The sequence below is a fragment of the Adelges cooleyi genome, unplaced genomic scaffold (assembly GCF_023614345.1).
Source record: "Adelges cooleyi isolate 19-005CV unplaced genomic scaffold, UGA_ACOO_1.1 ACOO_flye_CR_arks_rails_tigmint_CR_PRNA_1, whole genome shotgun sequence".
NCBI lineage: Eukaryota > Metazoa > Arthropoda > Insecta > Hemiptera > Adelgidae > Adelges > Adelges cooleyi.
Window position 1 is genome coordinate 4,040,424 of NW_026095751.1, and position 136,980 is coordinate 4,177,403.

The 136,980-nt window shown below is 30.3% G+C and overlaps 7 protein-coding genes across 22 annotated transcripts; 4 read left to right on the plus strand and 3 right to left on the minus strand.

The window, feature by feature from the left end:
* Positions 1-3,743: 3,743 nt before the first annotated feature.
* On the plus strand, positions 3,744-69,076 carry LOC126833091 (scavenger receptor class B member 1). Of its 3 annotated transcripts, none has more exons than XM_050564243.1 (11): positions 3,744-4,128; positions 42,640-43,004; positions 54,558-54,649; positions 55,348-55,508; positions 63,705-63,849; positions 63,926-64,129; positions 64,703-64,847; positions 64,919-65,167; positions 65,603-65,721; positions 65,794-65,916; positions 67,096-69,076. In XM_050564243.1, the coding sequence occupies exons 2-11, from the start codon at positions 42,770-42,772 to the stop codon at positions 67,414-67,416; spliced, it is 1,794 nt and encodes a 597-aa protein (XP_050420200.1). In that variant the 5' UTR covers positions 3,744-4,128; positions 42,640-42,769; the 3' UTR covers positions 67,417-69,076. The 3 variants fall into 3 exon arrangements, with proteins under 3 accessions (XP_050420200.1, XP_050420202.1, XP_050420208.1); XM_050564245.1 differs by lacking the exon at positions 3,744-4,128 and adding an exon at positions 27,798-27,935; XM_050564251.1 differs by lacking the exon at positions 3,744-4,128 and adding an exon at positions 37,588-37,850.
* Positions 69,077-78,644: 9,568 nt separating this feature from the next.
* Positions 78,645-81,150, plus strand: LOC126835098 (malate dehydrogenase, cytoplasmic). Of its 2 annotated transcripts, none has more exons than XM_050567398.1 (6): positions 78,645-78,944; positions 79,491-79,692; positions 79,757-80,042; positions 80,123-80,312; positions 80,389-80,613; positions 80,681-81,150. In XM_050567398.1, exons 1-6 carry the CDS (start codon positions 78,942-78,944, stop codon positions 80,777-80,779), a joined length of 1,005 nt encoding a protein of 334 aa, XP_050423355.1. In that variant the 5' UTR covers positions 78,645-78,941; the 3' UTR covers positions 80,780-81,150. The 2 variants fall into 2 exon arrangements, with proteins under 2 accessions (XP_050423355.1, XP_050423358.1); XM_050567401.1 differs by lacking the exon at positions 78,645-78,944 and adding an exon at positions 79,159-79,420.
* LOC126835039 (actin-related protein 10) lies at positions 80,889-87,781 on the minus strand. Its single transcript, XM_050567345.1, has 11 exons — positions 87,666-87,781; positions 86,407-86,437; positions 85,493-86,335; positions 84,201-84,470; positions 83,950-84,116; positions 83,393-83,542; positions 83,211-83,319; positions 82,883-83,135; positions 82,584-82,798; positions 82,305-82,503; positions 80,889-81,272 (listed from the first exon to the last, which is right to left on the minus strand). The coding sequence occupies exons 5-11, from the start codon at positions 84,018-84,020 to the stop codon at positions 81,151-81,153; spliced, it is 1,119 nt and encodes a 372-aa protein (XP_050423302.1). The 5' UTR covers positions 84,021-84,116; positions 84,201-84,470; positions 85,493-86,335; positions 86,407-86,437; positions 87,666-87,781; the 3' UTR covers positions 80,889-81,150.
* LOC126835046 (biglycan-like) lies at positions 86,173-96,477 on the plus strand. 7 transcript variants are annotated; one of them, XM_050567376.1, is made up of 7 exons: positions 86,173-86,341; positions 88,043-88,102; positions 88,321-88,353; positions 88,432-88,464; positions 90,176-90,235; positions 90,363-90,523; positions 94,639-96,477. In XM_050567376.1, the coding sequence occupies exons 5-7, from the start codon at positions 90,214-90,216 to the stop codon at positions 95,482-95,484; spliced, it is 1,029 nt and encodes a 342-aa protein (XP_050423333.1). In that variant the 5' UTR covers positions 86,173-86,341; positions 88,043-88,102; positions 88,321-88,353; positions 88,432-88,464; positions 90,176-90,213; the 3' UTR covers positions 95,485-96,477. The 7 variants fall into 7 exon arrangements, with proteins under 7 accessions (XP_050423333.1, XP_050423334.1, XP_050423341.1 ...); XM_050567367.1 differs by lacking the exon at positions 86,173-86,341 and adding an exon at positions 87,857-87,974; XM_050567390.1 differs by lacking the exons at positions 86,173-86,341; positions 90,176-90,235; positions 90,363-90,523; positions 94,639-96,477 and adding exons at positions 87,784-87,974; positions 88,782-88,806; positions 89,412-89,993.
* On the minus strand, positions 90,848-93,742 carry LOC126835111 (androgen-dependent TFPI-regulating protein-like). Its single transcript, XM_050567408.1, has 5 exons — positions 93,448-93,742; positions 93,215-93,352; positions 92,237-92,454; positions 91,038-91,200; positions 90,848-90,974 (listed from the first exon to the last, which is right to left on the minus strand). Exons 1-5 carry the CDS (start codon positions 93,619-93,621, stop codon positions 90,945-90,947), a joined length of 723 nt encoding a protein of 240 aa, XP_050423365.1. The 5' UTR covers positions 93,622-93,742; the 3' UTR covers positions 90,848-90,944.
* A 481-nt stretch (positions 96,478-96,958) lies between the features above and the next one.
* LOC126835119 (ER lumen protein-retaining receptor) lies at positions 96,959-99,547 on the plus strand. The gene is made up of 5 exons (XM_050567414.1): positions 96,959-97,391; positions 98,651-98,840; positions 98,917-98,986; positions 99,065-99,317; positions 99,402-99,547. Exons 1-5 carry the CDS (start codon positions 97,301-97,303, stop codon positions 99,434-99,436), a joined length of 639 nt encoding a protein of 212 aa, XP_050423371.1. The 5' UTR covers positions 96,959-97,300; the 3' UTR covers positions 99,437-99,547.
* Positions 99,548-101,870: 2,323 nt separating this feature from the next.
* LOC126835011 (zinc finger protein 888-like) lies at positions 101,871-119,881 on the minus strand. Of its 7 annotated transcripts, none has more exons than XM_050567317.1 (3): positions 119,738-119,881; positions 116,843-116,883; positions 105,054-106,719 (listed from the first exon to the last, which is right to left on the minus strand). In XM_050567317.1, exon 3 carries the CDS (start codon positions 106,570-106,572, stop codon positions 105,193-105,195), a length of 1,380 nt encoding a protein of 459 aa, XP_050423274.1. In that variant the 5' UTR covers positions 106,573-106,719; positions 116,843-116,883; positions 119,738-119,881; the 3' UTR covers positions 105,054-105,192. The 7 variants fall into 7 exon arrangements, 6 of the variants coding, with proteins under 6 accessions (XP_050423283.1, XP_050423274.1, XP_050423257.1 ...); XM_050567300.1 differs by having other exon boundaries at positions 105,054-106,724; XM_050567326.1 differs by lacking the exons at positions 105,054-106,719; positions 116,843-116,883 and adding an exon at positions 101,871-103,250.
* Between the last annotated feature and the right edge of the window lie 17,099 nt (positions 119,882-136,980).

Sequence of the window (136,980 nt, forward strand, 5' to 3'; positions counted from 1 at the left end):
TTAATTGCAGTAATTATTGTGTTCCTTGCTTAAGAATATATATATTACACAGCGATCCACGTGAACAAACCGGTTAGGTTTGAACAATTAAGTATGGAGTTATTGTCGAAAGGATTAATTTTACAGGAAGAAAGAGTGGGACGAAACGTTTGTACTTACAACATAATGAAATTATATACTTACAAACATTTAGGATAAAGGCTATTTTTTGGGATAAGTTATATTAATTTTAATGTTGCATATTAAAGATATCCTTTTGAGTTCAACCTGGATATCCGCATTAAACACTTAGTAGTAGATAGTGGACAATATGTGGACCAACTTGTGATAGCGAAAACGCAACTTGGAGAAGAAAAATTAACAAAGAACTCCAAGTCGAATTGGGAAGTGGGATTCAATAGCTAGTTTTGAACGACATGTTAAGATATTCACAAAATACAAAACCGAATTTTGTATATTCAAGTTGGGGAAGCTGGATACAAGAATAGAGGACATAGCGGTCGAGGTAAAGTTGGATTCGTTCGCCAAAAGAACGTTTATTAATGGTGTCAAGTTTATTTTTAAGTTATTAAATAATGATATAGATTGCCCTGTATTAGCTTAAATACCTTTTAATGTCCCCACACAACATACCAGATCCCCACCATTCCTCAACTCAAAAATAAGATCATAGTAGGTATGCATGCTTCTCTCAATAGGCTTTTTTTCTAATTGCAAGAAATTGGGTAAAAATTAGTATTGAGGAATTCTGGAGGAGGATTGTGGAGATGAGTTAATGGAGATAGTGGATTAGAGATAATAGATTAGAGATAAGATATTAGAGTTTCTAGATTGCAGGACATATCCTTGTATCGATGTATCTGCATGAAGTGTAGATATTCTTAACTTTTTTAACGCTCGATGCATTTAATATCGATTAATACGTTTTTGTGGTTGCTGATTTCTATGAAAAACAATTTTTTAGAGCGTTCAAGAGTAGAGTTAGGCTGTGGAAGTAATTGGGAAAATTTAGGAACCCACCATCCGATTTGGTTTCGGACCCCGGCTGGCACTGGAATGTTTTTATTTATTATTATCATAAGCTTCATGTTGGTTAAAGTACAGTAATAAGATAGTTAATATATTATAAAGGTAAATGTGGATAAACAAGGGATATTTTATAAGACATTTTTCACATATAATAATAGAAGTAGTAGTGAAAAGAAAAACGTTATAGAAGTAGGCAACAAATAATTTTGCCATTTATTCATTTTGAAAAGAACGAAATGTATGTATCTGATAATACTAAGATATCGCACTGTTTCTAATTTATTTATATTATTCAAGTAGTTTTAGAGGAAACAGAAATAACACTAAGATAAAAATGTCCTATTTTTTTTTATCTGTTATCACTATCAATTTTCTAAAAAAAAATTTTATGCTACAAACAAATACTGTCCACAGTTTTTTTACTTTAATTTTTTCAAACATATTTTGTACATATTATTCAAGTTTAAATATAGTACAGGCGATAACTAATCAGTGCATAATTAAATGTTGATAAAACTGTGCTTATGCCGTTTTCAATTAAAAAAACAGAGATTAATTATAACACTATAGCAATGCATGGCTGTAATTATAACTAAATTTGTAATCCACTTAACTGTAAAACAATTAAAAAAGTTGAAAAAATTCGCTACTTGGGTAGGGATTATTTTTGATAATGTTTTAAAATGGAATTTTCATATTGATAATTTATTAAGTAAGCTCCGTTTCATAACCTATAAATTGGTCAAACTTAAAAATAATGTTCTTAAGATTTATTTGATTTGTACTATGTGTATTACCATTTTTTACTTTGTTTTTATTTCATTAGTTGTATTTAATAGTAATCATGGAACTCCCTATTTCCACCACAAGCTCCATAAGCTTACAGGAGGTAGGTTAATCAAATATGTAACTGATAATTATACATGTAATTTGTAATATATGTTTGATTTCTCTAAATAAAAAAAAGTAGAGATTTTTTATAGAGCAGCCAGCGCTCAAAAGGAAATAAAGAACATAATGAAGGTCACTGTTTTGATGGGATATCTGCATTTTATACTCTGCGATGGACCAAAAAAAAAAAAAATAGTTGTTTGATGGTATAAATAGAAAATGTATGCTCAAATGCGCTACAAAAAAATAATACAATACAATATTTTGACGTGTAAGTACAGGGTGGACTTTCTAAGTAATTCCTGTTAAGTTTAAAAGTTCCCAATCAATAATTGAACTTTGCAGATTAACTTCATAAGGCGTTTATGTTCAGCCTTGGTGCCTATAACATTAGCTGTAATTAATCCTTAAAAATAAACGGTTATTTATTTAAATATTATTTATAACATCATTAGATTTTATTTTGACACGTTGTTCAAATGCAAGGTTAGGCAAGATAATTGATATTATTTATACTAACTTCGTTGAGTGCACAAGATATTATTATACATGTTATATTTAGTCAACTTAATAATTTTTATATCAATTATAAACGTCGAACAACAAATCCATAAATTCTCTTAATATGTTTTTTTTAAGTTGAAAATTATATTTTAGAATTATCAACATGTCTTATAATAGTTAATATTATTTGATAGCTAAATCCTACTTCTTAATAATGAAAAATTGATGGTTAACATTTTTATAATCGTTTTATTTGTCGTTGATTGTAACAAAAAAAAATTGAAAACTTTTCATTAGAATTAGTTTGTTATTATAATTGAATTATATAATACAGAAAACATGGACCAGGTAATTTTAAATTTGGATTTAATACTAAATAAAAAACGAAACAGAGTTTTTTTTTGTACAAATTGTTTGTTTACACTTAGAAAAGACACTTTAAAATAAGAGATAAAATTGTAATATTTTGTATCGTTCCTCACAATGAACTAATGAAGAGGAAAATAAAACCTTTGTACTGAATAAACTAACTTTATATTATAATATTTTATTAAATAAAATGCTTTTTATCTGAACTCTTTGGATAGTTGCAGTTAACTGAATTGGTCGAAGGGAATGTATACAAATATACTGGTTAGGTTAGGTTAGGTTAGGTTAATACCACAAATTTTCTCTTAAAAATAATTGAATAATTTTAGTTTTTCTTTATGAAGACATAACAGTTTATGGTATTAAGTAATGGTAGCAACTGAACCGGGATGCAAATAAATTAACAAGAGAATGATTCTATTAGGAACAACAGAAGGACAATCGAATGAGAAGTGAGAAAAATTGTATTTGTTCGTGTATGATTTAAAAATGAACTTTTAACTTGAATATACAAAATGTCCATCTCTGAAACCGACAAATCAACAAGTGAGAATCACACAAGTGTGTGCAGTGTGTGTGTGTGTGTGTGTGTGTGTGTGTGCACTTTTATGAGCTAACAGACTTAGACATAACAATGGGTACCCAATAATAATAATAATATTAATCGGTGTTGTGCACGGCACGTGAACTTGACTTTGGGCTCGACTACTTAGACATATATATATATATATATATATATATATATATATATATATATATAGGTATAATAACAACATAGGTATTCTAAAGCGATATCCGACCAGCAGAATAATCGTTATTATTGTGATTACGTTGTACGGATAGGAGACGCGATGGCTCCTCCTCTTCGGCATTGAAAAAAAAACCATCTAAGAGGTCTCTCTTAGGCACAACTATATTATAATTTTTTTCGCGTTAACCCCTGGCGGTGCGGTCGATGGTTCGCATTTAGTGTGCACAACTTACCACGCCAAGTTGTAGCAAAAATTGTTATTAGAGAAACGTATTTGACTTTTTTTTTTTACTTGGACTTTAATAAAAAAAAAAAGTTTAGACGTTTATCGCGCAACGATCGTATCCGCTTAAACCGCCAGTCCTTTTTTTTTTTTACCGGTTATAATATATAGGTATATATTATAAATATATACATTTATATTGACAAAAAAAAAATTTATAGAAGGACTTTTTGTGTTATTTCAAAGCGAAAAAACAGTTCAACACTTTTGATTTTATTGTCAGAGTTTATATTTTACACAAGATTTTACTTTGATTTTGGATTAATACAAGGCAGTCTACGTCGAAGAGCACACACAAACCGTAAGTCGTCTCAAAATTATTTTTACTTACATCACATACTCATACTTAGGGCTTTGTATATTATACGAAATTAACGTTAAGTTAATTAACTGTTAGATGTGATTTAGGAAAGTTCTTGTCAAAGTTAAACGGTTTTCTTTTGTTTATAATTTGACATTATTTAATTGCTATTCAATAGAGTTTCACATTGAAGTAATCCTTGTTGATCCTATGATTTATAAATCATATTTAAATAAACCACAGTAAATTAGTAAAAAACAAAACACAATTAAAACATTTTAAGTTAAAGTACGATATTTGTAAAATTTTATAGTTTTAAAAGAATTTTTTTTAATTGTTTTCACAAATAATTGTAGAAAACAATTATTTAAAAAATGTGTTATAAAATTAACAGTTTTTCTTTCTAATAAATCATTTGAATGTTCTTTAGGAATTAAACTACACTTATTATGAAACATTACAATGGGAATTAATTTGAATGTCTCTAAAACATAATGGTGTTGCCGAATGGGAATTATTTGGTTGGATATTTCCACTGAAAACATTTCCACTTTAAATATTTAAATGATATTTCTTGTATATTTTTTTTTTTGATGATTCAGTTAAATTGCTATTTACATCATTTTTATTTCTATAATAAAATATTTGAGTTGAATAGAAAAAAATAATTTTTTAGACTATTTTATCGATCATGGTTCGAATACAAATAGAAAAAAAATTAAATTATTTCATTTAGCCTTTTGATATTATTTTATTATGAACGCATTTTTATTTTTAATAAGTATTTGGATTTTAAACTAAACAAATGCAATAATATCACGTTGTTAGACATTCAAATGCATTAGGATAACGAAATCGCTGAATAGTTGTTAAATTCCAGTTATAAATAATTCATAGCATCAAGGTGGCATCAATATTTATTGACCTAGTACTGATAAATTACTAGGTGTACTATGAATCAGAATAATGATATTGTACCAGGTATAAATTTGCACAAAATTAAAACATGTTTTCAGCCAATTAACGGCATACTATTACAATTAAAACTTATTAGAGTGCAAGCAACTAATTAATTATCAAGTCCAAAAGCATGTTTTTTTGTAGAAGATAAACAAAGTTCAACACAACTTTTGCAAATTTGGAAAAAAAATTGTTGAAAGATAAAACATTTATTTTCTATTAAATTGTTTGCAATTTTTCAGTTGTTTATTTTTTAAATATTTTTTTTTATACCAGTTTACAATAACTTTTTCAGTGTTTTCCACTTTTAACGTTTAGAACTTAAAATACGGTAAAGAACAAAATTGAGGTAACTTTTTTAATTAAAAACTATTGCCCGAGCATTTTGATTGGTCGCCAAACAGGTTTTGGATTCCATTTTAAAATAAATGGTTTAAAAGTTAAAGCCAACTCTGGAAAATACCATTAACTAAAATGTCTTAAAGAACTAAAACTAAAAAAATTCAATTATTTTTAAGAGAGAATTCATGGTATTAACCTAACCTAACCTAACAGGTATTTATATTTGTACACATTCCCATCGACCAATTTAGTTAACTGCAACTATCAAAAGAGTTCAGATATTAGGCATTTTATATAATAAAATATTATAATATAAAGTTAGTTTATTAAATACTAAGGTTTTATTTTCCTCTTCATTAATTCATTGTGAGGAACGATACAAAATATTACAATTTTATCTCTTATTTTAAAGCGTCTTTTCTAAGTGTAAACAAACAATTTGTACAAAAAAAAAACTCTGTTTCGTTTTTTGATTTTGTATTCAACCCAAATTTAAAATTAGCTTGCCCGTGTTTTCTGTATTATATAATTCAATTATAATAACAAACCAATTCTAATGAAAAGTTTTCAATTTTTTTTTGTAACAATCAACGACAAATAAAACGATTATAAAAATGTTAACCATCAATTTTTCATTATTAAGAAGTAGGATTTAGCTATCAAATAATATTAACTATTATAAGACATCTTAATAATTATAAAATATAATTTTCAACTTAAATAAAACATTTTAAGAGAATTTATGGATTTGTTGTTCGATGTTTATAATTGATATAAAAATTATTAAGTTGACTAAATATAACATGTATAACAATATCTTGTGCACTCAACGAAGTTAGTATAAATCATATCAATTATCTTGCCTAACCTTGCATTTGAACAACGTGTCAAAATAAAATCTAATGATGTTATAAATAATATTTAAATAAATAACCGTTTATTGTTAAGGATTAATTACTAATAGGCAGCTAATGTCATAGGCACCAAGGCTGAACATAAACGCCTTATGAAGTTAATCTGCAAAGTTAAATTATTGATTGGAAACTTTTAAATTTAACAGGGCTTACTCATGAAGTCCACCCTGTACATTAACGTTAAAATATTATACTGTAATCTTTTTGTGAAGCGCATTTGAGCATAAATTTTCTATATATACCATAAGACAACTATTTTTTTTTTTTTTGGTCCATCGCAGAGTATAAAATGCAGATATGCCATCAAGACAGTGACCTTCATTATGTTATTATTTTATTTATCGTTGTGCAATAAGTTTAAATAAATTACCGGTCATAATAAACGATAATTTATCATAAAAAGTGATTTGAGAAGTTATTATTATCAAAGGAATATCGCCTATAGGAAGTCCCTAATCCCAATCATGCATGCTGTTCTACAAATGGCCAAGTGTAATAGTCTTCTTCGACACATTTGTCGGTATTAATCAAATCACTTGCCATTAAGACGGTTAGTTTATCATTAATATCCGTCAAGAAAAGAGTTACTTGTATGCATGTATAATATTGTTAACATCTTGCCTAAGAGAGAAGAACGTCTAAATGCATTTATTTCATTGAAAATGTACAATAATAAGTCTCGAGTATGCTTAACTATGTCTACCAAGCTTATATAATATAAAATCCTTCAAGATAGCTAAGATAAAAGGTTTACTTGAGGTCTTTGGTAAGCTTTGACGAAGGGAAGTTTTTGAATATTATCATGAAAAGTAATATAAGCTAATAAACTAATATAAGTAATCAACTACACTATATGTATAATAATTGTAAAACAAAAAACAAAAGACAAAAAAGTGGTATTAATCCATTAATAAAAGGAACAATTTTTTTGCTATTATATTACACACCATCATTTTGCAAATGATTTTCACAATACTAATGTAAACCCATTATATTGGATCCGTATGGCCCGCTATTTATCTGAAAGTCACCATAAAATAATAAAGAAATAAAAATAAAACAATAAAACTAAGTGCTATAAAACAAAAAAAACAAATTTAATGGGTAAATTTTTTAACGATGGGTTTTGCCCGCTATAAATTTTCAAACTATTTAGCTGGTTTTTAGAAAAGGCAATTTAAAAACGGTCTGCAAACAATTTTACATTAAATTTCCACTTAACTTTGTGTGAAATATATGATTAGATTGTAAACTAGTGTTAGAATTTCTATGGGTCACTTATTTAGAAACACTCTTGTCTGCCGGTTACCTTTGACCCAAATATTTTCTTTATTGTCCCCGTTTTGATTTTCAACAAATACAAATTAAAATTGTTCGTACTGTCTAAAACGTCATACTAAAATAAAAGTTATGAGTTATTTAATTTTCGTTTTTAAGAAAATATATAATAAGTATTGCATCTGATTTTTAAAATATTTTGTGTTCAATTTTATAAAAAAAAAAGCATACTCACTTCTTTGCCATGATTTTTTTTTTACCGTTTAATAATTATATCAAGGTGTAAAGTGACTAAAATACCAAACAGACTATTGATCTAGGATTTTCCAGAAATTTAAACTCTAACCTCACCGAACCTAAACGAACCTAACCGAACCTAACCTAAACGAACCTAACCTAACCTAACCTAACCGAACCTTACCTTTAATGTGTATAAAACAATAGTTTTAATCTGTCACACTAATCGTTATGAATAATTTAGAGCACATACAAAAATGGAATATATTTTTTTTTATTGGTTATTATTCTTCTGCTTGCATGTTGTGCAACTCACAAATTAGCTAAATTGAGTTGGCAACACAGTTTTTTTTTCTCGAAATTTCGCGGGAAATCGGCAGGTGGGCTCAGATTTTCCAAAAAAAAAAATTTATATATAACACATAAGACATATTTAAAATTGATTTGTTTTTTTTTTTTTGCTCTAGTTGGTTTAAACAGAATTGGCGGTGTCGCTTTCTGGCGAAATTCAGAAACACAAACAACAATGTTGATAATAATATTGTAATATAATAATATTAACAAAGGTCGGTTATGTTGATATCAAAATCCCCGACCTATTTAATAATACAATTTGCCGACGGTCTTTTTTTTATCGGATTAACTCAATAAATTATTATTATTATCAACAGTAATAATAACACCAGCTACTGCAGCAAACGCGGTCCGAATCGTTCGAAATAATAATTAGGTACTATACAATTATAATTTAATTTTTTTTTTTTTTTAACGTTAGGTGTTATCACCGTTGTCCTCGTTTATTGTATAAGTTACACGGATAACCGCAACGTGGTTTTTTAATCGTTCAAGGTAAAAAAAAAAAAAATGATCCATCTGCAGCGCTTAGGGCTTAGCCGGGGTGTGTAATTAATGTAGGTAATGAACTTAGGCTTTGCAATTTCCGTATGATTGGATAATCAAAAACCGTTTAAACTCAGTCCGGTTTCGATAATATATACATACATACAGGGTGATCCAAAAGAAGTCAAAAAGGGAGATTTTTTAAATGGCAACATATGTTTTTAATTACATAAACTTGTAGACAAAATATTTAAAAATATGTTAGCGTTTGAATTTTCATTTATCTGTTCATTAGCTATGACTTTGTAAAGATACTACATTTGTTCTTAATAATTGTCATATTTCTTCGGTTAGGTTAGGTTCCATTCTACCAACTGGGAAGTCACTATAAAAGATTTTGAAATGATGATAGACAAACGGTTCTTCTCTACAGATTACTTAGATTACAGGTTATTTATTGTATCTGATTATGATACGGAGTACGGTAACATGTCAAATTGATTTCTAATAAAACTACTCGTTTTTGTAGTAACGAATGAAAGTATTAAGAAATACAGTCGAAAAATCAAATCTTTGTAGAGTCATAACAAATGAACAGATAAATGAAAATTCCAACGGTAACATATGTTTTAATTTTTTGTCTACAAATTTGTGTATTTAAAAACATTAAAAAAAAACAAAAATCCACATTTTTGGCTTATAAATATTGGTGATGAAAATTTTCAAAATATTGAAAATTGTAGTAAAATATGTACCTACTTAAAAGATTAGGGGGGAAAATTTCTCAAAATATTCATGTTTTCAGAGAAAATGAGTGTCTTACGTTAGTCGGATCATCCTGTATATATATATATAAGTATACGTTTCGGTACGTTTCACGGAGACGGGCCAATAGGTTTTTGATATTGTATTTTAATATTTTTGTTGAGTAGCATTTAAGATGTTATTTACATTTTTATGTGAATAATTAAAAGACTGATACGGAGGTGTAAGAATAAAGAAATCATGTTAAAATATTACTTTTTTCTTTTATTTACATTTGCCCCAAGCATTTTGTTATTAAAAATGGAAGAATATAATTATCATTTACAATTACCTCAACTCATATGAAATGGGACAATTGTAAATATGTGTATAATTCACACTTGAGAATCTTAAAATGATCAGGAATCATTTTATTTCAAATTGCCTCAGTTACAATATTGCATAATATTTAATAGGTTTAATTTTGTTCATTTACAATTACTCCCAAAAAAGTTTAAATAATTTTTTTCACGGGGCAATTGTAAATATTGAACTAAATATTAAAAAATTAATTTTTTCATGTGAAACGTTATTTTTTAAAGAACCATTAATTGGATTTTAAGCATAAATACAAAGAACAAGAATATAATAGGAATAATATTGAATTTCCTTTATAAATATTGCATAATCTTTACAATTATTACCCTAACAGGTAAAATAATTATTTTTTTTTGCATCAAATTATCAACTTCATTTCACGCAGGTCAAAAATGGTCAAAGCAAGACACTAGTGTTCTCTGAAAGTAATTTTGAAAGTTTAAAATTTTTCCAAATCACAGCTTACACGTTTTGGTATTAATTTTATAAAAATCCTACTTGATAATGTTATAATAACTGATGACAAACAACCGGTGTCGTGTAATTGTTAATTTAAACAGCTACTTCACTACTTTAATATTGGCCTAGTCGATTATATTTTCAGAGAAAATCAGTGTCTCACATTAGTTGGATCGCCCTGTATATATTTATAATAATACTTGCCCAACCGTGTCCAGGCCGTTACGTCACAAAATAATAATCGATTAAAAACAACCGAACTGTTTTTTAGAAAATTTGCTGCCATTTAAATACCTACTTGGATACATATTTATTCATAGGTAGGTTACACGTATACTATAAGTATAGTCTGAACGTCGACCTTCGTCGGTTATTTTCTCGACCAAATCTATGTGTGTTTATATATAATTAACCTATCCGAACAGTAGGTGAACGTATGTGTTATTATACAGACATAATACGGATATCACATAGAGTGTGCTGTGCCTAAGTACAATCCGAGTTTGTGTGTATTCTGATAAATCAGCATTGTCACCGTCAGGATGGAAGTAGATAATTATTATTATTGTTTGCCTGAGTTTGCCAATCTGGAAATGAAATGCATCCTAGTCTATAAATAGACACAGTGACCTACCGCCATTATTAAAATACAGCCCACGTGACAGTTATGCACACATCAGCCGATTTCTGGTTAGCTTAGGTTGGGTTTTAATAGTGTTAACACAATACTCATGAAGTGAGTATAAATTATATGGCTACGTTGAAACTTGACCGCTTGAACTAAATACCTAAATACAATGACTGTTGATTCTGTTTATCGGATTCACCTAATAACATTGTGCATAGTGTGAAGTGAACGAATAAAGGTTATTTTATTTAAAAACGCACTGAAGATAAACCTTACGCAGCTAACTGTGTACTTGTTAAAAATTTACAGAAAATAGATAAAAATATGACAAAAAAAAAAAAAAGGATTAAGTTTGACTATTTTTCATTAAACAAAATGTCCTTTTCATTTTCAATTGTTTATCATAAAACATCAAGGGAAAGATTTTGAAGAAAATAAATCACATACTAATCCGAATGGGTCAAATATTATTAATCACATTGTCTTAACATTATGAGATGACATGAGTAGAGAAGCAATTCCCAACAATTTTATAAAAGTTCAGTGGTAAGATACATTTTAACATGTGAAAAATATTTAAGTGATAAATTATTATTATTAATTCTTTCAATATTAATAAAAACGTTTCCTCAAAAAATATGAATAATTATTAAGGAATTTAAAAAAATGTATCTTGCGTTCAATTTAACAAATAAAAAGTCTATTTGTTAAATATTGTATTTATTTATAGTACATGCAAATAATATGATGTCGTCACAAAACTACGTTAAAACCGTTTCAATATTGTTTTGTGAAGGCCAAGTTGATTATTTTCGAAAAATTAATTATTATAATAAAATATGTACAATTATTATTAGGTATTCGGTGAAACTCAAAAACAAAATAATATCCAAATGAGTCATACGCAAAATTTTACTTTAAAAAAAAAAATACTAAAAATGAATATTGTATTAAATAAACATGCAGAGGATGTATTAAATGATATTCTTACTATATTGATTTTTTTTTAAACATTTTTTAACGTCAATTTCTTTATCGATTAGAAAATAATAATATTTTTTAAATGCTTTCAATTGCGACTTTATTTTTTTTATATAAAAATAAAATAATGTGTCCGATTTGACTCTGATTTATGTTGTTTTATATACTTTTCCAATAAAGTTCACTCTTTTGCCTTTTAAATTCGAAAACCCCCTTCCCCCCCCCCAAAAAAAATATGATATTTTTTTTTTTTAATTTTAACATATTTCCCTTGCGATAATTTCTGTAACGGGTTTTTTAGCGCCTTGCGGATTCCGGCGTATGCAACACAGCAAACGCGACCGTAACACTTTTTGCCTACGTTCGGCCTTCGACGGCCGCCTGACTTGAGCATACAATATTATTATATTCTATCAGTGTACCGGTGCGTTATACAATGTTTGTCAGTCAAACCTAACCTAACCTAACCCGAATATTAATATCGTTTTATTTAAATTACATAATGTTTTTTACCTGAACGGGTCTCGCGGTGATTAACGCTAATTAAATGTTTTATAGGAACTATTGCGCGGACCGGTTAATTATGATTTTTGTACCATACTATATATACTACATATTATGTAGATAATAAACGACATATTTTCTAAAAACATTAGGCTGAAAACGCATTCTTGTATTATGTACCAGCGTTGGCTGTTACGTTAGGTTACGTTAGGTTAGATTTGGTTACGTTAGGTTAGGTTCGGTTAGGTTAGGATTAAAATATGCCAATTTTTTGTGTCTGGGAGTCGACTTTTTCAAATTTTAGCACAATAAATTACCTTTCCGGGAAGATTTTTTACCTACAGAATTGCTCCAAGTAGAAATCAGTTAGGTTTGCCTTTTAAACCATCTAAAAATTAGGGCCAGACACAAAAAAAAAACCAACACTTCATTGTAAAAACATTAGAAGCCGTCGCAATTGGGCAGACGACAAAATGCTATTTAAAATATATTAAAAATGTATTTAGATATTAAAAAATGTCCAATCGATTATTACAAATTATGTCTCGATATCGACAAATAGCTGTTGTTCCGAGCCGGTGAGCGTTATTGCGGTTTGAGTGTTACTTTTTAGGTATTTAACCTGTTTATTAAAAATAATTTATTATGCAAGTGTTATAATAATATAATATGGTCTACTAATAGTATGCAATAGAAATAATTGTGCAGCGGGCAAGTACGAGACCACCACAGAGTGATTTTAACATAATAATAATAATATTTTAATTTTAACGAAAAGGGAAAGTTCGTTAAGCGCCGTTCGATAATTATTATGAAATTATTTTCGGTCTATTAGTGTTGTACGACGTGTAAACACACCACAACTGTGTTTATTTATCATTAAAAACAAATATAATAGAAATACAGTAAGAATATAAATCGCGCACTAGTGGTTTTTTTTTTTTGGCAATTTTTTACAGACAAAAAGAAAATCCTATCACGTTGAACAAATCAAGTCGGAACGGTCACTCCGACCAGTTGGGTTAGATTCGTTTTATACTATTATCACCTGTATCCAGTGGCTATATTGAAACAATTTTTTGAAAGAAGAGATTTTTTTTTGGGGGGGGGGCTATAGCAAATGCCCCAGCAAATTAATCTGTTAGGTTATGTTAAGTTAGGTTAGGATCGAAGTGGCCGTTCTGATTAAATTTGTTATGTGATTGATTATTTTACAATCCGATGGTCGTTGGGTTTTCCCACAATAATGTCACCTGAATAGAAACTATTAGACAGAAACTAATTTAAAAACTTTTGATAGCTGTTGACAAAATGAGTTAATCATTTAAACAACAAAGATATAATATCTCCAAACGGAATTGCATGTGTACGTCCTTCCTTGAATACTTTAATTTTTTTTTTCTTTTTAACTAAGCATTACTGAATTTGATGCATTTGAAAAAAAATTTTGATAATGAATGCCCTTGGGCGGCCTTCGCCTTAACAATAATAATATCTATTCAACGAATTTTTTTTAGAAAGCTAATAACTAACCAGTGATCGAAGAAGACAATCCAAATCTGTATACACATCTTCATTGCCTATTTTTTTCAATTTCTTTTCTTAACTATGCTAAAAATTTTATTTTATTTAATTATAAAATACTCTATCTTTTGTAATACTGGTGTTTCAAATTTGTTTTTTACGTTGGGTTATCTACAAAAGTAATTTTACCTCGCAAGTTGCCACGCTTGCATTTCACCGCTTTTGCCATATTTTTTGGAATTAGTTGACTATTTGTGTGCCATAACAATATCACCTGTAATATAAGTAAACGGATAAAAAGTAGATTAAGACATTATAATAGTGTGTATTATGAAAAACAAAAATTTACTTTAATTTCCAATTCCAAAGCTAAAACAAATCTAGCTCATCGTGTAAATTAACAGGCTATTTAAAGCCCAACGCTGCCACCACGAGCTGATGGTTTTTTATTTAATATTAAAAAAAGAAAATAGAAATGTTTGTACAATAATTTTGACCGAGCATTGATTAGATTTTGTCAGATTTTATACAACACACGTTACTGAACTATGTAATGATAATAATATTGTACACTGTAAGTTCAAAGTACTTTACAACAAAATATATAAATATATATACAACCGCGATTATCTATTAAATAACAAGCAAAGTGCCTATTAGAAAGGATTCTAAAAAAGCCATCGACACCGTTTCGCAGCATTGTATAACGTTATATGTTGTACATTATAGTAATTTCAAGAGAGTATTGCGTGATAGGAGCGAAATAATTATACTTATTAAATGTTTTATTAAAGACAGAAGGGGAAATTTATACAAAACATTAGATACCTATTTTTTATTTCCGGGAGAATCTATGGGAAAACCTCTGTGGTCTGTAAGCCTTGACATTATCCATAATACACGGTTTATTTTAATTCTGTTGTTGGCAGATATGTTATTTAATACTTTTAATAGACACCAAATATTGTCACCTCTTATTACTTATTACTTATCTCTGATCGCTTATCACATATTTTTTATCATTTATTTCATCTCTTATCTCTTATCACTCGTATATTATCACCTGAAAGCCCAACGCAAAAATGGTGGCATGAAATTATTGGAATCCAAAGAAAGAAAAATTTGGATTCAGTAAACAATAATTCTGATCACTGATGTAATATCATCGCATTTGAAATGAGTAAACCCAAATAGTAATGAACGTCTTACGCTTGAACACAACGCCCAAAGAATACATAATATTATTATATGATATAATGCGGATATTGAAATTGAGTAATTTCGGTGAATTTAAACCGACCGGTTGTTTTACAACACACGTAATCCTAATGACTAATTAAACTGAACTAAATAAAATTCATAAAAAAACACACAAACACAACGGCGGCGGTGTGGGTGGTAACCGATTTGTAGGAAATACTTAATGTCTGTAAACCGTGTTTAATCGCTTTCAAGGAAACACATTAATAGTGTTCATAATTTTTAAATAATACATTGTAATTTCGATTTCTACAATGTCTAAAGAGCACTCAACAATTTTGTAGCTTTTGATTTATGTTCTTTTTTTAAAAACATAAACAATATGATATTGGGCTGGACACGAGAAATAGTCATGTCGCCATTTTTGCGTTACACTTTCACGTGATAAGAGACGAGTGATAAGAGATGTGATAAGTGATAACAAATATGTGATAAGAGATCAGAGATAAGTAATAAGAGGTGACAATATTTTGTTACCTCTAAAATTTAGTTGTATCATCTGACAACCCACTTGAACCTCACGTCAGCATCTCATGTGCAGTGAAACAAGATCATATAGTTATCTCATTAGTTATCTCTAATATCGTTAAATAATAAAAGTAAACCAGTCGGCTGCAATGCACACCCTATCTTGGGGTTACCTTAGATGAAAAAAAAATCATATTAAAACCAAAAGACTTATGCTAAACACTTGGCGTAAAACCACTGCTTAATTCACTTGTGGGTAAATGCTCCCAACTGACTAACATTTAAAATTTAAATCACTTTAATCTAAATCTAACTTTACCCACAGACTCAAACTTCACAACTGCAACTGAAACAACTTCAATTCCATATAACAGATTCCGAAATTGCTTAACTAATCTCCCAAAATCCCCTGGAAATCTTCAAGAAGATCTCAACAAATGTGTCACTGCTGGTTGGTTGTTTTTCTATCAAGCTAGTCGAGTCTCGTTGTACAGTCTAGTATACTTATTATACATACCTACACATAAGATACAAAAGGAACACGATTAAGTGTGCTGAACTCGTCTGCTGGCCAAGTCAAATCTAAGGTCACGTTCGACAAGATATATCTATGCAAATATACCATGCCTAATGGCTACACCGATTAATCACAAAAACTGCAAACAACTAAAAATTATCCATTTATCAAACCGTTTTGGGAAAAACATTCGTGTCAAAAGTCTAGTCCAATTTGCACAACTGTCATTTATTAAACCAAGTCATTTGTGAATCTTTTGGATTTCCTAACGATACAGATCATAATTAATTGACACGTTTCTTTTGTTCAACTCTTCTTCAAAATATATTCCAAGAATAAAAATGCTTACTATTATAGTGATTATTGTGTCTCGCCGATGAATCGCGTTTTATTTAAAGTTAATATATGATTATGATCAATTGACTTATCTGATCGACAAAGTGATTGATTTCTTATTGTAACAGGATGGAAATCCATCTTGACCAACGACCAAAATTCCAAGATAAATATATTTTAAAAAATACACAATGATATACAGTCAGCCGGTTTCACTAACTATTATTAAATACACTCTTAACACATTGTTAGTGAAACAATTCATTTAAATTTAACATCTGGTTAAATTAAATTAACTTCACCATAACATTATTATTGTTCAATTCTATTTGTTAAGTTAACAAAATGTCAGTTGGGTTACCAAAGCGGTTACCTCGATTCCAACGTTCTCATTGGCTATTAAGATATTATGTGATAACTGATAAGTGATTGCATTATTTAATTTGTCAGTTTATTATTATTTGACATTTTATTTTACTTTCTTTTGACGTTTTGGTTTATATAAATAAATTATATATAATTGTTTAATATATTGTTTAGATAGTCTATAGGTATCTTTCTAAAAATAGTTTGTCATCAAGGTCATTAAAATATTTTTTTTCTATTTTGAAGGCCTAAAAAAATATAGGTAGTGATAAGAATTATTTCCATTGTCAGGATAGGCAAGACATAAAAATTATTATCTAAATTACAAAATTCAATAAATTATGATATTTGAACCTATAATGCAAGTCTGTGCCATTCCTTTGTACCTAACCCACATAAAATTACTTCTGCTTACCTAATGAAGGGTTATCAAAGTTGTCAACTCTATTGTTCTCTAAATACTCAATATAAAGAAATTTATCATCAAATATGTAACTCATTATTATATATTACTAGTATACTCGTCAACAAAAATTCTAAAACAATTTCTAAACTATAAGATAAATATTATATATTAGTACTACAATATATTTTAACAAGCCGATTTCGGGTGATTAATTTAACAATCGTTTGAACAATGTGTTAAGGCTATCAAATCTCGATGAAACACCAATTTGTACTAACTAGTTGCTAAATATAATTATTAACAATAAGTTAAATTCTTAAAAAATGTTAGTGAAACCAGCTGTATGTATTTTTTATATATATTTTTTTAATATATTCTCGTGAATACGTTTATTGTTTCTATTTAATTAGTATTAAATTCACACGGTTATTTGTCGGAATTTAACGCACCCAACCGTATAACCGTTGGTCCACGCTGAAACCAACAATTACCTGAATATAATAATGTACATTAGCTGATATTTCACTTAGCCGGAGCATAATAATAATAAGTAATTGCTATTATCGAAGTTATGATGATAATAATTATTATTGCTAAATTATTAAACAACAATTATTCACTATTTTGTTTTCATAATCGTTTACCGTGCATACTTTTTTTTTATTGAACCGTCAGCCGTTTATCGAGCAAACAGCTGACTGAAATATTATTTGTAAACCAAAACTAACACTAGCACTCCTATTAAAACTTTTGAATTTTAAGGGAAAATTTGTATTCAACTTTTACACCAATTACGTTGTCTAAAAATATTTTTAAAATGTACACAGCCGGTTTCACCAACTATTGTTAAATACACTCTTAACGCATTGTTAGTTAACAATTCATTTAAATTTAACATCTGGTTAAATGAAATAAGATTTACCATAACATTATAATTGTTAAAATATTTTTTAAGTTAACAAAACGTTAGTTAGGTTACCAAATCGGTTACCTCGATTCCAACATTCTCATTGGTTATTAAGATATGTGATAACTGATGAGTGATTGTATTATTAAATTTGTCATTTTGTTATTATTTGACATTTTATTTTACTTTCTTTTAACTTTCGGTTTATATAAATAATTTGTATATAATTTTTTTAAAGATTGTTTAAATAGTCTATACCTTTCTAAAAACAGTCTGTCATAAAAATAATTTTTCTATTTTGAAGGCCTAAAAAAAAAGCAGGTAGTGATAAGAATTATTTCCATTGTTATATTCAGGACAGTCAAGACATAATAATATTATCTTAATTACAAAACACAATTTATTATGATACTTAAACCTTTGATGCAAGTCTGTGCCATTCCTTTTTACTTAATCTACCAACATAAAATAACTTCTGCTTACCTAATAAAGGGTTATCCAAGTTGTCTTTTCTATTGTTCTCTAAAAACTCAATATTTTTATAGATTATTTTTAAAAATCTGAGTAAATATCCGTACCCCAGTACAAAAATGTATTAACCCACAAAATTAGATGAACTAATTTAATTAATTAAGTTGATTGAACTTAGATGGACTCACCTTAGAGTCTAAACGTCTTATAAGGTAGATAAGCGAATAGAGCGCAAAATTTTAATCTAGGTAACAAGGAAATTGAAATTGTTGGACTTAATGTACTTGAAACACGGGGAAAATATTTGTCCGGCCCGTTTTTTTTTATTGGAAGGGTTTGGGACACGAACATACTAATATAGGAATAGTTATTGCGGTTAGGTTTGGTTTTTTTGTACTGTTTTATGGAAAAAAAACTATTTAACGCTGTCCCAAGCCGAATACATAACGATATTAGGAAACTACAAAAAAACCCAATTTTTTGTATTTGTTTAAAGGGAACACATAGTATATAGTGTACTATGTGTTCCCTACAGCTTCTCCGGGCGGGTTATTACAATAACTATGGCAAAGATCAAGGACCTGTTCGGTGATGTAATACGGTGAAGCCAACGCCGGCCATAGGGAAATAGCCATCAGGTAACAGCACAGCAGCAACGACCGCGTAACCAGTTTGAAACCAAAACGCTTGCACTACTAGAGGTAGAGGAGGAGGTACACACGGCTGTGATATTTTGCTAGAGTACCATAAAATGATAGGCTTTGAAAAAATTGGATTCGGTGGGTTTTTTCGGCCATTTAAAATAATTATTTGATAACTTTATACACAAACATTATAACGCGGTGACCGAAACGTCTGCTGTCTTGCCTTTCCGTGTGTTCATATTATAATATGTACAATAATAGGTAACCGAAGACAACCGGTTTCCAGAAGAGACCTACTTAGTTGCGCAACCCGACGGTGCCCCGGGCCTTAAAAGTGAAGCCCGCCGTGTACTGTGCATATAATAATAATAATAATAATAATATTATATTCCATGCTTGTATACCAAATGTAATTTGCTCGTCTGACCGACTAGGAAGGATTCCGAATGTTGCTGTGCCGGCCCGATTGCATCAGACCGGTCTTTCTAACGAACCGTCATCGGCATCAGCACGAGGAGAAGGAATAAAAAAAATATAAATGTATAATAATATATGTAAAGAATCAAACTGAAGAAAAAAAAACGGATACGCTTTCGCTTTCTGCCATACCCGCACGCGGACACAAAAAAAAGGGACAGCTTTTTTTTTTTTACCTTACATTTTTTATAAGCGGTTTTAAAAAATTACAAATTGTCAGGGTCTCGCCGGACGGAAACATGTTGGTGCAGAGGAGGTCACGGATATTATAATAATTATGAATTACTACAGCTGACAGCCGGTTTCATCAACATATGTCAAGAAATTAAATTTATTGTTAATAATTATATCTGTATAACTAGTTAGTGAAAATTGGGTTTCATCGAGATTTGTTAGCCTTAACACACTGTTAAAACGATTTGTTAAATTAATCACCCGAAATCGGCTTGTAAAAAGTTAATCGGCATGTTAAAATGCATTGTAGTACTTGCATAATATAATATTTGTATATTTATTATAGTTTAGAAATTGTTTCATTATTTTTGTTGACCGAGTATACTAGTAATATATAATAACGAATTATACATTTGACAACTTTGATAACCCTTCATTAGGTAAGCAGAAGTTGTTTTATGTGGGTTAGGTAAAAAAGAATGGCACAGACTTGCATTATAGTTTCAAATATCATAATTTATTGAATTTGTTATTTAGAAAATATTATTATGTCTTGCCTATCTTGAGTATAACAATGGAAATAATTCTTATCACTACCTATCTTGTTTTAGGCCTTCAAAATAGAAAAAAATATTTTAATGACAAACTATTTTTAGAAAGGTATAGACTATCTAAACAATGTGTTAATACATTGTATATAAATTATTTATATATACCGAAAGTTAAAAGAAAGTAAAATAAAATGTCAAATAATAACAAACTGAAAAAATTAAATAATACAATCACTTATCAGTTATCACATATCTTAATAACCAATGAGAATATTGGAATCGAGGTAACCGCTTTGATAACCCAACTGACGTTTTGTTAACTTAACAAATAGAATTTAACAATAATAATGTTATGGTGAATCTTATTTCATTTGACCATATGTTAAGTTTAAACGAATTGTTAACTATCATTGCGTTAAGAGTGTATTTAACAATAGTTGGGGAAACCGACTGTGAAAGTGATAAAGTCTCTTTCAAATAAAAGCTTCGACACTAATCTGTAACGGTCCAAGTGTAATTTCCCACTATTTTTTTGATTTTTCTTAATAAAAAGAAATGTTTGACTACAGATTTTTGAGGAAATTGAATGTTATGTTATAGCCCCATTTTAGATCTACCTTTGGTCAAACCCCTAAAACTTTGCGTTAAAAAGAGAAAGAAAGAAAAAAATTCCACCCATTCTTGCAATTGTGATTTTGAAGGGGAAGGGATGAACTTTTTAGTCTTATAAAGTACCTTACAGGTGCGATTTCTGATCACACGAAGAAATCGGTTCAGTGGCTTAAAATATATCATGGGTACAGACACAAAAATATAAAAATAAATAAATAAAAACACATCATTGTAAATACAATACCTTCTCAGCTATCGCATCGAAGCTAAAAGAACCGCTTAATGTCGTTTTGAACAGTCAGTAGTTATGAAAATAACATAAAACGTTACAAAAATATTATGAATTTGTCTAACAATTTCAAAAAAAAAACTAAAATTACTTGATAGCTGACGGTGACAGTAGTAGGTTGCTTAGTAATAATTCAATAAGCAAACAATGAGAATAATATGTGGACTTGGTAACACGGTGACCAACGTTGGTTACTTTGGTAGTTCCGCCATCTCAGCTGCCGTGGGTTCTATTTCGTGTTATCACAAGAATAGTTTATCAATTCAATGATTCGCTTATCGTTATCAATTTTAGAAGAAGACAGCCGACGGCCGAAAGCAAATGATGAAAAAGCTGACCAACATAACGCTATGGCGGCTTATCGGCTTTGTCAGGGTGGCCAACTGTCATAATATAATTATTATTCCTCAGCAGATCCTATGGGTAAAATTAATTAAAAAAATAGAATAGAATAGAAAAATATATAACAGCTGTTTAATTCTAAGCTCGGGGAAACCAGAAACGATTTTCTTATTTACAATTTACAACCACTAAATCCTTGAACAAGTTAAATTTTGTACCGATGCCTAAGTGGTTACATTGACAAATTATACAAGTAATTTTTTTTTTTTTACGTAGTATTTTACCTATTATGAGTATTGCCAATTTTTGTTTAATTATGTCGTCATTGCTTAAATCGCTATTGAATAAACTTTGTTGTCCTCGAAACAGACATTGTGTTGTGAAAAAAAAATATCCATATTACCTATTTCAAATACAACCCGGTGTCCTTAACTTTTGCCGGTGAAATCACGTAGGTATATTACTCTTGTCGGTTAATTTTTTTTGAGGGGATTTTTTTGTACAATTTATCTTTTATAAATTTTCTTATATTCATAAATATGAGCATACATATGAAATGCGATAGCTGTTGTAGGTAATATGAGTTGAAAATATGATTTGTTCAAATATAACTCTATGAAATCAATATATGAGCACTTGAAGTGTCCTTTAACGAACCAAAGTATTTTATATTCTCGTTAGCCTCTCACTTGTTTCTCGGCTCTTCCGCATACTTACCACACTGGCACGCCGTATGTAATGGCGTGTATCCGACATAGCATTGTAACCTCCGTACGATTTATATATATATATATATTATTATATTTATCGGTAAAACGGGTTTCACGTGGTAGCTTGTGATGAACCGTGTTTTCGAAATAGATACAAAAATAAAACCCGAAAAAAAAATGCCAAAAACCGGTCGGTCTCGATTCTTTACACTGACAAACGTGGATTGAACAAAAGGGGTTTTTTTTTTGTACAATTCAATTAGTCTGGTTCAAAATTAATCCGTCAGCCAATGCCAAAAAAAAAAAAAAAAAACGGTTTTAATACCGTACCGTTTTTTATTTTAAAACTACTTCTGCTGTCACTCACTAACCGTTTTTAAATACACTCTTAACACAATGTTAGTTAACAATTCATTTAAATTTAACATATGGTCAAATGAAATAAGATTCACCATAACATTATTATTGTCAAATTCTATTTGTTAAGTTTACAAAACGTTAGTTGGGTTACCAAAGCGGTTACCTCGATTCCAATGTTCTCATTGGTCATTAAGATATTATGTGATAACTGATAAACGATTGCATTATTTAATTTGTCAGTTTGTTATTATTTGGCATTTTATTTTACTTTCTTTTAACGTTTCGGTTTATATAAATAATTTGTATATAGTTTTTTTTAAAACATTGTTTAAATAGACTATACCTTTCTAAAAATAGTTTGTCATTAAATTGCAGCTCGCCTTTTTGCTTACTTCATAATAATAATTTAATTTTTGAGACCCCTTGGGGTAAGATAAGAAGTTACCAACCGCGCAACAATGAAGACTTTTTTTTCCTCTTGTGTGGTCATACTTGTTTTATTCCTTCTGTTTACTTCACAATCGCATACAGGCTAGTATAATATTATATGTTAGCGTTCATCATGATGATTCAGATATTAGCCACTCAAACTAGTTGTGGAAATGTAATGTAAACAACAAAAATAAAAATCTATGTATGTAGGTTAGTTTGGGTCGTTCACAAAGGTCGTTTGCCCGATTATTCCGACTCAGCGATTATTATTATTAAAAAAACTGCTTCTTTAATCTAAATTTAATCCTTAAACCGGATATTCAACAATGTCAAATTTTCATAGATCCGATCAAATGTTGATAGGGCCTGTTGATTCATACTGTAACAAAGTTTTTTTACATTATCTCACATTGCTTATATAATATTTGGTTTTATAGATTTACAATAATTGGAGTTATAAAAAATATCAATACATTTTATAGTATCCAGTTATATTGTTTTATTTTTATCTGTTAACCACGTTATGGTGCTGTACAGGAAAGTTGTAACAAGTGCACATCATTTATGGGTGGCACTAACGTTTCAAGTAATCGTAAAAGGTTATTATCAATTATTAAACAAGTTAAACATTAAAAACTTCTCCATGGAAAACCATGTAATACTTACAAAATACATATTGTGTGCTTATACAAAATTTAAAATTGATCCAGTGGATCGTCGTTAGCTATTACTTACAGATTGGCTATGAAATTTATTAGCTACACATTTTAAACGAAAAATGTCTCAGCTAAAACTTACCACTCAAATTGTATCCATTCTAGTCTAAGCTCTCATTCTAATCCTCTAATAAACCAACTACTATCCTCGGCCTCTCTTCCTGAAAATGATAGAAACACACAAAACAACCTAACCTAACCTAACTTAACCAACCTAACCCTTTTACAACAGCCTTCCCATACAAACGATTATCTTACTGCTATGTTCAAATTGCAAATCGCAAATTGTAAATGTATATTTTTTCTGATAATAAACGAATAGAAATTTGTTAAAAGAAACATAAATTATGGAACTTTTTAACAGCTTTTCATGAGAAACAAAAAAATATTTTGCTCTTTATAAACTAGCTTATTCAGATCAATCATCACCAATTCGAATAAATACTAGTGTATTAAAAATATGTTTTAAAAAACAGTCTGGGTTTCTATAAATAGCCAAACATTGTCTGTGACCATTCCCTTCTAACCGTTTCCCATTGGAATAATGTACATTGGAATAAATTGTAAGATTTGATGACCTAAGACACATGGATTTATTTCCAAACAAGAAATCTATTCTAAATGGACGACAACAAAAGTAATACTTAGCGTTTTAATTGTAAATTCCAATGGGAATTTTATTACTTTGCGGTGGCTATGTTTGCGGTTCGAAACCGGAACCCTTAAATTACTCTGTGCCTATTGCGGGTATTACCTACACCGTCGGAGATAAACAATAATAATAATAATACCTATATTTGAATTTTTCCTCGTTCAGAGATTTATGTTTTATTAATTACCTTCGAATCGCCTTATTTTTCCCAATAATAATATGACATCAAGGTCTCCCGGGGTGAGTGTGTGTGTGTGTACATGAAAATTGACATTAAGACTTTTGAAGGTAAAAATCTGCTGTGCGTCCATTAAGATGTTCTTTAAGTAATAATTGTAATTGCTACAATTAAATAGTATTATCTTTATATCGCAGTATGACATATTACCACATTTCAATTATTCATAATATATTATGTAGGAGGTGCGAATCGATGATCTCCTTGAACGCCTTAATTGCTTTTAAAAATCCATTTATCACTTGCACTCGATAAGCCGTGAATCAATTTTAAAACATCACTGTCCGAGAAACATACTACAATCGATTAAAATCGTTCACGGTCGGTTAATATTATTGTGCGGATCATAATTATTAATATTTTTTTTTCTAAAATAATAACGTTTATAGTTCGTTACATTGAGTGTACCAACAAAAAAATAAAATACTAAATAAATTCTCATTAAATTGCGGTAAGAATGTGCTCAGAGAAAAATCAATACATTTATTTTGTTTTACTGAGACATTAACACATGCAACACCCCTAATCAGGGTCATAAGGGGGAGGGTTGGTGCTTAAGTACTGGAAATATTTAAAAAAAATCCTCTTTTATCTTCTCAAAAAAACAATTTTAAGTGTACTCAATCACACTCAAGTTTCTCCCAAATTGCACCTAATAATAAAATTCCATTATCTGTAAGAGCTACTTTGATATCTGAACATCAAAGTAGTTGACTAAATATGTGTTTATGAATAAGCCATTAGAACGGTTTTAATTAAGAGAGGAAAGGTATAGCTGTTAACCTAACCTAACCCCACTCATGTTTACATTTATACAATACATATAATTAAGACCTAGTAAGTCTAATAATGTCAGATTGGCAGTTTATTACAAAATAGATGATTAGATTCTTTTGTTATGAATAAGCCATTCTAAGCCATTAGGACGGTTTTAATTAAGAGAGGAAAGGTATGTCCACTGAAATACAATAACCAATTTAAAAAAAACTAATTAACTAAGAAAGACGCAATTTAAAACGATTTTTTTTTTGGCCTCTTTAAAAATATGAATATATAAATATATTGTTGCTTTTTTTATAAAAAAAAATCATCAGAAATGAAGAAGTTGTATTTAAAATTACCCGATTATAATTCGGAAATATCTACTAAATAGTATATAATAGTAATTTGACGTCAAAAGAATAAAAAAAAAATAATAATTGTCCTTCAACCGCGAGTATTGGATATATTTTTCTTTTTAGATTATTCAAAATAGCTTTATACAAATAAACTCTCGTCAAATTTATTCTTTAAGTTATTATATTATATTTTTAACTACGCACTCAAAAAAAACCCACCTCAGGTATAATGGAAATTTGCCAAAAACAATTTAAGTACATTTTTATTTTTTAAAACATTATATCGTGTACTATATTATTATCTAAAATAGAATACCTGTTTTAACAGCTTAGCAGAAAAACTAGACATATCATTTTGACATCAATTTTAAAAGAATAATGCGCATTAACAAGCAACTGTTCAAAAAATGTCAATAGTATTTATGGATCTAATAAAATTTCCCTCTCATTACATGAACACAAACACATACAGGTTTTGAAAAATATATGTATATATAATTTTGGTAATCACAGCCATGCTAGTTCAAGGCTGTAAAATTCAACTTAATCCAACCAAGACAACGATAGTGAAAACATTGAGAACGATGTGAACATCGTGATTGTGATTAAGTTTTTTATTTTTAAGTAGGCAACTTACTGGGTTTTTGCATTTTAAGTATACACAAAACTGAACTGTCGTTGTTTCAGTTTGTTTATTTAACTGATAAGAGACGGTTGTCTTTTTAATTTGTCAATAGATTTAAGATTTATTTATGATGCTATTACTTTAGGTTAGATTTGGTTAGGTTAGGTTAGGTTTAGGTTAGGTTTGGTTAGGTTTAGATTAGGCTTGGTTAGGTTTAGTTAGATTAGGTCTAGGTTAGGTTAAGTTAGGTTTAGCGTTTACCAACTACTAAACCGGTAGAAGATGGTTGTTATTTTTTGCTATTGAAAGTCGACACTTCCAAGATGTTAACACTTAATATTTTATTTTCAGACTTTCGGTAAAACAATTTTGTATCGTTATTACGTTTTATTTCATACATTGTTATATTTTCATCTGTTTTATGTAACCTAACCTAACTGTAAGTGGGAAAAAAAAACGGATTTTGACCGAATTTGACAATTTTGACCAGACAAAATCTGGTCAGCTATGAACCGTGTAAGATTTTAACGCGTCCCCAATTATAATTATACATTTTTTTTTAATTCGAGTAAATACCGAAATTATCCGTTTTGGCGGCGGTCAAACCTAACCGGGGGACTTTAACGCTGGTTGACAACTTTCAAGTGTGTGTGTGTGCAGGGGTCTCTGGATGTAGGATGAGAGTTTAGCACATGCGTCGAGAGAGAAAGGAGCCGGCACGGCGTGTGGTGTTTGCGTTTTGTTTAAGCTACTATATTTACAAGAGTGATATATTATTATTATTATTATTATATAGTATGTGCACACTTACTTACTGGTGTGTGTGTGTTATGTGTCCATGTGGAAAAGTGGGGGGGCGCGTACAACGTGGAAAACGAACCCACCACCTCTCACTGTTAAATCGCTCTTTTTTTTTTCTTCTCTCTACTATTATGTGTATTACATATGGCGTTATCACGGATAAGTCAGTTTACCCGACGCCGGTTAGAGAGTCGATACAAAATAATAATATAATATTTGTTTAACAACGAAAACACACTTATATCTTAAAAATCACAAACAAAAAAAATAAATAAATAAATAAAAATCGTTAAAATTAATTTGTAATATTATTAAGTTTATGAGTTCTTTTTTAACCGACTTTTCTGTAGAATTTTTTTTTTTTTGCTGAAAAATAAATTTTTCAAATCGATTGGTTTTTTTTCCTATTAATTTATTATTGTTTTTTTTTTTTTTTTAATTTTAAAAACGTTTCCAAAATCACACAACACTTAGTGGAATACTATATTGCGCACGTCATACTGGCCAATGATTATGACACTCGGATAAAACGATGATTTACTTGAAGTGAGTCAACCCTTTCTGTAGTAGTGTAAAAAAAAAATTAATATTATTATTTTATGTACCGCTCGAGAAATAATTTGTTTGTTGTTTATTTTGCAACAAAATATAGTTAATTATTATTCCATATTTAAGAATGTGCAAAATTTCTAAGACGTTTTGTCTGCGATTTTTCAAGTCAACTATTTTGGACTCAAGCGGGTGCCTCCCTAATAAAATATTTATGGAATAGTTTTTGCTTTACCACACCGTTGTGGTATGTGGGAAAAACCACAAAAGACACACCGCGCTGGTAGTTTTATGACTTATCGTTTAAGTTAATAGCGTGATCGCGTACAACGCTGCAAGAAGATAGCTTTATTTAACGGTTTGCTATTTTCTTAAGTGATGTATTTCTGATTTTGAAAAGTTCAGTTTACCCAAAAAAAAAGCTAGTAGAAGCGTTAATTGTGTCACCGCGGTTTTTTTTTACTGTAATTTTCACCGAATTAATTTTATTACATTAAATGTTGCCAGTTTGCAATACTGGGTAAAAAAATTAAAGACAAATAATTTTAAAAAATTAAAAAAAAAAAAGCATTACCTAGCGCTAGTATTGTATTGGAAAAAATTATAGTTTAAAGTTCCAAATTCAATGTAATAGAGTTTAGAACGAAAAGAAAATGTAGGCAAGGCACTCAGAGTAGGCAATTTAAATACTTTTAGATACGTTGTTTGACTAATGCGCGCGGATCGATTATTATTATTATTGTTAATGTTAATGTAAATCAACGACCGGTCGTTAATTCGTTATCCGTTTTTAGTTTAGATCAAACGGTCATTGTCGTTAAAATGTTTAGTTTTTCTTTGAATAGTTATTTTCACTCGGCCGCAGTTGTATACTATTAGATCATATTGCCGGCCCGACCATAACCAGTTGTGTGTTGCTTTGCGCTATGCACTTGGGTTGCCCAATACAGTTTTGTAACGACTGCATGTACATATTTTATTTTATTGATGATGAGACATTATGATTAAGTACAACAATGTATCTGACCGTATTATTTTGCCGGATCATCGATTCGGACACAGATTTCCGTTGAAAACGCACAATGTTTGTTTGCGTTTGTCACAATAATAATAATAATATGCAAAGCCCTATTTTAATAAAAAAAAACCTGACAATATATTTGCTGAACATTAAATTACAAAAATAGAATAATAGTAGAAAAAAATTAAATGCATTTTATACTATTTAATTTGCAAACCGTCGATAAGACACATTGTACAAGTATGATTTTACAATAATGTTTGCTTTGGACATAAGAAAATGTGCCTAAACCTAACCAACCTAACCTAACCTAACCTAACCTAACCTAACCTAGTCAATTAACCATAACGTTAATTGGTTGCAATGTCTTTTACCTTTGAACGTGCGATTTTGGTTTGAAAAAATTGCTAGTCCTTGGGGTAATCATCAGGAGGCGGTACATACCCATTGTATAATAGTGTATCACTGTCATTTAAAAACAAAAACCAAACAAGTTAAAAAAACTCCAATTATTTTTTTGTGCACGTACAATTGTACAAGACTTAAGCTGCTGATGAATCTTTTGTTTTACAATAATTATTTGAAGTCATTACTTTGATTGTTTAATCTTAAATTTGAGACGAGGACCTAAAATTAAAAATTGTATTACTCGCAGAATTAATTGGAAAAAACCAACCCACCACATTTGATTAAATTCTCAATTTTTTTATTGTTTATACAAATATTGTGTTGGGAACATTTTTTTTGGCTCAAACAAAATTGCATTTTGGGGAAAATATGATTTAAAAAAATAAATAAATAACATATAAGTTATACATCAATATTACTATCAAGGATTTTGATTGAGTATGTTTACCCGACTATTACCAATCCGGATAGTTTCTAAAGTCACACGAACTAGATAATTACTTAAATAAGTATTTGAAATGTATACCAATGCACACAGGTGGCCTCCTTCTCACTGTCCCGTCACTGTTGATCTTTACTCGAATTTACTTATTGTAGAATAGTCTTGAAAAATGTTAAGTAAATTTTAAAAAAGGTATTTTTTTCATGGCTCAACGTTTACAGTATTTAATAAGCTATTGCGAATTGCGTTTGAACTGAAACAGAGTGAAATTTAACCAACCACCGTCTTACATACATACTCAAAAATTTCACATCATACATTTTATTTGACACGGTGTTTTCATTTTATCTACTTATCTAGATAATATATCTCCTTAGTTTTTATCATTATTATTATTAGTTAGTGTTATTTCCTTTTTTTTTTTACTCTCCCTCACTTCTTCTTGGTTAGGTTAGGTTATGCACACATCAATACTAACATTTTTTTTTGTGTTATAATATGACTCATGTCTATTAAATTATTATTAACCCATAAACGTGTACCGCGATTGGGAAATGTTTCTACGGTTAATTTGTTCAGTATATTATAATATCATTTCAACGAATAACAATATGTTTATTTTATTTCTCGAGCTCATACGTCATTGTTACAATGACGTTATAATATAGTTCTCACATCACTCTCATCGCAAACAAATTGTTTTTAAGGTGCGCAAAACTTATAATTACCTCAATTCGCCTCGACACCCTGTTAGTTGTTATTGTCATTATATTTTTTGTTTTCCATTTAAATACACACAGACAACACTGTTGGTTGTGGATTATTTTTTTTTATAAATTAATTTTTTTTTCCTCGTACAGCACACTTACCTCGTCACTTACGAGGTCGATGGAAAACATAAAAAACGTTGATTAAACAGTAGGTAAACGAATTATTAAACTTATCACAATGGATGAGCACGAGGTGCGCTCATTAGGATACAAGATCTTTTATCTGCATGACTAATGTGCACACCGTATTGTGTTTTCCATAAAAGTGGCATTGACGAGCAGCAATAGTTGTACCATTGGAAATCGACATTTCCAGTCGAGAATCTGATCTTGAAGTTATGTAGATAATTTTTTTTTATTTGTAAAATACCGCGTTATCGAAAAATATGGCCAAGGTCGAGGAGATGTAGGCACACACACAGCCAAGGCGAAAGTAGTAGAAATTAGACACCGACAATTATTATTAAATGTTGTTTATACCATCAATTGTTTTTTTTTTTTGAAAATAATTAATATAAAAATTAAATAATATAACTTTTGTTTGAAAATATTTTGAAATTCCGAAAACAATGTTGGCGACACCGATTGCAAACTGTGTTTATTTGATTTTGATTGGATAATCGGTTATCGATATTGAATAAATAGCAATTATAACAATCGAATAACTGCTACAATAACAAGATCAAATTACACAAAGAAATATTTTGTGCTATTAGTCTCAGAGCTGTTGACATTTTTATGATCAACACAAAGTGGCAAAAAAATAATCAATCTTATTTTAAACCCGAGACAAGTAAAAATGAAAATTATACTAAGTGAAAATGCTATACAAATAATTTATACTGAGCTTCGTTATGAGACGGTTAGTTGTTAAAAATCTATTTATATACTTTTTTTTTTTTATGTTTGGAGACAACAACTAAACAAAATGCAATTGTTCAACATTTTAAAACAGTGATGATATTCCACTTCGTTTTAGTAGATTATAAGTTTGAAGGCTAAACTGTGTGTATCTCACCTACTATAACAGATTTTTTACATCAGAATAACAATAATAATTATAGGGTAGGGAAATAATAAAATTAAAAAAAGCGTTCACTTTGAATACTTAATTGTCCTCGTGTACGCATGTAAGATATGTCGTCCATATCTTAAGAGCAACACGGTGCCAAGCAAGCACTTATATGTGTATTAATAGGTACTACGTTTTAATGTCAGGAAATAATATTATAATAATTGTTTTCATACCAAACATATTAAGAAAAAATATGTATATATTGCACGTTATACGCTATTAAATGCATATTAACATGACGTGTACATATAAAAGTATGAACGCGGGTATTTCCAAAGACATTTATTATTATTTTTTTTTTTTCATTTAAACAAAACAGCGGCGGAATACAATATAAAAAATGATTTAAAATTAATATTTTCAGCGCGTTAAAAAAGTTTGAGCTTATAATATATTACTATTATAACGATTGTATTTTATTCCTTTTTTATTTTTTTTTTTCGTACCAGCAGACCTTGTAACCAGTTTTGTCATTTTTATTAAATGTTTTTAATTTTTTTTTTAATGCGAATACGTCAAAAATAATTTCCTAGTAAATAAATTTACATATTACTAAGCGCGTGGACGACGACCGGAATGGTTTTGCCAGGCACTTCCGGTGTCGTGTGAAATATTATTTTGTTTTATCATCACAAGCGATAGACAACGGTAATAATAAACTACAATTATTAATGTTTATCAGCACAATAATAATAAGATGAAAAAAATCGATTACCTGTAATCGCACAACTTGAGTATAAGCTGAAAACAAAACAAAATAATCTAACTAATGTTAAAACAAACCCGTTCTGGTGTGTTTTGAAACAAACTGATAACAGATTCGGATTCGCCGCCAAAAAAAAAAAAAATTCCACAACGCAGTGTGGCCAACTCTTTTTCCCAATTTGTTCGAATCATGCTAGTTTTCCATAATGCGGTTTATCACAAAATCAAAACTAGCGTGGCCAAAAAAAATAGGGAAATTAGTTGGCCATACTGGTTTACAGAATTTCTTTTTGTCGATGGCGATTTTGTTTTCAGTTTACAGTTTGACACAATTCGATTTACCATAAATCAAATTGTATAATACAGTGTGGCCAACTCATTTTCCCTTTTTTTTTTTTTTTTTGGATAATGAAAACATAATCAATTTTTCCACTTATTTGCGCGTTGTAAAATTTCCAGACATGGTACACAATATTACACGTTTAAAAATTACAATTATGGGTTCGCACAAACGTTGGTAGTAAGTTTCATTGGGTAAAAATAGATATTTTTGGAGGTTCCTTAACATCATTCAGTGACAGACAGTGACGACAGTTGGGTTACAATATTTTTTGTCCACCGATCAAACATCATCGTAACGATTATTAATTAATTGTTAAACGTTCTCAAGAACGAATTTTATTTTCACAAACAATTCATATAATATAGAGAGCTTAGACATTATACTGGGTGTGTGTGTGTTTTTTTTCTTTCTAATAACATCACTCTGCGGTTTTCTGTGTTATCCAAACGCCGTGCCATGCCATATATACCGATGCACATTACATTGCACAAAAATATATTATTTTCTAAGTGTGTGAGTATGCAAGAGACTGTGTAAACTCAGCGGCGCACACAATGTTTACACGGTAAAACAATAATAATAATCTACCATCTTATCGCGTTGGCCGAATTCAATGGTAAAAAATATAATATAATAATACAAATCCACCTTGCCCGACTGCTAAATTTAAATTACATATTTTCATTGATGAACAGCTAATCTAGGTACTGTAATATCGTTTGGCAGTCAGTCATTGGGATCACACATATTATATATATTTTTTAATCGGTAATTTCGCTTTCTAAAGAATTAATTTTCTCATCAATTAAATCACAACGTGTAACGTACGATTATGTGTTGCTTTTGTGGCTAACAAAATGCTGTGTATAAGAGATGTATTATGCATTTCTTGACAAAAGACCGTCTCGGCGACAAACCACACACACCTATTGTAATAGTTGTTTGTATTCATTATTATTGTTATTTATCCGTATTTCGCAACACGATAATTCGCGAAAAATACCAAGGATCATTTGTGCTTTTTTTGGCCACGACAATCCGAAGGGGGACGCACACACACAATACAGCTTGTTCGTAGCTTGGCTAACACACACGGAGGCTGTCCGTCCTGTGTGTGCAATTGTGATATTGTTAAGTGTGCCATTGTTGTTATTCGGCTGCAGTAGTCGCATTTTATATAGCCAATGTTAGGCGATCCGATCTAGATCTCAGCTATAACAGTCGAGAATCTCTTGTGATGATTTGGATTTACCATTTGATTGACCACGGAGGAAATAACTAAAAATGATCCAGGGCTTCGCAGTCCCATCCTTGTACCTCTACGGTTAAGGTCAACAAACGGTTAAGCTTTATTTCCTTCGAATTCTAGAATGCCTGAATTAGATCATCTAAAAATACAATTAAAATGGGCGAGTGTAACGCCCAGAAACTATGAAACATTTTGTGCTAACACCTCAATATTGGCAATGATACAACGAGATACCTCTTGTGTACTCATTACGCTAGTAGTAAATTAGATTAAGAAGGTATAAGTCGGCAAGTGTTAGCGTGTTATGTTATAACAATAGTATGAAAGTGGCCACTGTGAGAATGTGTAGGTAGTAAACGATCATTTTGAGTGAAGGTTAACAATTAAGGGCACCGCCAACCAAAAGAAAACAAACATAAATAAGTTGTTTCCATGACAGAGACCTACACAAATATGGAATTTCCTAGTCTGGATTCCATCCGGGACTAAACAAAATAATATATTTTAAATCATATTATTAAAATAAACAAATTTTAATGGCCACCAGTGTTGGCGGCTACTTAATTTCAGGCCCACGGTTGGACGGTAGACGTATAACAGTGTTGTAATTTGTGGATGGTGTCTTCAAGTGTTGATAAATTTTAGCAATCTAGTTTGTTAGAAATTTACCTTTGTTCGAAACCAGCAGACCACCGCCTTCCCTATGACTAATTTCCAGAACACATCATTAATAGTGGGACATTAAGTGCTGAACAATAGTAAATTCCCCATTAATTTATGCATATAGAACGTTAGATGCTATAGTAACGACCAATTCAGCATCGTTGTCAGATTCTTAATTTTAAAATATATATATATATACTAAATTTTATTGCCAATCGATTCATCACTTAAATCTATGACTGAATATTTTTTTTTCTGTGCTACACTGGTCAATTCTATTCAGGCCTTATGCTGTAATGGTTTCGCGTTGATTGAAATCAAATGGTTACTTTCAAATTTACTCACTGACTTAACCCTTTAGAGTTTCACACTTTCCACATGGATACAGCTGATGTATTGTGGTTGGGGGTCATTCAAAAATTTGCTTGGTCATCAAACCACTGCTACTTAGCGCCCGGAATGTTTTATGGATTCCATTCGTTCATTCTCCATCTGAAATCATCAAAGCCACGGATATATGTGTAAGAATTCTGGTTGAAAATTAATTACCTAGGGTAAAATAACATTTTAGACAATGTGCATCGTACAGAGCGCAGCGCCCCCCGTGGTTAATGCCCTTACTTTTAGTAGGGCGTACATTTATTTGAGCCACTTGGAATTTCTTCTAAAAATGTAAAAAGTAAACATTTTACATTTAACATTTTTCAACGCTTTCTCGTGGGACTAATAGCTTGCGCTGCGTGTCCTCATGCACGGTGTCTTATGTGTATTAGATAGTAGATAGTACTAGATTAGGGACTTAACAATCGCTCTAATTACCGTTGATTGCGAGACGTTCAATGTTCACTCCTATCGAGTCTGCGATCCGGGTTGAGGTCAGAGCCACCCCTCGTTTTACACACACTGACACCTGTTCAAAGCGAGATCTGCTCAGTTATCGGACACGCCGGTATACACACACCTTAAGATAATGTAGGAAAAAAAAATATGTAGACACGCGATAGCCTAACCGGCCGTAACCTTGTGAACGATTAAGACCAACACACACATTAAAAATTAAAATATTTATTATTATGCGAAACGAAAATTCGAAACAAATATCTCCGACACATTGTTTTCTTTTTTTTTTCTTTTTTAACTGCCGGTATTCACGCCGATCAACCGTTATGAAATTTAATTGTGTGTATGCGTTACGACAACCGGCCAGATAATAATGTAACACCTTAAATGTATAATATATATATTTAATAATAATAATCGGACATGACGATATCATAATTTGCGACGGATTTCAGAACAGGACACTGGTTTCCTTTTCATAAACTAATTTTCGAACAGCCCACTGGAAAAGGGATAATATTCCTCAGCAGCTAACTTTCAAGAAAACCGTTTAATTCTTATGTAATTTGGTACAATTCTTGCAATAGTTTATAAATTAAGTTTCAATAATATAATATTGTAATATTATCTTTTTTCCATTCAGCTGTTGGATTTAGTTTATGTTATTATACTTTACAATACTAATAGAAATCGTTAAAAATAGAACTCTAAAGATGTAGTACGTTACAGTTTACAAGTCTTAAAAGATCATAGCGCTCTGGAAAACATTAAATTTTTTAATAACTTTGGGTGACTCTTTACAACATTAGTTTACTGTTAAATAAATTGTTGGACTGTAGTTGGATTTTTTTCATGTTGTATTAAAATGTTAGAGAATATTCTTCAAACGTCTACCTTTTTTAGTATTTTCTAGAGCTTTTGAAACTGTTGGTACTTTAATGGCAATATATATTAATTATTGATTTAGAATAGTTTGCTTAAGATGCAACACCTCATATGTAATTTTTCGGCCAAATCAAGTTGGCCACACTGTTTAATTTAAATTTTCCCGAGCAATATGATAAAGTAAATAAATAAAGCTATAATCGAATAATGGCTGCATGGTTTATAATGTTACACTGAATGGTAATTGAAACTGATTTTTTTGCTCTCCTGAAAAGTTGAAAACAATGAGATAAAAGGTGTTTCATACTTAAGCGTGGTGAAAGCAGTGTTGTCAAATCCAGGGATTTATCCCTATATTTAGATTTTAAGTCATTTTCTATGGATTTTATCCTGAAATATGAGTAATTAATGTTCACTTCATTGTAAAATCTAACTAATATTTATCATAATGTTAACTGTTGTCAATAGGACTCCGGCAAACGGCATACGACAAATAAGATAATCACATTTTGTTTTATGACTATTCAGATTTTAAGGTAATGACAGAATAATAGCAGGTACATTAAGTAGCAAAAAACCTATATATATATATATATATATATATATATATATATATATATATATATATATTTAGGGATTTTTTTGATAACTTTCTTGGAAATTTGACTTGGTCTATTTGGCAACACTGCACCAAAGTGGTAAGAAACTAGCGTCATGTCCTTAACGAATCATGCTGTATATTTTTCATTAAGTTTGTTTTGTATAGTAATTTATTTCGGCAATTACTGTGTCTGTACCTGGATATTATTATGCTTTTACGTATGTCTCCCCGGCTATAGGATATTGTTTGCGCATGTGAATTATTTCAATCGCCATCGCCAATGACGAACAACAAACTAACGCATCATAGACTAGTATTTTTTTTTTTTCGCATATTATTCCATCATGTTTACCTGCGTAGGTCCCCGGAGATTTTTCCAATAAGTTTGCCAGCATAAATACCCGTTACCGTCGACACCCTCGGTAAGGTCAACCGGTGCCTCCGAACCGACGTGTATCGCGTCAATATTATGCTAATGGTCGTCGTTGATATATAATAAATATTTTCTGAAAAAAAAACCCCCCATAAGGAAGTGAAATAGTATAATATGAGTTTATTGCGGCGGCGGCGGTTGTAATGCTGAATGGAAAACGTTTATGAATCACACACACTGCACTGTCTGTATAACAAAACAAATCGAATAACTGGCGTTCATTCGGTGACCGACCGGCGAAACTCGAACACTTGATAAAAAAATTAAATAATAATACACATATTGTACAAAATAAACGTTCACGGTTGACGGTGTTTTTATTTTATTTATTTCAATCGAATTTTTTTCGTTTAACCGCTTTTAGTGCTGTCAGCGCGAATTATTAATAATTTAAACCCAATTCAAATGGATACACACTTTGGATAAAATATTCGGATTACCTTTATGGATGTATCGTTTTACCCTGGAACATATCATGTAAGTCTAAAACAGCCATTTTTGTAAATAATATTAACTAAGACAATCATCATCTCCTTGCGGCTAGCAAGTGCGACTTGGAAATGTTTAAACTCTTACTATTTTCTACGGTTTGCTCCTTAAGACAAATAGAAAGAGACAAACACACTCAACAATCTAATAACTTAAAAACTATTCTCTCAAGTTTTCATAGAATTTTCTAAGGACCATCTTTCAAAATCCGGCTTTTCTTTCCTTTTTTTTTATTAAGATTTCAACTAAAGATCATAACATCTTGGCAAACATAATAAAACAGATAGGTATACACGGTTATTTCTCCTTACCTCGTTAAGCCATTATTTTCTTGGCGGAAAAACAAATAAATAAATAAAATTTGAAACACAATTTCCAACAAGAATTTTCTGCCAACTCTCAAATAAATAATAATAAAAAAAAATTGTTGGCGAAAAACTCTACTTATTTTTTTTGTGAAAACTTGAAGTTGACTTGAATTGAGTATAAATTACAAAGTTATAAATTAAATTTCAATAACAGTACAATCAAAGTATAAGACAAGTGAGGTACAAAGAATTGGAGACCTACTATGTATATCTTTAATATATTACACACTTACTTAAACACACTTAAAGCATGTGAAAACTTGTTTAATGTTAAATTATTTCAATAAAAATCACTAGTTTGTCGATAGAGAAAAATGGTCGATTATAATTTTGGAATATTCTAAATTTTCGCATATCAGTTTCTAAGTACACATTTTTTTTGCGTTTGGGCTATGAAAAAAAAAAATTATAAAAGCGTTTTTTTTTTTTGAAGGACAACGATTTAAATTTTCAAATTGACCATAAGTGCTGTTAAATACATTTTAAGTACCCGTCTGTGTGTATATATGGTATCAATTACCTTGTTATTGTTTTACATGTTCTTCTTTGAACGCCGATGACTTGATGTAAAATAATAATAACAATACCCACGTCTAATAATAATTAAGTAGAGTTATTCGACACTAAATACTTTTTATACGATAAAAATGAAACGTATTATATCCACCCGACGATAGTATTAAAATAAATTACATATATATATATATATATATATATATATATACATATTATTATAAAACGTGTGCGGTTTTAATTGCGCCATTAAGCGAACATGATTAGTGCAAATGCCGATGTGTGATCATGAGGTGATCTTGAAAATTGTAAAAAAAATAAATAATAATAAAAAAAAAATAGGAAGTAAATACGACAAACGTTTGCAGAGTCATTGAAAACGTAATAATAATTGACTCGTGTGATCTTCGGTGATCGTATAGTAATAATATTGTGGGGAAAAAAACACCGCCATATTATACCGGAACTTTGCTGATTTAATGCAACAGGAAGTTCGGTCGACTATAACTTACCGCGCGACAAGGTTGACATCCCAGCCTAAAGGGTTGTATCCATCCGACCGGATGTAAACGTGACTTATTACTTGCTTTATTGGGGTTTCACAAAATGTTTATTCCCGTTTTTTTCAAATTATTCACTTTATACCGTTTAAAAATACACACTTAACGCACCAAACTGACTTTTGTTAAACGTTATCTTTTGTTAAATTGTTATTGTTTATATTCAGGTTATTACCAGTGTACTGGTTACCGGATAAACGGTATATAAATAAGCAGTTAATTAATATTATTATCATACGGGGTGTTATCGATGATAAACAGCTGATAACGCGCATTTCCATTATCACCGTTTTAACGCAAAACATTGATAACAAAATTTAACTATACGTACATTTTTACATATTTTATACTTATAAATTTTGTTATTCGTTTCGTATAATTAAAATTGAGTTTATTTAGTGGGAAATATGTCGTCATGGTTTCGACTTCGGTACAGACAATATTGTTTAAGTTGTTACAAAAAAAAAAAAACAATTGCAGTTATAATGATTTTATTTAAGTATAAGAAATTATGGATAAAGATATCCAAATCGGAGTTGGAAAATGTGAAATACTTACACGAGGAAACTGAAAAAACCAAACTCGGCCTACCGTTTGACCGTGACCCGAATAGTGTATTATACAATATAGTGAGTAGTATATAATTCCTGTAAAACAAGTTATTGTTTATACATAATACTATTTTATCAACATTAGGCTCCGCACAGGCCGATCACCGTGTTTTTTTCTCCATAGAGAACCCAATAACGTTTAATTAAAATACAATATATAACTACCACGAATTGGCAAGTATCATGTTTAAGTTGACTGTAATGTACATTTCGTTTTTAACGCATAAATTTAATATTATTGTTGCAGTTTTGAAAACAATTGGCTAATTTTTTTTTTTATTATTCAACGAAAAACCCAATAACTTAAGCCGTTCAGCCGAATCAGCTTGGTTTAGTTTTATTCGTTTGGTCTACATTTTTTATTCACAAAATGCGCAATAAGCATTAGGTATACAATAATGGTTCTAGAACATTTATACATTATCATTACACTAAGTAAACACGTTTCTCCAAAACCAAAATAACTGTGGTAATTTTAGAGTTGACCCTTTAAGCAAATTTGCAAGATTATTTGAAGATTGATTAAACAAAAAAACAAAAAAAAACATCAAAATATCATTTATAATATAATATTTAAAATTAATTATATAAACTAAGAATGTTAATTTTCGTCTTAATACGTTTCAACTTTAAACATTTGTAGTAACTATTTGATTTTTTTATTTGATTACAAAATTCAATGTCGCGTTAAAAAAAAAAAGAAAGAAATAATCGTTTTTTAATCGTTTCAAAGTATTTGGCAAATATTATTGTTTTCCAATCGTCGAGTGACATTATTGTTGGTACAACTTATTTACAGAATATATTATGTGTATATATTTTAATATATATAGTTTGACTTGAGAAGGTATACCAGACTTAATAATATTGTTATCAGAGAGGCCACATATGACAATATTATTATATTTCATAAGGTAAAAACGCACACAAAGGTCAATGTTCAGCCGACAATCTCTGTCGAGTGTATTTTCATGTGTATATATATATATTTTTTTTTTATGTTTACAAATGATAAAGCAACGTTATCGGCAGACGGAATATTGTTTTTTAGATTTCGAATTCAGGGCTACAACCTGTACGAGCCGTGAGATAATTATTTACAGAAATAATAATAATAATAATATAACAGTGGAAAAACTCAATATTTCTCTGTATTAACCGTTAGAATATTATCGTTATTAAAAATTCGTATACCGTTCTCTTCGATGATATATTTTAAATACTACACTATGCCTTGAACTCGTTTAAATACTTCCACTTAAAAACCGTCGACGGAAAGGTCATTTTTATATTTTAAAAAAAAACATTAACCCTAAGGACATGTTTGTGTTTTGGTAGAGGATAGGGTCTAGGTCGCTCTGAATGCGAGCAAAACCGTCGCATGTCGCATCTTCTTAGTGAAACCAATGGAAATGGCTAAGATTTCTCTTACTTATTTCCCACAATTAATACACATATGTGTACAAAGTTTGATTCGATCGAACGAGCCCAATGCGGAGTTGCTAAATAGAAAACGAAAATCCGGTCAATGGCTATTACTTAACAAAACGCATACATACAGCTTCTGTTAGCTGGCCAATAAAAATTGAATAATATTATGTAAATGCGATTCATCCGACGCTATTAATAAACATAAACGGGCGGAGACAAAATTAACATAATATAAAAAAAAAACTGCAAATTACTTAACTGCGCGATAGGCCGTAGAATAATATTATGTATCATTAGGAGGGCACCACCGCTGAACAAATGCTTGTTGATCTAGTGGTAGTAATTACAATTTTTACTATGAAACAAATAAATCATTAAAAATCAAATACTATTTTTATGAGTAACATTATGGAGGACTTTTATCCACCTTAAGATTTAGCAGAACTCTGAATCGCTTATGTAGTAAGCAAAAAGGTGAGCTGCAGTGTGACCAGAATACCGAAAATACATTTCCTCGTTTCAGTTACGGTGTTATCATATGCAATTTTAATTTATCGATTAATAAGAATTACACGGTGCAGCGTTTAACAAACTTACTTGTAAAAAAGTATTTATTTTCGTTTAAAGTGGTCACACTGTCGCTCGCCTTCTTGATTACTTCGTCATGGCGTCACCAGACTTACTCTTTGCTCTAAACCCAATTTTGTTGACTTCTTCTGGACTGTGCTTGGTGGTTTGATCGTCACTGGGAACTTTACTTGGCTTACATAGCTGTGGTGAAATTTGGATAGCCCTGTAGGTAACAATTATTTTTTCTTTCAAATCTGTGTTTATCTGTGTTTATCACCGCGTTATCGGTGGTCTTTGGACACGTGCTCGATAACCACCGTGTCGGCCGCGGTTGCAGCCGAAGGGAACTGGGCAGTCACTCGGTTCCCAGGGGGACACCTGTTCGGTGAACTCGTGAATCCCTGTGATTCGACAACAACATGCTATTATAATATACCGTCGTCACACTTTTCGCCACGGGTCAATCGGGTCGTGAACGATTGAACGTTAAAAAAAAAATAACAACAATAATAATACCGAGAAAAAGTATTTAAAAATTGTCGCGCCGTCAGCAAAACCGAACATCGACTATTCGAATCGACCTAATTGCTGCGGAGAATTGTTTTTTGTTCAAATTGTGCATTTGCAGCGATAGCTCAGCAGGTGCATTGGCGGCGGCTTGCATGAGTAACGTTTACCTCGTTTGGTATTTAATTTTTTGGATTTTCGCTTTTTTTTTTTCCAGTATTGGACTTACTCAGAGCGGTTGCCCGAGCGCACCGCGAATGGGATCCGAGTGTATCGTCCGAATCTCAATCAGCTGAAAGTAGTCGTCGTCGTCGAAGATCCAGCCCGCAGTCTTTTGGTAAGCAACCATGGGCTTGTCTCCGATCAAATTGCCGTACCAGTCGTCGAAAAACCGATTGTTCGGCGTGCCTCCCCCCCGGCGCATGTCAGCCAGCTTTCAGCCCATACCCACGTTCAACGTCAACGACCCCTTTGGCAACCATGAACACCAACGGGCTCCCAACCGGCGAACGGGGAGCACCAGGACCAGGACCGGCGTGCCCATCAACATGCTCGTGTCGCACCAGAGGGGAATCAGTAACAGTGAGTAACGATTGTTGTCTTTCGGTTAAAAACACCAAGTCCTCACACTAGTCAGGTCGCCCCCAAAAAACCTAAAAGCGTTTTAGAAACAGCTGGTCAGGTCATCAGAGATCAGAGGATTAGCGCATTCCTCTCATCTCTGAACCCTCATCAATAACAGCGACCCCCAAAAACTATTTTAAAACGCGACGGTGTTTAGTAGCAAAAAAAAAAATACAAATTAGTTAATTAACTCTTCACTCTGTCAATCTGACCTTTGTGAATACATCTATTATGTTTATTGTACAGCATTGTCACAGATTGCATAAATACAAAAAAAAACACACCCCACGTATTTTTAATAACTTTAGTTCTGCCTTCGATGTAATTTTCTGATCTTAAACCATATAAAACTTCCCCCAAAAAAGCGAAATTAAAAAAAAATGTCCACTCCTTATAGGAGAGAAAGTATAATATGATTTTTATTGATTGTTAATATGCACAATGTTATATGTTTATTGTACTTCCAATTGAAAAAAAATATTAAAACCCATAGCGGTCAGTGATAAAAAACATAATTTATACCACCGTAACCATAAAAAATAATTCATTTATAACCTGTAACAAACATAAACAACTAGTAAAGTTTTGGTGACAAAAAAAAAATACAGACTGAACAACGGTTAAGACAAACATCACTGTGTAGGGTTGACAAATCACAGTGGCCATGTCACATAGATGACCGCCAGATGATTCCTTATAAACTTTTGTTGAGCCTTCATTTTATAGTTATTCGGTAAAAAGTAATTACACTAGTTGGAACAATATGAGACACTATGTAAACCCTTTAGAAGACCTTCAAATCAAATGTGGTTTTAGAGTAAAAAAAAAACCCACTAATAATCGGAAGTGAACGGTACGTCCAAACACAATTTGATACTCGATGAAATGAAATGTATTTTTAATAAAAACCTATCGATGAACTAAACACAATTTTAACGATCGTACGCCCTCGAAAATTTTGTCATCTTTCAATTATTTCGGTACAAATTAATAGATTCCATTTATAAAACCACTTAGGAGACTTGAAAAAAAAAATGTTTATTCGAGGCTATTTTTTGTCATTGAAGGTAGTCAGACGGCGGGACTTAATAAATTACCTATTGTTCGTCCCGAACAAATATTTGTATACTTTGTTGTTTATCGAATTAAGTTTTAAACGTAGGCTAAGATAGTGATGGCTGAAAAAATTAGCGAATTTACATAGAAAACAATAAAACCAAACCATTTGCCAATATTTTTGTGTATGCGTTGAATTTTGCCAAGATTATAATATAATAACATTATGTAATATCCCTATTTACAAGCAAATCAAGTTGGCCACACTGTTTTGTTTAAATTTTCGCGGGAAATCGACTAGCAGCGAGTACAGCTGATAAAGTCAATAGATAACGTTGCAATCGAATAATTGATAACATGATTCAGGTTAGCTCCAAGGTGGTCCCATATTGATTTCTTTGGTATTAGACCAAAACATACACCAGAGAATTGCCCAAAATCAAATCACAACACTTTTGTAAACAGCATACATTTTTAGAATTGTTTTGTTGTGTGTGAATTGTAGTTTCCTTGCTAATTAGGTTAGGTTAGGACCATACTAGGTCTAACCATCACTTAAATCTGTAAAATTAAAAATTAAAAGTTAAAATTACAAAAGTGACATAAGTAAGATTAGTTTAGGTTAGGTTAGGACCTTACCTGGTCTACTCATCACTTAAAACTGTAAAATTAAAAATTTTAAAAAAAGAACAACAAAAGTGGCATAAGTTAACTAAAAATCAAAAAATATATGTCTTATACATCAATTTTACAATACTTATTTATTGTTCATTTTTATTTAATTAAGAAATGAATCGTATGTTTTACTTGGTATACCGACTTCTTCAAAATTATAAAACAATTAATAATTATAAAATGAACTATAATTTTGTAATTACATTAAACGGAACAACAAATAAGCATCAAATTGTTGTATAAAAGTATTTATTTTTGGTCTATTAGTTAACTAATGTTACTTTTGTGTGTTTTTTTTAAAAAAATTTTAATATTACAGTTTAAAGTGATGACTAGACCTAGTAAGGTCCTTACCTAACCTAACCTAACTAATAAGGAAACTAAAATTCACACACAATAAAACAATTAAAACAATTTATGTTGTTCACAAAAGAGTTGTGATTAGATTTTGGACAGTTTTCTGGTATATCTTTTGGCCCAGTACCAACGAAATCAATATGGAACCACCTTGGAGCTAACCTGAATCATGTTATCAATTATTCGAATGCAGTGTTATCTATTGACTTTATCAGCTGTGCTCGCTAGTCGATTCCCCGCGCAAATTTAAACAAAACAGTGTGGCCAACTTGATTTGCTTGTAAATAGAGATATTACATACTATTATAATATTATCATTTTTGGCGAAATTCAACGCATACACACAAATATTGGCAAATGGTTTGGTTTTATTGTTTTCTATGTAAATTCGCTAATTTTATCAGCCATCACTATCTTAGCGTACGTTTAAAACATAAATTTGATAAACAACACAGTACACACATATTTGTTCGGGACGAACAATTAGGTAATTTATTAAGTCCTCCGGCTGACTACCTTCAATAACATCCGAGTCACCGAATTCACGGTGTAGTTTAGTAACGGTCAGATGAAAAAAAAATAAATGAGATTAAGAAAGGAAACTCTGTTACTTCAATATCAACAGTCACCGCGAATCACTCGAATTATTACGGCGCACCAGACCGTAGACTATTTTTTAGGCGTACATAAAGGAAACATTTCTCAACACAATTCGGTTTACGTCATAATATGCCAATTATTTATAATATTCTTTTGGTAGTGTAAAACATTACCTGAACTTGAAAAGAAATCCAGCGCAGCGGTCAGACGAAAACAGTATATAACTACAGACAGGCCAAGGAACTGTCTCAGATCATCTTCTTGATGAATAATACCATAACTGATAAAACCGCTTTATATGAGGAAAAAACACTTTATCCGCTTAGCTAAATAAAAAATACACAAGTTCAATTTTTTTTTAAGTGAAATATACAATAAAAGATGTATTAAAAAAAATTAAAAAACATTACCAAAACAAATAAGACTTTTCCTTTTGTTTTACATAAATTAAAATTCTTTAATATTTACCATCGTTATGCCACGTGCAACGCATATAAAACATATTTTTATAAGCAAAAAAAAGTGTTATTCAAATGTTAATAGAATAACATTTTAGTGGTATTTTTGAAATATGAATTGTATTTTTTTGCTTCAAAAATAAGTCACAAAATGTTGATTGTAAATGCATATTTTGTTGGGAAAAATGTCCTTTTTATTATTTAAAAAAAAAAGGTATAACGTCGATAAATTTGGTTTTACTGTGAATTTGTTTAAATGGAATCGTTAGACTTTTAATCTATACAAATATTGTGTATCAGTAAATACTGATTGAAATCTTTAAAAAAAAATGTCAACAAAAGATTTCCTACCGAGTTTAGTAAGGTTAGATTAGGTTAGGTTAGGTTAGGTTAGGTTAAGTTAGGTTAGGTTAGGTAAGCATTCAACACATTCATAGGACCTTACTAGGTTTACTTGTCAATTAAACTGTAAAGTTAAAAATTAAAAAAAAAAGAACAACAAAAGTGACATAAGTTAACTAAAAATCGAAAAATACATGTCTTATACAACAAATGTATAATACTTATTTATTGTTAAGTTTTATTTAATTAAGAAATTATTGTTTATTATGTAATTTTTAATTGTTTTATAACTTTGAACTATAAAATTAAAAATTAAAAAAAAAACAATAGTGACATAAGTTAGGTTAGGTTAGATTAGGTTATGACCTTACTAGGTCTACCCATCACTTAAATCTGTAAAATTAAAAATTAAAAAAAAAACAACAACAAAAGTGACAAGTATTATATCACCTACCGAGTTTGGTGAGGTTAGGTTAGGTAAATTGCAGCAAAAAAAAAATCCATTAATGTTTCCAAAAATATTGTCAAAAAATTTGGTAACAATCTTCAAATCTTTTTAAATCATGTTTTGACAGTCAATTAAAAATGTGTTTCGTAAATTTTATTTACATAACGTGTACTAAACATAATTATGTATAATAAATGTAATATAATAAATGTATTGTATAATACATTTTTAAAAAATGTCGTTTAAGTATATTATTAAAACGTTTTACATTTATTTTATTTTAAATAATATGATAATATTTCCACTGCTTTATTATTATAATTTTTTTTTTTTATTATTATAATAAATAAGGGCCTCGACTTCTGGGGTCATTAGTCATAAATTTTACATTAATTCTATATAAATGATTAAAATATAAGAGCTACAGTTTTATACATAGAAAATAGTGATCCACTTGTCTTTCCACTACTTTAATAATAATATTTAAACGACATGTTCAATACATTTCGCGTGATTAAAAATAAAAAAATATTTTTATCTTCAGCCAAAACTTGATTTTTAGACAAACTCGTTTTAAGCAATATAGTTTTTTTTTTTTAAGCTGTTCTAAGCTATTAACAGTCTGTTATGTGAACATCAGACAATTCAGTAGAACGCATTAGGTTAGACATCTTTTTTCATTTGTAATTTTCGTACAAAATTTTCGAATAAAAAGGTTTGTTGGAATTTCCAACTAGTCACGTTTTTTTTTTCAACAAGAATTTTAAGTTTAGTAGGTCAACAGGAAACGAAATCGAGAGTGGCTTTTATGTTTTTTTATTCAAGAATGAGCTTACCCGACGGTTTGTCGAACCCGGTTTGTCCACTCGGTTACATATTATATTATTATAGAGCTGTGTGTTATTGAAATGATAATATTATATTTTTAACACAGATAGGTAGTATATTATTATTACATTGGAGGAAGTTTTTTTTTTTTTTTTTAATACCTCATTGCACGCTGTTACGTGCGTGTACCTACCACGTTTATTGACCGAGATATGTAAGTATATATAATATAAATATATATATATATTATATATTACACTATATTATATAGGTACAATATATATATATAATATAATTAGGTACAGCAGCGACGGCGGTTAACCGAATTTCAAACCTAACCCGGTGCTTAAAAAGAGTGAAAGTTATTTTTTATTTTATCACTTGCCCACTTACATCTACTATCGTCTTAGTCACACCGGACTGAGATTTTATTTAAGACATTTAAGTAGGTACACATTTTTTATTTTTACATATATTATATTATTGTTTTCGGCACAATAAATCAAATAATAATAATAATTGTGCAACACTATAAACCGGTGTTGTGTACAATTTCATCAACAAAAATCTAAAAACAAGTTATTTTAAAAACAGACCGTTTCGTGTAGGTCAGTATTATAATAATAATAATTGGTATTTAGAATTTTGCAATTCGATTTTTTTTTCAGAGGAAAGGGAGGGGGAATAGTAATAAGACAGTAATGAGTTCGCTTCCGTTATTGTTTCTTGATATAACAATTTATATTGTAGGAAATCATTCCATAATTGCACTAATAATAGAGGTTTTCAATGATAAAAAAACTATGACAAATATTTAAAAACCGCAAAATTATAATATCCACAATGAAAACAAAATTTTACAGTTGGAAGTTTGACAAATCGAATGGCAATATTTATTATACTGTAACAATTTGTTGATTACAATTATTTATTTTTTCAACTGCCCTTTTACTTAACTTGTTTTATGAACATCATCAGGGGGTCGCAATAAGAGAAAAAATATGAAGTAAGCTAAAAGGCGAGATGCAGTGTGACCACAATGACGGAATTACATTTCCCTGGTACATAATTTTTAATCTTGTTTCACTACAGCAACATAATATGACTTATAAGTGACTATATTAACTATTGATAATAGTTGACGAGCATAACAACACTGTGCAGTGTTAAAAAACTTGTAAAAACAAAGTGTTTTTGTTTTTATTCAAAGTGGTCACACTGACGATCGCCTTCTTGATTTTATAATTAATGATGTCACAGCTTTATAATATGTTATTTTTACACTATGAATGCTATTGAACACTGGCATAACACAAGAATTTATTCTATAAAAATAATTACTATTATTACAACCTAAAGATAACACTATTTATTATTTATCACTACTCGCACTCGCCTGTGGACGTTTTCTGCGTTATAATTTATTAACAAATCTAAGCAATAGGTACAAATGGATTTCGCGTTAACATTGCCTATATGGGTTTTTTTTATTATTTCTATACATTACTTATTTTTATGCACTCTGAAGCCTCGAAACCAATTAAGTACCACCGTATTGCGTCTTGCAGTCAGTATAATAATATGATTTATAGTGCATAATAATATATAAGAAGGTGCGCTATTATTTAATTCCGACTAAGAAATAATAATATATATATATATACCTATTTTTTACTATGATAACGCTTGTCTAACAATAAGTTAATTACATTTGTACTACCGTCCCGTGTAATTATTATTATTGTCGAAACGATTATTATATTTCACCTGTTGACGGACAACACACTGACAAAAAAAAATGTTTTTCATAATTTTTCCAAAGTAGGTTTTCTAAGCAGAAGCAAAAAATAGTAGGTAACCGACATAATTGTTAATATTTCACAATCTGATGCACGCATACCTATATGTAGGTATACATCTTGTGACATCGGACATTAAGTCAGTTGTTAGACACGACTATCAGACCAAAACGTGAAGCTATGTAATAAACACCCGTACAGCTGCTGCTTCTTGCACGTTAAAGATGTTTCAGTTATAAAAAAAAAACTTTACAATTACTACAATTATTCTCAGAACGAAGCTTTTGTTAAAAAAAATCATTTGAACCGTTTTTTAACCACCACATAATTATTTGCAACTTATAATAATATGTTATTTTTAAACCATTAATACTTGGTACATAAACCAAAAAGAATAATCAGAAATATTAATAATAATGTATACACCGCATACTATAAGTGTGTATACTAAATGCATTAATGTGCTATTTATAAATCTATTATTAAACGCCTATTGTAAATGTGCTAGTGGCAATGAGTATAGTAAAATTGTAATTAAATAAATAAATAATAATAACAATAGTAGTTATTATTATACATAAATTGTATTTATTATATATAATCAAAACATATGTTATAATATGATATTGAAACAATAAATCAGATATAAATTGAAACAAATTATAATAATAATGATAAAAATCATACTAGCGTGTATACTTAATGCATTAATGTGCTATTTATAAATCAATTATTAAATGCTTATTGTAAATATACTATTAACATTAAGTATAGTAAAATTATTTTAGTATAATATTTTATATAAAATTATATTTAAATAAATACAAATAATAATAATAGTAATTATTAATATACACAAATTGTATTTATTGTATATAATCAAAACATATATTATAATATGATATTGAAATAATAAATCAAATATAGATTGAAACAAATAATAATAATAAATATCAAATCAAGTTTTAAATTACTTAACTATTTCGAACTTAAAGCAATAGTTTTCTTAAATTAAATACTATTTTGTCATACTAAACAAGTTATTTGTTTGTTTTTTTTATAATTCAAATATACATTATTATTTAAATTATGTGTGGTTTTTTTAATGATATGCAAAAGTTTCGATATTTTTTATTTTATTACAAAATCCTTCGTCTAATAATTTTGAGTGAATGTTAAATACATGTACATAGTTTAAGACTAACGTAACCTAACCTTACTGAACTAACCTAACCTAACATTACACTTATGAAAAATAACATTTTCAAGTCACAGCTATAAAGACATTGATAGAAGCTTTTCAAAGGTGTTAATAACATTTATTGAACAATTATACCTGATACTTAAAGAAGATATTTTTTTTTTTTAATTTAATTGTTTCGACGTTTATTTCATATTTTGCTTAAACAAAAAAACGTCCATCCAACTTTTGTTATACTCCTTGACATCTAGGTCATTGACGCGGTTGCGGCTAATTTTATTAAAAAAACAAAATCATAAAACAATATAACTGTAATAAAAAAAAAAATTGTAAAAATTGTAAAGCCGGGCCTTTGGGTGTTAAATAAAATTCAAGCACACGGATACTTAAATATCAGGTGTTAATGGTTATAGTAAAAAAAATTTATTGTAAATAAATAAAAAAAGCGAAGGGCAGATGTCGTTTGTGCTTATTACCTAACCGTATAGTGCTTTTTATTAAGGACGTACAATATTTTTTGACTGTAAACAAATTTTTATAATTTATAGTTTAAAACATTTTGTAACACCGTTTTGTAATAATTGTGTTGCGCCTACGTTGCGTTCAGAGGCCTTTATTTAACGATCCATAAACCATATTTGTGTTACAATCGTTCATTAATCATGACCACAAAACCGATCTTCACCGAACCATTCAGTGAACTTACTCACACACACACTATAACAACACTCCACCCGTGTGTATAATTATTACAGTATAATGTTATATAATGATACACCTATCTATATTGTAGGGTACGTGACGAAATAATCACCTGTGGTATTTTAATTGTCTAAAAAAAAAATATCCTGTCTGGTTAGGCGGCGATTAAGATTAATTGTTAAGTGTGAGAATTCAAAAAAAAAACGAACCACAAATAAAAATTGTCACGCCATTTTTTAAACTGAATTTAATGTGTGTATAATTTTAGGTTAGGTTTCTAAAAGCAGCTACTCGAGCGCCCTAATAATATTATATTAAATGTGCTATTAACAATAAGTACAGTCAAATTATAATATATTATTTTGTATAAAATTAATTTCAAACAAATAAAAATAATAACTACAATAGTAATTATTGTACATAAATTGGATTTATTATATATAATCAGAACATATATTATAATATGAAATTGTTACGATAAATCAATTGTGGATTAAAACAAATAATAATAATAATAATAATAATAATAAAAAAAATATCATACTAGTGTGTATACTAAATGCATTAATGTGCTATTTATAAATCTATTATTAAATGCCTATTGTAAATATGCTATTAACAATAAGTATAGTGAAATTATTATAATATAATATTTTATATAAAACTATATTTAAATAAATAAATAATATTAATAATAACAATAGTAATTATTGTTATACACAAATTGTACTTATTAAATATAATCAAAACATATATTATAATATGATATTGAAACAATAAATCAAATATAGATTGAAACATATAATAATAATAATGAATATCAAATCAAGTTTTCAAATCTTAACTATTTCGAACTTAAAACAATAGTTTTCTTTAATTAAATATTATTTTATCATACTAAACTGGTTGTTTGCAAAACGTCTAACGACTTACATTAGCTTTGAGATAATTTTAAATTTATATTTTTGTTTTTACCGGTAAATATTTTTAAAATATCAGCACTAGAAAAATGATGACTTGACATGTTTTTCTGACAACAACGCGAGTTTGCTTTTCGTGTCTTATCCAGTATCAAAACGGCTACGAATAATAATATAATAGTACTATAATTGATTTCAATTGGAAAACAACTTAATATTATACAAGTGACCTCAATAATAATAATAAAAAAAAAACACCGGCTATTATGATGGTATTCACTCCGGAACGGTTTTTTTTCTTATGAGAAAATAGCACAACGATACAAATTGTTGAAATACATAAATGAGCCATGCCAAATGTGACTATATCAATGACAAAAACCAAAAATATCAGCGATTTTCAGGAGGGTTATATTTAATAAACACCCGTTTTTGAGTTGATAAAATACTTGATCATCTTAGTTTATACATACTATCTAAAAGCATTGTTTCTAATTTGATGATACAAATTGAATTGGTTATTCAACGAATGTTAACTCCTAAAAACATAACAAGATTACAAGATTATTATTGACAGAAACCATCCTACAAGGATCCGTTTGAACCTAAGCAACTCAATTCTTTTAAAATAATTGCAATTTTTCTTTTTGAAAGCTTTTTTATTTATGTTAATTTGAAATGTTTTACAACCAATTAACGATAATTTGCTGAAAATATTGACTGGTAGCTACCAACGGTTTTGACAATAGTCGTTAAGGAAAACCAAGATCAATAATTATTATAATCTAGTTTATCTAGTACTGCTTGATATTAAGTATATCATTATGTTTATTAACAATAACAACTACTGTAGTGGTTTTTTTTTCAAATAATTTATTATACCTTTAATTTATTTTCGAAGCAATTAAATCAAATCGATTACATTCGTCGTAAATAAACATTGAAATAATAAAATTAAAAAAAAACAATTCTTCTTTAGTTATTAGGCATAATTGTTCAATAAAATTTGATATTAACATTTTTGAAACGCTTATATCAATGTCTTTATAGCTGTGACTTGTAAAATGTTATTCTCCATCAGTGCAATGTTAGGTTAGTTCAGTAAGGTTAGGTTAGTTTAGCCTTAAACCATGCTTTCAAAATTATTGGACGAAGGATTTTGTAATAAAATAAAAAAATATCGAAACTTTTGCATGTCATTAAAATAAAACAAATAAATAAAATAATAAAATACATTGGAATTATAAAAAAAAACAAATAACCAGTTTAGTATGATAAAATAGTATTTAATTTTAGAAAACTATTGTTTTAAGTTCGAAATAATTAAGTATTTGAAACTTGATTTGATATTTATTATTATTATTGTTTGTTTCAATCTATATTTGATTTATTGTATCACTATCATATTATAATATATGTTTTGATTATATATAATAAATAAAATTTGTGTATAATAACTATTGTTATTATTATTTTTTATTTATTTAAATACATTTTATACAAAATATTATATTATAATAATTTTACTATCCTTATTGTTAATAGCATATTTACAATAGGCATTTAATAAAAGATTTATAAACAGCACATTAATGCATTTAGTATACACACTAGTATGATATTTATTATTATTATTTGTTTGAATCAATATTTGATTTATTGTATCACTATCATTTTATAATATGTGTTTTGATTATATATAATAAATCCAATTTGTGTATAATAATAATTACTATTGTTATTATTTTTTTAATTTATTTAAATAGTATTTTACATAAAACATTAAGTTATAATTTTACTAAACTTAAAAAAAAACCAAATTAATCTTTCTTGATATTAGTATATATATATATATATATATATATATATATCACTATGTTTATGAACAATAAGAACTACTGTATCGGATTTTTTTCTTCAAATAATTGATTACACCTTTAATTTATTATCCAAGCAATTAAATCAAATCGATTACACCATTCGGTTTCACGCATTAAAAGGTATCGAATGGATACAACTCATTCATTTGACATTTTTATATAGTGTTTTTTTTTACATACTTATTATTAATAATTAATGTATATTTTGCGGTTTTTAATAATCTACGGTTATTGGTGTGTTCCAGGTCGATTAGCAGTAATTATAGTCGGCCTTGTGGCTCTAATAGCTGGATTGATACTATCTTCCGTTCCTTGGGTTCATTATGTAATACTAAAGGTATGTATTAACGGTTTTGTTACAAAAATTAATTTATATATATATATATATATATATATATATTTTTTTTTTTTTAATAATAATTTGTTCGCCAACGTAAGTATTTTACATAATTAGCATTTTACATTATTTGCCATTAGAACAAAAACCCGAACATTGTGCTATTTAGTACAGAATTATCTTGGCGCAAACATTTATTCAAAACTTATGTACATTTGGTTGCATAATAGTTTAGTTCCTTCGAGAGAGACTGTGTAGTCAATATATTAGCTGCACACTATACTCGTTCAAGTGATACTTTTTACACATATTCACAATAATTGCGCAGGGTAATTATGTTATAAACATGTTGGTCGATCGCAGTGAAGGCACAAGACCTTCATATTTCATTGATGTTTTTTTTTTAAATATGTATAACATTATAAATGTGTAAAATATTTCAACTTTTATAAATTGTATTTATTGTACACAAAAAAAAAGTGCGCTGTTCGATAGGTTCATGAACCTGAAAAAAAAAACAATTAGGTCGACCGACAAGTATGCTAATTATTACATTAGGTTTAATGAGAGAAATTTGTTTTGTAACACCAATAAACTACAACCGATGGTACCTTTACATCGATTGTACCTATTGGAAATAATATTAATTTGATGTAATAATAATAATAAGAATAATGAAAGAAACAAATTCCTTTCAGAACTTGAAACTATGGAACGGTACGCTAAGTTATCACTACTGGCAAAAGCCCGGCGTGTTAAGACTGACAAAGGTGTTCATATTCAACGTGACCAATCCAGACGGGTTTCTGCACAACGGTGAAAAACCAAAACTCCAAGAAGTCGGCCCGTTCGTCTACAGGTAAGTTTTTCTAACAGCCATGACTTGCTTGTAAACTTGGTTAGGTTAGGTTAAGTTAGGTTAGGTTAGGTTAGGTTGGGTTGGGTTAGGTTGGGTTAGGTTTATCCCACTTTGGTGACATCAAATTTGTCGTTTTGACTTGCAGCAAATTTTTAAACTTTAAGTAAAAGAAAAAAAGTGTCTTAGTGTCTTTGTGTCTATTTCTTAACCTTCTGACCAAGCAAGTTACTTAAAACGACCATTACGGTATGACGACGCATCAAGTTAACGAGTCGATCACTTTTGATCGTCACAAATAACTGCGATGACCAATTAATTATTTTTGTTGTAATTCGCCAAAGCAATTTTCCGGTAAAAATTCGCCTTTATGCACATAATGCACTGAGCGAAGCCATTAAGACCAAACGTGCCTCGCCGCGTTATTCAAATTATTGTTTAAAATGCATACGGCACAATGCATACGGATGATGATTATTAAAAAAAAAAAAAAGAAATTCATAGTTGAAATCAGATAAAATGCTTTTTTAGTATGTACATGAACAATAATTGGCGAATTGTACATTTATCATTGTCAGTTCATCGTTCGTTTCCGCACGAGTAGCAGACTTTTTGTTTTTAACAATAAAAGAAGTGCACCTACTTTATGTCGCAGAGGCTACATTATATATTAACTAGGTACCACTCATAATGTAATATTATGTACCTATTTAACTACAAGGATGAATATAATGGCGCACAACAGCGTTATTATGCTGCTGGTAAAAACTTTATTGTCAAACCACTGAAACAAAATTAACTAGTTTTCCAAATCGATATTCCACCTTTTTGCATTTTGGCACGGAAGAAGGGCTAAAATCATTTTAATGGGTTTCATTCAACATCGAGTTGATCTAGTACCAACTTAATATAACTTAACTTTCAGGTTGATAACCTAAACCCAATCTAATGGACGAAATCGAAGTTATTTGGAAAACAATTTTTTAATTTATTTTTCACAATACATTATATTATTAATCCTTAACTTGGCAGACCTCGAAAATCACTATTGAAAATTATTCGGTTGACTATATTAGACTAGTTTAAGGTCGCTGAATTAAAAAAAAAAAAAATTACATTTCCTGCTTATTTACCAATCATGTGTACAAAACATATGTAAAACTACTTTTAAACATTTCCTTCATTCAATTGTTATCTAATATTATAAAACTACCTTATTGGTTTTATTTTTTTTAACTAATTGAGTAAAATCTCGGTTTTGTAATAAATAAATAAATTTAAAAAAAACTTTTTCTAAATTATTTAATTTATAATACTAAATAAGATAATATAAAAATATTTAATTATACTATAACTATATGAACTACTGCATGAATTTTTTTATTTTTTATGATAAAATTAGGAATGATTAATATTACAATACAAATATATATGCCATTATAATGTGTTTACTGCATTCTATCGATATAAAAAAAAACATGCTTTTCTAAAAAATAGTAAAAAAAGGACTAAAAAGTTAAAAATAATAATACTACAAGAACAATATACCAATCAGTTGTAGCACATCTTATTTAAAATGTCACAATACATTATATTATTAATCCTTAACTTCGCAGACCTCGAAAATCACTATTGAAAATTACTCGGTTGACCGATAATTCAATTACTTTGAAAATTAACTAAAATTTTAAACAATGTTAAACATTAATAATTTTTGACTAAGTAGAAAACAAAGTCCCTCATAAATTTATCAGAATAATGTTTCATGTTGTAAGTTTTTTTGCAATTTAAATTTGGTTCTACGTGTGACACATACATTTCATAATTCTTAACTCTGAGTGAATGTGGACTTTGTGAGATCATTGCTCCAGTGGGGAGTGCACCATCTCGGTTTTATCTGACCTCAGGTGTATTATCCCAGGATGTTGTCTAACTATTGTCGACGGTCTATTATATTATGGGTAATTATTATAATACCCGCAATAGTGTTATTACCCTTTTTCGGAATCGGTCGAACGCAACGGCACGCGTGTTGCCAATGGGAAGGTCATCAAGGACGTTTGGTATATAGGGCGCCGTTTCACGGTTTATGGTCATTTTGTGCTATGGTGGTCCACGAGACGACTCTCTACACAGTTTTGTAATTCGCCGGCGACAAGATCTTCATTGTGCAATCCGCATAGCACAGCTATATACCTAACTACAATATGTACACACACACTCACAGAATATCATACAGCGTTCCAAGCGTTTCCAGTTGCAACGATAATGTGAATCTCTGTAGATCAGCAACACGATTTGAACCGACTTAGTTGGCCAGAAAGTTTAGATGAAAATACAAAATACCTTATCAAAATGTTCAGTAAATCAAACGCATACATTTAAGTTTCAAAAGTTACCCTTATTAAAATGTAATGAACCAATCTCAAGGTTCCCTATACTATGTTACGGAACAACGAAACATCTATGGGTTCAATATAAAACCTCAAATGAACGTTTATAATAATTCTGGGTTCTGGCAGGAAAAGAAAACCGTTAAATTATTATTAGTCCAGGCAAATCAGAAGAATAGCAGAAAGAATTCTGGAAAGCTGAATTTTGGTATACACCTAAAGTGAGAGATCCTTAGTAACATACTAAAAGTCCCCTAAAATTGGATGCTTGCTAGCTTGGCTCTTTGTGTCAACAAAATTAGTTTTTTGCAAATAACTCGTTAATTTTTAAGATTACAAAAAAAAATATTTATATACTTTAATGTAGACGAGGTAATTATCTATAAAAAAAAGTTTTTATAAATATTTTTGTGGGAACAATATTTACTTAGATAATTACAGTTCACACATGTAATTTATTATCAAAGTATTGGAAACTTGTATTATTTGTGTATTGGATATAAATAAGTGCGCAATGTGTTATGGTCTGTTTTTATTTGAATTGTAAAATGCTTTAGTTGAGTTTATTAAATAAGGCCGCTTATTAATGAGTTTAAAGCACTGCACTTTTACTTTTCTTTAAATCCTTCTCTCATTTTTACCTTTTCCAAGTTTAACAATAAAAAAATTATTGGTAGTAGGGAGCCACACCTACTTAAATAATTAACAGATCAATATATTCACCAAATACTATTACTTTTTCATTAAACAATGATAAATCTATGGCGGTGTTTTCAAAAATAACTTTATAGCATGCAAATTAACCTTGTTTTTTTGTTTTGTTTGTTAAATAATAATAATAATAGGTATTCTATTGATTCAGTTCATATAATATCAAAACAGACAATAACATAATGCACACTTATTTATATCCAATAGAAATACAAGTTTCCAATACTTTGATGTGTGATTACTAAGTAAATAATGTTCCCACAAAAAAAATTATAAAAACATTTTTTACGGATAATTACCTCGTCTACAATAAAGTATAAAAGTATTTACCTTTTAATCTTAAAAAATAACGAGTTATTTGCGAAAAACTGTCACAAAGCGCGGAGCTAGCAGGCATGCAAACTTAGGGGACTTTTAGTATGTCACCAAGGACCCTTCAACTAATGTGTATACCAAAATTCAGCTTTCCAGCGTTTTTTACCACTTGCCAGGTTATAATACCAGATGATACAATTTGAAGAATAAATACTGTACATGGACGGCTGGGAGCCTCTGGCAGCTAGTTTATATAATTAATTATGGTCACGGTAATGGGGAGATTTTCATATCAGGTTTAAAGAATTGAGTTGGCAACGCTGTAGCCGTTTGTTTACATGCGATAACGGATTGTTCACCTCCGAAATTCGCAGAAACAAGGGAAACCTTGGCGGGAAGTGAAAAAACCGTCTTGTAAACGTTTTTCCGTTCGATGAAAGATAAAGATGATATCCCGATAAATCCGCTCGTGTCTATATTATAACCGACATGGCTATTCGCCCTTGTGCTGAATACCTAGCACCTAAACGAAGTCCTTGCGTGATCAATATACGTATAAAAACGGTAAATTAATAATTATTGTTCTTAGAAAAATTCCTTTTCAAAAAGCCAATTGTCCTAACCTCTAACCAAACTAGCATCATCCACAAAATGACATAAAATTTCTCGGTTGAATCTAGCCCGTTCTGGTGTGCAGTGTTGCCAACTAGACAAAGTCAAGTTCCCAAAAAAAGTTATCAGCAAGTCCTAAATATATATTATATTTGTTTGTAGATTTTGTGCCATAACTATTGATAACAGTTAACATTATGATAAACATAAGTAAGATTTTACAACGAAGTCAACATCAATTACACATATTTTAGGATATAATCCATAGGAAATGACTTACAATCTAAATCTAGGGATATATCCCTAGAGTTGGGAACACCGCTGATGTGTTTGGGACCGAACCGATTGTGATTAATTGAAAGATCTTAAACTGTTTGAGGTTTTTATATAAAGGTAAACTTTAAAGGTTTTTATAGTTAAACAAAACATTATTAGGTAACTAACAAATACAATAATGCTGGATAGAAGCTAAGAAAGAAAACATGCTTAACTACACATATCAAAAACAAGCTAAAAACGATAGTAACAACAGAGTAGTGATAACAACATTATGATAACATTTTTTCGGTTTTTCGGATAATGTAAAAATGTATGTAGATATCATATTATACAATGATTAAAATGTATATTTATTTTCACAGCTAGCTGTTGTTACCGGGAGCGCGTTGCATTATTATTATTATTTAAATTTTTTCAACTGTCAGGGTGTTGGAAATTCGACGAGACGGACCCGTTGTTGTGACTTGTGTCTATGACCATGAATTGCATGTCTTTAGTAAAAGTAAAAATCGGAAAGACCCCGCCGTATGTTGTAACACAAACTGCTTCATTTTACTTCGGGAGCTTCGCGTCTACAACACACATAGGCCGCTTACCGTCCTTGACCCGAGTCTCAGGAATTTACCAAGTTTTTTTTAATTTTTTTTTTTATTTGTTGTATCGGTTATTATCATATGTAATGTCTGTTCGATAACGCGCCTAAGGTTTGCGATTCACCAACTATTGTTGAATACACTCTTAACACAACAATGTTAGTTAGCAGTTCATTTAAATTTAACATCTGGTTAAATGAAATAAGTTTCACCATAAAATGTATTGTATTTCTATTTGTCAAGTTAACTAAACGTTAGATGGGTTACCAAAGCGGTTATCTCGATTCCAACGTTCTCATTGGTTATTAAGATATGTGATAACTGATAACTGATTGTGATATTTAATTTGTCAGTTTGGTATTGTTTTTGACATTTTATTTTACTTTCTTTTAACGTATCGGTTTATACTAATAATTGATATACATTTTTTTTAAAACATTGTTTAAATAGTCTATACATTTCTAAAAACAATTTGTCATCAAGATCATTAAAATAATTTTTCTATTTTGAAAGCTTTAAAAAAAGGTAGTTAGTGATAAGAATTATTTCCAGTGTTATTCTCAGGACATACAAGACATAATAATTTTATCTAAATTATAAAATACAACAAATTATGATATTTGAACATATAATGCAAGTCTGTGTCATTCCTTTTTACCTAATCTACCTACATAAAATAACTTCTGCTTACCTAATAAAGGGTTATCCAAGTTGTCTTTTCTATTGTTCTCTAAATACTCAATACAAAGAAGGTCCTCATAAAATGTGTAATTCGTAATTATATATTACAAACCCAATTTTCACTAAATAGTTATTAGTTATAATTATTAACAACAAGTTCAATTCTTAACAAATGTTGGTGAAACCGACTGCCAATGTTTCAGTATTCATATTTGAATAGTAAAATATACATACAAACAAATATAATATGAAAATACAAAAATTCTAATCTAATCTAATCCAAACTAAATATTATAAAATTTCATTCAAATCAAATTAACCGGTGGTCTTTCTTCCCCGCATAAACCGTAACGTCTAAACCTGATAATCATAATAATAATAATAGCCCACCGATGATGACATGCTAAAATCGGCAATGTTAGTGTGAAGCAAGTAAAAAAGGAGAAAGTGGTCAGAACCTTTCCTGCACAAACACTATTACACCGTTCAAAGATCTAGAGTGGCCCGCGGAGGCTGTACCATAAAATAAAATATATTATATTATATTACTATCGAGCGTGATGCAATGATCTAGAGACGTTAAAATTGTCACTGTTGCTAAAAAAAAAAAAAGTTTAAAAATTTATACAATACACCTACACACCGTCAAGTTTTGGATTTTCAATACAACAGAGAAACAACGATAAGGCTTAGGCTTATAGTATTTATAAAAAATGTAATCGTCGAGAGAGGAGTACTTTTCAAGAAACTCATAATGACTCAGATTCAATGATGTAATTTTTACAAAAAAAAAATTAAAAGAGAAAGATTATTTTTTATAACAATAGTCGTTTTGTTAATAGTTTGCAAAGTTGCAAAAAATATTTTAATTTTTTTTATAATTATTATTAATTAATTAATAATTATTTATTTTTATATATTTTATAATTTAAATTATAATATACGTCAAATTGTTCAAGATTTTAAGGTAAATATTTTTTTTTTTCAAATATAGTTGTACAATAATACAAGTTGTATTTTTATTGATAATTATTATTTATTATTTTTTATAAATTTAAAAATGAAAATAATTAAGATTTAATTAATTAGTTAATTTTATTTTCTTAACAGGCACAAGTGCCCAAAACAAAATTAACAGTAATATTTATATTTATTTACAAAAAGAAGTAATACTAAAATAACGCTATACAATTTAAGACATTGAGTGTCAATTAATTTAATCGGCAATTCATTTTTTTTTAAATTTAAACATTGTAATGTATAATTCGAATGATAATTTTAGGAGCATATTTGTGTATTTTTTAAGAGCTATAAGTCCCTAGGCCTGTGTTAATAACTATTATTTTTACCACAGTCGAGGCAATTGATTTTTACCATAGTTTAATTGTACGTTATTGGCCACTTAAAACGAACATAATATTATTGTGTAACAGTAATTATTATATATATATATATATATATATATATTTACTGCATTCATGACCTTGCGTATTGCTCATCTAAAACGGCATTGAGTCGCTTAGAGAAATAACTTAATTTTACCTATTTAATTCGTGCGCTATACAAGTAAAAAACAACAAATCAATATGGCTGCATTTTTTTAAAAATGTTATTAACATAATCCGGCATTATTTATTTGATCATAATAAATTACAGCCGACGTTAACCCGTTGATTTTAGAGGCTGTCCAATGTGGCGACACTTAATAAGATAGGGGCAAGATTTTTTTAAAAAAATTTTTTAAAGTTAAATCTCTCAACAGCTTAATGTCGACAAACTTATTTCCCGCATTACGTTAAACGTTCGTCAATGACAAAGGAAATAAAACACCATTAGCTAGGCGATTACAATAATAATAATAATATACTTTAATCGCATGTATTGTTTTGAGTTGACAAAACGAATCATTAATTTCACATAATCTCTCTCTCTCTATATATGTATACATTTATAAGTGTGTGTATGTATTTTATAAAGGCAATTAGGATATCTTAATTTCTCCGTCTTGAAAATATGTTAATGTAGGCGTATTAAAATATATATAATATTTTTTTAAAAAACCAATGATCGATCGACAGTGTGTGTGTGTCATTAGTTAGTGTTTTTCAAAGGTTAATAATGTATATTATTTCCTTATTATCATATTATTATTATTATTATTATTGTTATTTCGGTTGGAAATTTCAAAACGGCAGACCTTCAAAACGGAAGGCCGTCGGTTTAATAAAAAGCGTTGAAAGTGTCTTCGCACACACAACCGTTATGTCACTTGTAAAAGCACACCAGGCAGTCTTGTCTCTTGTTGTTATTGATTGGCACGCATAATAATAGTAATACAACTGATTCATAACATTGATAGTAGCTTTCTTAAATGATTATGTTTTTATGTAAAGAGAAGAAGACAATGTTTAGATAATCCCCAGCGTGATTTGACAATAGGTTTTATTATTTCGAATGCAACCAGCCCGGTACAGCAATCGTCGTACTACCTATACTATTTAAGGTCGATTATATTTGAGAATTGTTTAAAACAACGTTAACTAGCTGACACAAACTAATACCGACATGTCATGTTAATTATTTTAACTAAACATTTGTTTTATACACATTTTCAGAGAAGACATGGAAAAAGTAAACATTCGGTTTCACAATAACGGGACGGTAACGTACCAACATAAAAAAATTTTAGAATTCCTACCACATCTTTCGGTTGTCAAAAAAGATGACATCAAACTGACTGTTCCAAACATTCCTTTGCTAGTACGTATACCTACCGCCCGGCAAGCGTTTACCGCCCAAAAATATATTACAATTTTGTGTTTTTTGTTTCACCCAGACATTGACTACGCAAGCCAATAGTTTACCGTCGATATTAAAAAGTTCACTCTCCGCGATACTGAGGTTCTCTAGTCTAACTCCGTTCAAACACGTTACCCCGCAGCAACTGGTCTTTGGCTACGACGACCCGTTGACTTCTTTGGCCAATACTTACTATCCAAAAGGGAAGAGACCTCCCAAACAAATGGGACTGTTCCTATTGGTGAGTACAAGCCGTTTGAAATTATTACAATATCAGCTGTGGTCGAGATGGGTCGGGTGTTTTGTGTAAAAGGAGGATGCCTTTAAGATTGAAAGGTAAATTGTATAGGTCGGTAGTGAGGCCAGCAATGTTATATGGGAGATAGAATAAGAAATGAAAACATAAGGGCGAGTCTAGGAGTGGAGAAAATGAGAGAGAATAGACTGAGATGGTTCGGTCATGTTATGAGAAGAGATGAGACAGAGGCAGCGAGAGATGTTATGAAGATGAATGTAGGGGAAAAGAAGAAGAGGATGGCCAAAGAAAATATGGATGGATGAAATGTAGAAGACCGACCTCTATGGAGGAGTAGGACTAGGGTGGCCGACCCCATTGGGAGGGTAAGGCGAAGATGTAGAAGAAGAAGATCTGTGTGGTTGAGAGCCAACATTTGATAGTTATATGATATGCACATAACGTGTAAACCCTCAAAATTTTACAAATATCAGCCTTTGTCTCTCAAAACAATATGGTGGTATAATATTTTATCGCAATGACGACGGGTAACCTATTTTGTTCTTTGTAATACATTAGCGAAACGGCACGCTAGACGAAGTCTCCACAATCTATACCGGACACAACGGAATGGAAAACTTTGGGCTTCTCGATCGAGTGAACGGAATGGACGAACTGCCGTTTTGGAAGGGTTCGCCGTGTAATTCCATTAAGGCGTCTGAAGGTAACATCAACAATAATATCATGTTTACAAGTATCTCAATATCTAACTGGAATCTATTTTAACTTGAACAGGTTCGTTTTTCCCTCCGAGAGAGATAACAAAGTCTGACATTGTGCACGTTTACGATAAAGATCTGTGTCGAGTGTTGCCTCTAAGATACCGTAAAGATGTACTCAAAGACGGCGTGGTAGCTGGTTACTACACACCTGATGACAAAATGCTAGAAACTGTAGACGTTAACCCCGAGAACGCTTGTTTCTGCGAAGACAACACCAACTGCACTATCAAAGGATTGCAATACATTGGACCATGCCAATTTAGTAAGTAGATTTTGTTAAATTAGACTGAAATGTCAAACCAATAGCTGTTGACGCATTGACCGACCGAATTAGTTGTTTGAATTCATTTGCTAGAATGTAGGATAATATCAGACCAGACGAGGCGATATATTATTATGAAGATGAGATGTGAGGTTGTCGGTGAAGTCGATAGGTTCAAGTATTTAGGATTCGCAGAAGAATGATGCAGGAGATAGTTGAACATAATATTAAGAGTTATATAAAGATGGCCATTGGGCGTGTGTGTCTGAAAGCCGTGTCAAGGGAGAGGTGGAGAAGAAGAAAAAAAACTACTAGGGTTAAGGGTAAAGGATGACCTTTATATAAATTAAGGTCGAGGGCGCAGTAATAAACGTTAAGGTACATTTCAAGGTATGCATTGATTTACAAATTTAAATGCGATTGTTTACTTTACAGATGCTCCAGTATATTTGTCCTTCCCTCATTTTTACAAAGCTGATCCCAGACTTTTGGACGAAGTGGAAGGTTTACATCCAGACCAAGAAAAACACGAAACGTTTTTCAAAATTCAACAGGTACCTAAGACTTTATTAAGACCTAACCGTTGACATTTTTAAAAAAAATATTAATATTCGTTTTGATTGCAGCGATTGGGAGTTCCTCTGGAAGCCAGAGTGAAAGTTCAACTGAATTTGAAAGTCGAGCAATCCAACATATACCCTACCAATAACTTCAGAAGTATCGTGTTCCCGATTATGTGGCTCGAAGAGGTGTGTATAATAGCAAGGATATAAGACACGATCGAACGATTTGCGTTCGTAAGGTCATATTATATTCGAAAACAAATCGTATAATTAACTTTATTTACATTGAATCATTCTGTACCATACCTACAACCTATTTATATGTACAATAATGTGGTTCGTCTATATATTATTATAGCCAGTGGCGTAGGTACATTCAATACTTAATTATGGGCAAGGGGAGGGGGATATAATATAATAAAAAACCCGCGAGGGCTTCGACCAGCAAAAATCTACACGATAGACTGTAACAGTATTGACTACTATCTTTAAGCCCTCTAGAATAATGCAACTAATTTGGATATCGACTACCAATACTGAGACTTGAATCTTAATTTAACCACTGCGCCTAGATACTTTTTAACTAGAGCTCTCAATCGATTCCTCGAAGAATTGTATTCGATAAATAAACGGGGTTTCATGAAAATTCACGATACTTTACAAAAGTAAATCAATTTTTACCTTCCCTAATGAAAGACATTGGATCATGAATAAGTCTTCAATCAGCTGACTCTCTTTGTTTGTTAATTTCATATCTCCCTGACTGTGCTTAGTTTGAACTTCCACTGTGCTGGATTCTAACTATCCGCAGATTGGCAACGAAGCGTATGATTGCGATGAAATCCGTTTTAGATTTGATCCAATTTTCTGCCGACTTACTGTACTGATTTATACTGTACTTGGCTTAAACCGTGCTTGGTTTGGACAGCGCTGGTTTAGACTGCGCTCGCTTTTGACATGGATATGTCTTATGGCTGGGGGTCATTCTGAAAATAACGTTAAGAGTATCCATACTTCATGCAGATACATCAAGTTCAGGATATATAAGGATAGTCAAATGAATTTGTTAGGTAGGCACTTACTTACTGGCGAACCACGGAAATACTCCTAACTGAGTTTACTCAGTTACCAATAGATGATTTTTTTCTCGCTTTTACAGTCCATGTAGGACCTTTGCTGCAAAGGTCCTACTGCGATGTCTATCGAAGGCTCTGTATTTGATTTCTTCGATTCTCGTTCCTTGTGAGATTCCAGTAAGATCTGGAATCTGTGTTCACTCGTTCTGCCCATCTTCGTCTCGGTGGACCCCTAGGATTTTATTTTCTCTACGATTTTGTAATTGTTTGGCGGTTTCCTTTTTTTCAGGGCGTCGGCGATTTGCCGGAGAACATACACCGGTGGATATATTTGGCCACCACGTTCGTGGACGCGGCAGTCCCTTTGTTGACGTACGGTCTAATACTGGGAGGCGCTTTAATACTGGTGGCGGTGTTCGTCCGCACTTATCATCAGATGGTGTTCACCCGGGAAAACATAGAAAGGGGTACACAGCGCATACTCCGGCGGGGCAGCAGCATGCTGGTCAACGGCCAACAGCGGTTGCTGATCGTCCGGGATTCGTATCATCGGTTGAGTCAAGGCATACAAGACACGGACGTGGACGCCCAACAACTGTTGCCCGATTAGCGGTTTTAACCACCGATATAATATGTAATTTTCTGTATTTAGAGCACGTTGACACTGCCACATTGATACTGTGTGGCGTTTATTTAATTGTTACGGTTTAGATGATGTACGCATAGCAATTGTCGCGATATTGCACTGTCAACGTGTCAAAATTAAACGATCAAATTACAAACATTATATTATATTATAAAACGCTCGTCTCGTGTGCGCGAAATGCATTGCTTGGTCGACAGATATGTTTTTGCGTGTAACCTCTTAACTGTGATGTATACGATGCATAGGGTTAATAGTTCGGTGACACCGGAAGAAAAAATAAAATAAAAAAATTCTCGAATCGGACTGTGATACGAATAATAATTTTATTTAGACGAAGACGATTTCTTTTTTTTTAACGAATTTTAATTATGTATTTATTTTTTTTTTTTTAATATAATTATTATTATTATTATTAGATAGAATTTAGTGTGCACGGCCAATTGGGACGTATATAATAGGTATGTGTCTTAGTTGGCGGAGCGAACGGAACAAATCAAATTTTTAATTTATCATTTTGTAGTTGTAATATTTTTATCGCGCTCATTTTTAGAACAAACTTTATTTTTATATACATACATAATATATAATATAATATTATTTAATAATTTCATATTTAATGTTATATACAAAAAGATTATTATTTGTAAAATACCACGCGGGACGGCGATGTGGGCTATCTTCGCGACATTGGTGAATTCGTGATGTCGTCTGATAATCAAATAAAGTCTATTTACTATTTTTTAACAAGTACTTACACATTGCGGTTTCGGAGCATGTCTCAAAAAATTACTACTAGTGTCGCGAAAATACCTCACCGTCGCCCGAAATGTTATTTATTCTTTTAACTTAAACCGTACATTGTGTAGTTTTTATCGTTAAAAATTTGATTTTGATTTAAATTAAATCCGTCGTGGAGGGTAGCCGAAAATCTATTCAAAATGAAAATACCAAGCCAAAAACTCAAAGATAAAAAATATATATAAATATAAATTTATTTAGTATTACCGCTGGATTTCCTGGAGTTACAACGTAACACTTACACTTAAGACTTAGAAATAATGTTTTTGAATATAAATCAATGTAAATACCGTACAGTATAATATGAATTGATTTTTTTCCGACTGGACATTACACTATAAGTTTTGTTGGGCATTCAAATACAAATTAGTCTTAACAGAAAAAAAATGCATTTTTTGTACTGTAAAAACTAAAGTTGTTAATTTATTTATAACGAATTTTGCACACCCAATTATTGCTCAATTATTACAAAATCAAATAACATTTTAACAACAATATGTTCATCGTTACCATTCGTATATTTGTAAAACGATTTTATAACTAGACTTTTAATTATTATTTACAATTTGTATTATTTTTTTTTTTATTTATTTACATTTTTAAAAATTCTTTACAAAACAAAAAAAAACTGTACATAATGTATTTTTTGTAAAATATTTCCCTGTTTAATAATTACCGTACCAGTTGTCTATTGTTTTTTAAAACCTAAAACCATGCGCTAAAATGTTTTTTGGAGTTTTACTATACAACAATATTAGTGGTCGTAATACGTTGACAAAGAATTTTTGGAACATGTTAAAAATAAACAATGTATTTGGCATGAAAATTATGTTGTTTCTTGTTTTCAATCAATCTATTAAGTAGGATTATTGTAGTTAGGTAAGATAATTTTTTTTAAATTGGCACCACATTAGATAAATTAAATTTATTATCCACAAGTGTTTATTGATATGTACCTGTGTAAACAAGCACTTATACAGCCGGTTTCACCAACAACTTTAATATTTATATTATTATAGTTCAGAAATCGTTTTATAATTTTTGTTGACCGAGTATACTAGTAATATATAACAACGAATTACCCATTAGATGAGGAATTTCTTTATATTGAGTATTTAGAGAATTGTAGAAATGACAACTTGGATAACCCTTTATTAGGTAAGCAGAAGTTATTTTAATGTAGGTAGATTAGATAAAAAGGAATGGCACAGACCTGCATTATAGGTTCAAATATCATAATTTATTGAATTTTTGTAATTTGGATAATATTTGTATGTCTTGCCTGTCTATAGTATAACACTGGAAATAATTCTTATCACTAACTACTTGTTTTTTAGCCCTTCAAAATAGAAAAAAATAGTTTAATGACCTTGATGACAAACTATTTTTAGAAATGTATAGATTATTTAAGCAATGTTTTAAAAAATGATGTATAAATTATTCATATAAACCGAAACGTTAAAAGAAAGTAAAATAAAAAGTCAATAAACTAACAAATTGAATAATACAATCATTTATCAGTTATCAAATATCTTAATAACCAACGAGAACGTTGGAATCGAGGTAACCGCTTTGGTAACCCAACTAACGTTTTGTTAACTTGACAAATAGAATTTAACAATACTAATGTTATGGTTAATCTTATTACATTTAACCAGATGTTAAATTTAAATGAATTGTTAACTAACATTGTGTTAAGAGTGTATTTAACAATAGTTGGTGAAACCGGCTGATAGAATGTCAAACAAATAGGCTTAGACTTATTCCTAATTGCTACACCTGAGCAGATTTTCAACCGGTCCACTTTATCCTATTTTGGTCCAAGCAAATTTTGTTTTTAACAAATTATTAGAATAACCAAAAGTGTTCACATTCTTCGGTTGTGAAAAATGTTATAATATTGGCTTTAGAGTGTTATAATTGTTATATTTTGTAATAATAATCTTTCTATTTTTTTCTGTTTTGCTTTTCTTCAATCCATTTTTGTCTTGCCTCAAATAGCCTAGACGCTTCTTTTGTCTTCGTCTCATTAAGTTCAGAATTTTTAACGGTGTTAAAAGTTGAAGATTTTTTTTTATCTCTCTTCATACAACACCGGCAATGATATAATATGGTTAGGTAAGATAGTGATGCAATATATTTACCAGGTTTACATAAAATATTGGTTTACATTCCAATATAGGTAATGTTATCTAATGTCTGCTTTCCCTCGTGTTTTGCAAGTGATTTTACAAGTAAACAAACCTATTTTTGAAATATGTTTGTTATTATAATAGATTTCATATTAATTAAAAATTTAACTAAAAAAAAATATATATCTCTGTGATTGTTCGCTTAGAACTTTTGAACGAATAATATACTCAAAGTTCACAAACCTAGCATATTGCTCTGCTTCTAATTTTGTATTCTATATAAACGGAACAACCGGTTAATGAAATTTACTAAGTAGTTTGCATTTGGTATCTGTATTTACATTTTGAACCCATCTTATATCAGAAGCAATAAAAACTTAACACGCCTTGACAGTAACTACCAATTATTGTCTAACCTTAAATGGTGGTGACTATTATGAGGAAAGGTAAAATTATAAGTGTACCTAACAAAAATTTCAAATTGCCTCAATCAGCTATTGTTTCACCAACTAATGTTAAATACACTCTTAACACAATGTTAGTTAACAATTCGTTTAAATTTAACATCTGGTTAAATAAAATAGGTATCACCATAACATTAGTATTGTTAAATTCTAGTTGTTAAGTTAATAAAACGTTAGTTGGGTTACCAAAGCGGTTACCTCGATTCCAACGTTCTCATTGGTTATTAAGATATTTGATAACTGATAAATGATTGTGATATTTAATTTGTCAGTTTATTGACATTTTTATTTTACTTTCTTTTAAACGTTTCGGTTTATATGAATAATTTATACATCATTTTTTAAAACATTGTTTAAATAGTCTATACATTTCTAAAAATAGTTTGTCATCAAGGTCATTAAAATAATTTTTTCTATTTTGAAAGCCTAAAAAAAAATTAGGTAGTGATAAGAATTATTTCCATTGTTATACTCAGGACAGGCAAGACATAACAATGTTATCCAAATGATAAAACACAATAAATTATGATATTTGAACACATAATACAAGTCTGTGCCATTCCTTTTTACCTAAACTACCTACAAAAATTAACTTCTGCTTATAAACCGAAGTTAATACAAAATATTAAAATACTGTCTAAACTTATTAAAACTACTTTTTTTCTTAAATATTGCCTATATAAAACTCTTTGAAAACCCGCTAGCTTTTAATCTCTTTAAAAGTATACAAATAATATCTGTGCAGGAAATGGTTGCTTTTGAAAAAAAACAAACTTTGCATTTTATGCTGTACCTAACTCATTTAAATATTACAAATAGAATTACAAGAATAATAGAAAACTAGTCTCTGGTGTTTGACCTATTAAACCTATTTGTTGTTTTTGCAACACTATAACATTGCTAGATTTAAAATATACAAATAGTATTTTATTTCATTGGTAAAATTAACAAGAGAATAACAATACACGCTATACGTTTTATCGTTATATTTAACTATTTAATAATTATAAATGATAATAAAGCGGTATAACGCAAACAAGTAGTCAAGTGTAGTACTTATTCCATTTTTTATCATCAATCTATTTAATTAATCCGGTAAACAAATGAACATAATTTAAGAAAATAATACTATTCCTTAACTGTTGAATATATACCATAGATAATTTGATCACAACAACAGATTTAACATAATAACTTTTGAGTTTTATAACATATTGTTATTCGTGATTTCTTTTTAAAACACTCGTGAAATATAAAAACATACTTAAAGCAATAAAAGGTAAACATTTTATTTGAAAACCGCCAAATTATAGCTGTTATAAAATAGGTAAAAGTATTGTAACTAAATTTAATTACAACCATATTTGAAACCATAGTATAAACAATTTAAATACCTCTAGATTCTTAAAATCAAAGAAATCAATATTTAAAGTATTTTTTGTTTTTTTGTTTTTAAGCATTCATTCTATATTCAAAGTATTTCTTATGGCCATTAAAACATTAGCGGCAGAACAAGAGAACATTTTTTTATAATATTTACTTGTATACAATAATTTATTTTCAAATCTGGTTTTAAATAATTTTCTTTTAAGAACTTGTAGACAATCTAAATCATGATATTCAATAAGATTATTTACAAATATTAAATTTGAGTTTGGAGGAAGTAGTTAATTTGAAAGTTATTTAACCCTTCACTGGATGATTTTTTTATTTTTATGAAAAAATTAGTAATGATTATTATTATAAAAATATATATGCCATTTTTATTTGTTTACTACACTCTATTGATGAAAAACATGTTTTTCTAAAAAATAGTCGAAATAAAAAGTTTAAAATAATTTTACTACAAGAACAATTTACCAATCAACTGTAGCACATTTTATTTAAAATGTCAATTACTTTGAAAACAACCGAAAATTGACTACAATTTTAAATAATATTAAATATCCTTAATTTCTAATTAAAAACAAAGTCCATCATAATTTTATCAGATAAAGTTTTATATTGTAAGTTTTTTTGTGATTTAAATTTGGTTCAATTTTAGCGTGACACATACATTTCATAATTCTTAACTCAAAGAATTTAGACTTTGTTGAATAGTGTCCACGCTTGTAATACTATAATACTATGTACAGTAGTATAATATACGATTATATAATGTATTTAATTGTCATTGAAAAATTCACTTAAAAAAGCAATACCCAAAAATGATAATAGTCATTGTTTTTAGGCAAAAATACATTACACATAGTATTAAGTCTATAAGGTCGGGCCTATAATGTATAAATGTTTTTTAATAATAAACCACATCTGGTGTGAACTTACCAACCATAATATTTTTACTCGGATTACTTGCTTGTTTTTGTACTAGGCCTGAAAGGTACCGTTTTGAATAAGAATAATAATATTATAAATTAGAACTGCATGCGGATTTTATGTTCTCAAACAATATAAGTTTTTCTTTTTTACAACAATTTTTACCAATTGTGCACAATTGTTCTGATCGCCCTGTTCTTTATCACTTGAGTAAATAAACCAACATTAGTATAGTTTACTAGATCCAAATAATATAAAACTCTTTTGTTATAAGAACTAACTAATAGAATATCAAGAACCACAAAAAAATCATCGTTCCGCAATTGTACATTACAATATTTTATTTACCCAAGTCGTGATTAAACAATGGTTTCTATGGCAAGCACACTTGTTTTATTGTTTATTTTATGTTGCGTTTCGGCATCGATATCTTTCAACTGTGGTCTGTCAAAATGTATGACGGTATTGAATCCCTTTCTACGGATAAAGGTAAAGTATGGTTTCCTTAGTGCGGTAATTAAAGTATGGGAATTTCTCAAGGTTTCAGCATTTCGTATAAAACTATGGAGCTCTTTATATGCCTAATTTATTATTAAGTGAAAAAAAATAGAAGAGATAAAATTACAAAGCTAACTTATTTTTTAAAAACAATTTATATTAGACTAGACTACAAGAGTTAATGATGATTCATTGTCAGGCATTAGTGAAGAGATCGTGTCTGTTTTTTAATTAATGTACTTGTTTTTTAATGGACATTTTTTGGTGAAATCAGAATTTACTTATTACATATTTTACCGTCGTTTAGGGCATTCAAAATCAAGGTTTGAAAACGTAACCAAGTAAAAATTTACATTTTTTATTATAATAAAACACATTTTTCGATTAAAATAATTACTATTGCAATGATATATATTAGAATATCATGCTATTAAGCATTGTAATCAACTTAATTTAAAAATATACTTGTTGTAAAATGTGTTCACATACCATCAAAATGTGCACTTATATCCAAAACCATTTTTTTTTTAATTGTTGGTATTATGAATTGTGGACATACTTATCTTACTCTCATAGTTGTGCGCACATATAATAAAAATATGTTTTTACCATAAAATCCGAGCCCATAAATTTTAAACTGTTATACCTAACTTTAAAAATACCTCAACAAAATATTCAGCAAATCAAACGCATACATTTAAGATTCAAAAGTCACCCTCGTTAAAATGTAATGCACCATTCGCAGGGTTCACTAAACTATGTTTAAAGAACAACAAAACATCTATGGACTCAATATAAAACATTAAACGAACGTTGGTAATAATTCTGGGTACTGGCTGGAAAAAAACCATTAAATTATTATTAGTCCAGGCAAATCAGAAAAATTGCAGAAAAAATGCTGGAAAGCTGAATTTTGGTATACACCTTAAGGGAAAGGTCCTTAGTACACACTAAAATTGGATGCCTGCTAGCTCTGCTCTTTGTGTCAACAAAATTAGTTTTTTGCAAATAACTCGTTAATTTTTAAGATTACAAAAAAAAATATTTATATACTTTATTGTAGACGAGGTAATTATCTATAAAAAAAAGTTTTTATAAACATTTTTGTGGGTACAATATTTACTTAGATAATTACAGTTCACACATGAAATTTATTATCAAAGTATTGGAAACTTGTATTAATTGTGTATTGGATATGAATAAGTGCGTAATGTGTTATTATGGTCTGTTTTATTTGAATTGTAAAATGCTTTAGCTGAGTTTATTAAATAGGGCCCCGCTTCTTAATAAGTTTAAAGCCCTGCACTTTTACTTTTCTATAAATCATTCTCTCAGTTTTACTTTTTCCGGGTTTAACAAAAAAAAAATTATTGGTAGTAAGAGCCACGCCTATTAAAATAATTAACAGGTCAATCTTCACCGACCACTTTAATTTTTTTATTAGACAATGATAAATCGATGGCGGTGTTTGTAATCAGAGTACCTATGTGATTTTTAAAATTACTTGATAGCATGCAAATTAACCTCGTTTTTTTTTTATTTATTAATAATAATAATAATAATAGGTCTTCTATTGGTTCAGTTCATATAATATCAAAACAGACAATAACACAATGCACATTTATTTATATCCAATACAAATACAAGTTTCTAATACTTTGATGTGTAATTACCTAAGTAAATAATGTTCCCACAAAAAAAATTATAAAAACCTTTTTTACGGTTATTTACCTCGTCTACAGTTAAGTATATAAGTATTTATCAGCTAATCATAAAAAATAACTAGTTATTTGGGAAAAACTGATTTTGTTGACACCAAGAGCAGAGCTAGCAGGCATCCAACTTTTAGTGTGTTACTATAAGGTCCTTTCACTTAAGGTGTATACCAAAATTCAGCTTTCCAGCATTTTTCTGCAATTTTTCTGATTTGCCTGGACTAATAATAATTTAATGGTTTTTTTCCAGCCAGTACCCAGAATTATTACCAACGTTCGTTTAATGTTTTATATTGAGTCCATAGATGTCTCGTTGTTCCTTAAACATAGTTTAGTGAACCCTGCGAATGGTGCATTACATTTTAACGAGGGTGACTTTTGAAACTTAAATGTATGCGTTTGATTTGCTGAACATTTTGTTGAGGTATTTTTAAAGTTAGGTATAACAGTTTAAAATTTATGGGCTCGGATTTTATGGTAAAAACATATTTTTATTATATGTGCGCACAACTATGAGAGTAAGATAAGTATGTCCACAATTCATAATACCAACAATAAAAAAAAATATTGGTTTTGGATATAAGTGCATATTTTGTTGTTATGTGAATACGTTTATACAACAAGTATATTTTTAAATTAAGTTGATTACAATGCTTAATAGCATGATATTCTAATATATATCATTGCAATAGTAATTATTTTAATCGAAAAATGTGTTTTATTATAATAAAAAATGTAAATTTTTACTTGGTTACGTTTTCAAACCTTCATTTTGAATGCCCTAAACGACGGTAAAATAAGTCAAGTAAATTCTGATTTCACCAAAAAGTTTCCCTTGCAAAAACAAGTACTTTAATTAAAAACACACATGATATCTTCACTAATGCGTGACAATGAATCATCATTAACTCCTGTAGTCGAGTCGATATAAATTGTTTTTGGACATTTTTTAGCTTTGTAATTTTATCTCTTCTATTTTTTTTTGTTCACTTAGGGGAAGTTTGGGGGAATTGCGGCCACTTAGCGGGAATTGAAATATCTTTGGAACTAAAAGTTCAGAAAAAACTATAAACTTGTTAGATATTATGTATATAAGTTTCAGGTTTTTAAAATTAAGTTAAGTTTTTATTTAAAATTGCAAATGACCGCTATTAGTCATTACCCCGTCATTTTTGGTTGTAATCCGTATTACCCCTATCAGTCTTTTTTTTTCACTACATGTATTTACTTAAAAGCTATAATATTTAGGTAGATTATGAGCATAATATAGTTTTAATTCTTGTATGTTTTACGATATAGGTATTTGAAACATTTTATTAAGACAATTTTTTTAAATTCTTACCTTGAGATGATTTTCAATTAGGAAAAATTTCACATCAACTGTGATAACAAAATTGATAATTATTTTTAAGAGGGAAAAAAGTTGTTTACCGATTTGGAACATCTGGTGTTAGGTTTTGGTAGCAACAGTTACCAAATTATAAAATAAAAAAAAAGCCAAAGTGATAACCAACGTTTATTAGTCAACTATACTAATGTTGGATTATTTACTCAAGTGATAAAGAACAGGGCGATCAGAATAATTGTGCACAAATGGTAAAAATGTTTGTAAAAAAAAAAAACCAAACATTGTTTTAAGCACATCAGATCCGCATGCAGTTCTAGTTTATATTATAATTTCTATCTTCGTTTAAAACGGTACCTCCAGGGCCTAGTACAAAATCAAGCAAGTAATCCGAGTAAAAATATTATGGTTGATAAGTTCACACCAGATGTCTATTATTAAAAACATTTATACATTTTGACCTGCCCGACCTTAGATATTATTAATGGTTACATTTAAACATGATTGACAGCAATAACACTATGTGTAAATTATTTGTTTACCTTGTTTGTGTTATTTGCCTGAAAACAATGACTATCATCATTTTTGGGCATCGCCATTATTATTAGGTGTTTTTCAATGACAATTGACATTATATAATAGTATATTATACTAGTGTGCATAGTATAACAAGCGTGAGCACTATTCAACAAAGTCCAAATTCTTTGAGTTAAGTATTATGAAGTTAGTATGTATCACACTAAAATTGAACCAAATTTAAATCACCAAATACTTACAATATAAAACATTATCTGAAATTTTATCTGATCAATTTATGAGGGACTTGTTTTCAGTGAAAAAATTAATGATATTTAACATTATTTAAAATTGTAGTCAATTTTCGGTTGTTTTCAAAGTAATTGACGTTTTAAATAAAATGTGCTACAGTTGATTGGTAAATTGTTCTTGTAGTAAAATTATTTTAAACTTTTTATTTCGACTATTTTTTTAGAAAAGCATGTTTTTTCATCAATAGAGTGTAGTAAACAAATAAAAATGGCATATATATTTTTATAATAATAATCATTACTAATTTTTTCATAAAAATAAAAAAATCATCCAGTGAAGGGTTAAATAACTTTCAAATTAACTACTTCCTCCAAACTCAAATTTAATATTTGTAAATAATCTTATTGAATATCATAATTTAGATTGTCTACAAGTTCTTAAAAGAAAATTATTTCATACCAGATTTGAAAATAGATTATTGTATACAAGTAAATATTATAAAAAAATGTTCTCTTGTTCTGCCGCTAATGTTTTAATAGCCATAAGAAATACTTTTAATATATAATGAATGTTAAAAAACAAAAAAAACAAAAAATACTTTAAATATTGATTTCTTTGATTTTAAAAATCTAGAGGTATTTAAATTGTTTATACTATGGTTTCAAATATGGTTGTAATTAAATTTAGTTACAATACTTTTATCTTTTTATAACAGCTATAATTTGGCGGTTTTCAAATAAAATGTTTACCTTTTATTGCTTTAAATATTTTTTTATATTTCACGAGTGTTTTAAAAATAAAATCACTAATAACAATATATCTAGTATTGCATAGTATTGTTATATTATATATAGGTACACAATTATTTATACATTTCAAATATAAAGATTAACAACACCTTACCGACTATTGAGTTGAGTGTAATTAGTTGTGCAATACTGATAAAAACATTACAATATAATACCTATTTTAATATATATTTTGTTTGTTTATGGTCCAATGATTAATGAGAGCAAACTGCATAATAATAATATTAATATCAAGCCGGCCAGTGCCGACGCGTCGGCGGCGATGATAACAGCTGATAACAGCTGTTAATAACTGATAAGAGACAAGCGTTCTGATAAACCAACTGCTGTTTTCAGCGTGTGTATTACACGTCTCGTGTGTGTGTGTGATTTACATAGCCGCTGTTGTCGTTTCTAAAATAATATTATATTCTTACTCGTTGGATTATTATAAACGTTTTGGCACACTCTGTATGTGTTGACCGTCACGAAACGCCGTCTATTAATTATTTATCATAAAAACCGGTGTATAAAACTGGAATACTTCTCCTTTCGTCCGACAGTTAAACGCGGTCAAATATATTCGTCTCAGCCGCTCCAATAATATTCTCTCTCGGTTCAAAATAACATTGTGTTTACTGTAAAACAAACAAACCATTACAAAAATGGTAAGTAATACATTTTTTGTTTTCACCGGTCGCTTTATTATAAACTATTTTATTCTAAACTGTTTTCATAATTTCGCTCCCGGTGCTGTTGACCATTATTAATGACCTTTTATGCCCTTGAAGTACCAAAAATTAACATTGATATTGTACAGCCAAAGATTTTGGCACTTCGGGTCTACTCGAGTCATTCGCGACAGATTTCAATAATTGTATCGATCAAACGTTGAAAATTTTCTTCTTTTTGATAACCTAAAAAAACCCATTTCCAAGCCAAAATCAACCTAACCGCATTGGAATAATATTGTTTGTCGTTTGGCCTTTAACTATTTACTATCGACTTGGCTCTTACTAAACCTTAGTTAGACTGTAACGAAACGTTTGACATATTACGACCAGTTAAGCTGTTTCTCTTTTTAGTATTAATTGTTAATTTAGCGATAAATAATCATAAGTTTTCCTTTTGGTCAAGTATTATGGTAAAAGACTGGATAGTGTATTACTTAGATATTTGTACTAATTTTCATTTTTTTTCTCTTTTACATTAAGCCGGAAAAGGAACCGATCCGCGTTGTTGTCACCGGCGCCGCCGGCCAAATTGCGTATTCATTGATATACATGATCGCCAACGGAGATGTATTTGGGCGTGAACAACCGGTGTATTTACACTTATTGGACATTCCGCCGGCCATGGGAATATTGGAAGGCGTGTGCATGGAAATCGACGACTTGGCGTTCCCCTTGGTCAAAGGTGACGTTTCAGCCGGTTATCGGATTATCCATTACTAATTTAATTTAATTTCACGCATGAACAGGTTACGTTAAGACTGCCGAACCGAAGGATGCGTTTGAAGGCGCCGACGCCGCTTTCTTGGTCGGATCCATGCCCAGAAGGGAAGGTATGGAAAGAAAAGATTTGCTCACCGCCAACGTAAGAATATTCAAAGCGCAAGGCCAAGCTTTGGATCAGTATGCAAAAAAAGATGTCAAAGTTTTGGTCGTCGGAAACCCGGCCAACACGAACGCGTTCATTTGCTCTTATTACGCACCGTCGATTCCTAATGAAAATTTCACCGCCATGACCAGACTTGATCAGAACAGGTACGATTAATTTGAAAGGAGGATCAATCGGCATAGATCAATTTATCTATTTATCATATTTTTACGACAAATTTTTCTAGAGCCCAAGCTCTCATCGCTAAACGACTCAACAAGTCCGCCAACAGTATAACGAACGTTACGATTTGGGGCAATCACTCGTCCACCCAATTCCCGGACGTCATAAACGCCAAAGTCGTGGAACCCGCCGACTCGGTTAGCGTGTACGACGCCGTTAAAGACACCAAATGGTTGGAATCGGATTTCATTAAGGTAAGTAACGAGAAGTTTGTTTGATTGTCGTTGGTTTTTCGTCCGTGCGCACTTAACCTCGTTAATCGTTTTTCAGACCGTTCAGACCAGAGGAGCGGCCGTGATTTCGGCCAGAAAAGCGTCATCGGCCATGTCGGCGGCCAAAGCGGCCGTAGACCATATGCGCGATTGGTGGAACGGAACTCCGAGCGGCAAGTGGGTTTCGATGGGAGTCTTGTCGGACGGCTCGTACGGCATACCCAAAGACCTCGTTTACTCTTTCCCGGTGACGATTGCCAACAAGAAATGGACTATCGTCCAAGTATGCGAATATAATTAGATATTTTGGTCCCTGAAAATAATTATTAAACGTGCATTTTTTATTTCAGGGTCTAAAAATCACAGATTTCGCACGATCCAAATTGGATCTGACCGCCGCCGAGCTGATCGACGAAAAGAAAGAAGCCGAATCCATTTGCAGCGCTTGACGTGTGCCGCCCCCAAACGACTGTAAACTGTGATCGGCCAATTGTTCCGGGCACGAAATTAACGTATTAGTGATTATACACTAGTTTGGGGGAACCGCCCCGTCGTCTCTAGCATGCGATTTCTTCTAAAAAAAAAAATTATCTACTAAAAGAATAATAATATTACGTTCATTCCAAGATGTTGCATTTTTTTTTTAGTTTTATAGAGTATAATAATAGTTAGTCGTTTTGGTTGTATAAATTTTTATTTCTGTTTGTTAATAATACGTAATTTTAATAATGTTTGTAAACGACTCAAGGTTTTCGGAATAATCGTTACAATAATAATAAATAGATTTTAATAATATATATCGTGGTGCCCGGATGGAAAATTATGGTTCGATTTTTTGCCTCGTATACGTCGTCGGCCAGTCTGGAACGTAGTTTTCTTTAATGTAGTTTTCCCTCGTCTGGGAAAGAATGTTTAGATTGTTCGTGCTTCCGAATATCGATCCTGCCAAATAAACAAGATAATAAATTTCAATAGGTCTATCGATCGGCGTTTGGAAAGATCGTGTGTTCGATCTTTTACTTTAATAATTTTTTGACATTTTTAAAATTTCACACTAGCAATTGGTAGTAAAACTTGACATTAAGCTAAAATTTGTAGCTTGCAATGAGGTATCTATCGATTAATATTATTCAACTTAAATTAAACACACACAGGCTCTATTTTTGTACAAAAACAAAAGTTTCTACTTCTAAGAATACTCTTAGACATTAACTGAATTTTTTAGAACACAAATTTCACTAAGCATTTAAAATAATTTTTAGTTAATTGATTATGCAAACAAATTTAAACATTATACAAACTGCGACAATTTATTGTTACACACCGTAAACCGATACAAATGCCATCTTGTATTATTATAGGTCTACGGTGTGCACATATAGTCAATAGGAGAGTAAAGGTGTAAAAATAAAAAATTAACCATTGAAAAATATTATTATTATTTAACTAACGTTAAAAATTATTGCACGTCTAATAGATCATGACGTCTAGCTACTGTCTAAGAAAATTCAATATTCAAATAATAATACAATTATTGTTTACATTTAATCAAATTTATTATATCAATAAAACATGATTGATTAAACGATAAACGTTTAATAATAACACGTTAGTATATATTATGATTTCCGTATCTATATGAGTTGATGTTAATGTATCGGTATTCAGTATGTATATGAAATTAATTGTCGCAGTTTGTGAAATGTATAATTGAAAACAAATTAATTTTATTGTATTGAAAAACACTATAGGCATATCCGTTTCGAAAACTTATTGTCGGATTACGCGGCGTTTCATAGTACGGTTGAAATTTATATTAGTTGTTTTTTGATCAAAGACTGGCCCGGCCTAACCTAACCTAACCTTGAAGAAAAGATTAATTGTTTGATAAATAACAATTTCTATCCAAGTGCATTTAAAAACCTGACCCGACCGTCGTGAACACGTTGTTTTGTCAAACCGACGTTACGTTACCTCCGAGCCACGCCGTGTAATTCTCGTATGCAGGAGCGACGTGGAATTTGAACTTGGAAATTTTCAAGTTTTCATATTTCGGCGACTTTATCTTTTCCAGAAGCTCGTCTCTGAGCCTGGCCGTAAAACCTTTGGCCATTACCGTGCCGCCAATGAGTACGATGTTTTCGGCTAGTTTAAGACGCATGTCGACGTTGCTCTGTAAACAAAACAATTACACATTAAAAAAAAAAAACAATTTCTACTTATATTTTATTAGAGGAGTTTGTAAATTCACACATTTTGAATGGCTTCGAGTATCATCGTGGTCAAGGACATTTCATCGATGTTTTCTTCGAACAGCACGTCGTGAGCCGTTTCTCTAATTTTTCCGGCAATCGTCACGGACGTCTCTCCGTTAACGTGATAATCTGCGTCGGTTGTTTTCGGCTCGACAACCAGTCCCTCGGCCAACGCTTTACTTCGCTTTAACGTCGTAACGAAGCAACTTCTCACTGACTCGACGAAATCGTAACGATTAATGACGTTAAACTTAATAAGTAATCGAACGCCGATTTCTTTATGTTTTTTTTATTTACCTTTAATGTCTTCAATTACGTTGTTTAATGTATCGTCGACGGTTGCTATTCGTTGGTCGATTTGACTTTGTATCGATTTTTCGACCGCTTCGCCGCCCAACGGCAACGCTTGCCACAGTCTCAGCACGGGCACTCCTTCGCAAACGGGTATGAGAATCGTCTCTTTGAAACCCACGTCCAACACTAAAGCCGTGGGAACGCCGAGTGTAAAAAGAGCGGCACAGTGCGAAGGCACGAAGCAAAGCGACGCGACCTAAGGGGGGAAAAAAATAATAATATGCTTTTAATAGCGTCGCTGATTTTACAACGTCAAATATTTAAATCTCACTTCGTAAGTAATGAACAATACTTTGGCCAAGGTCTCTTTGAATTTCGTCGGAGACAATAACGATTCGACGACGATTACTTTTTTATCTTTGGGCGCGACGAGGGCATGTCTAAAATGAAAAATCAATTCAAAAGTTAACAACTACATTATTTTATAAGATATATTTTATATTTTTTTCTTACTTGTAAAATAATGTATGAATGAAATTAGAAAGAGCCAACGTGAGTTTCTGCTGGTCGTGACACTTGTACAAGTCCGACAGAAGAACTCCATCTATCTCGCAACAAGTTCGTATAATGCAGCGCGGCGAATGCTCGGTCGCAAATCCAAATCTGAAAGTAACGTCACATAATTCAATCTTTTTTTTTTTTAATAATAAGACTTTGAGTAGCTCTAACTAAAAAAAAAAACCCCCATTGTGTATTTTAATAAAAAAATAAAATAGCAAAATATGTTATATTTTGTGTCTGGACGTACGCCAGCTCTTTTAACGCACAACTTTTAGATAGTTTTTTGATATATGATGAAAACAAAAATGTTATAATGAGGAAATACTAGAAACAATTTTTCCTTATAATTTGATTCGTTTTTACCATTTACATATTTTTCAAAGCTATTTCAGTTATAAAAATTCCAAAACAACCGTTTCCGCTGTGCTGACATTTGTTAATTTCGCATAACGCCAATGGTAAAGTGTTTAAACATAAATTAATTATTATAAATTTGACTTTTTACTAACTTGGTATATTTCGTGCCAATGTCGATGACGATACATTGTTTTTCGGGTAGAAAATCTGAGTCGATTTTCATAGCTGTTTAGGTAGGTAATAATGTAAACGCAAGTGACAGCGACGACTTTGTTCGATAAAAGATATACTATACAAATTGAATATAAATATCTGAAATCTAGCGTTAAACATTTAGTGTTGAGAAAATTCAAATATTTTCTAGAAAATCATATTATTATCCAAAAGCCAAATTGCAACTTACTTTTTTTTCGACAACAACAATTATTGTTATCATTATTGATAACGCAGAGTGATAAGGATCAAAGTGATAAGAGCAAGACTGTCGACGAGTGGCAAAAGTCAATAGGTATGTCGACAACGAGTGACATACCCAACATGGCGGCCAACGTATTCGGGCGGCCGTGTATTCGTTACGGGAGATAACCGTTGGCGGTTTTGTGAAGTCTGATAACGTTAGCTGCCGACATACCTGTTTGGATTCGCCGCGGCAATAATTGTTGAAATAATCCCACTGAAAACAAATTTTTAACAAAATTATAAATGTAACATACAATTTTACTTGAAAAAGTTATAAAAAATATATTTTATAATTCTTATGCACCATACTTATTTAAATTTTAGAGCACGGTAAGAGTAAACATAGAAAGAATTTGACCTTTTTCATAAACAATTGAGTTGCTTAATTCTGTTCCATAAATACAATTATTACTAAATCTTAAACGGGTAAAATAACAGTTTCTCAAAATGTAAACTAAATAAAGGTTTAATGTCATTGCAACATATAAATAAATATTAGTATTGTTATTGTGAATAAAATTGACTTCAAACTGAAAAAAGTGACTTTAATAATTGACCAAACTAGCAGTGTTGTTAAATAACTGTAACAGACCATTTCATAGATTTTCTTAATTTATACTATTAAAATATGTTTCAAACCGCTTCAGCGATGAAAATGATCTTCCTGTTTCAAAAATCGAAACTGAAAGTACAACTAAAATGTGCAACAAATTGTAGATATTTGGGGGAAAATGCTTGATTATAATATTTATTTAACACTTCCAATTCGCGTTACATGGTTTAATACTATTTTAAATAACTATGCCACAATAGTTATAAACCTCTGTTACAATTTTGTCATTGCTTTCAACATGGTCGAATATACAATAACCGACCCCTCTGCTTTTATCCTCCCCTGATTTTAAGCTCAAACAAAAAGCATGAACAAAAAAAAATTCTACTAACTGCGCTGTAACACCTGTAATAACCTCGTATACATATTATACTTAATATACATTAAACACAACAATATATCTTTCACGAGGCTATTATAGCCTTGTATAAGGTTACATATTAATATTCAGTAATTTTGTCACGATGCAATTGGCTTCCGCTTATTTGTAACCATCAATATCCTTAATGTTATAGTAGAAAATAGTTCCATGTAGGTATGAATAAATTATCAAGTAATAGTTGTTTTTGTTGTACAAATATAATAGTAGTCGTTCGGTTTGAATTGAATTTAAATTTACTTACATCTTTTGACACTTGCTCATTTGTATTTTTCTTTAAACCCATGATGTTTTGTTCATTTCCATTGCTTCTAAACTGTCCCTTTCGCTTTTCCTGATGGTCCAGGTTTCACATCCATATCCATAACACACTCCGTACAAATGTTTTAATGAATTTTTTTCTTTTGGAATTTTCGTGTGAAATTTTTATTTCTGCCAAGGGTTAATTGAAAAAGGGTTTCAACCAAATTTTAGTACAGTGGCCAACAAATCTTTAGTCTTTTGACAGAACTCACATTTTACCAGCCAAAATCTGACAATTCAGTCACAGCGAATGGATTTTTTTACCACCAAAAATGGCTTTACACGACTACTTGACAAAACCTAACCTAACCAGACTTTACCAGACCTTACCTAACCTAACCAGACCAGACCTAACCTAACCAGACCTAACCTAACCTAACCTAACCAGACCTAACCTAACCTAACCAGACCAGACCTAACCTAACCTAACCTCTCGGTTTTTAATCTTTTAAGTAAAAAGAATGATTGTCTTGAATGAATCATCCTGTATAGACAAATGGCAATGGGACCATGAAAGCGCGTCGGCGTTGTGTTGTCCCTACTCTATCCTTATCCTTATCGAGAAGCCGCCTGTTTGCCAAAACAATATTATAATAATCTCATTTCCGTGACATTATTGAACAATACTACAGTAATAATATCGTTATAGTGTTGATAGGTAGCCGGTGTTCGTTCCAGTGCGTTGTATTCTATCACAATGTCATCATATTATTTACATCAAATATCCTTATACCGTTTGTAGTCCATTGGTCAAAACAGAAACGAGTTTTGGATTGTAATACACCTACAGGTAATAATAACAACATAATTTATAACCTTACGAGTGTATTATTTTTTATAATAAAATTATCCTACCTGTGGTACTCTTCAGGAGCACTGTCGTTTTCTGCAAAAAAAAAAAAAATAAATAAATTATAGTAAACCAATTGTTTAAAAGAAATTTGTTTTGTATTTGATAATTTAGCTCAGACAGCAGAAAAATTAAAAAAAAATCTTCAATAAATTATCAAAATGTTATTAAAGAATTTTATAATATATTCAAATGATATTTTGTGGGCAAGAACTAACAAATAGTTATAAAATATTCAGAGACATTTGAACTTTTGTGTTGTCTGGGCATTAGCACAATATAAACGGTGTAAATATTTATTTTAAGAAATCGTGTGAATTTATTACTCATAAATTATCATCGTCAATTGGCTAGGTTTTTTTTTTAAACATAAATTTCCATTATTTTATTGATTGTTTAAACTTTTATGATTGCTAATTTAAATAAATATTATTAATTTTTATAAATTTTCGATCACAATTCTAATTATAAATTAAGAGTTATGATAAAGATAATACAAATATATATTTAGGCTGAACATTCATTAAAACTATGTAAATGTTGAAAAAAAATCAAAGTGAAAAATAATAATTTAAAAAAATGCATGAAAATGAAATAAAAATTAATCTTTAGGTCAAAAAAATATCTTTATATTATATTTCTATTTAAAATGTTTTTTTTTATGATTCATTCTATTGGTAATATCTTCAATTATCTATATACAGGGTGATAAATTTAACTTAAGACAATTATTTTTTCTTAGTTAAATAACTGTAAAAGGTAAATTCAGTAATCTTATAATAATATTATTGTAAAATAACACAAACAAACATGTTTTCAAAAAGGGAAATGAAAAAATTGCGATTATTTTAAAGGGTTAAATGAGTGTTTTCTCCTTATAATGAACCACCCTGTATATATTATATTGTTATAAATACTTCTTCCGGGCATAAGTGGGTAAATAATTATAAAATATAAAATATATATATATATATACCCCACCATAAAGTATACTCGGTTTTTATGTAACCCTGTTTATAGTGTAAAATGTAAGTCCTTCTTAGTCTCCAAACGCATTGCCCTAAATCAAGCGCTGTATATATATATATTTTCAAAAACCGTACATAAAACACACTTTGAAGGTATAAAGTTTAAAATGTTTATTTTCTCAGCTGAACACGAGACAAGAAACGTCGTGGGTGTCTTAGGCGAATTTAATTATGTATCTATACTATACAGGGCGTTTCCTCTTAAAAATATCCAACTTTTTAAATTGAAAAATTACTTGCTGAAAATGTCGGCTGGTAGCTAACCACCAGAACCACCCGGTATTATTTATCTTCTAAGATTATTGACTTAGCTTTCTAGTTTTCATTCGGTGTATGTTCGGTTTGCTCGGGTTTTTTTTTTATTGAAATAGCGCAAAGCTAATATACATCATAGTTCGATGAGTTTAACCACAATACGATTTGTACTGAAAAAAAAAATTAGTCAAGTTATAACAGTTAATATTACCGCATAAACTTATACAGTATGAAGTCTGTAAATTACTTGATTGTATTTTCCATAAGTCTTTTGTCGTTCTTCCCACAAGGTAAAGCTCATGCATGACTTACTTTTCAAACTTTAAAGTTAACAACAACTTACTTTTTTTTTAAAAAGGTGTATGTACTCCAAACTTCGAAGAAGGTGACTGGGTTTATTACCGAAGCAAAGATAATCGTAATTATATTGAATTTAAATTAAAAAAACATATACTTTTACGATTAAAAATAATTAAGTAAAAACCGTACGAGTTTCTTCAACGTAAGAATGTTTAGATTGCCAACGAAAGACATTGTTTAATATTATAATTTCATTACATCTTGAGTGAGAAAATTGAGACATTATAGTGAAAATAATTTAAGCTTGCTGATTGCAAATATTTATCTAAATTTTAGCGAACGATGGCTATTGGCGTATCGTACTTGCTGGTAATATAAGTTCAAGTTTTTAATAATGGGTTGTCTCACTTCTCAGCTAAAAATATAATTAGCTACATTTTCTTGCAGATGGTCAAGAGCCGGATCCCGATAACTCAAGTAGTATGCAATTTTTTTTATAAATATATGTTTAAAAATGTGCATACCAAAACAGCTGTTGCTAAATTACATCTGTTCAAATTAATTATATTGCCAACATTTTGACAAAAAATAATGATTTGGAAATTTTATTCCAAGTTAAAACATTGTGGAAAATAAAAATTACAATTTAACAAATAATGTAATTATTCATAAGAAAATATCTGTTATTAATTTTCAATCTCAATATAGATTATGCCCAACTCGGGTCATTATATTTGACTGTTTAATATTAAAACAGTCGATGACGTTTAAATACCTAATCTAATATCGTTTTACAGATATTGTACAGCTTGTAAAAAAAAAGTAAGTTTTCTTAAAATACAATTTCGAAGCGGAAATGAGCTGGTACATTCGTTTTACATAATATAATAATATGTAATGCTAATGTTTGAAAATTTCGAACGGTTAGGTTAGGTAATTTCCAACTGTATTTTAGCCGTTAAAATATTATACTGTAAACACTAAATACTTTCTAGATTTCATAGATTTGTATTCAAGTGAAACCCGTTTGGCCGTATGACCTCCTGTTATCACACCTCCGGCCTCCTGTTATCACTGATATAAACTGATAAGAAGAGGAGGAGGCGTGATAACAGCAGGTCGGAAGTGTGATAACAGGAGGTCATACGGCCAAAACGTACAACTCAGGTGGGTTAACAAATAATTGTCGATTTTTGTTAGTTGTAATCTTAGGAAATAAATAGGTATTGTGACTTTAAACTAATTATAAATAAACCTTAAGTGGTAATAAATGGTATTAAAAAAAAAACCAAGCCAACGACTGGCCTGATGCTAAAAAATAATAATACTGCAAAGCCAATATTGAGCATGTTCAGCTCCGCCTCGAAGTTAAAACGTTATGGAATATAATTTAAATAATAACGTGAGAATAAATTGTCGATTTTCAGAGATGTTGGCTTCAATTCTGTTTGGAAAAAAAAAGTTGAGCAGATTGTCGAGCAAAATCCTATGTCTGGAGATTTAATTAACGGGCTTTTGCGGTTGAATTTTGGGACAGGGGCGCCATATTTGACTAATGATAACGAGCCAAATTCGACTAGTCATTAGACCACGTTCAAATTGATGTTGTTTAAAATAATTGGATCATTATGACTATAAAGTCAAATTTCCTACACAGGGACGAAGACGATACTCTCATTGGCCAATTAAATATTTTATTTGTACTTGTATTTACAACATAATAAAATAATAATAAAAAAAATGTCTTAAGTCGTTCGTTTGTTTTGAATTAGTTTGTTTAACTATTGTTTTTTTTCTTGCAATAGTCTCCTCTAGTCGGTTGTAACAATTTTAATAACCACAAATCAAATATAATGTACACAATCTAAGCGCATGTATTATAATAGATACCATATTGGCCAGAGATTAAGTTCTTAGCTAAATAAGAGAAACAAATTAAAGCAGAGTCACTTGTGGTTTTATTGTCTTTGGCGATTGCTAGGTACTTAATGAAACGCTCTATTGCTCTGTTGGGTATTTTATATATTATAACTGAAATCCTACAACAGCTGTTCTTTCCATTAAATTGTTTTCTAATGATTTATGATAATTATATGGCGTTATTGTTATGTACGATTCCTGTTCACTATGTTCAATGCACTAAATCCTTTGAAATAGTTAACCGACAGTGTATTTTTCTAATTGGTTTCAGGTTGACCCGTGTAGAGGAATACAGGAATATATATTATTATGGTGACAATTGCATTCCTGTGTAAGTATTATATTCCATGTGACCCCCCTATGTAACTAACTCTTGTTGTAAAGGTTTATAGTGAATAAAAAAAACAATATTTCTATAATGATAAATTTCTATAACATTAATTTTTGTGTTTTTTTAGTTTTTAATGTGGCTGCCACGTTTCTCTGTGCCGTTGTCGAGGGCTCTGTCGAGCAAAAAGCGCAATGTGTCGATTATGTGAATTCTCAACGTCTCAGGGTTGTCAATTGTTATGGGAATGATCTCAAAGTCGTACCGGACAATGTTAAAGACAACGTGGAGGTTGGTATATTATAGTTTAACCCGGGTTTTTCACTCGAATGTGTCTTAATATACTCTTATAACTGTCAAACTGACCCCGAAAGTGATAAGAAACAGCTAATTGTGGATACTGATAAGATACAGTTGATAAACAATAAGTGATAAGAAACGGATGATAAGAGATCGGTGACAAACGGAGGGAAAGGGTGGAAAGTTATCGTGCACATTAACCAACAACAACTGTGTACTAATAAGAATTGAGACATATTCATGATCAAATATTTTTCCTTCGTGGGAAGCCCCCACACTAAATCTATTTATAGAGTTGCTACATTAAGAAATCGCTTATACTCACATAACATGTACAATATGTTTTTTCATCATTATAAACTAATACAAATAAAAATGAAATTTTTTTATAAAAAAAGAATTATATAATTTGTTAATCCGTATGTTTCGATGACTTTGAGTACTTAAACAAAACACAACACAGATTTAGTTAAAATCCAATTTTTTAATACTCTTTAAGACTTACTTTAGATACACCCCAATACCAGTTATTTATATATTCACCAGCTAAATATGTAAATGGTGCATAAATAAAATTTGCAACGATGAATAGCACTCTCGTTATTAAATTTAATCTCTCAAGTATCGGATAAACCCATAATCCAGTTTTATAAAATATCAAATTAATCCTGTGAACAATTTTTTAATACATTAATTAATTTGTTTTATAAAAATACTTTTTTTTTATTTTTACACGTAATAAACAATCTGTATAAAAATACTAGCAGAGCTACTAAAAAAAGGTGGAAAGCACTTAATAAACACCTTGTATGGAGTTATTAAGGAATTAAGGAAAAAGGGAAACTGTGCCAGAGGAGTGGAATATGACAATACTACGAAAAGAGATCCAATGACCAATGTTAGTGTTAAATTATAGAGGTATATTACTATTAGACACAGGATATAAAGTATTTACAACACTGTTAGTGGACAAAATCGGCCCATATGCAACAGAGATGGTAGGGGAATACTAGTGTGGGTTTAAAAAAAGAAAACCAACTGTCGATCATGTCCATACCATCAGAAAGCTAGAGGAGAAACACTACGAATGTACACTAAGGATCTTCACTTGGTATTCATTGGCTTTAAACAAGCCTACAATTATATTAATAGACTAGAGTTATGGACGGTTTGTGTAGAAGCATTATCAACAATGCTATTCAACATTGCCCTTGAATGGGTAGTGAGAACAGCTAACGGAACGCGAAAAATGGAAGTAGGTGGAATTGGAGTCCTTGTTGCCTATGCGGATGATGTGGTCGTCCTGGGGAATTCCAGAAAGATCAAATATACTATCGTATAGCAGAAGCAAGTGGATAGAATGGGCTGGACACGTATGAAGGGCAGATGGAAAAACTATAAAACTAGTCACAGAACTCAGAAGGAAGAATTGTTGGGAAAAGACCTCTAGGAAGGCCCCGAACGAGATGTAAGGACATAGTAGAGATAGATTTTAAAATGATTTAAGAAAGTGCGCAAATAGAGGATGCAAATGATAGGGACCGATGGAATGAAATAGCCGTGACAGTGATGGGTCTGCATGGCCCGCTAAGCTGTTAAGAAGAAGAAGAGAATTAGCAGTTCATTTAACCAGTAAATTTTAAAATTTACATTAGTTATCGTTTTATCCATAGAGACCACACTAAATTGCATACAAGTACTCACCAAAAAAAATAACACACTTGGAAACTTAGATATATAGTCAGCCCCGTTGCTCTGCTTGGATATTTTTTATAGGCAGTAATCATTTCCAATAATGCAAAGAGAAAAACATGACCATATGATACGTGGTTTAGCCAAACTGGAAAATACAAATCATAATACTTTGGCATGACGAGGGTTTGGTCAGTCAACCACTTTGGCCAGAAACTGACGGCAACAAACTGTAAATCATTATTATTGTTATTATTATTTTGTAAATACCATTTTTGCAACTTTAGCCAAGTTGCCCAAAAATATTAATCCTACATTAAGTGGTTCATTAAAATGTAATGGATTAACCATAAACCATTGAAAGTGGTTTTATCACTTTAAAACTTTATCACTCTCAGCAACTATAATATTATTTCTGAAGACCTGTGTCCCCCCCGACCCACTGTGCTAGATTTTTTAAAATAATTCATTTTTTTTTTTTTTTGACATCCTGACGCTTATTTATTCATTTACATTTATTGTTTATAAACTTGTCCTCAATTCTTAATAACTGTAAAATATTTTTTTTTTTTTAATTTCCTTCATTTGGATGCTCGTTTTGTTACATAAATTGTATTTTTATTGCAATCACCCACGTTCCATTTTAAAAGTATGGGAATTGTTTAATATGATGAGTAAGTTTATGGATACGTGTAAAAATAAAGCTCTTTTAAATAATGCAAAATAAAAAAAATCGACACGTTTTTAGTTAAAACGCTTACAAAAATTAGTAATTTGTAATGTAGGTATTTTTATATCATTAAGTAGTATGTTTTGGCCGTATGTCCTCCTGTTATCACTCTTCCTCCTCCTGTTATCACTAAACCTAACCTAACCGGATGTATTGATACCAGGAGTGATAACAGGAGGAGGAGTGATAACAGGAGGACATACGGCCAAACATACTACTTCATTGTGATAATCAATGTATTTTGAAAGTTTATTAATTACCATCGAAAGAGGAAAGGCTAAAGCAGTGAAATAAATATTTTTGCATCGGTTCAACGTTTTCAATGTTCCATCGGAACACGTTTTGGATGCGAGTTGGTCAATTAATACGGCCATCATATAGTACAATGTTTGGATCGCCTATGGAACATTACCAAAATAAATAATATAATCGTTAATGACTAAGAGAATAATATAATTTAATTGAAGAACAATCGATGTAAGCACCTACTTACCAAGTCACAAAAAGTGAAGTATTTGAACTTTCCTCCGAAAGCCTCATCAAGAGGATTCAGGTGGGCAGGAATATTAACAAACGTATAGTAATAATACAGTGCATATGAAAATAACGCAGCCCCGGACAAGTGTACACCCTTATTAATCGTGTCCATTATAATAGGTGCGTTCATTTTTTCAATCTAGACTAGATTTAAAATAAAAATTGAAATATAAGTACCAAACAAATATGTCTAATACGAAAAACTAAAATACTGAAAGTACAAATAAAATTGTAGTTACTAGTTAGGTATGTTTAATAAAATGGACTCACGTCGACTGACGACGATAACGGCTATCTTAGTTTTAGTCTTTACCTATTAGACAGATAGAACTGTTGAACTTTAGTCCAACGCAATCAACACTTGCAATCCAATAATAAACATGTTGTTTCCAATGATATCATTCGAGCTCATTAACTTGAATTATTAAATATAAACAGACACACATCAATTGTTAAGTCAATCAGCCGAAATCAGCTTGTTAAAAAGTTAATTGATGTGTTAAAATGTATTGTAGTACTTATATATATATATTATTTTTATTGTTATAGTTCAGAAATTGTTTCATAATTTTTGTTGACTGAGTATACTAGTAACATATAATAATGAATTACACATTTGATGAGGAATTTCTTTGTATTGAGTATTTAGAGAACAACAGAAAAGACAACTTCAATAACTCTTTAAGCTTTATTAAGCGAGCAGAAGTTATTTTATGTAGATTAGGTAAAAAGGAATGGCACAGATTTGCATTATAGGTTAAAATATCATAATTTATTGTATTTTGTATTATTATTATGTCTTGCCTGTCCTGAGTATAACAATGGGAATAATTCTTATCACTACCTACCAACCTTTATTTTAGGCCTTCAAAACAGAAAAAAATATTTTAATGACATTGATGACAAACTATTTTTAGAAAGGTATAGACTATCTAAACAATGTGTTAAATAATTATATATAAAATTATTTATATAACCCGAAACGTCAAAAGAAAGTAAAATAAAATGTCAAATAATAACAAACTGACAAATTAAATAATACAATCACTTATCACTGTTATCACATATCTTAAAAACCAATGAGAACGTTGGAATCGAGGTAACCGCTTCGGTAACCCAACTAACGTTTTGTTTGTTTGTGTCGCAGTTGTTTGACTTGCGGATGAATATGATTCGCGTATTGACCAACGACAGTTTCACAAGATATCGGTCGATCAAAAATCTGTACTTGTCCAGGAACAACATCGCCAAGGTGGAAGCGGCCGCGTTCCGGCCGCTCGGCGGCCTGGAAGTGTTGGACATGGAACTGAACGCGTTGGCGGGCGTGCCGCCGGGCCTGCCGGAAACGTTGAAGAGACTGGACTTGAGCTGCAACCCGTTGGGCACCGGTCTGGGCCGGGGCAACGTCGAGGACGACAACGCCAGGGCCGACATGGCCCGCGATCTGCGCGAGGCCGTCAGCCTGCAGGTGCTGTACATGCGGTCGTGCTACCTGCGGCATTTCCCCCGCACGGGCCCGCTGCCGAGTCTGGTCGAGCTGGACTTGACCGACAACCCGATACGCGAGATCACGCCGTCAGACTTGGCGCCGCTCTGTCGGTTGGCCAAGTTGACCGTTAACGAAACACAACTGTTCCGGGACCGGCCGCGTGGCGTTTGCCAGTGCCGCCAGCTGAAGGAATGGGCCGAACAATACGGCGTGCAGATTATCGGCCTGGATTGCCGCCGACACGTCGAGGACGAACCGTTGGACTGCGCCGCGACGACGATACCCGGCGAGGCCGTCCAAGAGCGCGACGAGTGCATGTCCGGGTGGGAACACAGGAACGCGGCACGGTGTTGGGCGGCCTTTGGCTGGGGGGCGATGGTTCTGGTCTGCGCGGCGGCCGTTCTGTTTGGTGTACTGTGCCTGTGTTGGCGTCGCAGAAATAGCCTGGACAAAGGTCGATCCGTGCCGGACGGCGAACCCACTTATATCGCATATAGTTTTTAACGTGTATTAAAAAGTTTTTGTTACTTAATTTTATGTTTCATTTGTTTTGCCACGAACAAAATATGAATTTAACTGTGATAACAACAAGTGATAGTAATATTTTGATTAAACTTAAATTAAAAATATTATAAAAATGAAAAATAAATCAATTTTGCGTTTATACCATCCTCCCAACTTAGTTTCTTCGATAGCAACTTTTGAATTTTAAATTGTAACTCATACATTTCATTGACTTTTTAAATTGAGAATAATGTACTAAACAATTTTAATAATTCAGTTGGCTGTTGGCCACGATTGACGGCAACCTGTATAGGCAATAGAAATGCTGGAAAGTATCATAAGTAACCAACCGATAAGAATTTAAATCTATTCCTTATTTGGGTTTGAACCTAAAATTATTTGAGAATTGAGTGTACCTAATTTAAATTACATTGTAATATATTTTCGACAACTGGTTTTTGTATGATGTACTGTACTACATAATCTAATTAAACATTTTTTTTTTTAGACTAGGTACCTATTATTTTCTGAATGTTAACTATGATTACCCAATTTAATGAAATGCTTTTATTTTTTTGTGTTAGCTGTGATCAGTGTCTTTATTTTAACATTGGTAGAAATTTGATTCTTCGGCCAAACAAGAAAAACTTTTTAATCTCGGCAATATCAACCAATACATTATTATCGTTAAATGTTTGTTATCCATAAATAATAATAATTCTAAATTTTCTATCGATAAACGATGAATATTATTTAAAAAAATTATCTAATAATATGTTTTTTTTCACTGTACATATATAATTATTTTAATCGCCTTTGGATGTTCTATTTAATCGTTTCTACATAATTATGAATCAACAAATTACATGTTTAAAGAAACTGTATGACGTGTAATTCTAAGAAATGTATTAAAATTGTTTTTACATAAATAATAATTATTATCTTACCGGCTTTTATTTTAATTATTATTACAGGTTTATAACACGTTTATTTTAACTTGTTATAATATAATAATATGTTTTATGTAGAATTAAAGTAAGATCGCATAGAAACGTTTGTTTGAAAATAAACACACACACACACACACAAAAAACAACACAATTTTGATCTTAAAATTACAAAACGCAATATAACTTTTTCAAAAAGAAATACAGTCGAATTAGTTATTATATTGTGGAAAAAAAATGATATGAATATTTACTACTAATAAAACAATAATAATTATAATATCATGTTTTACCCTCCAAAGTTGTTTTTTTCAAAGGTGATCCGTCATCCGCCGCCGGCGCGCCGCCCGGTCGCAGTGCTGCCACACGGGAAACACTAAATGTCCACCCACGGGTCGATGCGGCTCGCAGCGGGTGGTCACACCGGTCGTACCGCTGATAGCCGGGCCGCCGCCGCCGCCGCTGCCGCTGCCGCCGTGTCGTTGTCGAATAGTTATTTACAATAATTTGTGGAAAAAAAAAACGCCGGCCACGTCATTCCGCAGCTGCCTCGTCCGTGTTATCTACTGGTGTACAGTTATTGTAATATATTATATTTTTTGATTCGTCGAGTATCCTATTATTTTTTACTTTTTTTTTTTTGTATTCCACATTGGTCTATTTAATCAACTACAAACGTATACGTATCGCACGGTTTTGTGTGTATTTTTTTTGTTTTCCGCTCGACACCTTCCATTCTTCTACCATCGTATTCATGTTAGCCCAGTGATACACTCATCTAAATACTTGTGTTATTAGGTACCCATTGTAACAATATATTATTGTAATAATACACCAGCAGTGGAATCCGCGTTGAAAAAAATACAATCATGAACATATTCAGACTTTGCGGCGATTTGTCGCATCTGCTGGCCGTCCTGCTGCTGCTGCTGAAAATATGGAAGACCAGATCGTGTGCCGGTAAGTCAGCCCATCGCTAGAAACGCTAATCGCTGTGCGGTGTCCGAGCAGACGCAGACGATGGGTTCATAGGGCTTGCCCGCGTCTCGTCGGCCATCGAGGACCAACATTACAACACTACTACGGACGTAAGATCCGAGGGACGGTGCAATAGAGCGTCTTGTGCTGTCTTCGATAATCTTAGTACATTTTGTTTTTAATCTTTTTTAAAAAAACAATACATTGTTAATATATATTTGCACTATTGGCCGTTTTCAGGCAGTCAAACTTAAAAATTAAATAGGTACAGTTTAATGACGCTTAAACCAAACTGGTGAGAATGGCAGTAAACAATTATTGCTGTATATTTCAAATAATGTGTTACATTATTAGCCGTGTGTGACATTTGCACGTGTAAATTAATTCTATAAAAAAAAAATGTTAATGGGATGGATTTTGAACAGCTATTATGAAGGAAAAAAAAAGGTTTAACGAATAGGCAATCAAACAAAATATATTACTCGATAAGTTGCTGTGTTTGTCATTATAGTAACAATATTGTAAACACACGTGTAAAAAAATATATAAAAATAATAAGCAGCTATAAAACAATACTGGCTAAACACATTAAACTAAATGGTATAACAAGATGTTAAAGTATATAATATTATTATATTTGAACGACTCTAAATGTGTAATTTTAGATTTTAATTTCGTTGTGAATGTATATATTTTATACACTTTTTATTAGGAACAGGCGATCATAATTAATTAGTTTTTTTTTAATTTTATTTTTAAAAAATAAACGCCTTTGAAAAGTGAATACATATTGTTAATTATATGAAAAAATATACACACATTACCAAAAGACATCGTTTCTTTACCAATTCTTAAGAAATATGTTATAAAATTAATAAAATATGATTGATTCGCCTAAACGTTGATTTTTCAAAACATGCCAAAACTAATTGCAAATATTTTCAAGCCTTTTTCGGCTATAATTAAAAAAAAAAAGATGTGTATATAATGTATAAATATATATATATATATATATATATATATTACAATTTGTTCCTAGATTCATTTCACAAAAAAAAAAGAAACTAATTCTATGTGTGAACACGTCTTGTAATATATATAAACTATAAGAGCGAGAACAAACTAGTACACTTAATAATTGTACTCGATACTATTGAAATAAATATTAAAAACTATTTTATTTTGTCAAGTTCTGTGTAATGTAAAATTAAAAAAATAAATTAACTGTTTTTTCTTTCCAGGTATATCCGGAAAAAGTCAAATTTTATTTGCAATCGTGTACACTGCAAGATACCTCGATTTGTTTACAAGTTTTGTGTCCGTTTACAACAGCGTTATGAAAGTATTTTTCCTCGCCGCATCGTACGGCACGTTGTATTTAATGTTCTTCAAGTTTAAACCAACTTATGATCACAACCACGACAGTTTTAGGTATCCAATTGTTGCGTTGCGCTTTTTTGGATTGTTGCAATTATTATATTGAAACGTTTTTTTTTTATTTTTCCAGAATATTGTATTTAATTGTACCCTCGGTTATTCTGTCGTTCGTCATAGTTCATGTGTACACCGTAATGGAGGTAAGTACTTGTGTCGAAAGTCTGTGACAATGCCTATTATTAATTGATTTAAACGCGACGATTTTATTCGACACTTAGGTACTGTGGACGTTTAGTATTTACTTGGAAGCAGTCGCCATCATGCCGCAGCTGTTCATGGTTTCTAGAACGGGCGAAGCCGAGACGGTTACTTCGCATTATCTGTTTGCGTTGGGCTCGTACAGAGCGTTGTACATACTGAATTGGATCTATCGTTACTATACGGAAAATTTCCTCGACATGATCGTGATCATTGCCGGTATTGTGCAAACCATTTTGTACTGTGACTTCTTTTACCTCTACATAACCAAAGGTATATCATTATTTATTATAATCGTAGTATTATATCGAGAAACGATTCAACATAACTTTAATGCATTTTGTTTTTTAATTTTAGTATTAAAAGGAAAGCGGTTATCGTTGCCGGTTTAAAAGTGGGAATTAAAGACTAGACCAAAGAGTCGTTGCGAGACGGATGTTTGTACAATTTTGATAATATTTTTCATTGTCTCATCGAAATAAATAGTGTATATAAATAAATAACTTGCGTTTGTGGCGATCTGTTGTTGTAGGTATTAGTCGGTATTTTTTAAAACATTTTATTCAAATAATTTAATATATAATATTTTGGCCCAAAAACTCATAAATACGGACCTCCTTAACAGCATTTGATAACAATATATTATACGTATATATATATATATGTAATATATATATATTGATATAGCATATCCTTATTCTTTTCGTGCACAATGTTTGCATTGTTATTTTATTATATTTAAAAATAAAATAAAAATATAGTCTATTTATTTGTTTTAAATAAAATAAAAATCAAACCAATCGTGTTTAAAGTTTATTATTATTACTATTAAGGAATTAAAAAATTTATAATAGTGTTTATAGTATTTATTTATTTAACAATTTTTTTCGTTTAAACTTATTTTTAAAATGAATTATTTTTGTGTTATTATTAAAATAAAATAAAATTGTATGAATTACGTTTGAAAGTTCATTGTACTGTTGACATTATTATATTTATCGTGTAAGCTTAGTTTTGTATAAAATCAAAGCTACACCGCAATATGTTATTATAGGTTTGATTTTATCAAAATATATATTGGTGCTGTCGTACGTCAATTGTCCGTTCGACGAGAGAAGACTTTGGCGCAGTAATAATTAGTGAACAGATCTTATCCCACCGTCCGCTCCAGCACACAACCTCGGAGTCTTTTCTCGGTCGCAACAGATATTGAATTACACATTTTAAAAAATATTCTCCAATTTCCCCCCCCCCCTCCCAATAAAATTCACACTTGCAGAATAAACTTATGACGAATTATATATTTTTATACTTGAAAAACGCTATCCTTATTATTAGTATAGTTATATGTTTTTCATATTATCTAACTAATTGTGTTGTAAATAACATTATCCGGATAAAAGCAGATAGTGCACTAATTTTATAATTTATTATTACTATTATTCACTCGTGATGATATTTGTGTGTTAACTAGCGTAATATTATTATATTCGTCTTAAGATTGAAAAGGTTAATTTTACATGTTGTACTTATCTATAAGAATTATATTATTATTTAATTATTGTATACGATTGCATTTTGTGAAATTATCTAAACGTTACGTTACGTAGTATGTTGATTTATAAGCACCGTCCTGAAAAATAAAAATACTATGTGCTGTCGAGCCAGCTCAAATAAATTATTAAAAAAAATTAAAATATGGTAATTATTTTCCTTTTTTTTAACATTGAAAACAAATGATAAAAATAAGCATTTTATTTTTTTTACAAATAAATTCTAACAATAGTTGTAATAATTTTAAAGTAAAATATGTAATATTGTATGTTTTAAATGATTTAATTTTTTTTTTTTTTGCTACAAAAGTATCGATGACTTTAAATGTATTTATCGGCCACACAACTATTACTATCGCAATCGACGCAATGTTTATTATTTATGAAAGCAACTACTTATAGGCTTGAAAAATTGTTATCCCTCTGTATTCACACATGTAAATCATTTCTTTCTTCTTCGTGGGCTATGCACTCAGTAAGTAGGTGCCTGATAGGAGGGTGGGTGGTACTTGCTTTTTCATGAGATGACTTACATGTGTTTGGCCTATTCTCATTCGATTGACTATGACTTCCTCTTTGCTGTTGATACCTGGGGGTTCAGGTCATACTGTACCTAACTGTTAGTGGCGATTAGTTCCTGCTGAATATGGCCAGTGTGTGTCTAAAACCGGTTTTCCACATTTGGTATTTTTTAAATGGTTTTTTTTGTACCGAGGTGAACATCCTTAAAGAATTCCACAGCTGAAGACCGTAGCTAAATGATGTTTATTTTTTTTGTTACAACAAGTATAAAGTAATACTTACTGAACGCATTACTTATCTCCTCTAGTATTCGGCATTAACAAGTCCCGGCTATCAAGATACTTCTATAATATTAGTACAATTTTTATTGAAACCTACAGCTAATCATGATAATACATTAAATATTTTTCAACTAATGTATAAGAAAATATTTTATTTTCTTGCTCAGTGTTACTTGTTTTCAAATGGACAAAGTTATCAATGTATCATGGGGTATTTTGTTAAAAGACAAAGTCTAAGCTTGCAGAATTTTCATTTATAGAGTTTGCAATTTAGAATTGTATGAATATACAATTTTTTTATTTAGCCGTATCTAATAGTATAAAATTAAAACTAAAATTGTTTTATTACGGGCAATGATTTGCACGAGTCGGTGCTAGTGTTTATATTATAAATTTCGAAAATGTGATAAAATATTGTGTAATTAAAACGAAACCACGTAGAGATATGCATTAAATGAACTTTGTTTAAAAAAAAATGTATTAAACAAACAAAATGTAGAAACGCAGAAAAAGATACAACACAAAGTATTAAACGTCTAGAAGATTGTTACAAGTATAAAGTAAAGAATAACAAGAGGACAAAAAAAGGCTTAGATTTAAATTGTAGGCAAAGACTGATGACTGATAAAGATCTGACTATTCTCCAACATGGACACGTTTTCGGGCAAAACACTTGAAACACACTTCGCACTCGCAGGGCTCATCACCAGAATGGACATGGACATGTTTTTTTGCGAGGTAAGATTTCACCGCAATAGGTTTTTGGCACACAACGCACTTGTACGACTTTTCTGCGGCATGCGTGCGTTCGTGTACTACAAGGTTTGATTTTACCAAAAAAGATTTCAGGCATACAACACATGTGTAGTGTTTCTCGCCGGTATGCATTCGTTGGTGTACAGCCAGGTGTGCTTTTTGCGTGAAATACTTCAGACACACGTTACATTTGTAGGGCTTTTTCGCAGTACGGACACATTTGTGTCCAGCCAGGTAGTCTTTTAGAGTGAAATATTTTAAACACTCGTTACATTCTTCTCCTATATGGACGCGCCTGTGAAGGGTAAGGTGAAAACTTTGCGTGAAATCCTCGAGACACACGTCACATTTGTATGTCCTTTTTTCGTTACACTCTTCTGAATTATGGACACGTTTGTGTTGGGTAAGTGTTGCTTTTCGCGTAAAATCCTTTGGACACACGTCACATTTGTACGGCTTCTCGCCAGTGTGCACTCGTTTATGTACTGCGAGGTAAGCTTTTCGTGTGAAATCCTTTGGACACACGTCACATTTGTAGGGTTTTTCGCCACTGTGAACGCGAGCGTGTGACACCAGAGTGTATTTTCGGGAAAAAGTTTTCAGGCAAACCACACATTTATAGGGATTTTCGCCAGTATGAATGCGAGCGTGTGCTGCCAGATTATATTTCATCGAAAAAGATTTCTGGCACACGACACATTTGTACGGTTTTTCGCCAGTATGCATGCGTTCGTGTATTACCAGCTGGGATTTTGCCGAAAAAGATTTCAGGCACACGTCACAAGTGTAGGGCTTCTCGCCAGTATGAATGCGTATGTGTTTTACCAGATCGGATTTCTTCGTAAAAGATCCTAAACAAACGGCACATTTGCTAGATGTTTCATTAGACTTGGGTTTTCGGTGTGAACGATTAGCCGTTGCAGTATTGTGGACGGTAATCATATGACGGAGAATTTGCTTTTTGTTAAAAAAACATTTCTTACAAAAATCGCATAGGAACGTCTGAAGTTTGTTTGAATATTGTTTGATTTTAGTTTGTGCCATTTGATCAATTTGACCATTCATTTTATTTGTAATTTCGGTTTTGTCCTGCTCTAGAACAAACAATATCGTGCCGTTCAAATAAAAATTTTTAAAAAAACATACAGTGATCCACTTATTGTGAACCACTCAATATCTCATAAAATTTAATAAGAAGTTAAAACATTTTTTTCATTTTTCTTTATAGCCCCCTCCCAACTTAGATTTTCTGATAGCAACTTTTGAAACTTAAAAGATAACGTATTTATATTATTAACTTTTTAAATGTCGAATAATATATTGATGAAACTAAGTTGTGCGGGGGATGGGTAAAAACAAAAAAAAAAACAGGAAAAATTGAGATCACATTGTATAAAAATAATTTTAATTTTTAATTGAACCCTATGAGATAACGAGTGGATGACCCTGTATTACAGCATTTATTCATTAGGTATATTTATATTTAAAATTGATTAAGCAATATTAATTTTCACAAAATTTAGTATAGCTAATTCAAGCTATAATTTTCCAGAGCTCTGACCACATTTATAACTTTAATAGTAAGGTATAATATGTATTTACCTACTTAATTATAATTAAGAATAGTTTTCAGAAATTGTTAACAGGTGATAGCTGGTTTTGAATAATTCATTTTATTTAATTATTTAATTATAAGAGTAACGCCCCGAAGGGGGCAATGAGTACAGTTGCAATACAATAAACCAAATCCTAGACCCCAGCGTATAAAGCCTGAGTAAAGCATCCTAAATCCTTAAATTCACCACAATTGCATTTAATAAACACAAGATTTTGATAGGCTTTAGCACACATTGAGTAAATATGTGTGTTAAAAGATAAGTCGGTAGACAAAGTGACACCCAAGTCCTTAACATTACTCAGTATCACGAGATTTAATTCATTGACTGTATAGTTGTATCACTATATCATTAACTTTTCTTTAATTCCAACGAATACTTATCCAAATATCTTCGGAAGTCAAATACTGGTGTCACACTCAACAAACGATTAACTTGGGCTTCTCACATTAAATCTAAAAGGAAAAAACCAAATTCAGCTACGTCTAAAAAAAATTCTGAACAAAAAATAACTACTCTTACAAACCCATACATTGTAACTCCGATTAAAGTTATAAAACTAGAGTTATCACGTCTTGGTTTCAACGCTCTACAAGTAGTCGAACTAAATTACCACTACCAATTATTCTTTATCGACTTTGAACCAAGCGATCAAAACACTAATTCTATTTAATTAAACTACATTTGTTTTAGGAGTACCACATCCTCACCGTCTCCTATACAATGGCTCGGATGCCAAGGTCAAATGAACCTTACAAATCAACTGTCATCGTTTATTAACGACTTAAAAACATTAATCAACCCGTTGAATACACTTCTCACCTTAGTCATTAAGAAAATACTTTTAAAAAATGAATTTCTCTCATTTTTATATCTGAATTGATCACCATGTTTCTCTGGAATGCAAACGGAGTAACTTAACATAAATATTAATACAAAATTTACTTTACGAACAAAAAAAAATATATCCGTTATCACTAAAACACATCTAACACTCACAAAATAAAATTTCGGGTACAAACTATACAAAACTGTCCATCCTGACCACACAGCGTATGCTGGTGCTGCAATGAAGTGCACGGGTCAGTGTTATTGTTTATATTAAAAATTTCGAATATGTGGTACACAAATTGTGTAAACAAAATAAAACCATGTGAACATATGCATTAAATAAACTAAACTTAAAAATATAATATTGTTTAACATAATTTATTAAACAAACAAAATGTAGAAATGCAGAAAATGTTACAATATAAAGTAATATAATATGTCTAAAAAAATATTTTTTTTTTACAACAATTATAAAGTAGTGAATAACACAAAGTGAAAAAAATCTTAAATTTAAATTGTCAGTAAAGACCGATGACTGATAAAGATCTGATTGTTCTCCAACATGGTTACGTTTTTGTCGATCCCGGTTTCATTTTTGAGCGAAACACTTGAAACAAACCTCGCATTCGCAAGGCTCTTCACCAGAATAAACATGTTTATGTTGTTTTGCGAGGTAGGACTTCACCGCAATAGGTTTTAGGCACTTGACACAATTGTATGACTTTTCTGTGGCATGCGTGCGTGCGTGTACCGTTAGGTTGTATTTTTTAGTAAAACGCTTGAAACATACGTCACAAGTATAGGGCTTTTCGCCAGTATGAATTCGTTCATGCTCTACCAGATGGTGTTTTACCGAAAAAGATTTGAGGCACACTAAACATTTGTGGGGCCCTTCTCCAGTGTGCGTGTGTACGTGCCTAACCAGATAAGATTTGATCGAAAAAGATTTCAGGCACACATCACAAGTGTGCAGATTTTCTCCAGTATGCATTCGTTTGTGTGCTGTGAGGTTTGCTTTTTGTGTAAAAGCCTTTGGACACACGTTACATTTGTATGGCTTCTCGCCAGTATGCGTGCGTTCGTGTCTTACTAGATCACGTTTTTCCCAAAAAGATTTCAAGCATACAACACATTTGTAGGGCTTATCTTCAGTGTGCACGGTTTCGTGAACTGCAAGGTCTACTTTTCGTGTAAAATCCTTTAGACACACGTCACATTTGTATAGCTTTTTTTCGGTATGTACACATTTGTGTCCAGCCAGGTAGTCTTTTCGAGTGAAATATTTTAAACACTTGTTACATTCTTCTCCTATATGGACGCGCCTGTGAAGGGTAAGGTGAAAACTTTGTGTGAAATCCTCGAGACACACGTCACATTTGTATGTCCTTTTTTCGTTACACTCTTCTGAATTATGGACACGTTTGTGTTGGGTAAGTGTTGCTTTTCGCGTAAAATCCTTTGGACACACGTCACATTTGTACGGCTTCTCGCCAGTATGCACTCGTTTATGTCCAGTAAGGTGAGATTTTTGGCTAAAATACTTTGGACACACGTCACACTTGTATGGCTTCTCGCCAGTGTGCGTGCGTTCGTGTGCTGCCAGTTTGGATTTTATCGAAAAAGATTTCAGGCACACAACACATTTGTAGAGATTTTCGCCAGTATGAATGCGAGTATGTGATACCAGAGAGAATTTTCGGGAAAAAGTTTTTAGGCAAACAACACATTTGTAGGGTCTTTCGCCAGTATGCGTGCTTTCGTGTCTTACTAGATAGGATTTGATCGAAAAAAATTTCAGGCACACAACACATTTATAGGGCTTTTCGCCAGTATGGAAGCGTTTGTGATCTACTAGATTGGTTTTTACCGTAAAAGATTTTAAACAAACGGCACATTTGTTAGGTGTTTCATCAGACTTGATTTTTTTGAGTAATTGATTCGCCATTTCAGTGTTGTGGGTGGTAATCATACGACGGTGAATTTGATTTCAGGTTATAAAACATTTCTTACACAAATCGCATAGGAACATCTGAAGTTTGTTTGAATATTGGTTGGTCATAGTCTGCGCCATTTGATCTATTTGTATAATCGTTTTACAGTTAATTTCGGTTAGGTCCTGCACTAGAACAAACAATATCGTGCCGTTTAAATTAAAAAGTTTATACAAATATATTACAGTAATTATTTATTAAAATATGGGTATTTATATTTTTAATGTTACTATTAAGATACTATTAATATTAAGAGATAATATTATAGTTTTGACCTATTTTAGAAGTTCAATAGTAAGGTGTATTATTTATTTACATAATTCGAATTGAGAATAATTTTCTGAAGTTGTTGACTGGTCGATAGCCAGTTTTAGTTAATTCATTTTATTGAGTTATTATTTTTATATGCACGCTATTACTCCACCGCATTACACCTCCCGTCTGGTATCAGGTAATTGAAAATACTTTCATTAATTATTGTTTATTACAATACAGTTATTTATTAGAATGTATACGGATAACTATTGTCGATAAAGTATTGTACTAAGACGATCTAATGCATATTATTGCCATGTTTTTACCTTATTACATTATTATTAAGTGATATTAATTTTTATACTCAGCCTATTATAGTGTTGTTAAAAAGTATAGTATAATAGTATTTAATAAAAGTACAAAATATATAGATATTCTAATACGGGAGCTAAATTTGTATCGACATGTCGTTCTTGTTTCAATTGTGTCTGTTCATTTTTTCACGATTTTAAACACAACGGCACAGGTGTAAGGCATTTGTTTAGTGTGCACGCTTTGGTGTCCTACCAGATCGGATTTTGCCTTAAATGGTTTTAAACAAACTCCACACTTGTAAGGTTTTTCATCAGACTTGTGTTTTTTGGGTGAACGATTAGCCGTTGAAGTATTGTGGATGGTAATCATATGACGGAGAAATTGGTTTTAGTAAAAAAACGTTTCTTACAAAAATTTGCATAGGAACGTCTGAAGTTTGTTTGAATATTGGTTGGTTTTAGTTTGTACCATTTTATTAATTTGTACATTCATTTTATTTGTAATTTCGGTTAGGTCCTGCTTTAGAACAAATAATATCGTGTCGTTCAAATAAAATAGTTTATAAAACATAAAATAGTATTTATTCATTTAAAATAGATATATTTAAAATTGATTAAGCAATATTAATATACACAGAATGTAGAATAGCAAATTCAAGGTATAATTTCCAGAGCTGTGACAACTTTTATAACTTTAATAGTAAAGTATAATGTTAATTTAATTAATTTGAATTAAGAATAATTTGCTGAAAATGTTGACAGGTGATAGCTGGTTTTGTATAATTCATTTTATTGAGTTATTTTTTTTATAAGCGCGCTATTACTCTACGGCACTACACCTCCTGTCTTTAATTTTAAACATGAGTTGATATAACTGGAAAAAAATAAAATTGTTAGTATTGTCTGATAGTGTAAAATAATACTTAGACAACTTTAGTCAAATTTTTTTTAGATAACGAAAAACCAAAAAGTTAGGTATATCGACAAATGGATCAAAGGTAATTTTTGAATTATGGCCAATGGCCAACAATTACCATATATTAATATACTGTAGACTATAAAAACTTAGATATACGCTATGTACAATATATGTATACACATCACGTGCTTGGATACTTAAGGTTCTAAAGTAATTTTTTTCAAAAATAGAGAGGTATGAAAGAATTAAAGTGAGGTGCAGTGTTTACAAATTAGCATTAAAGCGTTTATTTGAAAGTGATTTTAACCGAGAGTACTAGTACTGTAGTATATTTTAAACCGAGTTAACAGTCATAAGTTCTAAATAATCAGTCAAGCTAAAAGTTAAGTTAACAAAAATACCAGTAACCTAACTGAAGTTCAATTAATTGTTATCATTTTGTTTTTAATTACCTCTGCAGAGGCGTCTGTAATATCCAGAAACCACATACTGACATATATCCCAACCCCGAACACTTAGAAAAGGTTAATGTTTCTATCAATAGCCTTCATCGAATGTCATTACCTGCAAAACATACTCACCAAGTGAAATCAAATTTTTAATAAATAAAGAAGGGAATCACCAGGACCTTAAAGATACAAAACCCTAAAAAATTTGCCAAAAAAAAGTATTGCTCTAATAACTTATATTTTAACTGTATGCTGCGAATTTCTTATTCTTCATTAATATGAATAATATAGAAATTATCCACAACAATTGTAATTATCAATCCCAAAAAATGAAATTACTTCCTATAGACTTATCAGCTTGATTTCACCTCTTGCCAAATTGTTTAAGAAAAATATACTCATAAAAATAACAGCAATCTTACACACCCACAACATAATTCCTTATTCCCAACTTGGCTTCAGATCCATTATGGATGTACATAATGGATTTGGATGTAGCATAGGCCTTCGACCGTGTATGGCATGAAGGCTTACTCTTCAAACTCAAATTGTTTCTACCTGCCCCATATTACTTAATAATTCGTTCTTATTTAGAAAATAGGAGTTATAAAATCAGATATGGCAATTCATTTTCATCATACCACCAAATTAAAGCAAGAGTGCCCCCAGACAGTGAATATTTAATGTTTTTACGGCTGACATTCCAATAACACCAAATACTATTATGGCCACTTATGCAGATGACACTGTAATACTCTCCCCAGGAAATGATCTTGAAGTTACTTCCAATTTCCTTTAAACAAACTTAAATCTAATTGATTTCTGGTCATCTAATTGGAGAATTAAACATAATCGAGAGAAATCTGTGTACGTTTCCTTTACACTAAAAAAAACCTGTTCCATCGCTCTCCAATTCCAAGGAATAATCATCCCAATATCCTCGGAAGTCAAATATTGGTATCACGCTCAACAAACGATTAACTTGGGGCTCTCACATTAAATCAAAAAGAAAACTTCTCAACAGCAGACTCCACTTACTACGCCCAATCCTCAAATTACACAAGACACACTGTTTAGAGTTGTTTTTCGAAACTTACAGCATACTACTCCGATTGACGATATAAAAATAGAGTTATCAAAAGCATCAGATAAACCTTCCAGATGTGCTCTATGCCAAATATAGCACTTCTCCGGCTATAAAGGATGCACAGTTAACAAGGATCTTATAAAAATACCAAATTCAGCTACGTCTAAAATAATTCCTGAACAAAAAATAATTACTCCGACAAACACAAACATTGTAAACAAATCTCTAGGTCACACCTCACAATAAGGGTATCCTCAACCTCACACATAAAAAATCTACGCTATAGCAAAAAACAACAAAAACAACCAAGACACAACAAATCTTACAAATCAACTATCATCGTTTACTAACGACTCAAGTCAGTCATAAGCAAAATACTGTTTAAAAATAATTAACTCTTATAATAACTTATCTTATCTAACCACCATACTCCTTTAGAATGCAAATGGAGTAACTCAGCATAAAAATGAACTACAAAATTTACTTTACGCAAAAAAAAATAGACATTGAACAAAACTGGCCATCCTTACCGGACGGCACATGCTAGTGCTGATACCCAGCTACCAAAATGACCTAATACCCAGCTACCAAGATAAGAATTATACCTGTAATATTAGTAAAATTTGTATTAAAACCTACAGCTATTCATGATAATATATTAAATACTTTTCAACCAATGTATAACAAAATATTTAACTATCAAGATATAACTATTATACAAGACAAACTTATCTTTTTATATTTAGAATTTAGAATATCACTATGTTTTATTTAGCCGTACCTAAAAATATGAAATAAAATCTAAAATTCATGAAGTGCACGGGTCATTGCTAATGTGTAAATTATTAATTTTAAATATGTGATATAAAAATTGTGTAAGCAAAACAAAACCATGTAAACATATGCATTAAATAAACCAAACCTAAAATAAAATATGAATTTATATAATTTATCAAACAAACAAAATGTAGAAATGCAGAAAAAAGTACAATTTAAAGTAATATAATATATCTAAGAGATATTTTTTTTTACAACAAGTATAGAGTAATGAACAACACACAAGACAAAAAAAAAATCTTAGTTTTAAAATGTAAGTAAAGACTGATTAAGAAATTATGACTGATAAAGATCTGACTGTTCTCCAACATGGTCACGTTTATGTCGATCCCGGTTTTATTTTGGAACACTTGAAACAAACCTCGCATTCGCAAAGATTTCCTCCAGAATGGACATGTTTATGTTTTTTTGAAAGGTAGGATTTCACCGCAATAGGTTTCAGGCACTTGACACGCTTGTAAGACTTTTCTGTGGCATGCATGCGTTTGTGCAATGCGATGCTTGATTTTTGTTTAAAACACTTTAAACAAACTTCACATTTGTATGGCTTCTCGCCAGTGTGTATGTGTTCATGTTGTACCATGCAGGATTTAACCGAAAAAGATTTCAGGCACACAGCACATTTGTAAGGCTTTTCTCCAGTGTGCATGCGTCCGTGCGTAACCAGATGAGTTTTTTTCGAAAACGATTTCAGGCACAAGTCACAAGTGTAAGGCTTTTCTCCAGTATGCGATCGTTTGTGTACTGCGAGGTTTGCTTTTTGTGTAAAACACTTTAGACACACGTCACATTTGTATGGCTTCTCGCCAGTGTGTATGCGTTCATGCTGTACCAGGCAGGATTTAACCGAAAAAGATTTCAGGCACACAGCACATTTGTATGGCTTCTCTCCAGTATGCCGCCGTAAGTGCTATAGCATATTAGATTTTTCCTTAAAGGCTTTGTAACAAACGGCACATTTGTAAGGATTATTATTAGTGTGCACGCTTTGGTGTCTTAACAGGATGGATTTCGCCATAAAAGACTTTGAACAAACGGTACATTTGTAAGGTTTTTCTTTAGTGTGCACTCCTTCGTGTATTGCGAGGATTCCTTTATTTGTAAAACGTTTTAAGCACATAACACATTTGTATGGCTTTTTTTCAGTACGGACACATTTGTGTCCAGCCAGGTAGTCTTTTTTGGTCATATATTTTTAACACGCGTTACATTCTTTTCCGATATGGACACGTCTGTGTAGGATAAGGTCAGAACTTTGTGCAAAAAACTTCAGACACACATCACATTTGTATGGTTTTTTATCAATATGGACACATTTGTGTCCAGCCAGACTGTCTTTTGGGGTCGAAGATTTTAAACATTCATTACACTCTTCTCTGATGTGGATACGTTTGTGTATAGTGAGGTTAGTATTTTGGCTAAAATACTTAAGACACACGTCACATTTGTATCGCTTCTCGCCAGTATGCAGGCTTACGTGCCTTACCAGACTAGATTTCGCCGCAAAAGATTTTAAACAAACGCCACATTTATAAAGCCTTTCTTTTGGGTGCACGCTTTGGTGTCTTACCAGACTGTTTTTTTTCCGTAAAACACTTTAAACAAACGTCACATTTGTATGGCTTCTCCACAGCGTGCGTGCGTTTGTGTGTCACCATATAGGATTTTACCGAAAAAGATTTCAGGCACACAACACATTTGTAGGGTTTTTCGCCAGTATGCAGCTGTATGTGCGTTGCCAGATATGATTTCGACGTAAATGATTTTAAACAAACGGCATATGTGTATGGCTTCTTCCCAGTGTGCGTGCGTTCGTGTATTACCAGATAGGATTTGATCGAAAAAGATTTCAGGCATACAACACATTTATAGGGCTTTTCGCCCGTGTGCAGCCGTGTGTGCGTTACCAGACTGCATTTCGCCGTAAAATTTTTTAAACAAACTCCACACTTGTAAGGCTTTTTATCAGACTTGGGTTTTTTTGTGTGAACGATTAGCCGTTGCAGTACTGTGGATGGTAATCATGTGACGGAGAATTTGCTTTTAAATAAACATTTTTTACACAAATCGCAAAGGAACGTCTGAGGTTTGTTTGAATGTTGGTTGGTTATAGTTTGTGCCATTTGATCTATTTGTATATTCGTTTGATTGGTAATTTCGGTTAGGTCCTGCACTAGAACAAACAATATCATGCCGTTCAAAAAAAAAAGTTTATAAAAACATATTACAGTATTTATTCATTAAAATATCGGTATATTTATATTTAAAAATGATTAAGCAATATTATTATACAAAAATTTAGAATAGCTAATTTAAGATATTATTTTCCAGAGCTCTGACCACTTTTAGAACTTTAATAGCTAGGTATATTATTTATTTACTTAATTCTAATTATGAATAATTTGCCAAAAACGTTGATTGGTCAATAGCCAGTACTGGATAATTCATTTTTTATAAGTGCGCTATTACTCTGCTGTACTTCACCTTCCGTCTTAGTTATAAACATGAGTTGATATAACAAATTGGAAAAAAATAAAATTTTGAAGACAATAGTCTTACAGTGTAAAATAATACTATGTCAACTTTAGTCAAACTTATTTTAATTAAGGAAAACCCTACAAACAAAGGGATATTGACACATTGATCAGAAGCAATTTTTGAATTGCTGTATGTGAGTAAAACAACGGCCAGCAGATAATTGAAAATATATTTAGTATAAGTACACTTTTGTTTTATACCTACTGTTAATCATTACAGTATATTAGCTATTATTCAACCAAATGTAAGAAAATATTTTATTATCATGATATAACTATTATACGAAACATGTTTATATTTTTACTCGCTCTTACTTTACCGCACTACACCCCCATCTTCAATTTTAAACATAAGTTGATATAACTGGAAAAATAACATTGTTAATATTTTCCGGAATTTTCTAAAAAAATGGATATTGACACATTGATCAGTGGTAACTATTGACTTGCTATATGTGATTAAAACAACGGTCAACAGGTAATTGAAAATGTTTTCATTTATTGTTAATTATAATATATTTGTGTATTAGAATGTAATAATAATAATAATAATTTAGTAGAAGCAAATAAAGCAAATAAATATTAACTGCGCCCATATAGGCATGCAGTACAGAAATTAAACAGTAAATTAACAATTTAACCAATAGAAATACAACATAACTAAACTAATACAAATTAAATTTTAATAATAAAATATTATAAACAAAAATAATAAACTTAATAAAACATATAATATTTTTGAGCATGAATTTTGGGGAGGGAGTCGAAATAAAAATCAACATTACCTAAAGTATCACAGTTAGAAATAATCCTATTCAGAGGAGCATGCGTACTATAGTCTTGTTTTTGAGTAGAAATATACAGGAAAGGAGGGGATCTGGTATGATGTGTTGGAACATTAAAAGGAATATGGGCTAAAAGCTCGGGACAGTCAATATCATTATTTAATAACTTATAAATAAATTTGATGTCATTATTAAATCTTCTTTTGGCAAGCGAATCTAAATACCAACCGCTATGTCATCTATTCTAGAATCCAGAATCCCTAACTTAATCCTTAGCATATACAGAAACCGGTTTTGTATTTTATCGAGATCTTTGACTTGTCCAATTAGATAAGGGCACCATATAATCGAGCCATATTCGACAATTGACCTAACAAGGGAACAGTATAAAGTTTTTGAGCACTTAAGGTCATTAAACTCAAAACAGTTTCTTTTTAAAAATCCAAACATCCTAAAAGCCTTATTTTTTATGTGCGAAATATGTTCCTTAAATGACAGGTCACTTGACAAAATTATACCTAAATCCTTTATATGAGTTACTATATTCAGCGCAATACCGTCAATATTATAATGGAAAACAGGTGTTTCTTTGCTCCTACAAAATGTGATTTGGGAGCATTTAAGGGCATTAATAAAAAGGGAGTTATTACTGCACCACTCTTGGAATCTATCCAAATCAGCTTGCAGTTTCCTACAATCATTGACACTATTTATTTCCAGACAAAGCTTTAAGTCACCGGCAAACAAAAGGTACTTACAGTAATAAAAAACAGTATCTAAGTCATTAACAAAAATATTAAATAATATTGGAGATAAATGACCACCCTGTGGTACTCCAGAGATAACATCAATACACTTCGATAAACAATTATTAATTTTTACAATCTGTTTTCTATTAGAAGTATATGAATTAACCCAACTTAAGAAAGAGCCACATACACCTAGCGGTTCAAGTTTGAAAATTAACTTCCTATGATTAACACTATCGAAAGCTTTCCTTAAATCAGTACAGATAGCATCAATTCGACTCTTATTACTTATTACAGAGACTAAGTCTGAGTAAAAAACTAATAAATTAGTTACAGTTGATTTTTTTTGCGAAATCCATGTTGGCACGATGTAAGTGTATCGTTTAAAATACCTGAGATCTTTGGTTCTAATAGCTGTTAAAATAATTTAGGCAAGGCACTAATTTTAGAGATAGGTCGATAATTAGAAATATTCGACCTATCTCCAGCTTTAAAGATAGGAAAAATGTAGTTGACTTTCCAAGAAGAAGGATAAACCCCAGATGATAAAGACAGACAAAAAAGAAAATGTATGGGACGAGTAAGAGAGTACCGGCAATTATAAAAAATAATACATGGTATTAAATCAGGTCCAGTTGTACAATCAATTGTTAGCATGGACAATCCATCAAATACCTCAGCAATAGATAAAATACACGTAGAGAAATCAATAATATTATTACTTGTTTATAAATTGGAGAAAGATTGATTAACGGTTACTACGGGCGTATGCACTGATTCAAAAAATGATTTAAATAATTCAGTAATTATGACAGGATTGTCAGAAAATTTATCATTAAATTTCATATGTTTGGGTGATGAATTTATTTGTTTACGGTCCTTAACAAACTTCCAAAACCCTTTTGGATTACTTGACAAATTCTGCTGTAGACGTTTAATATAATTATTATAACAGACTTTTGATAATTATTTACATTGTAAACATTGAATATATACATAACGTATAGTGTATAACGGTATAGAATGTATAACTATGTCAATACATCATTATAGTCAGACGATCTAAAGCACAGTATTGACATTACGTTTTTACCTCAATACATTATTAATAAATTATATTTTTTTTATACTCCGCTCATTATAGTGTTGTTAAAAATTATAATATAAATGTACTTAAGTATAAAATAAAGTGGTATTCTAATACGAGAGCTAAATATTTTTTATCGACGTGTTGATTATTATTTTTTAATAAAAGAAATAATTAATGTGAGGTGCAGCGTTTACAGGTTAGCATCAAAGCATTATTTTGAAAGTGGTTTTATCCGAGAAGACTAATACTGTAGGGGCGAGGCATATTGTTATCAAAGCATAGAGAGGACGGAGAGATCAAAGGACTACAGGAATTATTATTAAAATAGTCACCCTAATATAAAATCACTCTCAAATAAACGCTTTGATGAACGATTTTTAAACACTGCAATTCTCTCACTTTAATTATTTCTTAGTATGCTGATTTATACTGTACTTGGTTTGGATCTCTCCGTTCTACTATGGGCTGACCCCAATGTATTGTCTTTTTTAAAAATAGTACAAGAGCAGTATCACAAAGTTAAATTTCCCGACAGTTGATCTAGACATAATACAAAGTATTATCATTCATGTTTTTTAATTATTGTTAAAATATATCTTTATTTGGACATAGTAATAAAATAATGAAATATTTTGTACAATACCAGAGCTGGAAGTTGATAAACTAAAAATGTTTAAATAGCATGAAGCAGATTAATCCAGCGTGTGTTTAAATGAATAACAGTATAACAATATGCTTAGGCATTAGTGTTTTGCCATTTTGATTGAAATATTTAGTTAACATTGTATTAAATAATCTCATAATTTCATAAATTTGTTTTGCTTTTAGTTTTATAATTTGTACTTACAATTTCCTTTTCTAAGGTTATGGCTAATTGATAGTGAACTGTCAACAATTACACTCCATAACACAGACACATGACTAACACATAAAAGATTAACGTTTAATATGTATGTAAAGTTTAACTTCAAGTACATGGTCCGACAGTGAAACCGGACCCTGTATGTAATATACAAACATAATCTTAACAAACATTTAGCAGTCTTTGAAAAAAAAAGGTTTTTTACTTCTATAACCCATAACTTGCTTACAAAACATAAAACATGAGAGATATTTCTAACACCCACTTTGTTCTGTCATAAGGATAAATGTAAATAAATAATATTAACAATTTCATTGAATCAGCAGTACTGAAGCTAGTAAATACTAAATAGCAAGTCACTTACCAAGCTGAACGAATTTGCCTCGGCAAACACTTCCAACGCTTCTAAAACAATAGCACTTAAAATAAACGTTCACTTAGTCTAACATAACAAAAAAAAACCGATAATCAATAAACAATATTAATGTAGATTTCACTATTGCAAAAAAAAAAATTCAAATATTTCCGGATTAAACTTTTATCAGCTGTCACTTTTTGAATGTCATAATTTTATCTACATACCTAATTTACATTAATTGATAATTAGAACTATTATAGTATCATCAACTTATATGTTATAATTTCTCACGAAATGGCTGGCAATTTTTAGTTACTTAAATTCAATTCATCCAATCCGCCAAAAAATACGAGTCCTGTTCAAATCGACTTTTTATCAACTGTGACTTAATAAAATACATATTCATTTAATTATGTATTAATTAAATAACGACAAATTGGTTTTTATTGATTAATAAAAATTGATAACGGAATCGTCAAACAACGTCAAAAACATAACCAAATAACACTGATTTTTTTTGTTTCTCACATCTGGTACACCGTTAATGAAGTTAAAATTTTTAATTAAAACCTAAAACTGGTATTTGGGTTTCAAAACTCAATAGTATCATTCAGAATAGATGTCCATAAAAGTGTTGAAACTGATTTGATAAATATTTTTTAAGATTTAAGGTGTTTATGTTAAAATATACAATATCTGCGAAAAACACAGTTTCCGGCAGTTAAAGAAAACTGTAGTGCCGAATTTTTTCTTTGTTTAATATGTTATAGATACATATGAGTTCTAACTACTGACTAATTTTCAACTTGTAAGTCCTAAAAATACGACTGAAAACCCCCAAAAAACTTGCACCTCCTCCCCCCCCCCTAGAGAGATGGAAAATGGGTATAATTTAAGTTTGAGACTATTGACGTGTGAGGACCTATCAAATAAATTTTCCTTATAAATTTTAACTCGATCCGACTCTTTTTACCTAATTTTACCAGCTACATGCTGCCTTTTGTTCTAACTTTTAAAATTTGCTTCATTTAGTCTATCTCCAATATTTAATTTTATCATAATCCTGAAATGCACCCAACAATATTAACACTTTTTTTGTTGTTATAACGCGATATGGAACTAACCTAGTTATTTTTCTTTAAAATGTGTGTTTTTTCACAATGATGGCGATGGTGAAGTCAGTTTTTAGTCAGTCGGACTATTACTAATTCTATTCAACAAAAAATGACAAATGTACAACACAAAGTATTAAATGTCTAAAAGATTTTTTTTTTGTTTCAACAAGTATACAGGGTGATTCATTAAGGATAAGACACTTGTTTTCTCGGAATATATTTATATTTTTTTCCAAGATTTTTTGGTTTACATTGTACTATATTTTTCAATATTTTGAAAATTTGTTATCACCAATCCTTGAAGGCCATAAAAGGGGGACTTTAGTTTTTTTTTAATGGCAACATATGTGTTTAATTACATACGTTTGTAGACAAAAAATAAAAAAAATAATTTTAACATTTGAATTTTCATTTATTTGTTCATTTGTTATGACTTTATAAAGATTTGATTTTTTGACTGTATTCCTTAATATTTTCAATCGTTACTACAAAGACGAATTGATTGATTACACGCATAAAAATAATTTGATAAAGTGGGTTCGTAAAACCAACCTGTGTACCTGTGTTGGACTAGGTAATCTGTAGATAAGTATCGTTTGTCTATCATTATTTCAGTCTTTTATACCAGTGACTTTTTTTTGTTAAAGTGTTATCGCCAATAGACAATGTAAACATAAATATGAACTTTATGGGCTACCGGTTTTGGAAAACCGAAGAAACATGTTAATTATTAAAAGAAAATGTAGTATCTTAAAAAAGTCATAGCTAATAATTAAATAAATGAAAATTCAAACGCTAAAATTTATTTTTTATATTTTGTCTACAAATTTATGTAATTAAAAACGTATGTTGCCATTAAAAAAAAACTAAAATCCCCCTTTTTGGCCTTCAAGGATTGTTGATAAAAATTTTCAAAATATTGAAAAATATAGTACAATGTGTACCAAAAAAATCTTGGAAAAAAATATTGTTCAAAATATTAATATACTCCGAGAAAATTAGTGTCTTATCCTAATGAATCACCCTGTATAGATTGTTTCTGGAGATTTAGTAGGTATCAGTCAGCCGCCAACTGTCAGTAGATGCGTGAAAAACATCCAGACTTTTAGCGTCTAAATTAACTAGTTTTATACAATTTCCGCAGACTTTAAATGAAAAGAGAATTACTTTTACTTAAAACTTTAAAAAGTATGACTTAAACTTATTTATGAATACTTATTCATAAGCATTGCTTTTGAAAGTAAGACTTAAGAAGAGATTTAAGAACAGACTATGGATACGGCCCTAAGACCTTAAGCTCTAAAAATTTACTTGAAAAACCGAACTAAAGAAACAGTTTCCATCCTTTTTAGGGAAAATATTTTTTGGTATTTTTTATTGGTCGGTTTATCGGTAGTACATTATCTAAAGAATATTTCATACAAATTTTGAATTAATTTGTCTGTTTTTAAAAAAGTTTTAGGGCACCGCCGTATCACGTTGAAAAACAAGTAAATTGTTTGGGCTTTTTCAGTGGAAGAGGTGGACTTTTTGTGAAATTTTCGGGCCAATAATATGCCTTTCATGTACGATTTCTGGTCTATAGATTTGTTACACTATAAAATCGATCGAGCGGCTTGGAAGACATCGTGGATAGACAAAAAAAAAAATAAATAATAAGAACATCATTGTAATACTAATACGTTTTCAGATACGCATCGAAGCTGATTGATCAATTATATGATCTACAATTTGTCAATACTTATTAATGCTACTCAGTAGGTTGCGTATTATGTCTAAAACTTACCTGGAAACTGGCGACCGGTGTTTGTTTTGTTTGGGGATTTTTTTTCCACAACGCTCTTGTGCTACGACAACGAAACGAGAGAACGATTACACTGTAGGGGTGCAAACTTCAACTGCACTACACTAACCTGTACAATGTACAACACGGCGGTGGATTCTGCACGGTTCGCCGGGACCGGTGGGTTGGACTTACCGGCCGTCTGGCTGACACAATACACATTAATCGATAATCCACCCGGCAGGTCTGACGGGGTGGCTTTGTAAAGTGCACGGTGCAATACTAATGAGGGCCGAGGGATGAGCCGTGTCGTCTGGCCTGCAGCCAGCCAGAGTGTAATATGCAAACCAATAAAAAGACATAATAATGTCAGTACACCATTGGCTGTGTTCAAAATTCAGACACTTAGGGTCCAATTGGGTTTTCCACTTCTATTTTTTTTTTTTTAAAACATGTTAATAGAATATTATAAAAATGTTACATTTTGTACACAGAACAATTGTTTTTTTTTTTTATTAAACAAATATAAAATTTATCAATTTCAAAAGTTTTGATTAGAACAAAGGCCCAATTTTACAACATTTAAAAAATTCCATTCAAGCTATGTACTTTCATGTTATTATTATTAACTCGCTTACTTATTACAATAGACATATGATTGATGTAATATTATCTTAAATGATTCACACAAAAAAAGGAAGCTAAACGTTTTTCAGGCAACCTATTTTATTTATAAACGTGATTTTCTATAATTTTAATATTCACATAAATATGAATACAATTTTTATTAATACCTACTGCTAATCCTTAAATAAATTAGCTCTTCTTCAACCAATGTGTAAGAAAATATTTTATTATCATGTACCTATTATATGAAACATACTTATCTTTTTACTCAATTACAACTAAAAATCATAAACCAGTACTATGAAGGCGATGCATAGTGGGAACGGAGAATATTGGGATTGGGAGGTCACAGGTCTATATGAGTTAATACAACTGAACAAATATTTTTAAATAACCGTTGACTGTTAATTCACTCACACAGTATGATCGTTTGACTACGGTCAAATGTTTATTTTAATATTACTGGTTTTCAAATTGACAAAATTATATTATATTTTAAGTGCCATATTTCAACTGGGTTTGACGGAAATCAGTCATGGTGACAATGGTCGAGGGTCATTTAAGAGGAAAACGGAAACCAAGAACTGAGTTGGACGGATAGTGTGCAGAAGGACCTGAACTTGCTAGGAATAGATAATATGGCAATAAATAGTAATAGCTAGAAAGAAGTATTGGGTACGGCAAAGGGCATAAATTATATCATTATGTTATTTTTACCAAAACGTTTATTATCTAAACGGTTCAAAATCTAGAAATGCAGAAAAATGTACAACACAAAGTATTAAATGTCTAAAAGACGTTTTTTTTTTTTGTTACAACAAGTATAAAGTAATACTTACTAAAAGCATTACTTATCTCCTCTGATATTCAGCATTAACAAGTCCTGGCTACCAAGATACTAGTTTTCAACTGATATATAAGAAAATATTTTATTATTTTTGCTCAGTGTTACTTGTTTTCAAACGGACAAAGTTATGAATGCATCATGAGGTATTTTAAAAGAGAAAGTCTAAGCTTGCAGAATCTTTTTCCAAAGAGTTTGCAATTTAGAATTGTTAGAATATTACTAATTTTTATTAAGCCGTGCCTAATAATTTTAAATGAAAACTAAAATCGTGTTATTACGGTTAATGAATTGCACGGGTCTGTACTAGTGTTTATATTATAAATTTCGAATATGAGATACAATATTGTGTAAATAATACAAAACCACGTAGGCATATGCATTAAATAAAGTTAACTTAAAAATAAAACATTGTTTAATAAAATGTATTAAACAAACAAAATGTAGAAATGCAGAACAATTTGAAACACAAAGTATTAAATGTAACAGAGACCTCTTATAAATTATAAAAAGAAATATTAGATAAACTAACTCAAAATTCAAAGTAGGGTGCCCCCTACTAAATGTTATTCAAGCTATATTATTATTTATTTTTTTTTTTACTGTTTACCCATTTACTGTTGTGCATATATTTTATATGGATGTAAATATTCAATATAATATGTGGATGGTAATCATATGACGGAGAATTTGCTTTTTGGTATAAAAACATTGCTTGCACAAATCGCATAGGAACGTCTGAAGTTTGTTTGAATATCGGTTGGTCATAGTCTGTGCCATTTGATTTATTTGTATATGTTATTCGTTTTATTGTTCATTTCGGTTATGTCCTGCTCTAGAACAAACAAATCTTAAAAGGCGTATTTAAACACAATCTGGTTAGATAATTATTTGTAATAATAATTCATATTAAATTAGAAATATAAAAATATTATCATTTCTTGTGTAACTAAAATATTACAAAATTTATTAAAAATGTACTACTAGGGACATGGAAATGTATTGTTTAATAAATGAAAATAAATTGCTAGTATATAATATGAATTATGACACACTATTGTGAGTAAAAAACCAAAACGTGTAAACATACGCATCAAATGACTAGAACTTAAAGCATTACGTTAGTTAATATAAATTAATAGCAAACCTCCCAAGGGAGTACAAATCAATTTACAACACAAAATAAAAGCTGTGTTTTTCTAAACAGCAAGTATAAAATTCAGACGAAGACTCTGATTGCAACTTGTTAAATATATATTTTTCTCTGTCCTGTAAAATTTACATTTTGTGACTCAATACACTTCTTCTATTGGGTGAGGATATAAGGTTGGCCTTAATTTTAGTTTGTCCAACTGTGTATTTTATTGTCAGTGCAGCAAGCTAAATTTTGCTAACCTTTAAAACCTTTTTTTTTAGACCCAGTGGACCACAATATTTATTTTGTCTACACATGTCGAATCGTAGGATTGTGCATGAGAACAAAATTTTCAACATCATACACAAAAACTGCTAATGTTTTAACCGACTATGCTTGTGTCATATGTCAATATTAATAAGTGTCTAATTTAGTTCAAGCTGCATTAAAAGATAAAATATGAAAAATAATAATAAAAATTATATGATTCTAACTTCAGTTGTTTAGTTTTAGAAGACAATGATATTTCATTATACGATTATGTAGAAAATAACATAAGCCCGATAGGTAAGGTCTTTATGGTATATGCGAAATATTCAAACAAAGCTTTTGAAATGTGTATTTATGTCATTGAAAAGGGAGCCCCCCCCTCTTAATTAGGTAGAAATTATTTACATACAATTAATTATTCACCCTTATATAAAAATGTAAGTTACAGTAATAATTTAGATTAAGATCAACCATAAAACCATTTGACACATTGTAAAACATTTTATTTGAATACATTTTTTTTTTATTTGTACAATGTAATTTAATTTGTAAAGAGGCTTTTAACGGATTTTATTATTCTGGAAAGAATACATACTAACTTAAATATGATATTACAATAACTCAAATAACATAAATAAATACAATTACCTAAAAAGAATAATTCCAAGTAACCGTATAAGTAAATTTAAGTACAAAATAAAATAATGAATAACAATGACTATCTGCAATAAATGTTTAGATTTAACCTCTGATGTTATACCTGTAAATATGTAAACATAATGATAAAGAAATAATTCCGCTTGAAGTTAAAAAATTTAAATAGGCAACTTTGCTGTAAACGTTTAGATTTTATTGTGAGTATACCTCCGTCTAATATAACATGTTTTAATTTGCATTATTATTTGCAGACAAAAATGAAAGTGATTTATGTGTTACTCCTCTGTACTATTTTTAATGTTTTGGCAACTAAAGGTATGTAATTAGTTGTTACAAGTACCCAATCAAGGTACTTGTTTTAACTTTAAAAAAAAACTAAACAAAATTAAATAATCAACTTTTTTAAAGATAGAAAGAAGCTTGATGCGACACATCAGTCGCGTTGATCTCCATTTTCTAGTTTTTAAACTATGTTGAAAACGTATTTAAGTGGGTGTGGACGCGTTGACTAGCTGCAGCAGGGTCTAAGTTGGATGCATATAAACATACTTAGAATTTTTTTTTTTTTAACCCGTAGATTGGTTTGGAACTCTTTTGCTCCATTCTTCACTGTCACTCGCTATTTCTTTTAACGCCCTATAGCTTCCAACTCCTACATCTTTCTTGATTTGTCCAATAAATGTAATGCGAGGTCGCCCAGGTGGTCTTTTTCCTTCGATCATGCCCTATAGTATTGTGCTGTACAGTTCTTCTGGATGTCTTAATGTGTGTTCCTCCATTCTCCATCTTCTCTTCCTAATCAAATAACGATAATGTTTTATCACTAGTTAAAAGTGTCACGTTTAACTCAAAATGTACTTGTATTCAGAACATTTTTGTACATATAATGTCGCACTAAAATTTCATTTGATTTGTTTTTTTTTAATTATTTGTTTATTTCAGGAACCACTAGGGACAAAATAAAATATTTTGATTTTCAAAGAAATGAATTCTAAATGGGTAACTATTATTTTACAACAAAACCGATTAAGTATGCTAGTAGAAGAAATGTTGGAAATGGTACAATAAATGCAAAAACAATTTATCAATGCAAATTTATGAGTGATATAAATATTAAATTTAAATCACTCAATATTTATTTGTAAATGTAACTTTATTATTACTATCAAACATGTATTTTCTACCTTGACTTCCTCTTTTAAATTTATAATTGAACATGAAGTTAAGTCTAATGTCATTTATAAATACATTTTTGTAATCATAATTTCAGAGAAATTGACTTTTATGTTTGCACTACCTGGTAATAATTGAAAATATTTCCATATAGTTGCTGGTTATTTACAAGTATAAAATGTTTTCCTTTTAATTTCAGATATTATTAAATTTTTTAATTAAATATTATTAAATGCCAATAATTGGAAACATGTGTTTATAGAGATTATAGTTCATAAATCACCTTATAGTCAGGCAAATGGCATGTATAACAAAACCATTAAATTTATTATATTAATCATTTTAAGTATGTCTTACCACTTTAAATATGACTGTGAATGAATATGTCTGTAATAAATTATGCATAAAAACTGTAAGTCTTAAAACTTAAAAAAGTATTTTGTATTAAAAAAATTTACTGACTTGTCGCTTCAAACTTCTTTCTGTCGTATATATCACCTTTAAAATGTCGAATATTGAATTTTGTTTAGTTTTTTTAAACCTTAACCAAGTACTTTGAGTAGGTACTTGTAACAACTAATTACATACTCGCACTTGCCAAAACATTAAAAATAGTACAGATGAGTAACACATAAATCACTTTCATTTTTGTCTGCAAATAATGTAAATTAAAACATGTTATATTAGACGGAGGTATACTCACAATAAAATCTAAACGTTTACTGCAGAGTTGCCTATTTAAATTTTTCAACTTCAAGCGGAATTATTTCTTTATCATTATTTTTACATATTTACATTGCTCCGGCTTGTAGTGTAAACTTCTGTTGTTGTAAACATGCAGGTACAAAATCACGGTTTTCTTGTATTGCTGCAAAGATTACGGAACCACATAATACAGAAAAGCTTGAAAAACAATTATTGACAAAATATGTATATTATTTTTTCAAAATTATTGTCGTTTCGCGCGTTTCAGAGTACGGTTAAATTGAATAGTTGTTTTCGATAGAAACTGCACAGGTGTAGAGTCCTCTTAACTATGTCAAGGCGGATTTTGTTTGGTAATTGGTTACATTAAACACGTTTTATGTATTCATTCTGGTAGCCTAAGAACTCGAAGTTAAATGTAGACAAATGACAAATGACGGTTAAGCTATCACAAATTGTTTAAGTTACCACGTTAAACTCTTTTAGCCGTATCTAATAGTTTTCCCGCTTGCTCAATGAGATTTCCCTTACTTTTCGCTAATATTACAATGTCGTCTGCGTAGGACAATACTCCTATTGTGCAACCACCCAATCGTTCTCCGTTATATCGCTCTCCCTGATGACTTTTTTCGAATGTTAAATCACTCTCAACAAAAACCTCCAATATAAATTCATAAACACACAAAACAAAAATCTAAAATCACTACAATTAGCCATAAAAAACCCTTAAAAAAAATCCAAATGAACACAAAGCCACTACGAAAACCTACGAATATATTACAACAAATAATTATGAACAAATTATCTCATTCTCGTCAGATGCATCAATAAGATATAATTATCATTTGACATTTGATGATATTTACTAACACTTAGCTGTAGCTAGCAATATATACTACTCCATTAGAGGAGCCAAGTATAGGCAACAATTGTTACACCGAGCAAACGACGGCCCGCCTGTGTATAAATCTGTATAAAAATCTAATATACAAGTAGGGGATGCCCGTCTGGTAAGTCTGACTTACTTACAGAGTGCTTGTATGATTGGTGTGTTTGTTTGCAATAATTACAATAACAATATTATACTCTTTTCCAAACCACCCTTGAGGTAGAGTATCAGGCTCGTTTTTTTTTTGCCGTGGTTTCCCCTCTAGAACAGTTTTGCCGATAAACCAAACGTTTCTTTTCCACGTCCGGTGTTTCGCTCAAAACGTCTAAGAAGGCCTGGTCCACGACTGTGGAAATAAATATTTTAATTTAATGTTAATATTTTTGTTTTATGTTAATATTTGAATTAAATTAATAATGTTATACCTACCTATCTTATGCAATATCATAATGTGCCCTTAATTACTTTTTATTATTTCAATATTTCTAAAAAAAAAGTAACGGAGGTTAATCGAAAAAGAGAGACATACAGTGAATGTTTTCCTGAATCAAATATATTTTATAATTATTACTTATTACAAGGAGTTTTTGTAAAATCAGTTATCGTGTAATTGTAATGCAATATTGTATTATTGTTATTTTTATCAAAACTAAGCTGTTATTCTCAGCGACTGCTGTAATGTAAATAAAAGATTATTAATATAGGTATCTTAAACTTTCAATACAGAGTGATTCACTTATCGTGAACCACTCAATATCTCATAGGGTTTAATAAGAAATTACAATTTGTTTTTTCATATATTTTTTATACAATGCGATCTCAGTTTTTTACAATTTGTGTTGTATGCTATTGTAACATTGTACAATAACATACAATGTTACCATTCTTGAAGTTCGTTAGTATTACTTAAACAATTGCAATGATAGAAATACTAACTGCTTCAATTGTTTTCATACATGTGCAGTGTGATTATTTTATCATAGGCCACTCAATATCTCACTTAGCTCAATTAATAAATGAATTTTTTTTCATGGTGTTTTCATAAAATGTGTTCTCGATTTTCCATAAAATTTTATAACTCCAACTGCTTTTAAACATAGCTTTTTTTAAAGGAACTTAATAATTTAATTAATTAATTTTTTTATGGAATGTGACCTCAAGTTTCCACAAATTATTATGTTCCTACCAAGCTAGTTTTTTTTTATAGCAACATTTGAAACTTAAATGGTAACGTATATATTTTTTAAACTTTTTAAATTAAGAATATTTGACTCAAAATATTGACTGGTTAATAACCAGTTTTGGATAATTGTTTTTAGAGTTATAAGAGCTTAAAAGTTAGGATAAGAGGAGAAGTGTGCGCAGCTTAAAATAATACTACACTGCACCTTTCCTCCTGCCCTAAACTTGAAACTTCTATAGCTTCAAAAACAGTTGTTCAAAACTGGTACCAACCAGTCAAAATTTTTAGTAGAATATTCTTAACTTAAAAAGTTTAAAAAATGTATTTTATGTTACCATTATAGTTTTAAAGTTGCTACCAAAAAAACTAGTTTAGGAGGGGGGTGAAACATAATAGTTTTTAGAAAATTGAAATCACATAATATAAAAGCACTATAAAAAAAAAAAATTAAATACAGTGTGATATTGGGTTGCCCATGATAAAAAAATTACCCTGTATACACATTAAACAAAGAAAAAATTCGGCACTACAGTTTTTCTTTAATTGCCGGAAAACTATGCTCCGTCACCATAGGCCCTGACCCCACTGTACTGGCTTTTTAGTTATTCTTTTTAAAAACATTTATAATTAATTATTTTGGAAACTTATAGGTCGAAAAACAATAAACGAATAACATATTCAAACTGTATAGAAATAGTTTTATTAATGTATGGCGCAAATAACAACATGTATATGTTCTTAAAAAAACACTTGAGCCGGATAAAACATTCGGTTAGCAATAAACAATTTTGGCTAGCGCTGCATAAAATAATTGTCGAATATTTCTAATATTCCTGATATTTTTCGAATACAATAAGTCATAATATTCAACTTATTATTATACAGAGCTTTAAATCGTAAAATGATTAATGAATAAGTTTCTTATTATTTAACCCATTAAAATAATAAATATATCTGGCACAAGTTGTACCTTGTGTTACCTATAAATAAAGATAATTAAGTAACTCTCCAAAAAATACAAAGATGGCCCAACTAAAATTATGGTTAATATAAGGGCACAATACATATCTAGTTGGACTGAGTTATTAAAAAAACGGTTTAACTTAAAGTACGCTTATTATAGGGGCTCAATACATTTCTAGTTCAAATAAATAATCAACAAGTTGTTCCAACTAAACATTTAGATGGACCAACTAGAAATTAATTGTGTAGGGACATATTTTAACCACAGTTTAAGTTGGACCAACTATATATTTTTTCTGTGTGGACGGTGGTATACAAATCAATAGTAAATATATGTTTTATGATATATTCAGATGGTTCATTAAGGATTTTTCTAAAATATTTTTAATTTTTAGTTTTAGAACACTTGTGTTCCCAAGCGGATGCTTGGGAAGGGGCTATTGGTGTTAAAACATTCCTCTTACGTACTTGAATTATTTGCATTAAAAGTGTACTTTTATAGGCAATAATTTTGTTTAATATTAAATATTAGAATGTATATTGTTTTAAATAAATAAACTCTAAGGCTATTGCTTGTATATAATATTTGTAGAGATTTTTATTTTTTAGTCCCTAATTTTTAATTCTACATTCACCCTTGGTTTCATCATAGTTAAATTATTTTACAAAAAAACTTGCACACAACTTTTAAAGTAATGGTTATAATTTTTTTTTGTTCCTTTTTTACAGACAAAATTTATAAACATTCGTTAAAAAGTATTTTTTAACATTTTTATAATATTTGTTTAATTATTATTAAATAATTCTATCACATAACATATTATAACTGCATGCAGGCCCGCCCTTATATGTCTAATCATCAATATTTCATTAATTTAATTTGCGTTTTTAATTTTATTTCAATTTTATGTTAACACAAAAGCCAATCATGTATTTTCATACATTATAATGTATCATATTTTTCAAAAAGTTGTATAGTTTTTTTTTCTTAGTGCTTTTTTTGAAAACAAGTGGATTCTAAAAGTATTTTGTTACGCCATTTGTGTACTTAAATATTTTTACTATTTATTTTCTTGCATTGTAAGACCCTGATTTTACAATCATTTTAATGGATTTTATAATTACTTTTTTTAATACATAAAATTATAAATAACAAGCCCAACTAACATATGTTTTTAGACATTTTCAAATAATAAACAAAGAATTACAATTTAACATTTTCACTGGTTTGGTAAATGTATTATTGCTCAAACAGTAATTTAAAATTAATACACGGCTAAAATATCGTAACTCCCGTTTTTATTATAAAAATAGTTTTTAAAACCATTGAGTCAAACTTCAATAATATGTGAACCACACGATTTATTTGAAAATTGACATTTTTTTTTTATAATATTTTTATACAATGTGATTTCATTGTGATTTGTATTAACCCCCCTCCTAACTTAGTTTTTTTGATAGTAGCTGTAATATATTGATATCGACTATTTCATAATATTTTACGTACATAGTAATACTTGCACCTGATTATAAGATAAGACATGTAAATAATATTTAAAAAAAAAACAAATATACTGAGTTGGCCAAACAGAAAGAGAATGACATACACGAGAATCTCCTGAGAGGAAAGTACGAGATGCGAACGAATCGCAAGACAAGTGCACGAGGAAAGAGGATAGACTACTAAGTGTTAAATGAACAAACTCTCGAACTTAAACCTTGTAGACAGACAGTGACAACCGAGTACTCTTGACTGATGACATGTGGTTATGGTAAAGTAGACTGACGAAATAGCATGACGATGACGTGGTCATCATATAACAATTGAGTTTGATTTCTTTGTGTATTATTATGTCAACATCGGGATGTGTGGCGCAGTGGACACCTCAGATGCCGCGTGGCACTTGAGGTTAAGCTGTGTCCGTTGCTGCTTGATCCCGGATGGGTGACCGCCCGGGGTTCTTAGCGGCGACCCATACTATCATTCTTGAATGCATGGCTGAAATGTCATGCACTCCGGCGACCGAACTGGCATAAAGCTAGCCATAGCCACCCCCGGTCAATACGCCATACGCATTTATTTATATTAATGCAGGGCTATTTTTTTGATTTTGTTAAAATTGATTTACCGAGTATTACATTTTGGCCGATTCGTGTACTTGGGTTACTATGATCGCGGTATCGTGGAAATTTGTGTTTGTTGTTTTTCGGTTACTTTGCGCAGCCTGCGGCATCTGCTGGTTTTTAGGTCAAAGATGTATTTTTTAATCCGGCCGGCTACAATAGAGCGGCGCGTACGGGGTTTTGCCATCTGCCTGTACTTGTGCTATGTGGCGAGATGGTGAGGTGATGAGATGGGCGGTGTGTTCGCCGACCGGTAACCCGGAAAAAATACTGCATATTTACTTATGTGAAATAAAATAACAATACACTTTTGTTTGCTGTACATCGCAAAAAACAAAAACTATATAGCGAACGATGAATTTTATTAAATCTTCATATACAATAACATCATTTATTTAAATAAAAAAAAAGATGATTTCCATACGCTATACTATGAGAATCATGCGATATATGCGATGAGATATTACATTTATTCCAAGGATACGAAAATCCTTTTAAAATGTATTTAGTCCACACAATTGACATGATCAATGGTACCGCTGCTTATTGTATCAGCATATTCTCTGGCCATTTTTACGGTGTTCTGGTAGGGGGGTTTGTTATCAAATTCTGAATTATAAACTATTTTATCAGTTTACCAATTTTCAATTTGCTCGTTAGGCTGCCATTGTACTTAACGTCCCATTTATAGACTATTTGCAGAATGTTTACTATACAAAATAAGGAAAATTGATTGGAAATATACTAAACAACTACTGAAATAAATTGATTATTTTAAGATATTGCCTTATCGTATCGGAGTTAAATTTGTTCCACCGGCTAATCTTGAATGGACACTAGAAATTTTATTTTATATCACTGCTACACACATTTTCAGTACAGGTTTAATTATTTTTTTTAAATGATATTTTTAATTGTTACATGATACAATGTTTAGGTAGAAATCCTGTACTATGTGTTTTAATTGAGAAGCCTTATAAAATGAAGGCGGTGATAAAAAAACATCCCTCCGAAGTAAGACAATGGTTAAAACAATTATTTTAAATTTAATTCAGTACCCTACAATTTGACCTATTTTGATATTTTGTAATACAAATATTAGGAGATATTATGTTCGATCGATTGCTTTGGTTACTAGTCCACTGTATGATTCTACAGTTTGGATTTTATAACCACTAAAACACAACCTTAGAATTATATTTTGTAAAGCATATAGGTTGCTTTTCCAAATTAGGTTAATTTAAATTTATAATTTGTGTTGGACTATTTCACGGAAATAGAATGTTGTTACATACACATATTAAATACTTGTTTTGTAAATAAATAATCAGTGTTAAATATTGTATTTGTAGAACATTACACTTCTTATAAAGTTAACTCTAAAAACTTTATGATACCAACAGACATATTGTCATTAATGTATATTGCAATATTTGTTATATAAATATTCAACAGCTTATAAACATACAATATAGATAATTTTATTATAATTAAAAATACTGTTTGTAAAATACTGTTTGACATATAAGTTATAACTACTGATACCTAAGAATATGTGTTAGTCAGGTTCGTTATTTGTAATACCATTGTTTGAAATATGTAGTAAAAACATTTTTTTACAAATTCTTTACAGTTCTTTGCTATACAGTTGTTTTGATGAAATGATAGATAGTGTTGTAATAAATACATTGTAAATATATTAAAGATCAAAATCTACACTTAAAAACGAAGATCTAAATTCAATTGGTTTTTCTGATAGTCGGGTTCCTAAACTTCGGGAGAATTAATAATAAATATAAATCTATAATTAATCTTCATTGTTTGTTATCTATTTAAGAAAATGAAATGTTCCAATTTTATATAGCAAAAATTATAAATGTTCATTTAGGAAAATTTAACAAAGTTTAATGTTCAAAAAAAGTATTTGCTATAATTTTTTGTAATATGTTAACAAAAAACACAAAACAAAAAATAAAAAATATTATAAAATGTAAATAGTTGAAGTGTTGATTTTTGAACCAATTGTACAGTTGTAAGAACAGTGTAACCCAAAAAAATACTGCATATTTACTTATGTGATATAAAATAACATTATACTTTTTTATATGCTGTACATCACACAAAAACCAAATCAATATAACCAACGATAAAATATTATTAAATCTTCATATAATAATATTTTAGGTTTGAATAAATTTAAATAAATTCCATATACTATACTATGCTGTTACATATTCGAGGGATGTGAAAAGCCCTCTTTTATAATAATATTCAGAGGTTGTGCCAATTATAATTTAATGCCCGCAGTTGGGTTTACCTTGGACTTGAGGGTCAAGATACGAAGTCCTGAAATACGTTTAGTTTAGACCTGTTTGGTGGATTTTAAAATCTATACCAGTTAATACCTTTATTGTACATATTAATTACTATAGATTGAAATACCAATGTAAATTATTGAAGGTATTGTAGAAAATTGCCAAACATAATAAACTGTTATGATATAAAATACTCTCCTAGGGCTTTTATAACTAGCGCCTCTTCTGTCCGGACAACACATTTTATTAAAAATATTATTTTGCTACGTATACTTAGAACTTATAAATTAATTTCATATCCTTGTGCTTAAGATGTTTTTTTTTTACAAATGGAATTGACGATTTTTTTTTAATGAGCTCAAATATTATTATAAGTATCTCAAACAGTAAAACCTTGTTTTTTTAAAAATTATTTTTTACTCCTTTTATCAAAACTGATATATTGGTGTAGACTAAAAAATATCACTAAAATCGAAAACATATTTGAAGGTAAACATTTTAACACGGTTACAGTTTTCGAAAAATTGAAATTATAACCTATATTTTTATTTTATTTTCTTATAAAAGTATATTCTATGCTACTCGTACATTCTAAATATATTCTATCATGATTTGTTTAAAAAAAACCCAAGAAAATAGAATTAATACCTTCACCGTTGAAGAAGTAGATACTCTATTTATTGCTATACTTTTTTAGTAGGGCAAAACTGGAAATAAGACCAATATTATTTTGTGTTGTATCTTGACCTCCCTACCCCAAAAGGGATGGCATTTTTATTTTTAAGTATAGTTTTTGGCATTTTGCTCCGAACCCACCCTACTGGCATTTTTTTATATTCATTGAACTCCTTTTGGGAATATTGTGTTGATCTATCATCGTTATTATTGTGTTTAGTAATTGTAAAATGTATTGTCTACCACAGAAACCTGTTCAACACATATTTTAAGTTGTGTTATTTTTTCGTCTCGTGATGTTAAAACTCTTTATTAAAATACGAGAAATTATACTTTGATATTGTGAAGTTTAGTGTACATGTTTAAACAGCCACCTATTGCATACACAAATGCTTGCAAGAAGTAAGCATTCAAAAACAAAAACAATATAATTAAATTTGATTTTATTACTATGTCAATTAATCCTCACAAGCGATTCGTAGTTATTATGCATAAATTCATGTCTAATAATATTACCAATATAACATCAGTTAAGTTAAATTATTTTATGTCTCTATTGTTGAAAAGATATCAAAGATTTTGGTTTTTTTAAAGCCCATTACTTTAAATGTAAAAAAAATTTAAAGCAAGTAAGATATTCTATACAAATCTAAATGATTTGGTTACTAGATTGAATCGACTGACAACGGGTGTTTTAAAAATATTTTCAAAATTATATTGTTAATTACTTTGGCAATGATTTTATATAATTTTATGATTCAAGATCGAATGGTCTATTAAACTGATTAAAACAAAAAAATACAATACGATACAGTTATTTTAAATAAATGCTATCTAGAAACAATAAAAAAAAATACACATAAGCATGTTTGGGTTTTTTTTTTAAACTTTTCTTTGAAATTCGCATCACACACGTACACGGATGTGGCCCGGCATCTCTGACAGGATATTTAACGTCGCTCTGCACTCAATTAGTAAATTCTGAAATAGGAAGATGATTTATGAAAATAACTTTGACGGCATTTAAAAAACTGTGCATAAATCGCTTTACATACATTGTTCAAGCAAAAGAATACGTATTTTTTTTAAGTTCTGAGGGTCGGCAGAAACTGGAAAATCAACATGTTGTACAATTCGCTGACACGATTTGTCAATGACTCAAGTACGGTTGATTTAAGATCCTCATCAACGGGCTTTGTTGTCGTCTAATATTTCATAAATACATTATATATTAGAAAATCGGTAGACAATATTGTAAACAATTTGACGACGGCCTATGATGTAATCAAGTGCTTACCCTGAGCTTTTGTTTGGCAACGTCTAATAGTCGATTTTCATTTTTGATGTGATTTATGAGTACAACTTCTCTGATTGAACCACGGGCAACCTGGCTCACCACTGCTTTACGTTGTCTGATTAACCGTCTAGCAAATACGCTCGAGTTATAATGGAAGTAATTATGGAGTCGACCAACGAAATATCATTGAATTTAATTGTCTTTTATATTGTTTTACATTTTGCAACTAAGCTTTAAGTTAATTTAATTGTTTAGTAATCAGTCTCGAGTCGTCGGAAGCACTGCCCATGTTTATTTTTATAAATTTACCTACATTGATGACGTGGTCATCATATAACAATATGCATTCAACTTGTGTTATACATTTTGTTTCAACCTTATGTTTTCACAAAATGTAAACGATGTTTTTCATACTTTATAATATATAATATTTTTCTTCTATTTCAATAATTTTTATCTTATCGGAAACAAGTTCTTTTTCACAATATTTGTTGCGATATAAATTAATGAAAAACAACTATAGGTATAATACATTAATAAGTTTTAGCATTATACATTACAAAAACTAAATATTGTATAAATCAATATACTCTATAATATTATTATAGAGTAATGGTTATGATTTTTTTTTGTTATTTTTCTACGGTCAAAATTCAAAGTTGATGTTAAATTGTTTTGCTATGTTATTTGTGTACTTAAATGTTTATAATATTTTTTTTCTTGCATTGTAGATCCACTGTATACCAAAAAAATCGGGAAAATACAAATCTAAAATATTACAGCTCCCAATTAAATTATTAATAAAATTATCATTTTTGTTTTGTACATCATTGGTTATCTTTTACTGTAGTTAATACATTTTACTGTGTTTATACATTCATAATCAGTTATTTAATAAAATACTATAGTTTAAGTTTAATAGAACAATTGGGTTCTAAAAAAACAATAATACATCTATAAAAGCTGTTGACGTAAAAATGGCTTCTCATATTATGCTACAACTTAAGCTGTATAATGCCAACAGATATGTGTACTTAGTTTACATTGCAACAAGAATTGAGAAAAATACGGTATTTTATGAAAACATCGTTGGTTTTTGTACAAAACAGACATTTTAACTAAAATTCAATATGCAAGTTAAATCATAATTTTACGTTAAACGACAAAGGCATTGCGTTCGGGGCAGATACGAGGGGGGATGTTGTACAATAAGCCCTTTACTTACTTCAAGATGAACTATTATATAAATTATTAGAGACAAGGGAGGATGCTTAGGAAGGGGGCTATTGGTGCTAATGCTTTTTCTTTACGTACTTAAATCATGTGCATTAAAAGTGTGTTATTATAGACCAAAATTAAAAAAATATATATATATTAGAATATGTATTGTTTTTACTATAATATAAACTTTAACTTTTAAGGTTATTGATTTGTAAAATTAAATTGTATTTGTAGAGATTTTCTATTTCTAGCCCCATTTTTGAATTCTACATTAGCCCTGGTTTACATCAGAGATAAATTACTTTTCTAAAAATCTTACACACAACTTTTAGAGTAATGGTTATGATATTTTTTTTGTTACATTTTTACAGACAAAATTTATAAACATTCGTTAAAACCATAAAAGTGTTTTTAATTATAATTTTAAATAAAATTAAATAATTAAATATTTCTATCACATAACATATTATAACTGCACGCAGGCCCACTCTTATATACCTAATCGTCAATATTTCATCCATTTAACTTGTGTTTTTAATTTTTTTTCAAATCTTTTGTTAACACAAAAGCCAACAATTTATTTCGTTACATTATAATATACCATATTTTTTAACAAATTATACAGTTTTTTTTTAACTAACTTATGTTTTTAGACATTTTCAAATTATAAACAAAGAATTACAATGTAACATTTTCACTGGTTTGGTAAATGTATTTTTGCTCAAATAATAATTTAAAATTAATACACGGCTAAAATACCGTAGCTCCCGTTTTTATTATAAAAATAGTATTTAAAACCATTGAGTCAGACTTCAATGATATGTGAACCACACAATTTAATTGAAAATTAAAATTTGTTTATAATATTTTTATACAATGTGATTTCAATTTCTTCCATTTTTTTTTTTATTTACTTCCCTTCTAATTTTAGTTTTTTTGATAGTAGTTGTAATATATTGATATCGACTATTTCATAATATTTTATGCACACAGTAATACTTGCACCCGATTATAAGATAAAACATGTAAATAATAAAAAAAAACAATTATACTGAGTTGGCCAAACAGAAAGAGAATGACATACACGAGTAACTCATGTAGCTCCGTAGCTATTCACTAATCATTTAGTTGGCGAGGCACGAAAGTAGGGTTAACTATTCTTATGTAA

Bases quoted from the DNA above. Each gene is read 5' to 3' on its own strand.
- LOC126835011 (XM_050567282.1), bottom strand. From the start codon at position 106,572: ATGATTACCACCCACAACACTGAAATGGCGAATCAATTACTCAAAAAA.
- LOC126835098 (XM_050567398.1), top strand. The intron at 80,313-80,388 runs GTAAGTAACGAG...ATCGTTTTTCAG, and splicing joins TGGAATCGGATTTCATTAAG to ACCGTTCAGACCAGAGGAGC. The intron at 80,614-80,680 runs GTATGCGAATAT...TTTTTATTTCAG, and splicing joins AGAAATGGACTATCGTCCAA to GGTCTAAAAATCACAGATTT.
- LOC126833091 (XM_050564243.1), top strand. From the start codon at position 42,770: ATGGGCTTGTCTCCGATCAAATTGCCGTACCAGTCGTCGAAAAACCGA. The intron at 64,130-64,702 runs GTGAGTACAAGC...GTAATACATTAG, and splicing joins AAATGGGACTGTTCCTATTG to CGAAACGGCACGCTAGACGA. The intron at 65,917-67,095 runs GTGTGTATAATA...CCTTTTTTTCAG, and splicing joins CGATTATGTGGCTCGAAGAG to GGCGTCGGCGATTTGCCGGA.
- LOC126835046 (XM_050567376.1), top strand. From the start codon at position 90,214: ATGGTGACAATTGCATTCCTGT. The intron at 90,236-90,362 runs GTAAGTATTATA...GTGTTTTTTTAG, and splicing joins GGTGACAATTGCATTCCTGT to TTTTTAATGTGGCTGCCACG. The intron at 90,524-94,638 runs GTTGGTATATTA...TTTGTGTCGCAG, and splicing joins ATGTTAAAGACAACGTGGAG to TTGTTTGACTTGCGGATGAA.
- LOC126835119 (XM_050567414.1), top strand. From the start codon at position 97,301: ATGAACATATTCAGACTTTGCGGCGATTTGTCGCATCTGCTGGCCGTC. The intron at 98,987-99,064 runs GTAAGTACTTGT...TTCGACACTTAG, and splicing joins ATGTGTACACCGTAATGGAG to GTACTGTGGACGTTTAGTAT. The intron at 99,318-99,401 runs GTATATCATTAT...TTTTAATTTTAG, and splicing joins TTACCTCTACATAACCAAAG to TATTAAAAGGAAAGCGGTTA.
- LOC126835111 (XM_050567408.1), bottom strand. From the start codon at position 93,621: ATGAACGCACCTATTATAATGGACACGATTAATAAGGGTGTACACTTG. The intron at 91,201-92,236 runs GTGAGTACTTGT...AATTGTTCACAG, and splicing joins CAAGTGTGTTATTTTTTTTG to GATTAATTTGATATTTTATA. The intron at 90,975-91,037 runs GTAAGTCTTAAA...GTTTTGTTTAAG, and splicing joins GGTATTGGGGTGTATCTAAA to TACTCAAAGTCATCGAAACA.
- LOC126835039 (XM_050567345.1), bottom strand. From the start codon at position 84,020: ATGAAAATCGACTCAGATTTTCTACCCGAAAAACAATGTATCGTCATC. The intron at 83,543-83,949 runs GTTAGTAAAAAG...CGTTACTTTCAG, and splicing joins ATTGGCACGAAATATACCAA to ATTTGGATTTGCGACCGAGC. The intron at 83,320-83,392 runs GTAAGAAAAAAA...TTTTCATTTTAG, and splicing joins ATTCATACATTATTTTACAA to ACATGCCCTCGTCGCGCCCA.